The sequence below is a fragment of the Cornus florida genome, unplaced genomic scaffold, assembly GCF_030987335.1.
Source record: "Cornus florida cultivar Cherokee Brave unplaced genomic scaffold, ASM3098733v1 CherokeeBrave_3.0.0_Hap2_Chr05, whole genome shotgun sequence".
NCBI lineage: Eukaryota > Viridiplantae > Streptophyta > Magnoliopsida > Cornales > Cornaceae > Cornus > Cornus florida.
Window position 1 is genome coordinate 80,234,653 of NW_026775575.1, and position 120,750 is coordinate 80,355,402.

Genomic DNA, 120,750 nt, shown 5'->3' on the forward strand with positions numbered 1-120,750 from the left:
TTGTTATTAGTCCACATTAGCTATTAGAATATAATACATCCTCCCATTGAGGACTCACATATTGTCCTTTTAATTTGGATATGATAATAAATAATTAGAAAGTGTTGATTTATAATAAAATAACCAAACATTCAAATTCAATACTTAGCTTAAATAAAATAGCCCAACAATCAAATTTATATCGAACTTAGGGAATGCATTTTCACAATTATTATTTGGGTCGTGATAGAGGGACCGATCATTTTGGCCGATTGCTTTGGCAGAATCCACAGGGCTGTCCACCTGGCAATTAACACTTAAAAAAAAAAAAAAAAAAAAAACCCATGTCTTGCTTCTTCCCTCATCAGTTGCCGTCGACTTCACCATGAGGAGACTGTTTTGCATGGCCTATAACTGTGGCAATGTGTTTCGATTCGTGCCTCTATGCTATTGATTTTATTTACACGCCATCTCCAAACACCGATCTACGAGACCGTACTCCATCGGCGTCAACTACGGCATCCATCTGCGTCAATTATGACATCGTTGGTGACGTTTGCAACACCTGTGTTCAACATGCGCCTCATGCATTTCACGCGTCTTCTTCCCCCAAATCGCGTGCCCACACGCCCACCATGCACTCGACTTATTTGTTCTCGTCAACTCACCTCCGCCGCCATCCAACTCAAGGTCCTCAACACCAGAAGCCGTTCAACCTAGCGAGCGAATCTCTGGTTGCTTAACGACCATAAATCATGGAGAAATCAAAACCCAACGCCAAATTTCTCTCTTCCGGCGACACCAATGTCGCCGATTCCCACCAAGAACAACATCGACGTCCTATTCTCCTTCACTAACGCTAATCACACTAGCGGTGCATGCCTAGAGAACTGATTCGACGTCGATGAGGTCTGATAACACCGGACCCGTCCTTGTCACCGGTTATGTCTCACACAATCTTCTCTGGTCGATTATTTGCCATAGGAAAGAGATGGGAGATAAATGAGAGGGTTGCACTTGAAGAGTGAAAGATAGCCACGACATAGATTATACTGATACAGAGAAAGTGGTGAAGATGAGCAAGAGCGAGAACCAGAGGTGGGAGGAAACCAAACAAGGGATGGGATGGCTTTTAAGCAGGGGAGGAGCCATGATTCCGTGGGAAGGGGGGACAAACTTATAAGAAGAATCCCCGTAAGACTAATTTAGGCCAAAAATAATTTACTATTCATATTTTTTTATATTTATTAAACTTTCCTAAAAAACGCAATTGCATGTGTTATAAGAACTCACTCTAGTGGTGAACCCTTTCGTTTCTTTTATTTCAATGTAGTTTTTTTTGTAACACATTCAGTGGTGTACTTTCCTTTCATGGAGTCCACCCCCACCAATTTTTAATTCTCCAGCATTTGATTCATTCTAATTTAGGTGACTTTAACTTTATAATTTTTTATTTTATCATTAACTTTCACCATTTTATACGAACACAAACTGAAAATTGATAGATATAAAAATGAAAAAGAAAAAAAGAGTGAAAATTAATCTATTTTTTAGGAAATTAATATTGAAGTTTGATAAACTGAAAAACAAAAAGAAATATCATTTGGAGTATCTCAGTCTGATGTGATTATTGAGATTCACTACTTGTTTTTGTTAAACTCAAAATGATAGATCTGAAAAAAGAAAAAAAAAAAAAAAGGAAAAAAAAAGAAGACTCAAAATCTATATATCGGAACACAGAAAACAAAATGAAAGAGTAAAATTAATATATATTTTTAAAGAAATTAATATCGAAAATTGATATACTAAGAAATGGAGATAAACATCATACCTCAATCCGGTGTGATGCAGTGCTCGTGTTTATTGATCTGAAAATAAAAGGCAAAATAATCACAAAATCGATAGATCTGGAAACGAAAAATAAATGAAAGGGTAAAAATTGATATATATAATCTCATATTGGACTGAGCTCAAAATCATAGATCTTCATGCCGGACTGCGCTCACAATTCTATATTAGAAGAACAAAAATGAAAGATAAGAGAGAGATACAAATAGAGAATGGCCAAAAAAGTGCCTAGGAGAGAGGAAATAACCAAAAACAAGAAAATAAAAACTCAAAAAGTGGACCAAAAGAAGCCGAAGTTATGAAAAAGAAAATTAAAAGTTTAAAACGTTAGGACCAACCCACCAAAAGAAACAAAAAAATGTGTTTGGTTAGAGGCCAATTGATTTTTTTTTTCCCCTCTTTTTTTTTTTTGTTTCGAGGGGGAGAGAATAGACCTATATAGTTAAAAGTATAGACTTCAATGCATAAAAATTTTCAAAAATCTAAGGGGGCATAGCCGTTGCCCGCCCCCTTGGCTCCGCCCTTGCTTTTGACATCATCACGTGGCTAGCCACGTATGCATCGGTCTCTCAAATTTGTCAAAATAATCTGCCCTAATATCATTTTCCTTATTTTTTTCAGTTTTCATATTTGTTAACTGTTTAAGTAGAATTTAATAATTTGATTTATTTTTATTTTCTATTTTTAAATGACAAATTGGGATGAACTGACCCGAGAACAGCCAAAAGGGTCGGGTTGTCGTGTAGGACCATCCATCCAGGTCATGCCAATGAAGCTCACCACGAACCCTTCCTTCATGCGTCTTCTTAAGCCGTCGATTCTCATAATAACTGGAATAGAATAAACGGCCAATATCTTGACACCTCATGGATCCACGCCTCTCCCCAATCCCCAATCAAAACAAATCATACACATCGATAAATAAGAAACGCAAACCCAGCCCTCTTTCATCACCAGAAGCATCTCTAGACGTTTCGTTCCATTCTCTCTACTCTCTCTAAAGTACAACTTTCCGTTTTCTGAAAATTTCGATGGCGCCAAAGGCGGAGAAGAAACCAGCCGAGAAGAAGCCGGCGGAGGAGAAGAAAACCACCGTTGCTGAGAAGGCTCCGGCGGAGAAGAAGCCAAAGGCCGGGAAGAAACTGCCGAAGGAAGGCGGAGCCACCGCCGGTGACAAGAAGAAGAAGAGGACCAAGAAGAGCGTCGAGACCTACAAGATATACATCTTCAAGGTGCTGAAGCAGGTCCACCCTGACATTGGGATCTCGAGCAAGGCCATGGGGATCATGAACAGCTTCATCAATGACATCTTCGAGAAGCTCGCTCAGGAGGCGTCTAGGCTCGCCAGGTACAACAAGAAGCCCACCATTACGTCTCGGGAGATTCAGACTGCTGTGAGGCTAGTGCTCCCTGGTGAATTAGCCAAGCATGCGGTGTCTGAGGGTACAAAGGCGGTGACTAAATTTACCAGCTCTTGAATCTTCAGGGGTTTCTAGGGTTTGTGGGGATTTGGGGGTAAAAAGTTAGGTTTCTTGTTTTCTGTTTTCATCTAGCTTTGTTACCTGGTTGTCTTATCGTGGTTTTTGGGTTAGATACTTCGGATGTAAGTACTGATGTTTGATTAAGAAATGAAACTACTTTAACCGTATTGATATCCTGCCTCTTGTTTCATTGTGGTCTTTTGATATAGACATGCATGCATACAAATGGGTTATCCTATGCCTGTGGTTGAGTTCTTAATTTGTTAGCTATGACAGTTTTTACAATGTGATTATTGTAGTTGCTTTAATCAGCTTGATATGTTTTTAATTTGGTGTTCTGTTCATTATCTGGGTGTTGTGATTAATGATGTAGTCTATGGTTAGAATTTTTTCCATGTTTTTCCTCCTTGATTGCTCACATTGATTATGTGTTATTGTTCATTTTGGTGATAGTTTGACTCTATTCTGGTAATGATTGATTGAGAATTTCAATCATTGATGAAGTAGTAATGAGATGGGTGTACATGGTTTGTTTGATTTTTGACTTATTCTGGTGTATTCCTATTTTCCAAAGCCTTGAAAAATACAGGTAATGTTGAATCTCACTTGTTGTAATTTTGAATGTTGGAATCGTCTCTTTGAATTTTCTATTTGCTATCATGAGTCATTTAACCACTGTGAGTCTTTTAGAATGCTATTCTAATGTGTGTGTGTGTTCTTGGTTAGTGAATGGAATTACTTGCTTTGATCAGTGCTGGGTGTTGTTAATTTAATGTTTTGAAAGTGGAAATCGGAAGTTTGTCAGATCAGCTTGTTAGATTAGATGTTGTTCCTGTTGGCAAATATGAACTTCTCAAACAGCGCGTGATATATGTAAAGGAAATTTGCAATGCTACCTGTTAGATGGAGTTTGGTTTTGTTGTCAGGAAGTTATTCTATAACATTACAAATGCAAAGGTTCTTGAGCACCATCTATGGTCGATAAAAATTTGATTTATTTTGTCTTAAGAAAAGATGTCTCGTTTGGGCTCAACTGCCAATGAAATTGTGCACAGATTGACCTAATGTGCTCTTAGGATTGAAGTGTATGACACACGGTTTTGATGTGTGTAGTTCAGTTTATGTTATTTTTGCCACAATCTTTTTGCTTCTTCATCAAATTTTCTCTGCTTTACCAGCACCGTTGCAATCCTTGCTGCTTAACCTCAAACTCCTGTGGAAGCACCTTTGGACTAATTTGACCTAAGGATTTTCTGGACTTTGTCAAACGTAGCATTTGTCTCTTTTTATTCCATGTGATACTTCTGGCCTATATATTTGTTCAATGTTTTTCTGGAACTGCAGCAATTTCAACATAATTAACTTTGGATTTTGAAAAAATGATATTTCTTTTGATGTTTTTGTAAAATGCTTTTCATTTTGGTATGCATTTGGATTGCATCATGTCCATCTGTTACATTTTCTCCCCATCTTTCTGTGGTAAGGTAGGATCCTCTAATCCCTGATTTTGTGTAGATTTATTTATTTGTTTAGCTTTGCATTTTTGAAATCTTAATATGCAAACTTTTGCTGTCCATTAATTTGTAGACTGATGTGGCAAATGATTCATTTATCTTCTTTCTTTTTTCTGATACAATGATCAGCATTAGCATTATTCGATATAGTTTATATGATTTTTCTATTGATAGCAATTTTCAAAAAATTTTTTTTGACAATCCTTTATGGTTAATGTAGCACTTTGAAATTCCATTTCAGGAATAAAGTTGGGGGTATATTGATACATCAGCATCTGCAGTCCTGCACTTGGGTGGAGTAATAATAATTCATGAAGGAAATTTATCCAACTGCGTACATATTTTGCAAGGGTATTATTGGCTGATACAATTTTATTGTTTCAAAAGTTATTATTTGAAATTAAATTCTTCTCTTTGTATTCCTCTTTAATGGTTGTAAGCAAAATATTAAAGAAGTAACTTTTCCTCGCTTCATAAACCATTGTGCTTTCATGTAGTATGTAAATAATTTGTTGTCCGGCATTTTTAAACCTTTACCCTTCTAAACAACTGCGTACATTATCCTTTTGTTCTGAGGGAATTTCCCAGATGTGGTGCATTTATAGGGCCTTTCTACGTATTAAAATACCCGAGGTTCCACTTTTCTAAATGGAGAGCCATTTATTTTCTGTTTCCTGGTGGACTTCTTCTGTAGATCTGATGTATTGAAATTTGCCGTCTGAATTTGTGCTACTAGGAAGTATGTATCTGTGTATAAATTAGCAGATAAAATCATTGCTCTCACCAGTTCAGTGAATTAGTTCACTGCTATTTCTTTGCATTTCAGGAGTGCGGATTAACATCTTCTATGTGTTAAGCCATGCACTTGTAACATTTATTTGCCAACTTCACTTCAAATCATTATGCTAATATTGTCACTGATATTTTGGAGCTTGTTTTTAAATTTGAGGGTTTGTACCTGATTAGTTGAAAGGCACTCAAACGCATTACAGAAAATGATGAAGGTCCAGACGTTATGTTTTTATGCGCATGAAGAACGTGAACCTGGATATTGAATGGGAATCGATGTCCAGAGGTTATGTAGTTGCTGCGATCAGCTTGATATATATATTATTTTTGGTGTTTTGTTCATTATCTGGGTGGTGATAAATGATGTTTCTGTTCGGAATTATTTCTTTTGTTTTCATTGTTGATTGCTGACATTGACTCTGTTTTATGGTTCATTTTGGTGATAATTTGACTGTGTGTCTGAGTTATGATATGACTGATTGAGAATTTGAATAATTGATGGAAGTATAAGATGGGTGTATATGGTTGTTTGATTGTTGACTTATTCGGGTGTATCCCTCTGTTTGAAAGCCATACAGACAATGTTGTCTCTCATTTGTTGTAATTCTGAGTGTTGGAATCCTCTATTTGAAATTTCTAGTTGAAATATTTTGCTTTGAAAAGGTAGCCATTGTTTGCAGTCATGACTAATATAAGCATTGCAAGTTTTTTAGTAGAGTCTTCTAATGCGGATATATCTATATACATGTCCTCCGGGGTTAGTGAATGGAATTAATTGCTCCAGGGTGGTGTTAACTCAATCTTTTGGAAGAGGAAGTTGGTCAAGATTAGCTGTAGTACTTGTTGGCAAATATGAACTTGCTGTTTCGGAATTAATTTCTCCTGGGTGGTGTTAACCCAATGTTTTGGAAGAGGAATATTGAAGTTTGTCAGATTAGTTGTAGTACTTGTTGGCAACGAAACAGCAAGTGATTTATATAAGATAGTAAATGTGCAACACTACCTGTTGGAAGGAGTTTGCTTTTGTTTAATTTGTAAAGGAAACAATTATTTTCCAGAAATTATTCAACAAAGTTACAAAAACAAAGGTTCTTGAAGCACCATCTATGGTGGATAATTTGAATTTTGATATTAACTTGTCTTAATAAAGATACCTTGTTTAAGCTGAATTGGTTAACGAAATTATGCACCGGTTGGCCTAATGTACTCATAGAATTGATGTGTGTAAGTCACTTTATGTTTGCTTTGCCACAATCTTTTTTGCTGCTTCAACAAATTTCCCCGCTTTACCAGCACCGTTGCATCCCTTGTTTGCTTAACCTCAAACTCCCAAGGGATGGTGAAATGTCGAAGCACCTTGGGAGTAATTAAACCTAGCAATTTTCTGTACTGTCGAAAGTGCAAAGGAAGGTAGCATTTGATGAGACATCTGGCCTATATATTTGTTCAAGTTTTTAGGAACTGCAGCAATTTCCACATATTTAACTTTGGATTCTGCAAAAATGATAATTCTTTTGATATCTTTTGGAATGCTACGGATGGAACTATTTTCGTAACCCTAGTGCATCATTGTGACAACTTTTACTGACATTGTTGTAGAATGAGCTCGAGTATGGGGCGGAGGAGCCCCCATTGTCCCCCAGGCTGCCATTACAGCACCAACACTCTCAAACTGCAATGCACTCAAATAACTCAGGCATCCCAGTCTCTTCCAATTCGTTTGGTTCGGTGACAGCTGCTCAGGGACTTCGTTCAGGGCACTCCGATCACCCGTTTAAGGTCAACCCAAACCCGTTATCTCGTGTCGGATTGACAGGTCGTGTCAAACTTTGTCACCCCTACCACCCGCCCACAAGGTCACCACAGGTTAGACGGTAAACTTTTTACATTAACAAATTTTATGAGCACATCCCCCTTACCATCCCATTGATTAGCAATCCTCAACCATCAAAGCATGGGAAAGGCATTCACCAAAAGCCTTTAGTAGATTATTTAGGATATCAACTTTCCTGTATTTCTGAAATTTAGATATTATTTAACTGACCTCCCCTATCTTTTTGGGTTATGGATTCCGGTTACATAATGTGTTTCCTTTACAATTTTCACCTTCTGTAGTATGGTAGTATGCTCAATTGCCGACATGTTATGTAGATTCATTGCTTTGTTTAGCTTTGCATCTGAAATCTTTACATACAAAACTTTTGCTGTGTATAATTTTGTATAAGACTTGTGTGGCAAAACAATCATTTATTCTTCTTCCTTTTTGTGACCGGCATTCGCATTGTTCATCATAGTTTATCTAATTTTTTTATTGGTAGATATTTTCAATTCTTTTTGGTTCTATTCTATTATTGATATGATATTACATTTCAGGGATAAAGTTGTGGAATCAGCATCTGCAGTCATGCACTTGGGTGGAGTAATAAAAAATCATGGTAAGACTGAAGAAAGAATCTTACCCAACTGTATACATAGTATAAGAATATATTTTACCAGGGTATTATTGGTTGATTCAATTTTGTTTTTTCGAAAGTTATTATTCGAAATCAAACTAGGGAGTTGGGTACTATTCTCCTCTTTGTATTCCTCTTTGACGGTCGTAAGCGAATGTTAAAAGAAAAGTCACTTACCTTGCTTTATAAACCATTGTGCTTTCATGTTCATGTAGAATATAAATAATTTATTCTGGGATTTTTAGATCCTGGCCCTTCTAAACAATTACCATCTTGCTTTTGTTTCGAGGGAATTTTCCCGATGCAGTGTGTTTATGTGTGTGTGTATATATATATTTTACTTTCGCGTCAGGAGCTGTTAAAACACTTCAAATTATTATGCTAATATTATCATGGATATTTTGGACCTTTTTTTTTTTTTTTTTTGTTAAATTGTGAGGGTTTGTTATAGATGAAGGTTTAGAGACTATAAGCCTGTTTGGTTATAACTCTGAAAACAGTTTTCAATAATTTAGAGAATAAAAAATTATTTTTAGAGAACTATAAAAAAGAGTTCTCTAAAAACAAATTTTTTTACAATTGACTTTTCAAAAAATAGTTTAAAAAAAACTGAACCAAACTTCTCAAAGTTACAAACCAAGCAGGTCATACGGGTTAGCTTTTTTTTTTTTTTTTTCCCTCCCTTTTTTTAGTATTTTTTATTTTATTTTTATTTTTATTTTTTACCCTCACTAGAAAGTGACATGTATTATGTATAACAATTGTGTAATTTTACAAAGATTCCTTTCAAGTATTTATGCATAGAGTAATAATAGTCACACTGAAGCCATACATCGAATTGTTAGGCAGAATGATGTGACAGTCCGGGAACTGAATTTTTACTAATTTGATTATTCACGTTTACTATTCACTATCCCTAATTTTATAAACTTCTCTGCCGTCTCCGATTTGTAGCATTTTTTTTTTTTCCTCCGACTCAACGCGATCTGCAACAACTCCAAATGTTTTAGCTTTTTAACAATATGGAACTATTGAGTACCTCTGATAAATCAAATATATATATATATATCAATCTCCCTGTATATGTATATGTTGCTGCATTTTTTTATTTTTATTTATTTTTATTTTTTTTAAGTTCAACACCAATGTCAATCCATTGAATAGAGATTGATTCAGACGACTAATACTGATCAAACAATTCCATCTAAAATTTGCAGCAACATATACATATACAGTATATATATATATATTTGATTTACCAGAGGTACTCTACAAATTGTCAAACGCTTGTTGTAAATAGTCAAAACATTTAAAGTTGTTGCAGATCGCATGGAATCGGAAGAGAAACTTTGTCTGAAAAATTGGGGGCGGAAAGGTTTCTAAAATTAAGGATAGTGAATAATAAACATAAATAAGCATATTAACAAAAAATCATGTCAATTGGACTGCCCCATCATCCTACCTAACATTTAGTGCACGACTTTGTTGTAACTATCGTTACTCTTTAAATGATTTTACTTACTTTTATTGTTTACAAAATACAATAATCACTTGTTTTCTTTTTCCAATGATACTATCATTCTAGACATAATGTCCTTTCTTTTTCCTCTCCAAATTTCTGTTTTGTTTTTTGTTTTTTTGTTTTTATTTCCCTTTAGCTCTTATTTTAATTAAAAAGTTCATACAGTTTTTGAGATATGTAAAAATTCAAATAAATTATTTAATAATTTTTTAGTTTATTTTTTAAAATGGAGAGAGAGCTCATTACTCTTTTAATTTTTAATATCTTAAATTTTAATTTATTCTACAATTTCATTTTTCTTTTTGACAACTAACGAATTCATTCCGTCTTATTTTCACTATTGGAGATTGAACCAGAGCAATATAGTTAGGAGAAGTGTTCTTACATAAATTTAAAGTCAATAAATATAATAGTAATATTATATTAGTAACTGATGATGATGAATTTGTTTAATAATAGGAAAAAAATATTTTAAAGAGTATTATGATTAAATTAATTGTAATGATTGTAACTAATGATGATGACTTGTTTCATACTCCTAAAAAAAAAAGATATTCAAAAGATTAATTTGATTAAATTAAAAATTGTATTAAAATAACAAAAAACAAAAATTGTACTTCTCGTATTAAATAACCAAAAATTTAATAGAAAGAAAAAGCAATTGGGGAAATTATTGTAAAAAATATTTTAAAAATAAAAAATGATGGCAATGGTAATAACTTGCCCAACTGTCATAGTGACAATTTTCATTTTGTTATCATTATTATTATTTTATTATTTTTAAGTTACTCGTGTTACCTTCTCCCTTTCTGACCACTCCAACTACATAATATTACCTAAACAGCAAAGTCAAAGAGTGGTTGTATATCTATAATACTACTGTAATTCAGATCAAGCTCACTTCTCTTTTTTCTTCTACTACATCTTTCCAAAGCCCTAGTTCACCAATACTCCATCACATATAAATGCCTCTGTCCTTTGCTCACTCCATATTCCAACGACTCTCCGCTGTGCGGCCGCCACTGCTCTACGCCGCCATATGGACGGTTCTTCTGATGGCGATGGTGGCAGTGGCCTCGTTCGCAACCGAGATTTCTTTTGTCTCCGCCGTATCGCCGTCTTCATCCTTCTCGCGGTCTTGTAATGCAGGTGGATTATTCATCAGGATTCCGATGGACGTTCCCGGAGAGATGCTGTGCGTGCCGGCGAAGCTGGTGAAGAGGTCCGTGTTCGACTTTTTGGTGCCAACCATTTTCGCAGCTACGGTTGTGGCCGGTTCGGTTTGCGTCCTTCGATCCTTGTGCTTGTGGGAAGACTCAGTATGAGCAAATTATTATTATTATTATTATTTGTTTTTTTTTGTATGAGCAATTGAAATGGTCATTTCAAATAGTCAAAAATGATTTGCTACTTACTCCTTCTGGTCATAGCATTCGCGTGCACTGCACGTGATCTATAGTGTTTTACTACCGCACGTGGTCATAATTGTAAGCCTTGCATGCCGGATCTTATGGTGTGATCTTCATTGATGTATTGGTGCTTTCAATTATTTAATTTATCATGTTATTTAGTAGATCTCATAAAAAATTGTTGTAAGCCTAAGCTTTTCAGAGAGCTCAAGATGGTAAAAGAAACAAATTTATGCCGTTCGCAGACTTCGCAACTCAAATTTTAAATTAAATCGGTTCACTAAATTCTCTAATTGTCAAAGAAATGTCGAGAGGGCCCACAAAATCATATTCAACCTGATCATAAATTTTGGAGGGATCCAAATTCTCTGTAATGTAATCTGATCCAATTTTACAAATCTTAACATGAAATCAGTAATATTTCTTTTACTTTTCAAAATGGATGATCAGTATTTGAGTCTTTAAAAAAATAAAGTGAGGGATGTGTATTAGTTTTTTTTTTTTTTTCGCCAATAACCAAAAATGAATAAATAAATAAAATTAAAAGAAATATGAGTGTGAACTTAATTTTCATTCTCCTTGTGTGCCAACTATTTTAGAATGCCTATATTGTCTTTTTTTTTTTTTTGGTTAAAAGAATGCCTATATTGTTGGTTAGTGCTAAAAGTTCTTTTAAGTGATTATTATTTTCAAATAAAAAAGTAATTCCAACATAAAAAGTCTTTTAAATTAAATGTTATCAACAAAGTTATATTTTAGTGTGTTGTTGAGATTTTTATTTATTTTTGGGGAGACATATTTGCATTCCAATTTTAGTTTGCATTACAGACAATTCTAAGTATAACTTTACAAGTAATTAATTATTATTTTTTAAATGATAAAAATGTCCTTTTAGATTTCCTCTCATTATCTTTCATCTTTATTATTTTAGATTTCTTTTGACAAGACAAAAAATTAATTGAATAAATTTTTTTTACGGGACCAAGAAATAAAAATTTATGTTGAATAAATTGACTCTTTTGACCTGACCAAAAAAATAAAAAAGTAACCATTAAAAAAATGATATCTTTTGACATGAAAAAAAAAAAAATCTAACGAAAAAAAATTTATTGAAGAAATTATCTTTTTTGTCAAGATCCCCAAAATAAAAAATAAAAAAAAAATGAAAAGAAGAGGATTATTTATTTTATTTTTTTTGTCTATATTGAATAAATTATTTCTTTTGATAAGACCAAAAACAAAAAAAAAAAAAGTTTTTTTTATCTAATAAATTATTTCTTTTGATAGGACCCATAAAAAATTATATATTAAAAAAAAAGTTACCTCTTTTGATTGAAAAAAAGTAAACTTTGTTGAATAAATATCCCTTTCAATTGTAAAAAAAAAAAAAAAAAAAAAAAAAGTCATTATGTAATAAATTATTTCTTTTTACTATAAAAAAATAAATTATTAGTATAGAATAAATTATTTTCTTTGAGAGAAGATTGGAAAAAACAAATAGAAAGGAAAAAAATAGTAAATAAAGTAACAAAGGTAAAAAAAAGTTAAAGTTTTATAAGGGGCATTATAAATTAAGGGATAGTGCATTAATGAATTTAACGACCATCTTGTCAACGGAGAAAAGTGATTTTTTTTTTTTAAAAGAAAAGTGAACTTAGTCTCCCTATTTTTATTACTATTATTATTTATTCATTTAGATCGAAAAGTTATCTTATTAATTACTATTTTTTTTTTTTTTGGGTAAAAAAGGATATGCCGAATTCATAGGAAAAAAATCTTGGTAAGGCAAGAAAATATGATGTGTCATAGACTCATAGTAGATTTATAAAAAAAAATAAAAATTGGAGTAATTATTTTTAGCTCCACCAATATTTGATATTTTGTGTAAAAATATTTCTACCAAATAATCAAACCATGTATCATGCACAAGATCCACATAAGTTTTACTAACCTACAAAATCAACCATGTATCATGCACAATGCCCATATATTGATGTAGATGTGTAAATAAATGGTGCAAAATAAACAACAATTTTACTACTTAGAAATAGAAATGTTTTACATATTAAGTCTATTTTACATAAAAAAAAAGTATTTTAACACAGAAATTATAATTTTACATAAGATGATGGTGTGTTTTAACATGCTGCAGATTATAAAGTTTTACACTGATGCTCTAATGTAGTTTTAATTTTTTTTTTTTTCGGAAAGTAAAGCAATTGTATTTATAGAAGAAGGGAAAGTTGCAAACTTGCAAAAGAAAAGGAAAAACCACAGAGAGAGGGCAAAAGGAGTAGTTGCCAATAGTTCTTCACCTTCTGCTTGGTCAACTTATATAGTTGCGGTGGCCTCTTATCACTCTCATTCTGCTGGTACCATTTTTCGAGTGGCGGCGTTCTTGTTGTCACCGCGGAATCCGATTCCAATCGGCGTGGTTTCTCGCTGCCCTTGTTTTCGTTTCCATTCATCTTCTCCGGAGGAGATGGGTTCGCCGCAGGAGGCAGAGGCGGAGTGGCCGGCGACGAAGGTCAGAGACACCTTTATCAATTTCTTTGGAGAGAAGGCACACGTTAACTGGAATTCAAGCCCCGTTGTCCCTGTCAATGATCCCACTCTTCTCTTTGCCAATGCTGGTTTGTTTCATCATCATTATTTCTCTCTCTATATCTATATATATGCATGTGTCCGTCAATTTAGAAAAAAAGGAATCTGAGATGCAAACAAATATTCAAAAGTTCAAGTGACCGAGTAATTTGATTGAATATCACGATTTATGCCCTTTTTCATTTGATATTAATTTAATAGATTGCTTAGTTTTCCATCGGGACAGTTGCGAATTTTTTTTGTAAAGGTTTGTTATTATCGTTGAACTCACGCTACTCAAAGGGTGAACACTCCCACCTTGTTAGTTTCTCTAAATTATTCTTACATATTCTACTATTTTCTCCCTTTTTAGATATATTTGCTAACTCTGTCGGATATGTTTTCCATTCATGTAAATTTTTTCTTACTTAATAACTAGAGTTACGAATCTATTTAACCAATTTGATTTGGAAAAAGTAAATTCTCGAATTTAATTTTTTTATAAGACATGAAACAAAAATACCATTACAATCACAAAAATATAAGTATTAGAAAAAGATAGTTTTTTTTTTTTTTTTTTTTTTTTTTTTTTTTTTTTTTTTTTTTTTTTTTTTTTTTGGTAAATCTTATTGTAATAAAAAATAAAGAATAAGAAATATTTGCATTACCATACTGGTTTTTGATATAATTTCAAATACTTTCCATTAAAAATAATAATAATAATAATAATATTGATAGTAGTGTAATATATGATAAAATGTCCCTGTGTTGTGCATTCATGTTTTTTATTTTTTAAGTGGTGTTTGGCTAGATGGGAGCGAGAGCTATTATGAGTCAACTTGTGCAAATATGTGAAGGGAGTGATGAAAATATCAATATGTCTGTAATAAGAGCGTGTATCAATGTGATATGCAAGTAATTTGAGTATGACCACTTTGGAGTCGAAGGAAGTAAGATGGTGTAGTGGTAAATATAAACTTACTTAAAATGGAACTGTGTAAACTTCAAGGGCATGCCTGACTGCCGCTATTGGGGTTGGCCCAGGGCTGCTTATCCAATAAAAGGAAAAAAGAATGGTGGCAAAAGTGGTAATGAAGGTTGTGATGTTGGTGGCTTGTTTACATTTTCCACCTTAGGCCTCCAATTATATCGAGCTGGCCCTGCTCTTCCCCTTATAATTCTCCATGTTTCACGATGATAATCTATACTAAAAATTGGCCAGTAAGCCTTAATTGAAGTAGGGTGAGGTTTGGAATCTGAATGAAGAAATTCCGAGGTCGTGCCAACTGCCACGAAGATCTTAACAGCATTAGCTCCTCGATATGTGAAGGTAAGACTGCACACACATGACCCTGTTGGGCTCTGTAGTGGCGGTATCATCGTGCACTAGACTAGCCCCTTTTTGGTTGAGGAGAAAATTTGTGAAAAAGAATCTTAAAATTATATATATATAAATATATACTAGGTATTTCTTAAATTCAATTCAACCAGAACATTTCTTGGTAGTTCTAACATTTTATGGAAGATTGGATATTAGGGGCCAAAACTGAAGCAAATTGTTTATTAGTGACCATAATGTTTCAAAAAGATGGATAGCAAAAACTAAACATGATATCCTTTTTAGAGCCTGCTTCAAAACGTATTAAGTAAATACTCTTCTTCACTAATTAAAATAATAAACTATATATTATACATGAAAACAAATTCACTCTTGTATTTTAAACCTTAACTTGAAGGAGGCGAATAGGAGTCATCTTGAACAAACCGTAGTTGATTTTCTTAAAGATTGATCCTTCCTGCCTGTTTAAATGTTAACTTGAACATACCCAGACTTATTCTTCCACTCACCTCAAATGTTTTTTTCAGTCGGTCAAATTTTCTGATTTTAGCTACCAACTCGAGCAAGAATGTCTCTTGAGTATCGAGCATGGCATATATTACAATCAGTTGACCTGTTACAACTTTTTCCAATGTTATTTTCCCTTATGATTTTTTTAAAATCCGATAAGTAATGTTGGCTCGGTGTTCTTTTACATTGCTGCCGCCGAGTCACACATTGGGAGAAACATCAAAAGTATTTTATTCTTTCCATCAGCCTTTACCCATGAACATGCAAGGGTTGCAGTTGTCATGTAATCCGATAAAAAGCCCATATCAGTGACCATTTTGGTAAGCTACTTAGCTACAGGAGGGCTAAGTATCTAACATCAAATGCTAATATCTAACCAAGTGTTTATTAATATATCTAACCAAGTGTTTTCACAGAATTACCCTCAAATGCTCACTAATATGCTATTTTCTTTTAGGTTTGGTGAGTCTACATCTTTTTGTGACTTAATAGTCACTATAAAGCAATTTTCATTAAATTTGGTCACTAATATATAATTTTCCCAACACTACCAAACTGCAGCCGTCATCTTGCCATTATTCATTTGGTTATTAAGAAAATAAAAGAAATAAAAGACTCCACATTCCGCTTTTATTTTCTCAAAACTGTCTCATCAGTAGCCATGTTGATGGTTAAATGTTTCTCTTAGATTTTTGTGCATCATTTCTTATTTTATGATATTTTTAGGACATAAAGTTGAGTTTTTGTTTCAATATCTCGTTCTTATATAGATTCCTGTTGCACCTTTGTAGGATTATGTTATTCTATTTTTGAGTTGTAGGATTGTGTTAATGTGGACTTATTTGCATATGTTAGGTATGAATCAGTTCAAGCCTATCTTCTTAGGAACTGTTGATCCAAACACTCCCTTGAGTAAACTCACTCGTGCTTGCAACACCCAGAAGTGCATCCGAGCTGGTGGGAAACACAATGATCTTGATGATGTTGGGAAAGACACTTACCACCACACATTCTTTGAGATGCTTGGTAATTGGTCATTTGGGGATTATTTCAAAAGAGAAGCCATTGAATGGGCTTGGGAGCTTCTTACCAAGGCAAGTGAACGCATTACGTAGTCCCCTCAGGCTCCCCGAGTTTCAAGCTTTTATTTTTCTTTCAATTTCCCCCCTTTTCCCTATAATTTTACTTTTTGTATCCATCTGTTATGATATATTCTGTGCATGCTCATGTGTTTATTTCGTTAATGTATGTCATAAGTTATTTATTGTGTTTTTCCTTTGCTGCTATCTCTAGTTTGTATTGAAAAAATGAAAAAAAAAAAATCTTGTTCTTAGGTGTATTAGTGGTATACTTTGAAGGGTGTATCATGCATTAGTCAGCAAAAGAAAATTAACCAATTTGATATTCAAAATTACCGTCAATGTCTCATTCAAGTCTACCCAAAACGCATTATTTTTTCTGTTCGGGGTGCCCTACAAGCCTCTTTTGGGAATCTGTCGTAGACTTCTTGCCAGTGTGTAAATAAGCATGTGAATTAGCTTAGGAAGAAAACAAACAACCTTGTGAAGGGAGAATAAAAGTTAATTATTCATACACATGCTTGTGGACATAGCCTAGAGATTTATTCAGCAGATAAACCTATGTAAGTTGGCAATCGACGTGGTAAGTGAGCAATTATGATTCTATGTAGTCTAAATATAATTATAATATATCTTATCTGCAAGGGATGTTATACACTTTAACTTGGTGCTTGTACTTACATTGGATAGGATGGCAGATTAAAGTTGCTGTTTTTTTTTTTGTTAAGTTCTTAACCAGCTGTCTTGCTATGTTCGGTTTATGCAATTGATTCCTGCCCATCTTTGATAAGGTTGAATGGTTTTAAGATTTCATGCAATATTTGCATCTAAGTAGTGCTTTTAACTGTTCAAATACTCAGTGTTAATCTTTTATCCCTTAGATTAAGTTAGTATATATGCTGTACCATTATTAAAAAAAAAAAAAAATCATATGCTGTAGCACTTTATTGTCTAATTATGCTTTCACTTTTTTTCTTCTTCTTCTTTTTTTTTTTTTTTTTTTTTTCTCCTTTCCTGATAAGTAATTCTATGCTTTCACTTAATACTAAGGCTTCTGTTTATCCCGAAGTCTTGGTGAATGTGTAAGAATTAGGGTGTAAAGTTATTAACTTATTACGTTGGTGTTCAAATCTTTGCTCTGGAGTCATGAGCGTATTTGTTTTCAACAGAAAATGTGTTATGGTTAACAATGCATTTTTGATAATAGAAAAAAGTTCTCTCTGATTGGCTGAATCAAGAATGTGTTCTTGGAGAATGAATTGTCTGACTATGAAATAATGAGTATGACTTTGAGAACTCATCTTTTTGACTTCATGAAATTATAAGTATGACTTTTAAAGCTCATATATATCCTACATCTTTTATTTCACTCCAAATCAAATTGTGTTAAATACTTGAATGCATTGATTGATTGGTTATTGGCTTGCAGGTTTATAAACTGCAGGCTGATAGGATTTATGCCACCTATTTTGGTGGTGATGAGAAATCTGGCCTTGCTGCTGATGATGAAGCTAGAGGTATATGGCTCAAGTTTCTGCCTGATAATCACGTATTGCCTTTTGGTTGTAAGGTATGTCTTTTCTTCATTTTTTAGGTTTACATTTTTTTTGTGATGACAAGCATCCTTAAAGTTTTTGATGAATTCTATGTTATGAACATCATAAGGATGTATTTTCTGCATTAATGCTAGATGATTTTTTCTTTGAAAAGAATATATATTTATTTACTTTTAATTATAAAGAAGAATTATAACTAGAGAAGACCTATTTTCTACTGCGCCGCCCGGGGGGGGGGGGGGGGGGGGGGGGGGTTTGCGGCTGGGGAAGAAAGAAAGGGATAAAAAGGGGTCGCTTTATCATTGCTACTAGGATTTCTAGGATCACAGATATTTGCAATTTGTGTCGGCTTTTCTTATTGGTTACTAAGGGTTGCTTTGGAAATTTATGGCTTCATGTAGTTTGTGGATAAAGAAAGGAAAAAGGACAGGCTTATGGACCTGACTGATTACCGTTGAGTTTTGAACCATTTGGCTGATGATAGTGTTTATTGGTTGCAAAACTGTACTAATTTGCGATGTTTTTAAATGATAGGTATTGAGGACATGTGCACGCGATACTAGCGTCAGAATACTAGGATGAGAGACAAGTGAATTATAATGATAAAGTAGAAATATAAAAGAAGAAAAATGAGAGAATTGTGTAAAGGCTTAATGAGATTAATTACTCGTTCACAACTCTAGTATTTAAGATAAAAAGAGCACATGCTCATATTACAAGAAAGGAAACTGTGAAATTGCAAGGGCAGAGAGAGAGATGATACAGTGAGAGGGATAGACTAATGGAGGCGCAGTAGTCTCCTTACCCTTAAAAGAGTAAGAAATGTATATATATACAAATACAATAATGAAGAATTACAGAATGACCACCAACTATCCTTAATTACACTTTGACCCAATATATATATATATAAACATAAATATTCCAACACTCCCCCTCAAGCTGGAGAATATATATATCATATAATCCCAGCTCGGAGCATATAGTCCTTAACCGATTATGTCCTAATGCTTTGGTGAACATATTAGCTAGTTGATTTTCAAACTTTACAAATGGAGGAGAGATGCTCCCGCTTAATACTTTTTCCCGAATGAAGTGATAGTCAACTACAATATGTTTGGTCTTCTCATGGAATACAGGATTGGATGCAATGTGAACTGCCGTTTGGTTATCACAAAATATCCATGTCGACTCACTAGTGGTATGAGCCATTGCCCTGTACTCAGCTTCAGCACTAGACCCAGCTACAACCGTTTGTTTCTTACTTCTCCACATAACAAGATTCCCTCCTACAAATAGGGCTGCAAATGAGTCGAGCCGAGCCGAGCCGAGCTTGGGTCTGCTCGGGCTCGGCTCGTGATGAGCTCAAAAAATTGAGCTCAGGCTAGGGCTGGTCTTAATTTTAAAAGCTCTGGCTCGACTCGTTTAACAAAAATAAATAAAAATCAAACTCAAAATTAATTATAATCCACATGCAACAACAAACAATATGCACTATCATGGAAAAATGGCTCGACTTCCAGCCAATTATCAAATCAAAGCTACTTGTTTTTATAAGAGAAGTCTGAACTTACAATACTTATAATACAATTTCACAATTTCAGAATTAAAAGTATGATACGTAATACCTAAACATGAAAACACCAAAAACAAAATATGGTTTCTTACTGAAGGCAAAGATCAAGCCCCAATTTTCAGTGATGCCTTGAGACACAAAGAGAGAGCCCTACAGAAAGAATCGATGATGTTTTACTTCCACTGGACTTTGATCTTCATTGGACTCTTAGAAAGAATCAAAGAGAGGAAGAATGCACAGATGATATAATTCTTTTTATGTTTGCCCTCTGGTTTTTCGTTGGTCTCTGCCTCTCTTGGTCTTCACTTGCTCTTCACAATTTCATCTAATTGGTATAAACAATAAAGTGACTAACTACCTAGAGAATGCAAAAGAAATGAAAAGAATAGAAAAAAGGGTAAAAAGTGATAGAAATTGATGACGTGTACGTGTCAACACTTAGAGAATGAAGGAGATTGTGAAGAGATAATGTTTACATTATTTTATTTATTTTAGTTCTTAAGTTATAATAAAATTAAAGATCTGAGTATATATATATATATAATATCTAATATATGTATTTATATAACGAGCCGAGCCTTGTTCATGAACATTAACGAGCCTAAACGAGCTCGTGTTCACTAGCTTATATGAGCCGAGCCCAATGTTGCTTAGGCTCGGCTCGTTTATTAAACGAGCCTATAAATTGGGCTCGAGCTGGGCTCGTTTACTTAACGAACGAGCCCGAGCCGAGCCCTTAGCTAGCCGAGCTCGAGCTGTTCATGAACAGCTCGGTTCATTTGCAGCCCTACCTACAAATGTGCAATAGCCCGTAGTAGACAGCGTCTGTAAAACTTTCCACATTAAGATGACCATTAGATTTATATAGCAATCCAATACTTGGAGCTTACTTGAGATATCGAATTAATAATTCGAAGAACAGCATTCCAATGTGGTACTCTAGGAGCACGCATGAACTGACTTAAAACACTAACTGCATATGAGATGTCAGGTCGGGTGATAGTGAGATAAATTAATTTCCCAATTAGATGTCGATATCTGCCATGGTCGTCAAATAAATCACCCTCATCAGGCAATAGTTTTATATTTGGATCCATAGGAGCATAGCAGGGCAACTACCTTACATACCTGTTTCTTCTAATAAGTCTGGCACATATTTCCTTTGGATAAGCTTATACCTTGGATCTAGCAACCTCAATACCCAAGAAATATTTGAGTTCGCCTAAATTCTTAACGTGGAACCGATTCTGTAAGAACAATTTCAACTTTGCGATGCCGTCAGAATTATCAACTTTTATAACAATATCATCTACATATACCACAAGAAATATAAAGCCAGTTCTAGTGTGCTGGTGAAATACCGAATGATCTGTCTGGCATATGTGAAGGCCGAAGGAAAGCGCCGCCTCGGAGAATTTCCAAACCAAGCCCTTGGAGATTGTTTCGTTCCGTATATGGCCTTCTTAAGGCGACATCAGCATAACGAGACTCCCCCTGAGCAATAAATCCAGGTGGTTGCTCCATATAAACCTCTTCATGTAAGTCACCATGCAAGAAGGCATTTTTCACATCTAATTGAAACAACGGCCAATGACAATTGGCGGCAATGGAAATAAGGATTCGGATAGAAGAAATCTTCGCAACATGGGAAAAAGTCTCATTATAATCAATACCATAGGTTTAGGTGTATTCCTTTGCAACAAGGCGAGCCTTCAACCGCTCAACAGACCCATAATGAAGATATTTGACAGTGTATACCCACTTACAACCAACCGGTTTGGAACCGGGAGATAAGGGAACAAGGTCCCATGTCCCATTATGATAAAGAGCATCCATTTCGTTTATCATGGCTTTGCACCAATTTGTATTAGACAGAGCATCCTGCACAGTCTTCGGAATAACAGTTGCAAATAATGTGGATAAAAAACAAGAAAAGGAGGGCGATACACTGTTATAAGAGACAAAGTTAGAAACGGGATGTTCAGTGACACAAGAACGAATACCTTTACGCAGCGTAATAGGAAGATCATTAGTAGCAGTAGGAGCCTCAATAGAAGTAGACAATTGGGGGGGTGCAACTTGTGGTCATCGATTATACACTTGAAGTGGTTGTGGCACTTGAAGTGGTTGTGGTGGGTCACAGTCTGATGAATGTGACACAATAGGCAATGAAAGCAACAACTCGGTGTCTAAAGACGAACCACGTGAAGAGAAATAAAGAGTGTCCTTAAAAAAGGTAACGTCCATGCACACAAAAACACTCTGAGTGCTAGGATCCCAAACATTTATAACCTTTTTGAGTCCGAGGGTACCCAATAAAGACACAATGGCACGAGGAGACAATTTATCAGTGCCAGGACGTAATATGTGTACAAAAGCGCACACACCCAAAAACACGAGGAGTAACTACAAATAACGGTCGAGTAGGAAAAACAAAAGAATAAGGGCATTTCAATTAAGATCCGAAGATGGCATACGATTAATTAAATAGCACGCAGTTAAAACAATATCGCCCCAAAATGGTTTTGGAAGATGCATATGGATCATTAAAGTTCGAGCTATTTCAATTAAATGCCTATTTTTCCGTTCTGCTACGCCATTTTGTTGAGGAGTACAAGAAGTTTGGTGCAAAATACCACGAGAATCACAAAGACATATTCCATAGCATTATTAGATTGTAAATTTTTTATAACACAGCCAAACTGGAACTCAATTTCTTTAAAAAATAATTCAAATATGGAAAAAAGTTCAGACCGGCCTTTCATTAAAAACAACCAAGTCATCTTGAATAGTCATCAACAAAGGTAACAAAATATGAAAAACCTGAATTACTAACATGACGCACAGGACCCCAAATGTCAGTATGTATCAATTCAAATAAAGAAGACCGGCGATTCTCAATACAAGGAGGAAAAGACACTCTATGGTGCTTTCTCAATTAACACGACTCACAGTCTAAAGAAGACACCGACTTAAGAAAAGGCATGGTAGACTTCAAGTACTTCAATGCCACTGGTGTACAGAAACCAGTGAATGGAAAACCACCTCACTAGTAGACGATTCGCAATCCAAGTAATAGAGGCCATTCTTTTTAATGCCACCACTAATTGTCTTCTTCGTTTTGAGGTCCTGAAAGACACAAAAGGAAGGATAAAAGGTCACATAACAATTGAGTGCTTGAGTCAGTTGACTCACATATAATAAATTAAAAGGAAATTGTGGAACCAATTGAATAGAAGATAATGAGATGGAAGTAGTAAGTTTAACTGTGCCCTGACCAATAATGGGATGAGTTCTACCATCTGTTAAAGTAACAAAAGATGTGGAGCTAGACGTATGAAAATTAGAAAATATAGACTCATTACCCGTTAGATGAGTAGAGGCCCCAAAGTCAAGAACCCAAGGGGAGCATGAACTCTGTACATCTAAAAAACATGTAATATTACCTGATTGGGCAAAGGTAACAACATTGGCAGACTTATGATGTGCTTGGTTGACCAAGGCACTGAACTTGGCTCGAGATAGTGTGACGTTGTCATTAGGCAATACAGAAGCCTTAGGAGGTGGATTGTCGTGGCCAAGAGAGGGGTGAGAACAAGTAGTGGCAGAGGCAGTACTTCCACAACCACAGCGACCGCGACCTCTATCAGGATCACCATTATCAACATGTGTAATAAAAGGTTTAATTCCCACAAGTTCAGTGGCAGCAGGGATTGAAGAGTTTGACATGATGAACTGTGGATCGAGAAAAAAAAAACCATACTATCCCGAGAAGAAAAAAAACAAAGTGCACCTGTCTAAAGAGAAGAACAGAGAAATGCTGCTTGGAACTGGCTCTGCTGGATCCTCAAGAAGAAACGGGTCAATCCAGAAACGGGTCTACAAAATCAGGTTGAACCAGAACCAGATCTCTGCAAACCTAGTTTTAGTAAACCAAGGTCGGGATAGCTTCACATCCGTAGCCAAACACCACACTTCTTCTTCACTGTCAACGCCGACGAGGACCACAATCTGCTGCCGACAACAAACAAACAAGGATCCGAGGTGCAGAATGGAGAATCGAGACCGTCGTAAGGCGCAGCCCCAACCATAAATCAATTAATAGCCAAGGGACGACGGTGAAGCCTATGCCAATTTTTAGGCTACAATAAAGAACCACACTCAGTGTCAAACAAAGCCACCGACCACAAAATTAGACACAACGGAAAGGTCGTCGGTGGGCTACACAACATAGTCGATCTCTGCAAACTTCAAATTTGCATATTGCAAACTCCTCGCGGAAAGTTTAGAAATGGTCGTCGTTGAAGAAAAAAAAGGTCCAAGAATGGCCGGATTAACGACGCACGACGATCTCTTCTCGAGCTAGTACACACCCTAGCACCGTGGTAGCAACGTCAATGGCCGGATCGACGCTTTGATACCATGTGAAATTGCAAGAGCTGAGAGAGAGATGATACAGTGAGAGGGATAGACTGATGGAGGTGCAGTAGTCTCCTTACCCTTAAAAGAGTAAGAAACGTATATATATACAAATACAATAATGACAAATTACAGAATGACCACCAACTATCCTTAATTACGCTTTTACCATATATATATATATATATATATATATATATAAACATAAATATTCCAACAGAAACTAAATCAAATCTAAATCAAATCACAACATATTCTAAAGCATATTCTATGGCATATTCTATAACATAATCAAATCTCTGCTAATATAGTAAGTTATTCCATAATTTGTGGCTGTCATATCTTTGCTAACACTCCCCCCAAGTTGGTGCGTGGGTAGTTGAGACACCCAACTTGGACAATGCATCAAACACAATCTATAAGTGTCGATCAACTAATCAAAGTGTCTCCTCAGACCATAAACAATTAACCATGTCTCCTCAGACCATAAACAACCAACAATGTCTCCTCAGACCGTAAACAACCAACAATGTCTCCTCAGACCATTTCTCTTCATAAACATGTTTAAAACATGTAGATGGAAGAATTAACAATGTCTCCTCAGACCATTCCCCTCCATACACATGTTTAAACAATGTAGATGAAAGAATCAGCAACGTCTCTTCAGACTATAAAAAAGAAACAACTATGTATCCTCATACCATTTCTGAATGGGTGGTGCCAAACTCGCAACGCCCTCATTGAGGTCGGACCACCCTGCCTACCCAACACCTCCCAGATGGGCAATGTCACCTTAGACCATTCCCAAATGGGTGGTCGAACCACCTTGGCTCTGATACCAAGTAGAAATATAAAAAGAAGAAAAATGAGAGAATTGTGTAAAGGCTTAATGAGATTAATCACTCATTCACAGCTCTAGTATTTATAGATAAAAAGAGCACATGCTCATATTATAAGAAATGAAACTAAATCAAATCACAATATATTCTAAAGCATATTCTATGGCATAATCAAATCTCTGCTAATATGGTAAGTCATTCCATCATTTGTGGCTGTTATATCTCTGCTAACAGATAATAAGTTATATGAATGCCTTTTTATCCATAGTTTTGCATCGGTTATGGATAAACTTCTTGAAAGAAACTAGGAGATCTTCATTATGTATGTTGGTTATAGAATGTTGGACGTTTAATAAGAGTATACATTCAAAACACGAGTCTCTACAAAATCAGATTTTTAGGTGGATGACTGGCAAGAAAAAGAAAAGATAGTATAAGAAACATGTGCTTTTTTATTTTTATAAATAAGATTGTATTAAAAAGCGTTCAAAAGGGAAACACATCCCTCAAGAATTGCACGAGGCCAAATAGGCCTTCTAAACTCTCAGAGAGTCCAAAAAATATACTATCTCCTCTAAATGTCTATGATTTCTCCCTAGAACCTAACAAAAAAGAGTAGTAATAATAGAGAACTTAAGCACATTAATAGCCCAATAGGAGTCTCCTTTTCTTCAAAGGATCTCCTGTTTCTTTCTAGACATAAACACCACCAGACGCACAAAGGCATAACCCTCCAAACAACCTGGACTTGGGCCTCACTATACAACCTCTCCAAGCCTCAACAAAACCTCTGGAGGACCTGGGCATAACCCACTGTCCACTGACCCCTGACCCCAGAAAAACCAAACATCAAGTCTCAACAGTTCCTGGCCACAGAACAATGCAAAAAGAGGTGATCAACCGTCTCCTCATCTTTAAGGCACATGCTCCAACAATTGACCACAACCTGATTCCTCCTCTTCAAGTTATTCTGGGTCAAGATCTTCCCCAAGACTGATGGCCAAGCAAAGAAAGCCACCTTTAAAGGGGCTTTGAAACGCCAAACAGCCTTCCATGGGAAAGGATCCCTTGGAAGGGGCTTGGAATGCCAAACAGCCTTCAATGGGAAAGGATCCCTTAGCACCTCTATGATACATCTATAGAGAGACCGAACATCAAAGCTACCCTGTGATGCGGGGACCCACACCCAGGAGTCAGAAACTCTGCCCTTGATCTCCTAACGGTACAACTCCTCCAAAAGGCCAATGGCATTCTCGATCTCCTAATCGTGAAAGCGCCTCGTGAAACGAACATCCAAAAACCTTCTCTCACCATCAAGCCGATAGCAGTCAACCACCATGGCATGTCTATCCATGGCAATCCTGGAAAGACAAGCGAAAGTGAGAGCAAGAGGGGGATCGCCACACCAAACGTCCTCCCAAAAACCTATCCCCCTACTATCCCCGAGTCGAAATATGATGTGTTTGGAAATTTCATCCCACCCCTTCCGAATGGATTCCCAAACCCAAACTCCACATGGAATCTGCACCTCAAGGGAGCTCCAACCTCCTCTCCCCTCCCTGAATCTACTCACAGCGACCCTCCTTCATAGCCTGTGCATCTCCACCCCAAATCTCCATAACCACTTCCCCAAAAGAGTCTTATTGATAGGCGCCAATCTTCTGATTCCCAAATCTGCAATCCGGATCGGACTTCACACCTGGTCCTAGCGAACCAAATGACACTTGAACTGCTCCCCCAAACCCCGCGAAAGAAAATTCTGTTGCAACCTCTTATAATGGATGAATTTAATTGAGGACGGGGCTCTTGATAGAGCTATTTGGAGAAGGGTTCATTTAGCGAATCACTAGTGGTTCGGTTTTTGGCTTTTGAGTTGAGTTTTACGTACGAACCACTAAAGATTTTGGCACTGTTTGGCAGCACACCCTTAAAGTACTTATTGGCTTTTATTAGGGGTGGCAATATTTGACACGACACGAGATAAAAGGGTTTGGATTTGGGCTAATCGTGTTCGTGTCATAATCATGTTGACACGGATTGACCCGCTAACTAAACATGTCGTGTTCGTGTTTGACCCTATAAATACGATTATGACACAAATAACCCGATTAACTAAACGTGTCAGATAAACTTGTTGTGTTCATGTAAAAAAATGACCCATTTAGCTAAACGTATAGAATAAAATTGTCGTGTTTGTGTCAAAAATGACTTAAACGTGTCTTTTTGTGTCATGTCAATTCTTTATCCAAATATTAAACAGGTTATGCGTGTCGTGTCGTGTAGTAATTGTGTCGTGTTTGTGTCAAGGGTAGACACGATTAATAATCGTGTCGTGTTCGTGTCGACCCTAATCGAATCGAACACGACACGCTAACATGAATTGCCACCCCTAGCTTTTATTAAGCAAAAAAAATGAAAATTTACAAAGCGTAATAAATGAAATTGGATGATGCCTTAAGCTTCTTGTATTTGTATCTTGCATTTTATGCGGTATGGTTTATGTGTTTATTTATTTTTGCTCTCTATTCTTTAATTGAATTATATTTCCGCATTTTGAATATAATTGTCAGACCTTAAAAATCAGTTTTTGTTAGTTAAAATTGGACAAGAAGTATTCACCCCCTCTAGATCTATTTTGGGCATTCTGCATTTTGATGCATCAGAGCCTGGAGGAACAATCTTACATTTTTCAGTTCTTTTTGTACATAAAATGTTTTTTTTTTTTTTTTTTTGGTAAGTAAAGAAATAGAATGAAAACTTTGTACATAAAATGTTTTAACTAGTGATTGGCCTAGTTTGTTTATTTTTATTTTTATTTATTTATTTATTTATTTTTGGTGTGCAAGGCAATGACTTGTTTAAGAATGACTTTTTTTTTTTTTTTCCTTTCCTTTTGTGAGGATATTTTATGACCACACATCCTTTCTGGTTCTAAATGGTAAGGATTTGTAACTTAACTGAAAAAACTGATGGTTGTGAGCATCATCCAACTTGGGATTGCCTACTGCTCTAGGACTTTTAATCTGTCACTCGAACTGCATGCCAGAGTTCTTATACAGACAGATTGCTTTTGACTTTGCACATCAATCTTCCTCATACTTTTTAAGAAAATATTTACTTCTGATCAAGCACAAATGATTACAAATTATAAACAATTTTTGCTGTAGCAGATGCTAGAGAAACTGCATGCCACAGTCCTTATACGGACAGATTGCTTTTGGCTCTGCATGTCGTTCTTCCTCATACGTTATCTTTTTAAGAAAATATTTGCTTTTGAACAAGCACAAATGAATTACAAATTAAAACAAAATTTTCTGTATCAGATGCTAGATAATCGAATTTGGCATTTATGTCATCTAATTGTTCTCTTTATCTTTTTCACATAATGAAACTGAAATTATCAACACAGGAGGGCCATGGAAACATAAGCACTGAATAGGATGAACAAATGATTCAATTACTTATTTAGGGAATTGTTCTGGCTCATCTGTTCACATTGAAACAGCAAAATACTTGGAAAATTTATTATAATTCTATTATATGACAGTATTGTCCTTTCTGTTCTGTAAAGTGCCTTGTAAACGCAAATCACAAGGAAAGTATAAATTCTTGTCCATTAACATTTTATGCAGATATCTATTGATGTTGGTAGATATGTAGATGTGTGTGTGTTGATAAGTTGATATATGGCTAATACTTCAATTATAACGTCAATACAAAAATAGTGAGGATCTTGATGGCACTTTGGTAATGTCGTAAGCTATGTCATTAGGTATGAGTTGAAATATTTATTTGCATTCCCCAAGATTTAAGATATATCAATAAATATTTTTGACAAGTTGTAGAGAACATCTTAATAAATATATTAGCATGCCGTTGGATGTTAAAACATATACAGCCACTAAGGTCCCTCACCTCGTTTGTCCATTATATTCATATATGACATCCTTATTCTACTATGATGTTGGCATCTCTATTTTTTCCCTTCTCTTTTTTGCCCTTTTTTTTTGGTATACACATGCTATATTGAGCTAATATACGTTTATTGCTATTGCTTTGTCCCTTTTGTAACTTTGAACAGGACAACTTTTGGGAGATGGGTGATACTGGACCTTGTGGACCGTGCACTGAAATACATTATGACCGAATTGGGAACCGTGACGCTGCATCATTGGTTAACAATGATGACCCTACATGCATTGAGATATGGAACCTTGTATTTATCCAGGTATAACTTTCACCAATCTTGTTCAATGGCTCTTCATTCATTATGTTTATCATGTGAGTTGTCAACATTGCTTTTGCTGTAGTTGCATATTGCATCTTGTCGTTTTGTCCAGCTGAATAGTTTGCTATCAGTTTGGCGAACTGTTTACATTGGTTTGTTGTTTCCTGCAGTTTAACAGGGAAGGTGATGGTTCACTAAAACCTCTGCCTGCTAAACATGTTGATACTGGATTGGGTTTTGAAAGATTAACTTCTATTCTCCAGAACAAGATGAGCAATTATGATACTGATGTGTTCTTACCCATCTTTGATGCTATCCAACAGGTAAGATCATTATGCGATGAATATCTTTTAATGGGTAATATTAGATAGAAGAGTTGCTTTCAGACGACAATGGCCCTTTTGGAGTCTGGTTGTTCTGCTTGTTCTTATGTGAATGGTACAGGCCTGGTTTTTCTAAAGGTAGTAGTAATGTTAATTTGCCTTTTTGTGTGTGTCTGCGTGCGCATGTGCATGTGCTACTGCCTTGGAGGTGATTCTGACTCGATAATTTGGGAGGAAGTGTAAAACTGATTGCCATCTAAAGCTTACAGAGAGACCACTAATCACCTTCTTCATTGGCTGATGGTGTAAGAGTGTTTGTATTTTTCCTTTTTTGTTTTGAGGGGCTTGAGTTATGGATCAAGTTTTTGAGTCTCATTAAGTGTTGGGCTGATGGTTCTGTTAGTATTTTTGTTTATCCAGTTTGGCGGGCTGCACCTTCATGTTGCATGTGGGGGTGTGGCGGTACTGAAACGTGTGTGCTTTTGAGGATGCAGAAATGCTTATTCATTAAGAAGCTATTATTGGATAATTTTCATTTTGAATTTATTCAGTTCCCAAATTCTAAATATTGTTTTATACTTTTTTTCTTGGGCGAGTCTTATGAAAGGGGAGTATTGGCCTTTTGTCTGTATCAAGAACATACTCTCTAGAACAAATAAACCAAAGTTTGGTGTGTTCTGTATCCAAAGGATGGCTTCACACTTGCACACTCTTGTTTGATGATCGAGGTAATGCAGATGGAGGTTTATTTATTTTTTAATTTTTTTATGGACATAGTAGAAAGGAATCAAAGGACAGCTTACTAAAATGGCACTGGTCTTAAAAAATTTAACTGGTCCTCACCCTGGTTCTGTCCAGAATCATCATATTTTACATGCGATATCTCTGTTCTGGAAGCTCCTCTTTGTTGGAAAAATAGTAAATTACTAAATTATGTGTCCAATTGCTCTTCAATTTTCTAAATGAACTGCTATGCCCCTCTACATTTATATATTTTTTCATTTCTTCGGTAGGCAACTGGAGCTCAACCATATTCGGGTAAAGTTGGAGAAGATGATGTTGATAAAGTTGACATGGCGTACAGGGTTGTTGCTGACCACATCAGAACTCTTTCATTTGCTATTGCTGATGGTTCTTGTCCAGGTGGAGTGCCAGAAACTTGGACATTGGTTCTGCCTTTTGATGTTTGATTTTTTACATACGGGCCTTTTTTAACCTTTAATTTCAGTAAGATGTGTCCTCCACCTCTTCAAAGGGTAGGTTGAGAATTGGGGCAGGTGTGGAAGTATATTTACCCATCAAAAAAAAAGAGAGATGGATTTTTATCTGTAGTTTTAATGAAGTATGGATTCTTTTACCCCATTAAGTAAGTGTAGTGTAGACTTTATTAATGGGACATTTGTTTTATTTTTTGTTCTGTTTTGTCCTCTTTTCTTTGTTAGTGGTGGTTTTGCTCGCTCGTCTTTCTTTTGATTCTTTTTGGAGTTTGGCTATAAAGAAAGAAATCACTTTGACTTTCCTCTTTTCTTGTTTCTCGCTGGAATGCTTTACTTTGACAGCCATAATATTCCCTTTTCTCTTTTGAGGTTCCTTTTAGGCTTTGGACTGTGGAGGTGTAATGTGATGGAGGCATATAAACTGTGATTGGTTACCAAATCTGTTAAACGCATTGAACTTTTACAGGCTTTTTGTGTTGGTTATTATGCTTCTTTGATTTTTCTTCTTATGAAAGTGATATAGGGCAACATACTGTTGGGTAATACAGCCTTTCACACTTCTTATTTGTCTCCTTATTTTGTTGCCTTCTGGAAGATTTAATGTTTAGTTCTTTAATTTTAATACAATGAAGAATGAAAGTACTTTCAATTCTTTCTAAGGTAGCCAAGCTTTAACATCATCTAGTTGTCGTGTTGGGTCTACTTCTAGATATTTAGCAGTCTTCATCCTTCATTTGAAATGCTGATATTCTCTTGAACATTAGTATTACATGTTCCTTTCTAAATGGGGAGTTTATTTTTTTTCTTTGTTTTCTCTACCTGCCTTGAAACCTTGACCTCTGTGGCTAGGGATTTATATTTATTTTTAAGGCATTTTTGTTGTACTGGTTCTTAATCTCTTTATGCAGCCACTTTGTGCAAAATATGACAAAGACTAGGTCTTTATTGGTTGGCTAACAATGTGCAATGGGCTTTTGTTTGATTATCTATTTAAATCTGTGTTTAAGTGGAACTCTTGATCATCATACTTGCTGTGTAGGCAATGAGGGGCGTGAATATGTTCTGAGGCGTATTCTTCGCCGTGCTGTACGTTATGGGACTGAAGTCCTTAAAGCTCAGCAAGGATTCTTCAGTGGGTAGGAATGACAAATTTGCCTGCATCTTATGATTATTCACTGTATATTTATCTGTTATAGTTTTGTGCTGTGATTTTTAGTTGTGTTATTTTTCTTGTATAAAAAATTATCTTAGGGGCAATTTGGATATTTAAGTTTACATCTGTTATTCCTAATACCCATATATCATTTTGATGCTGTTTTGTTAATAATTATGTGGAAAGCAGGCTTGTAAACATTGTGGTGAAGGTGATGGGTGATGTTTTTCCAGAGCTGAAACAACATGAATTGCACATCAGGGACACAATTGCAGACGAGGAAGCAAGTTTTGGCAGGACCTTGCTTTATGTAAGCTTGAATCTTGTATCTAAAATTATCATATATTATGCTGGGCAGTCGTAATCTTATATGCTGTGCTGTTCTTAAACAATGAAATGCTTCAGAAAATTTCAGTTGCAGACATAATCAGTCAGGGGTTGAGTCAGTTAGTGGAATAATTTATCAAAAAATGTTGAGACTACCCTTAAGTGAGGTAAAATGACTTAAATGACCTTATTAGTATAACAAATGACCATTTCAACTAATTTTATTTGGACAAGACTACTCTGGCTTATATTAACACGAAGTACTCAGGTTTTCTCCTCTCTGATTTTCAGAAAATCTCACCTATCCTCTCTATCGCGCTCTGGTTTTCTCCTCTTTCCCTATCTGGTTTATACACTTTGATTGTTGAAGAGCCTTCATCACATGAAATCAATTGAACAACTAACCAAATCTTAACAAACTACCCAATAAAATGCCCGACTAAAAAAAAAAAACCCTTTCTTAATTACCAAAACCATATTTTTTAAAGAGGAAAAAAAAAATTTCCCTACCAAAATCATATTTCCAATTGATAAGATTTTAACACTTAGTTTTTTTTTTTACCAAGAAGAAATGTTATTCAAGAGGATTATTTTATTTTGAAGACATGCATCTACAATGGCATCCCAAAACCCTCTCTTACCAGAATGACCAATAAGAACGATTCTTTAACCCTAAATCCTCTCTCTTAGCTGAACACTTTCACAGTGATGCTCACATACCTTCAATGATCTCTAAACATCTTTCAACGATGGCATATTCAGTGTCAAAAAACAACTATCTACCGTGCTAAGTTTTTTAGATCAAGCATTTTGGTGCTTTGATAGTAGAGGAGGAATTTGAATTGCCCTCTGAGATGGTTTCGTGCTGATATACAGGTAGTAGTAGCGGTAGAGCAAACACGCAATACACAGAGAATACATTAGCTTTAGGAAGGCAGAAAGTTAATTTGGCTCTCTTTTGATGACATCAGCCAACACATGCGTTTCAGAAGTTTTTTAGTGAGGGTAGAACGGTACTTTCACTGCTGCTGTTAAGTGAACTAACGAGATTCTCTGACTGGGTGTCACAGTGAATATTGAAATAGTTTCATTCATGGATAATTTGGACAAACCTCGGTGGAGGTCAGGGTAGCTCACCCTATTATATAATTCTTTAGAACCAGGGAGGTCAGGGTAATTTACCCTATTATATAATTCTTTTTTCTAATTTAGATCTTTTCAAAATGAACCTCTTTTGCTGGCAGAGACCTTTTGTGTGAAGTTAAAGTTTGTGTCTTATAAACCTTCGTTTGATGTTTAGTTTTGGACTTTTAAGTTTATTAAATTTCTTTGCATTAATGTTTAGGTTCTGGATTTAGTTTCGTAAATTTTGGATTTGAGAACTGCCATAATATACAAAAACTTGTTCTGAAATTATTAATCGAGAATGAAGATAGAAGTAAAATAAATGCATGGAAGAGGAGAATGAAGAGAACAAGAGAATTCAGAAAGAGATACAACCTAATTGAAATGGGGGAAACAATTTGCTAAAGGTGCATAGATTCACTTAGACAGCTGTGTCTCTGCTTTCACCAATTCTCCCCAGCTAATTGGCTGGCGGAAGTTTAAAATGATTTTTCTATGTTGTCTCTTGAATACACTCTAAATCTTGCTTGGGTTGTCAAGAGATTGCTCACCATATTTTTCTTCACTGTAGCCAATGGATGAAGTTTATAAGGGTTTAGAATCGACGGGTGGTAGATGTTAATAGGATGATGTAAGGCTAATAGTCAAAGACTCCGGAGATCTTTCATCTCGCTGAAGAAAGAGGCCCAAGTTGTGGTGTGAGATGAACTTTTTGTGCAACCACGTCACCAGTGTTGTTAAAGGCGCGCCTAGGCTTGAGGCGCAAGTCTATTGCCTTTGTCATCCCAGGCACACTGATGTTTACTAGGCGTGCGCCTTGGTTGGGCCTCGTCCTATTTGTCAGGTGCGCCTCACTATTTTTTTCAAATGATTATTCTATTTCTTAAGCCAAAAAGAGTACTTTTGGCAACTTAATAACCAAATAAGATAGCCTAAGCGAATGAGAGAAGGAACTTTTGTTCAAAAGAATAAACAAATAAGAAAGCCCAAGAGTCAAAGCGTCAAATAAACATAGAAAGAGTGAGACCGTGAGACCAACAACGAAGCCATAATTGTAGAGATGAACGACGAAGCCAAGTCAGTTCTTTCTTCTTCTTCTTCTCTCTCTTTTCCTCTACTCTCTTGTCATCTTTGTTTACTTCTTTCTCTTCGTCTTGTTCTCTTCTCTCTCTGTCCTTTTTTTTTGGGCTCTGTTTTTCTCTCCTCCTTCTTCTTTAACACTTTCTCTTCTCACTCACTTCTCTCTCTTTATCTACTTTTGTCTTTGCATCTTTTTTTTAAAAATTTTTTTGGGGATCTTTTTTTTTTTTTTTTTTTGTTAATAGATTTATTTGTTTTTGTACTCTGTTTTGCCTTTCAAAAAAACAAATTCTGTTTTGCCTTTCAAAATAAAAAATTTGTGCTATGTTTTATGGTTCTTGAATGCTTATATGGTTGATGGATTTACTTTTTTATATTTGATATTAATTTTTAGAATCTTGATATGATTTTTTTTTTTGTTAAGTAGAATATTGATATGACTTATGAGATTGAATGCTTTTATGTTGTTTAAAATTTCAATTGTGCGCCTCACTTCACTCGGGCGCACGCCTCGCGCCTAAGCTCCAAAGGACCTCTAGCGCCCGGGTGCACCTTGAGCCTTTAATAACACTGCATGTCACAAATCTAATGCTTTTTTTTTATATGGAAGATTAAAAATTGGATGAAAAGGGAGGAGCCTCTCTTTCTTGTTGTTTGGTTAAGGTATTGATTGATTTGACCGCTATACCTGTGAATAGCAAAGAAAATTTAAATTTGTATGGGAAAAAAAGTGAAGTAGCGAAACCTGCACAGAGAGTGAGAGGCTCCCTCCTTCCTTTCCCTCTCCCTATCCCCCACGAAATTTGTGGAGCTCCTTCTTTCATTTTTCCCCCTCCACCCCAAGCACACTATAAATATCTTCAAGTACCTTGTGGTATTTTTCGCCCCAAATAATTTATTAGGTGCATACAATGTAGTAGGATTGGGGTGGTGCATTTTTTTCATGATTGCTATTTGTCATTCTAAGTTGGCTGCTCAGGTATAAAGTGAGAGAAGAGAATGTTGTATTATGGCCTCCCTTTGCATTTGATGTTCATTGTTGTCTGAGGCCATTGGAGACGCATGCGGAGAGTCTATGTCAGTCAAAGTCAATGGTACGGTGGAGGCATGGGAGAAACTTGCTGGAGGTGGTTGTGTTTGAGGGGCCAAGAAGATTCTGGATTGTGCCATGTGGGGACAGTCTGAGAAAGGCCCAACATTAGTAAGAAATGGAAAATAGCTGAGTTGGAAAATCCACTTGCATCTAGGGTAACATATGCTGAGGATCTACAAGCTTTAAGAGAGTTTGGTTGGATTTGTTGGAAGCCCAAGCTATGGCCTAATAGAGGCACAACCCAAGAATTGGGTCATTTCAATAGGCCAACCTACCATGAGATTAAGGATTATGCTATATATGATTTCGCTGACCTAGTCATGGGCCCAACCTAAGAAGTAAGATACAAGGATTCACTTAGACGGAGAAAGGGAAGTGGCCGATTGAATTTTTTTTGATGGATTAGGTCAGAGAAAGGATTTTAAAGGGCCAAGACTAGCCTCCTGGGGTCTAGGCTGCTAATCAGCAGCCGGGCTTAGGTTCAATATAGCAAATGGACTTGAAAATAGAAGGCCAGCGGTGGGCAATCCTAGTACCTCAGCACCAGTTATTCCCGAGCTAACCCAGACCAATTTATTTTGATGGAGAAAGCCAAGTTCATTTGATCTGGGATGTCTATGGACTCACATACTGCAACTAGAGTTGGAGAAGCATCCAAGGCGGATGAAGATCAGTTGCAACAGAGGCAGCAGGAAGAAGACAACGTAGGGTGCTGTGCAGTCATCCAGATAAGCCCATTCAGAAGAATTCAGGGGTAAAGATAGAGCTGCCAATCTGAATGGGAGGTGATTATGAAAGGGGGTGGAATTGGCAGGTATGGACTCTGCCAGTGGCTTTAGGGGAGGGTCAGGATGAGTTCTTCTATCCTCCTTACTGCCGATGTGAGGTTGCTAGGAGAAATGGTGCATGTTTTCAGAACAAGGAGGTGACGTCTTCAGAACAAGGTACTGAGGTCGTTTGATGGTGACACTTCAACTAAGATGGAGATAGAGAATACAGAATGAGGTTAGTGCCATAGAGGAGATTGGAGGATGAATAGCTTGAAGCATCTACCACTTCCGACATAAAGGAAGCTCCAGTTGCAGCCTCAATCTTCTTGAGCTGAGTGGGAGTCTTAATGGGAGTTTCTAGGAGTTAATTGCAGCGGTTAGATGGCAAGCTCAGAGAGGTTGCAGGGAGTGCAAGCCTTTAAGTTGCTGGCACTTATTTTTATCCTGTAGATGGCCTAGTAGAGGGAACCAGTGGTGTTGGATGGGATTTCTTAGAATATCCTGCATCATTAAGAACTTGATTTTTCTTTTATGGAGGAAGGGCATACTTGAAATTGAGCTCTTTGCAATGTGTATTGATGCCTGGCTAAACAACAAAAAGTGTCAGCAGTTTACAACAATTGTTTCTAGGCATTGTTAATGCTCGGATGGTTTGTTTAATTGATTGTATTAAATAATCCATAAAACTCCATCAAAAAATTATCCCTCTGAATTTTAGAAAGTCGCCGCTTCTAGATTTAATTGATTAAATCACTTAATCTAGAAGTGAAAAGGATCAAATATATGTATGTGCATATATAATTCTCTTTCTTCTTTGTTACTTCCTCATGGGTTGGTTACCTGAAGTTTGCTTTTCCGATGTGAGACTTTTTGTTCTTAACTTTGTGTAAATACTGTTTACCTGTCTTGTAAGGGATCTTGTTGGTAACTACAGAACATTTCTTAATTATTAATTGGATTTATTTGTCACCTGTCTTCAGGGAATTGAAAAATTTAAGAGGGCTGCTCAAGATGTCCAGGGGAAGATATTCAGCGGACAGGCAAGTATATAGTTTTTAAATTTCTTTGCTTCTGTACATTCAATATTAGTTATCAAAGAACAAAAAGGAAAAAAAAAAATGGGAAGGAAATATTTTCTTTCTCACCAAACATTCAGTGTCTGTGCTTTTATTCTATCGTATGCTAAGCATTCTACCATGCAATAATTCAAAATTTGGTTTCAGTTTGCATCAATTTTTGCATTAGATTTTCTGCTAGTGGATTTCATATAAGATTCATTTAACTATGCATTTACTTTTATGAGATGTGCATTTGTTAATGCCAAGTAGAATTACAATGATGCAACAGCATTAGTTTCCCTTTCTATGAGACAGCATGCACACATTGCTATTCCAGTTGTCATGCAGTTTTCTTAATCCAGCCTTAGCCTCTAAAATAGTGCCATATAAGATAGGCTAATGAGATAAATATTTTTTCCTTATTTTCTTTTCTCTTGTTTTGCACGGCCAGTGCAACCAATTTATGTTCTCTCGTTTTGAGATGCCATAAAAGCTTCAAGAAACACTTAATGGATGCCATAAAAAGTCTTGATCTATTTAGGTTATATTTTTATAGATAAAATTTTCATTATGTTGAGAAAAAGGTTTTGTTTAGCTGAGCTGTATAAATTTTGCATGATTGGATTTGTGATAAGGATTTGAATTGTTTGAGATAAAGGTTTTTTGGTGGTGTTTGTGAGACTTGCCTACAAGTTCAGGCAGTTACATAACACACCTTGTGGTTTAGGATTATGCTGATTTAGTTTGGTGTACATCTTATTAGAGGACAAGGATTAGTTAAAGGCACGTATTTTTATAACCATCAATCTGTATGAACACTCAATTGGTTCTATGATGGAACGGTGCATTTGTCTATGCTAGTATGCTCTTTTGATGCTGGGAAATACTAGAAATTGTTAAAGTTATATACACCGGTACACTTTTTGTTCGCCCTGGTACAGATTCCTCCAGTAGCCACAGTGCACTGATACAAATACTACTTGCACTGGTACGCATTTTGGTAGAACAGAACATGTACCAGCACATGTTTTCTTTGCACTGGTACGTGGACTTTGAAATGGAAAGGGATTTGTGTTTTTAGTTTGAAGTCAACTTGGATTGCTACCAAACTGATGAATATATCCTAATGTTTTTCTAATCTTTTCCCATCTGCTTTAGCTCTCAAAAACTTTTCACAAGTTTTATATATGGTTGAGCTATCTCCAAATATATATTTTTCCTGCAGCCTTGAGCTTTTTCACATGTACATTGTGTGATTAGTTTTATTTTTTCGTAGTTGATACTCACACACCCCCCCTCCATGGAATTTGTTTACCCAGAGGCTCAAACCTAAGACCTGATGCTTAATGAGGCACCAGGGCCCAAGTTCTCACCCGCTAGGCCAATCCCGTGGGGTTAATGTGTGATTAGTTTGTGTGAGTTCTCTTTGAAGTCAAACTATTAGGATTATCAGTTGATCAAGCTACCTTAGTAGAAGCCATAATCGTTCAACAACAAGAATTGTCTAAACTACCACTTCGAGAAGCGGTTCATCACGTGGTGAGTGCGTTGACATGGATCAGTGTGGCTGGTAATTTTAAAGGCACTGGAAGTGGAGAGCACTGAGTGTCCGAGATAAATCAATCACAATTCTTATTGTTAGTCCCCGTGTTTTTTTCCCAATTGGGTTTCCACATTTAAAATTGCAGTGTCTTTCTCTCGCTCTTTATATTTCTGCAATTTTTATGTTTGTATGCTGGTTGCTTGGTAATTGGTTAGGAACCTTAACAAAATTTTAAAATCAAACAAATTGAGCAAACAAGACCTTTTTTTTTTTTTTTTTGTCATTTTCTTCTTGGGTGGAAGGGTTGGGGTGGGGGGAGAATTATATGCCTTACCTATGATTTTGGTTTTTTTTTTTTTGATAAGTAAAAATTTTGGTTTTGAAAACTCTAGTTGTCATTATTTAGCAACCTCACATGGGTCGTGCATTGATTTTCCTCCTTCTGTAGTTTAATAATGAAATGATCTGTCAGAATAATTTTGTCAAGAGATCTGTTGGCCAAAGAAATATAGCCAGTGGAACGAAGTGTAGGTTTAATTCCTGTGCTCCCCACTCTTGCTAGGCAGGGAAGATTGTCTTTACCTATTTGCCAAGATGAGGCAGTTTTATTAAACTCTGGGATTTTATGAAATTCAAAATTTAATTAGTTGACGCTAGTAACTGCTTGGTTGCAGGATGCATTTGTCTTGTGGGACACATATGGCTTTCCACTAGATCTGACACAGGTGCATGGACTACTACTTTGTTTACTTTTAATACTGTGCTGTATAAATTCGACTTCTCATGGCTTTTTTCTACCAGTTGATGGCGGAAGAAAGAGGCTTGGTAGTTGATGTTGAGGGTTTTAATATTGCTATGAATGAGGCAAGGGAAAGATCAAGGAATGCTCAGAATAAGGTAGCAGATTTTTTCCTTGGTTTTTCTATTTCATTTCTATATTTATCATAAAAGGAAGTCACGGTTATACACTCCTTTTTAACTATATATATTTACTGAGAGAGTCTTTGTATATATATATATATATATATATATATATATATATATATTGATTGATTGAGAGAGAGAGAGAGGCTTTTACATGAATTTGTGAATGTCAGTGCCATATTATGGACTAAAATAATTTCTTTGCAGCAAGCTGGTGGTACAATCGTCATGGATGCTGATGCCACCTCTATATTGCACAAGAGAAGGGTTGCTGCTACAAATGACACTTACAAGTTTACATGGTTTCAGGTCAGCCTAAATCTTTGTTTAATGAATTATATGCTTGTGTGATGGTAAAAGCGCAGGCTGCTAAACGTGAAAATAGAAGTTCGAGTTTGAGGACATTTATGCGGTCCAAAGATTGCTAAATTTTAGGTCTCTACCTAATAGTGTTGATTAATGGGGATCCACTTTAGAGTTGTGATGTTTGTTAAATGGTTTACTCTTTTGACCCATAAAAAATCATGTTGTTAAGAAATATTAACATCTGTTCGAGGTTCTTAAATATTAAAATACCTTTTATCCTTAGAATTATATTAAGAGAAAATCCTCACATTTGTGAGATGGTTGGAGTAGCACCAACTGGAGATAAAATGAGAGAAAATCAATTAAGATGGTTTGGACATGTGCATAGAAGACCTTAAAGTGTGCCAGTTAAGAAGAGTGACATAGTCCATAGGGAGGGTAATACTAGGGGAAGAGAAAGATCAAATTTAATGTGGGCATAGGTAGTAAGGAAGGATATGATAATATATGGTTTGACCAATGGCCTTAGATAGAGCGGAATGGAAAAATAGGATTCTTGTACTTGGGAAAAAGGCTTTGGTAGTCGTTGTATATTAAGAAAAAATCCTTTTAGGGTAGTTATCGTGTGCGCGTGCGCGCGCATATAGATCTGCTTTTGCTTTTGTGTCCTTTTATTCTGAACCCTTTTTATTCTGAACCCAGGTCCCAAGTATGATGTAATTAATAGCATAGAAACTTTATCATAGCTAAAGTTGTATACTTTTGTAAAAATTTGTACTACAAAAACACATAAAAGTATCTACAGGCAACAAAAGAAAATTTATGCATTTAAGTTCAAATTGATTTAATGGGGTTTTTAAAGGTTCACAGGTTGGAGCAGAAACTGGTCATACTATATATGACATTTGATGATGGATAAAAGCTTATAATATCGTCTTTGTTTAGGAACTTTGATGGGAACAGATTTATTTATTTTGTTTTGGTGTGTGTGTGTGTGTGTGTGTGCGTGGGGGGGGGGGGGGGGGGGGGGGGGGGGTGGGGGTGTTACCTTTTCTTGAGGGCTATGTTACATGGACTGTTTAATAGTAAGTAAAGTACCGTTGTCCAACACACATTGCTTGGACATGGATATGGGATATGTGTGACACTTTTGGTTGGACATGCACCTAAAACCTTGTCCAATAATGCAATTTTATTATATTATTGCTTCAAAAATAGTGAAATGCCAATAGTGAACATGTGCCTTTTTGTTTGGGGATTTGACACATCCGACACATGGATATATACCCCACGCCGACACATGTACTCGAGTCAATGTAACATAGCTTGAGGGTTTCTTATTGTTCCATCATTATTCCCTCCTTTTTGGAGAACATTATCTCCCTTGTCTGCATGTGTCCTTTTTGTGGACCCTAACATTATTTGCAACATGATAGTAAAATTGTTACTACATATAAATATTATAATAGTGGCAAAGTCGGCTGTATCTCAGGAACTCATCAAAAGCTATGTAGCGATGCAATAATAAAAAGTAATTCAACTGATTTTTTTTTTGCATACGTCCTACAAGTCTCAAACCTTGGCCTTGTGGTTTAGGGTTGAAGCCTTAAACCGACAGGCCACAAGGTGAACCAGTTTTCAACTGATTTTTTCTCCTAACTGTGTTGCCTTCAGATTTATCAGTAATATTGGCCTGATATATTTCTATCTTTTTTAATCTTAAAAGAAAAATTCTTTCATTTAAATGAAAAATGTAGGTAGTATTCCTAATCATGGGAAATTGATAACATTCTAGGGTTCATCTGTTGGTGGGGTGCCAATTTGCTAAGGAAATCTGGGGAGTGGTTTGATGATGTTCTGAGTTGGTCTCTTCCAGAGGTGAGAACTTTGGATCAATTGCTGAATTGGTTTATTCAGTATACAACAGCTTCATCTCATCATGTGAAGTTTATTAGGATGGTTTTTACAGCTGTTGTGTGGGCTATTTAGGGTGAGAGAAATTTTAGATTTAATTAAGGGGTTAGCAGGTCTGCTGTTGAGGTTGCCAGAGTCACTTGGTTTCAGATTATTGATGTTGTTGGGGCTTCTGTACATGATGTTTTGCTGTCCTGTAGTTTTCTTCCTGTGTTTTTCTTTTTCTTCCATGTATTCTGGAAGTGATACTTTTCTGTTTCTTTTTCTTGTTGATTTGTAGAGTGAAGGAATGCCTTCGCTTTGATCCTTATGTACTGATTGATATATCTTTTGATCAATAGAATACCTGCTTATGGAAACGAAAAACGATAACTCGTTGCTGGTACTTTGTAGACCTGGTTGCTCTAAAATAAGTTGTTTTCCATATTCACCTTCATCTTCAATATTTCCACTTAAAAGGAAAATTAATCTTTTAAATGGAAAAATGTAGGTAGTAGTCCTAATCATGGGAATTATTTTTCCCCCCCTAGTTGGTACTCACACACCCCGCATCCAAGGAATTGTATGCACCCCAGAGGACCTAATCATGGGAAATTGATGACTTCCTTTCTGGTGCTTGGTAGACCTGGTTGCTCTAAAATAAATTGCTTTCCATATTCTCATTTACCTTCAGTCTTTACGCTTAGTGGAGAATTCTTAAAAAATGGGTCTCTGGTATGCCATATGGAATAAAAAATTCTATGTAAATCCAATTCTATTTTCATTTTTCTACATTAAAATAGTTTAAACAATAGGAAATTTCCAATGAGTTGAAAGGAAGGAAATTTTGCAGCCTTGCTGGAATCACTGACTGCTCTTGAGCTTGATATGCTCCATCTTGTTGTAATTGGAATATTTCTTATTGATGTTCTCCACACTTATTGTTTCAGGATCATGAGAGTGTGATAAAAGCTATTTACACAGGAACGGAGTTCTTGGAAAGTGCTGCTGCTGGCAACGAAGTTGGTATTATACTGGAAACTACAAGTTTTTATGCTGAGCAAGGTGGTCAGGTACCATGCGCACTGTGACATGATTAGTTTGGTCATATTGTCATCAGCACTTGCTTTTACGCTCGACATTTTCAACTAAGATGGTTTGACCTAAATGTAAAGATATATGCATTTGTTATCATGAGTGTATTGTATTTAGAAAGTGGCTAGGATGTTTAAAAGTTGTGTTGTTCTGGTTTATTGGGTTGGATAATGGTACTGAGAAAATCATAAAACTGGGAGCTTTTGATACATTATTTCAAATAGAAGGTGGTTTACACGATCAGCTTTCTTTGGTTGAGAACTAACTTCTATGCCAATATTTTTCTTACTGCTTCCTACTTGAATTCTGCATGTGAAAATACTATCTTATATTTATCTCTAGTAAATATCTCTTTTGATTGAATTACGAAGTATGCACACGTACAAAGTTGATAATTTCATAAACTCATTGTCAATAACTGAATATTAGAAAACTCATTGACTTACGTTTCAGGTGGGGTTAAAAAAAAAAATGTGTTTCAGGTGGGAAATTTCTAGTATGATACCCTTCGGTTAAATTGTTTGTCCTTTTTAATTAACGGCTGAACAAAATGGCTCTTCTAAATATTTGTAAACCCAGTAAAAAAGAAATGATAGTGTGCTCTGGATCTGACAAAATTTTCTTTATGGTGCTACTAGCTCTCCATACTACAATCTGTATAATTTCTTTATTGGTTTTAAGGGGGAAAGTGCTGTTAGAAATAGTAAGATATTTCACTGTTTCAAAGTTTTTAAGGTGGAGAATGTTGGAGGGAGTTAATTCTCAAGGAAAGACGTGATTTTCTTTTGCGAGGAGCTGAATGCTTCTAATGATGAGACAAAAAAATTGAACAAGTTATTTGTGTTTGTGGGTTTTCCTGCCAACTTATATTGTGAAAAATCTGCATTTTTTTTCCCCCTGAAATCAGGGCTTAGATTTTAACATTTTCCGGCGCATAATATAATATATAAACATCTTGAATATTTTGTTTGTGAAATCTTTGCATCTGAATTTTCTTTTATGTATACGTGAATTCATGATATAAGAGTTCAGATGCACTTGGATATTCACAATAGATATGATATGCGTACACATTGGTGGTTTTCAAGAAATACTTTAGCTGACATTGTTTTAAAATCATATTAACTTGTTCAGAAGTACTTAAAAAGTCTAAAATTCGAATGGTTATAATTGAATTGTGAGTGCGATCTTGCATTCAAAACCATGATTCGAGTCATGTAAAATGCTCTAGCCAATTGCTTTGTTCCACTTCCTCTGCTGAGAAAGATCTTCCCTCTTCTGCAGTTAGAACATAGAGTGATTTCTTGTTTTCTGCGATTGAGGAAGCCTAAATTCTGTAACCTTGTATTAGAAACACAGTTAGAACTTGCCACTGAAGATGAATTTATACAACCTTGAATTTTTGACTTGGAACTAGGGAATGCAACCATATGTACAAGCACATCACATCTATTATCCTTGATTATACTTTATAGAACTTCTGTGCACAGTTGAACCTGTATCACCACATTTTATTTATTTATTTTTCTTATAGACACATTGGAGTCTCAAATATATTGTGTCATTATTGAATACTACTCACTCTTTGAATTATCTAATTCATTTTACTTAATGTTATTCGAAAAAATATGTTTAACGCTTTTAGGTCCGGAGTTCTGCTGTGTAATTTCCAAATTTTATTTATATAATGATTTGCATCTTTGTTTCATTTTTAGAAAAGTTGTTTATATCTGACATAGTTTGTGGGGTTATAGATATTTGATACTGGATCACTCGAATGCCCCTTTGGATCATTTCAAGTTAGTAATGTTCAAATTTATGGAGGCTTCGTTGTTCATATTGGTTCTTTTGCTGGTGAGTCTGGCAGGTTCGTTGTGGGTGATAAAGTAACTTGTAAGGTAAAATTCCTTCTGATACTAGACTTTTGCTTCAATACATGCTTACATTTATACTTGGTTGCGTAAATATAAGATATGATTGCTTGAACTGTAGTTACTTCTGTAATGACATTTGCAGGTTGACTATGAGAGGCGTAAGCTCATTGCTCCTAACCACACCTGTACACACATGCTGAATTTTGCCCTCAGGGTAATTCCGAAATGATATTGCGCTGAACTTCCAATCTTAATTCTTTTCTTGATTCATTTGTGGATTGGGTCTCTAAATACTCTTGAAATGAGTGCAGGAAGTACTTGGTAATCACGTTGATCAGAAGGGATCCATAGTTCTTCCTGAAAAATTGAGATTTGATTTCTCTCACGGTAAGGATGTATATAGTTAGACTAGTGTTTTGGCCAAAATCAATTCTGAATTCTTCTGAATTTTGAGCAGGCAAGCCCGTCAAACCTGATGAATTGAGAAAAATTGAGTCCATCGTTAATGATCAAATCAAAGCTGAACTGGATGTATTTGTGAAGGAGGCAACGCTGGCTGATGCTAAGCATATAAATGGTTTACGAGCTGTTTTTGGAGAAGTAAGCTGCTTCAGTTATGTCATCATTATATTTTGGAGTTGATTATGAGTTTAGACACAGCAAATAGCAGAACTGTGCTCGGTTACAAGCTTTCTTCAATATATTTATTTTTTTCTGTTTTTGTTGTAGGTCTATCCTGACCCAGTCAGGATTGTTGCAGTTGGTCGAAAAGTGGAGGATCTCTTGGCTGATCCAGAAAATGAAGAGTGGCTTTCAATTTCTGCAGAACTTTGTGGAGGTTTATATCTTCTTACCCCTCTTATTGGACCTTTTCCCGTAAATATAAATTGAAGCTGAAGTTGTGGATCTGTTTAGGAACTCACATATCAAATACACGAGAGGCCAAGGCATTTGCTCTTCTATCTGAGGAGGGAATTGCTAAGGGAATCCGTAGAGTAACTGCTGTTACAACAGATTGTGCTTTTAAGGCCATGGAATTTTCACTCTCTCTTGAGCAGGAAATAAACAAGGCATCCGAGGCAGAAGGAAGATTGCTGGAACAGGTTGGTTCTGATTTTATAACATTTTGTTAATCAATATCACTTTTTGTAATTTCTTATTTAGAAAACTAAATCGCGTGTTTCAAAACTGGATCTGTTTAGGAGATATATTCTTTATTAATTTTCCTTTTCTGGAGTCAGCCTACTGTGTCTTTTTCTATTGCATTTTCTACTAGCTCCAATATTTTATAAACAGTGCTTTCATTGTCTGTTTTTGCACATCTACTTTACCCAGTCAGCAGTATTCCTTCTTCTCGGTGCCAGTCTTTATACTTTCCACAATGTACCCACTCATCTTTTCATTCAACCGCCTGTGTCATGTTTACTACCTTACCTTTACAAAACTGGTCCCAAGCATGAGAAAAGGATGGGGGAGGGTTGCGTTAGGTAGCCTTACAGGCATCGTAAACCTTTCGTCAGGTTTAATACAAACATGAATCCTAAGCATAAATGAGTAAATTTTAGGGCGTTTACCTTGAGCGACACGATGCATAAGCTAGTGTAGCCACTTCTCTTATGGAATTGCTATAATAAAAAAATTAGAATCTTTGTTCTGTAAACAGGTTGGTTATGTTAATTGTCAACAATTGTTGCTAGGAATTTTGTTTCCTTGAATTCGAAACAGAACTTAATTGTTTATTTGAAGGGATTGTCATTTGTTAAATTTGAAAGTTTTTATGCTCCGGTATGTTCTTCGGTCAGCTAAATTTCCACTCTTTCTCCAGAAAGTAACTTCTTTAAATGGTCGCGTGGAATCAGCTCCTATTCCTGCAGCCAAGAAAGCTGATCTGAAGGCCAAAATTTCTGTGCTTCAGGTATTGTACTTATGCAGATCAGGAAAATATGTCATCTCTGACTTATGAATACTCTTCTGGAGTTCTTCCTATGGGTACTAATGATAGTAAGTTTGTTTATTTCATCAGAATCAGGTGATAAAAGCGAAAAAGAAGATTGCGGAAGAGAATATACAGAAATCTGTCAAGCTTGCAATTCAGATGGCCGAATCTGCTGCTTCTAATGGAAATGCCTTCTGCATCTCACATGTGGATGTTGGTTCAGACACTGCTGCAATCCGCGAAGCAGTTGTTAGAGTAATGGAGCAGAAGGTTGTTAGCTGCTTTTAGCTTCCCAGTTGACTAACTTGGTGCTACATTCTTTCTAATGTGATTCTTATGTCTCTGAGTTATCCCCTCACTGTATGCTCGGTGGATGGACAGGGGATGGCAGTTATGGTTTTCAGCACAGATGAAACTGCACAGAAGGCTCTTGTTTGTGCTGGGGTACCAGAGAAAGGAGACAAGTGCAAGCATTTAAAAGTGTTAGAGTGGTTGGTGGAAGCTTTAAAGCCTCTAAAAGGAAAGGGCGGGGGAGGAAAAGGCGGTCTTGCTCAAGGCCAGGTTAGCAATCTCCTTGTGATTACTGATCCAAGGCATTTTTGGATATTACCATTTTTTATGCTTTACTATATTCTCTATGAACCTATTTTTAGAGCAAGTGGCTGGTAAAATTTGTTACAATCCACCAAAATGTTCAATCGATCCAGGTCTCAGTTCGGTCAATCAACTTGCAATCTTCCTTGATAAAATCTCGAGTATTTTCACTCAATTGCAAAGATCATTCAAGGATTAATTAAGGGCTAACTAATATAAACCATCTTAATCTTAAGGCCCCAAAATCACTTGCCGTCCTAAAAGTTTGATTAGAGTTGGTCCCAAGAATCTGAGAATGACGCAAACAGAACCTAGTTATGAATTCGCATGCGAATAATAGACCTAGGGAGGTGGTAATTAGGTATATATATACACACGCAATATGTGTGTAGCAAAAGTTGCTTACTTGCCATCAAATCTTTAACAATTTAATTGATACATAATCGTAAGCAAGCATCGAAGTTTAAAAGTATAATAAATATAATTTTGTCTTGTGATGGATTGTACAAATCGAAAACTAGAATGCAATAAATCTCAAATCAATTTGAATAATCAACATTGTTGAAACTTCGTTGCAAACACCTAATTAATTCACTTGACAAATTAGATGTTCATATTACAAAAATCTAAAAGTACATTGAAATCTCTAGTCAATTTAGATAGTCAACAAGATTGAAACTAAATTGTGTGGATTCCTAATTTGCTTTACAATTGAATCTGGTTTATATCCTAAAACAAGAATAAAAATAATCCACTTAAAAAGTTTAATTTAGTTGATTTAAAACCTAATAAGAGCCGTTACATTAGCTTGTAAGATTTAGTATTAGATTAAGAGTAGATATATATATATACTTACCTCTAATATTTATCATTAGAAGCTACAAGTTCCATCCCACCCCCACCCCCACCCCCACGCCACCCCTTGTCTCCCTCCCTCCCCCTCTCAATTCGTGCATTATGACTAGGGTTCCTTCGAGTCTCATTAATGTTTTGGATTATTAACAGAGGTTAAGACCATCTCCAATGCAAAATGCCATTTTTGCATTCCAAATCTATATTTTGAGAGGAACTACATTGTTAAAATGCTAAATTTTAGCAATTTTGCTCCAATGGTGCATTTCATCCAAAATGCTATTTTTTGACACAACAACTATTATTTTTCAACTACCATTCCCAACTACAATTTTCAACAACCAATATTTTATTTTATTTTTTTATTTTTTTACTATTATTTTATTTTTTGTGAGTGGTTGTATTTTATTTAGCTTATTTGCCTTATTAAAAATAAATAAATAAAAACACCGACATATATATATATATACACACACACACAAGCACAACGGACATATATATATACACACACAACAGACATATACATATATATACACACAACACTGATATATATATATATATATACACACATATATATATATACAAGTACAACTGACATATATATATATATACACACATATATATATACAAGTACAACTGACATATATATATACACAAGCACAACACCAAATTGGCAGCCCATGCGAGGGAGAAGAGAGAAGGAAGAGAGCAATAGCAGATTTGGCAGCCCATTTGGCATGCCATTGGAGAGCCCATTTTAAACCCACATGCTATATTTTGAAAATAGCAGTCCAAATAGCAGCCCATTGGAGTTGCTCGATAAAAGTTCCTTCATTTTTTAGTGCGGTTGCATCTTACATCCTTTAGTTAGTTGATAATTTTTTTTTCCTTTCTTTTATTTCAGGGAACTGATATATCACGGATAAAGGAAGCGATAGATGTGGCAAAATCTTTTGCGGCAATGAAATTGAAGTGTTGAAGAATGCTTCAGTGTTTGTATGCTAGCAGAGGAATGTATTTGATAGTTCAAAGCCAACATTCTTGTTGCTTCACATGATTGAAATAATCTAATTAGGAAGGAAATAGTGAAATTCGTTTCTCTTATTTTAAAGCTGAAATAGTGAAGTTGGGGAAACAAAATATTAACATGGGTAATATTATGGCAACACAATGTAACTTTTTTATTGGCCACACAAGAAAGGGTAAATGATCTTTTTCTGAAGCAATACATGAGGGGAACTATTATCCTGCACTACCAGTAAATTGTAAAAATATGTTTACAAACATGTACGCGAACAAAGCAAACAGGTCATGGTATTACTTCGAAATTTCATGGTGGTGTTTTTTTGGTTCAGATTCTTCAGACCACCGCTGGGAAGAAGAATGAGAGAGACTGATATTAGATAATTAAGTGTGAAAAAAACAAAAAAACAAAGCACAAAACAGAAGAACTAGTTCCATCACTATTACTCCGTATTAAACATTGATTCACACGCCTTTATGAAGCTCAACAAGAAATTAACTCTGTTTCTGTAATTGGAAAGTTAGATTGACCTTGTGATCTCCTCAGAAAAAAGAGGGAAAGAATCATATCCATCATCACAAAAGAAAAGAAAAATTGATAAAGTTTTACCGTATTTGATTTTGTGTGAGAGAAACGGGAGCCTAATCCATATTGGTCCTATTCAGTCTAACCCCAACTTATTTCACGGGAGCACTTGCAAATGGAGTCATCGTCCAAGTGTAACCACCAATCTATATTAGGGAATGGTGACACACACACAGTATTCTTTGCAGTTGCCACTACATTTTCTCCTACCGCGTGTTAAAACTGAGCTTTACTTAAACAAGAGAGAAGTACTGCAATGTGAATACAAAAAATAATGCAAATCAAAGTTTTCATTGGAAAGCCCAAGTAGCGTTCTGAAATAAACAAAGTTTTGATTTATGAACATGTTTCGACAACAGACTTACAGACCTATATAGGTGTCAACTTGGTTGGTAGACATGCCACTATTTATATTAGTGTCCTATCCATGAAATGACAACATTTTTCCTATCCATTTTAAAGATTATCTACCCACTTCACCCATATCAACTTGCAGCCCAAAGTTTTTTGATTGTCCATACCATGAGCTCTCCTAAACACCATTTTGAGATTTATCTTGTATTCAAATCGAACTCTCCCACTTCACGCCACTCGTTCTGCATGCCTGTGTCTCCATTTTCCGTCTCCTCATCATTCAAGAAATCCTCAGATGGCTCTTTCTCATCTCTCTGCATATTGTTTCCCCATCCATTAATCATTTCATCGTTATTAACTCCTTGATCCTGCTCAGCCATGTCATCACCAATCCGAACATCATTGCCTTGAGACCCAAGTGCACTCGCTCGAATTGGAGCTCGAGCCATCATCTCTGCATGAGTCTGTGACCCCACCCGAGCTTGCTCTGCCTGAACCATCGCTGCTGCCATTCTCAACTTAGCCTCATGAGCCTCTCTGCCAGCCTTCTCCCTTGACTCCATTTCTGCCCTCACTTCGAACAGAGCTCTCCTCTCTTCTTGTAGGAGAGCCTGCTCAATCATCAACCTCTCCTCTGACCGGAATTCACCAAGAGTACGCTTGCGGGAAATTATATTGAAGGCAAGAGCCTGCTTCTCAAATGTGACCATGAACTCTGCAACTTTGGCAGCAATGTTGTGGTCCCATTGCTGGGAGCGAGACAGCATCTGGCCCGTTGTGTCAGAATCAAGGATTCTATCATCCTCTTCTGCTTCATAGTCTGCCACCACATGATAAGGCAGTAGCCTGCAGAAAATTTGAAGTAAAAATCAATTAGAATTGAAGCAAATCATATTCTATTAATGTCCCTGGAAAAATTTATTGTAGTAAGATCTTCTGTTTTGAATTTTATATTTCTTTTCCATGTGGAAATGATTCATATGAGAAATAGGTGCCATGTATTCAAGTCATAAGTTAAGCAATACGATCCCATCTTAGGATGTTAAGGATCTTATTACAAAACATTCTACCAGCCAGTGAGAACCATTCTTCCCTGAAGTATTTCTGACCATACAAATTCTGAAAATAAAATAAAATGAAATTTCTAGATTCTGCAGCTTTAAAAATGTTATAATATTAGGATTAATAATTATGCAAAGTCAACTTCCGAAAATAATAATAATTATGCAAACTTTCCAAAACAGTGTAAAAGCTATCCAAAATGACACAATGAACTCAGTGCACCAATTAAACCCATAGCTCCTCCAATAAATAATTCCAAAATAAATTTAGTGCCCTTTGCACATGCAACAAGCAACAAAGATTCAAGAACTTGTAGAAAAACTTATTTGAACCAAGAGCAGAAGCAACAATATTTAAGTGAAACAAGTGCTATTAAGTTATGGTTAAAGTAAAATTCTAACACCCTTATTAACACCAATACTAATCTCCAAATCCCAACCCCTTTCATCTCTCTTTAAACACACTGAATTTTGTCCAAGTGCTCTCTATGTAATTTTATTTAGATACTTTGTTACATCAAAACATCACGAATTTTACCTTTAGAAGGCACAACAGCACAAGGAGCAAAAGTTTGGTAGTATCCCTATTGCAGAGGGTGGTGCCTCTGTTCTTCAGCGACTACCCTCCTCGCAAATTGTGCAACAGTCTAACTCTCTGGATTTTTCTTTCATTGGGGTTGATTAGTTTGTGGAGTCGTCTCATCCTAGTTGTGACTAGGTATAGTTTTGAGGAATCGTAGTTCCAGTGATTGTTTATGGATGAAAATTGAGGAATTTTGACTTAACTTGGTGTTGGCTGGTACGGTTTTGAGAGACTCATTTTGTGATTTTGATTGTTGTCAAAATTTTGATATGTGTGCCACTTGGCGGACTTGTGTTTCGAGGATCTAGTTATCCATGATAGGGATGTGAATCCGATGTTTGACTTCGGTGTAGTTTGCAGTTGATCTGTTTTCATCTGTAAGGGCTGTGGAGGGGTTCCTTGGTTTTACAGTCAACTGAGTATTGAGGATTGGGATTTTAATCAATCATGATGTAAATGATAATGATAAAATCATAGGAGAAAAGGTACAGAGACTGAATGCTAAGTTTTGAGAGAGAATGTGGAGAGAGGTACAAATTACAACCTTAAATGTAGATATAAAGTTAATATGGATAATACAAAATAATAGATAGCCTAAATTGTTAATAAAATATTTATTACTTGATGTGCTATCTCACTTTGCAGAAGTCGCTCTCAGAAGTAAGTTTGACAGCTTCCGTGAAACGGACATTTAAATGGTTGGACTTCCATTTAAGGAAACTCGCCAAACATTCATTTTATTTGAGGAAGGACTTCTTGGGTCGATAAGCCCATTTTGGGGTCCCAAAAAAGCCCCCCAAATGGTACCCAAATCTCTAGTATTTTTCCTTTTTTATTTTTATTTTTTTTATCTTTTTATGCTATATTTTAGGAAATCTAATTCTATTTCTTCAATGTATAGATTGAAGATTATTGATGTTCTATAGATTTAAGCTCAGAAGTCCTCTTCTTTTTACCCAGTGGGGCCCAGTCCCAACAATTTTTCTAGGCCCTCCCAGACTCCCAGTACAAGGATCAGAGCAAGGTTGAGGTAATTTATGCTCACAGAGGTAGGTTTAAGATAAGGTCCATAACAATTGTCACACTGACATAAAATTCGTCTGCCTCACCTATGAGTTACTACCAAGAAATATATGTATATACATATATAAAACAAATAAAAAGCTCAAAAATATGCCTTTCTATCCCATATTTGGAAAAAGGTCACGACATATTTACAATCCCATGACACTAAAATAATTTGCAACAGTTATTCTTTTTGCTGCCTCTTCTGATTTCATAAATTAACATATCAACCACTAAATAAAATCAATTTAACAACTGTTATTAATGTCCTCAATCCTCATAGATATTTATCACCCCTTGAGGGAAGAAACACCTTCAAAGGCTGCCACAATCAAAAGTAATACATTTACATAAGTACAACTCATGAATACTCTCACTATAAAACCTTAGATGTATCTGGAAACATGACAATATAACTATGTGTACATTTTACAAAATCAAATCCATGACGAAATATATTCTGGAAAACAAGATTTGAACTTCATACTTGAAGTCTTTATCATTGAATTATAGTTCTTCGTAGTTGGAATGGCTTTAATAAAATAGGCCAATAACAAACCGCTGCTTGTTTCTTTTGGATAATTGAACCAAGAAAACCATACGGTAAGATGACAAGTGATTTTTCAGGATTTCAGAACATATAAGAAAAAGTTAATGTTCCCAAAAGAACAATAAGAAATGAAAATGCATTGTCATACTACCAGGCCATTAGTCCAAATGGAATAACCTCTCCTCCTCAAAGGAGTGGTGAGGATTCAAGCCCAATTGTGAGGGTGCATGAGTGTGTCTGTGAGTATTTACCTAAAGAAAAAATAAAATAAAAAAATGCATTGTCATGCAACAATAAATTCATTGAAACAAATACGGTGTATAAATAAAATACCATACACACAACATCCAGCAGCATTTCGAAGACTTGATAGAAGCCTACAATTTATGTAGCCATGTGAATGCTAGGTACTGTAGGTACACGTGACGCTGAAACGACATCTTATTTTGACAGGCTATGTTACATGGAATCTCCTACTCCTTGTCACGTACCCACGTCAACGTAACACAACATAGATATGGGTATGGAATGTGTCCACCACATACCTAAATTTATACTGAAAGAACAATAAAAAACTCAAATTTGATCACTGAGAAAGGTTTCCTAGTTGTGAGATGGATGGAAATCTCCTCTCTTCACCAAAGTTCGTTTAATTTTAATTCTAATTGAGTATTTCATTAAAGAACAATTACATCATACATTAGATCATATAATAACATATAATGATTTTCAACGCCTAGAACGTATCTACGTACCCATATCCAATTTTTTGACAGATTTCCTCATATCCTAAGATTTAATATTCGGAGAGGTCCGAGACCTCGACACATAGCCACACCCGATACTCATGCCTGAGTTCAATAAGAATAGTTGACAAGTGTCGATGACATGATACGCACGACATCCAAGTGACATCTTAATTTGGCAAGTGTCAGTTACAAGACACAACATTTGCCTCATCTAGCTAAACACAACATCTATCGTTGACTTTCTTATCTAACTCGACTCATCGCCTAATATCTGAAACAGGCTTATTACATTCATCTAAGCTTGATCGCCCATTTCTCCAATCGTGCAATCCCTTTCACTACAAAAAATCCTTGGTCTTCTTGTGCATTTATTGGGTTTGGCTACAACCTTTCAAAAAGCCATTTATTTGAGAGCACTCTTCCCTACAAATAACCCTCAAAGTTGCCAAATACATTACGGGAATCTCCTCTCTACAAATTAGCTTTATTCACTTCTCTATTGGTGTATCTAAAAATAACCCAAAAAACTTCCTCTTCTTAAATAAACCTCATTTGAAGGTTATTGCAAGGACTCTTTACATATAAGCCTCGCTTGAAAATCAAAGCTCTAATGCACGTTGTGCACTACCTGAATTAAAAACAAGACTTAAGAAGCTTCCATTGCATGGTAGGTGGCTAATCTTTATATTTGATTGTGGGCATCTTTACAAACAATAGCCTATGGGCTCTTACGAGGTATTTGACTAGATGGCTGAAGTCCAAGGTTCGTTGAACCTATCCTCAAGTTCTGAACACACCTCAGCCTAACTCTAAGACAGACATAGTTTAACACCCAGATGACATATGTCACTATGGCGTGGCAATATACAGTAGACAAACCTTTACCTTAATCAACTACCAGTCAATGGATAATTCCATTGATGTGCAGAAGCAAAAATTAGGATTGCAATAAACTTTATTGTAGAAACTTTTCACCATGGTGCAACAACTGCAGTGTCATTCTACCCATGTAGCCACAATTTTTTGCCCTTACCGCATCCCAAAAAGACAATCCTTGTGGAGGCAACCCATTGAATCGAGATAAGAACAAGTATCAAGACCTAGAGAGACAACCACATCAGAACACTCAGCACGATAACCTCCTTGTTCTATTGAGTGATAACCACATCAGCAGACTCAGCTTGAGAGCCTTCTTGTTCTGTTGAACTAATTAGAGACCTTGAGAGACAACGACATCAGCAGACTCAGCACAAGAACCTCCTTGTTCTGTTGAACTAATAAGCTAATAAGAGACTTCAACTTATAAGGGGGAAAAAAAAAAAAATCTAAAACATGGGTTTAGCATGTTTGCTTGTTTTGTAGTTTCTCAAAGTCAATCAATGAATCATTAAACTTGCACAAGTACGTAACAAACTAATATGAAAATAAATTATTGAAAAACATAGTCAGCTATGTTTGTTTATATAAAAATATTCCAGAGTAAAGTCCAATCAAACTGTCACTTATCCAAGGAAAAAGAATAATTGTGGCGCATAAAAGATTATTTTGAGAGGATAGAGAATCCCTTGAAATTGATGAGAACAAAGTGGAGTGCATAAATGCAATATTTTAGATGAGAGATGTCGCTGTAGAAAATGCACCAGCAAGAAATTACGAGAAGGACGTGATGATGAACGATATTAGTATGTGGATGTGTCTAAATAAGGAAACGAAAAGGAGAATATGCAATGCACAGTACAGACAAAATTGAATTGTGGAAAACCTTAATGGATTAAAAATACATACTTGTCAAGAAAGAATGAAAGAAAATTACCTCTCGCAAGCGTCTTCGAGGGAAGAGAAAGGGCGTTTGAAGTCGGGATGACAGACTCGCCAGGCATCCTGGTAAGCCATCTGGAGCTCCACAGCCTGGTTCTGGTTCTGGTTCTGGTTCTGGTTCTGGTTCTGGTTTGGTGGGGGTCGATGATTGACCTTCTGTTGCTGCAATTGTTGATGTTGAGGAGGATGAGGAGGATTTGAATTAGGAGGGTTATGTTGTTGCTGTTGATTAGGGATAAGGTTGGGGTTGGGGCTGGGGCTGGGGCTGGGGTTGGGGTTGGGGTTGGGGTTGGGGTTGGGGTTGGGATTAGGGTTGGGGTTAGGGTTTGAATTCTGTTGCTGTTGCGGGTTGATGATGGGACGGTGAAGAAGTCCTTGAGGTCGGAGATGAGCGTCAATATTGGAAGGGAAACGAGAGATTGCTTGTTGTTGTTGTTGTTGTTGTTTGTGGTGTTGTTGGATGTGTTGTTGTAAGAGTAGGAACTGTTGTTGTTGATGATGATGTTGAACCAACATTTGCTGCTGCTGCTCTAATGCCTTTGCCTCTTCCATCTTCGTCTTCTCTCTCCTTCTTCCTGATATTTCTATCTGTTGATGTTAATGATGATGTTGAAGAGATGTATGGAGGTTAATTGAAATGTAAAGAATTTGACAGCTGATGTATTTTTTATTATTTCTTATTATTATTATTATTATTATTTGAGGAAGCTACTGTTCATTGTTAATTTTAAATGCATTAATTACTTTAATTTTTAATTTTTATAGGACTCTCGTCAACATTATTTTTTAGACAAAAATATTCTTTTAAATTATGTCTTTCTTCTTACCTCTCTTTTAATCGATTCATATCGAAATATATATATATATAATAATAATAATTAATGTGTTGTGAATTGATGCTGAAAAAAAATAAATAAATAGGATAATTCATTTACAAGAAATGATTTTTGACAAAAAAAAAAAAAAAAAAAAAGGAGTAGAAAAAAGAGCAAGATAGATTCTTAGATTTAAAAAGGATATATACAAAATTAGTTTTATATACGTATATATTTCTTTTTTGGTGAATGAATTATTTTCTTTTCTTTTATTTCATTTTTTTTCTTAAAATCCATTTGTAGAAGGATAGTTGTAAAAATAAAAAATAAAAACAAAAAGAAACATATATATATATATATATATATATATATATAGTAAAAATAAATAAATAAATAAATGAATATATAATTGATTTTTTTTTTTTTTACCTTTCTTTTTATTCTTTTTGGATTTTTTTTCTCTTGTGAATGAATTATCTTATCTATGTATTCTGAAAAATGATGCAAAAAGAAAAAAATCCAAAAAGAATAAAAAGAAAGTAAAAAATCAAAAAAATCGATTATATATTTCTTCTTTTTTGTTTTTTCCTATATATATATATATGTTTCTTTTTGTTTTTATTTTTTATTTTTACAACTATCCTTCTATAAATGGATTTTAAGAAGAAAAAAAATGAAATAAAAGAAAAGGAAATAATTCATTCACCAAAAAAGAAATATATCGTATATAAAACTAATTTTGTATATATCTTTTTTAAATATCAGAATCTATATCTTGTTCTTTTTTCTTCCTTTTTTTTTGGATTTTTTTCTATCTTTTTTTTTTTTTTTTTTTTTCTTGTGAATGGATTAACCTATCTAATTTTTTTTTTTTTTTCCTTTTTCAGCATCCATTCACAGCACATTAGTTATAATAATAATAATAATTATTATTATTATTATTATTATTATTATTTATATATATACATACATACATACGCATATATCTCCATACGAATCGATTAAAAGAGGAGATAAAAATAAAGACATAATTTAAAAGGGTATTTTTGTCTAAAAAATAATGCTAATAGAGTCCTATAAAAATAGAAAATTAAAATAATTAATGCTTTTAAAACTAACCAATCGTAATTGCAACTGTGATTGGACAGTGGCTTGCGCGACTGCACTTAGCACTTCTCTATTTGTTTTTAAGAAAACTTGTATTTTTAATATGTTATTTATGTCGAAATATATATATGTATATGTGTGTGTTATTTATGTACAGTATAAATTAAGTATTTATGTAGTGTTCCGTCGTGTCTAATATAAATATTGTGTGATAGAAGCTTGAGAAAGAGAATTTAAGAATGTATTTTTCATATCATTGAGTTGTGAGAGTGTGAGTTCTATATTTTCAAATAATCGGAGTAATAACAAAATACATAGGTTTACAGAAGAGAAATATAATTTTCGAACATACAAATTTGAAATTTGAGTTAGAGTTAAATTTGGAAGATAATGCTATTATTTATTTTCTGTTTTCATATATCCTTTATGGCTTCAACTACCTTCAAGAAGTAAGTGTGCCCCTCTAAATAGACCTTATCAACGGATTGGATTCGGATCGGATCGATCAAATCCATATCCGATTTGTTAAGCAAACCAATTATCGGATTCTCGGACCTAATGTCCCAATCCATATCCTATTTAGCTCGAACTTGGATCGAATCGAATTTGAATTTGGATTAAAATCATATTTACTAACTTATATAATTATAAAGTTAGATGAAGCGGAGAATTGATAATATACATAATGCTACATAATATAACTATGCAACCAAATTAATATAATGATAAATAATTAATATATATAATTTTATTAACACGTGGATGAGAACACCACACTATTGTATATATAACATTATGAATTTTTTTTTTTTATTTTTGGGTTACCTCTAATACAATTTTAATAGGAGTATTGATATATATATAGATATATATATATGTAAAATTATCGATAAATAATTATTTATATATATAATTTTAATCGGATCAAATCGAATCAACATAATCTATATCCGATTTGTTAAGCTAACAAATTTTCGAATTCGGATCGTAATCGGATTATCGAATTTTTTGTTCAATCCATATTCAACTAATCGGATCGGATCCGAATCAGGATTAGCTTCGTTGACATGTCTACCTCTAAACCTTGATAATCGCCATTTCACTAAAATTTGTTCTAACAACTTTATGCTCATTTTATACAAGCCCCAATCTACGCAAATATTTCTCCTAACAGCCATAGTATTAGTTCCCTTTATTTGCCTTTTTGTTTCATCTATGCCATAACTACAGTTATTTTTAGTTTGATTTTACTGCATATTAGGTTTTTTTTTTGGCCATTTTCGATGTAACTTAAGAGCCGGTCTTGAGATTCCAAATTTTTTTTAAAGGTCATGTACGAACTTTCAAATGTAAAGTCCTTAAGTTCCACACGCGCAAAAAAAATTATATGAGTGCAGAATTTTCGCACGATGTTTTCAAATTCTATAGCTAATATAATTGTGCGCATGTGCAGTGTGCTTAAGATAATTAATTAAAAAGTATAAATTTTTATCACCACCAATAAATAATTATGCGCCTGTGCAGTTTACATAAGACAACTAACTAATAACTATAAATCTATCACTACCAATAAATAATTGTGCGCCTGTGTAATGTTAAGACTGACAATTACACGGTGTATAGAATGTTTTAGTATTTCTCTCTAGTAATTTTTTTTGTACATATTTGTGTTTCCCTTTCATATTAGAACTGTCATCATACCCTTGTCCTCATATCAAGTTCAATATCTTTCAAAGCATCTGTAAGTTCATCAAAAAGCCCTTGCGTTGATGTATCATCCACCTTTAAAAATCCTAAAAAAAAACTCTTCTACATTTATTGCATTTGCTGAAACATTCACACATCTTAATATAAGTGACATTTGTTCTTCATTGCTTGCATCCGAAGTACAATCAAGAATAACTGAAAATTATTTTGCTTCTTTAATTATTTTAATGATTACACGTTTGATTTCTTTCGATATCCGAATAATAAATTCATTTTGAATTTTGTGACTAAGATAATGATAATGAATTTCTTTATCTTGAATTTGACGAATATACTCTTTCATTATTGGATCAAATTCGGCAATCATTTCACTTATGCTTTAAAAGTTTATATTATTTTCTTCATAAAACTTCTTGTTGTCCCACGGAATGCCAAACTAATTTTAGCAAGAGTTTTAACAATAACAATTATTCTAGTATACTTGCCTCCGATGTCCTTAATGTTCAAAGGAACATTATCATTCTCATTCGTACGTACGTTCTTCATTTAACGATCTTCATTCTTCATTTTGATTTTCATTCATATGATCTTCATTTATTAAATCTTTATGTTCATTGAGATTTTCTTAATTTGCATTCATATGTGTTTTACTCACCAAATCTTCAACTAAACGCTCTATTTGTGTATTGCTCTTAAAAAAACTCATGAATATCACTTTTTTAAGATTGAATCAATTCTTATTCTTATTCTTATTCTTTTTTTTTTTCATGCCTAGATTCAAATTTTCTTATAGACATAATGAATTATCTTGAAATGTAAATAACAAGAACCATAATCAACATAAAACTAGACTTCAAAATAATAATAATAATAATTTGCTTTATTTAAAAAATATATATATTACCTCAATATGCAATGATTTTATTCAAAGTTCAAGGCAAGTAACCTTACCAAATCCTAAGAAGAGTGTCCTGTTAGCATGTGAAAGAAGGTGTCTCCATAAAAAAATAGTATAGGATTGATTTTAATTTAGTTCTGGATGCAGCGAAGTATTGGATGCAGCGAAGTATTGTAAGTTACCAACAAGAAAACTTCAAATTTTATTATCATAATAACTTAAATTCAATTCTACTAGTATATATAAATCTTCATTTTTAGTTTTTTCAAATATATACCTTCGTTCGGGAGATCATTCTTAATAAATCTTTGTATAATTGAAATTAGAAATTGTAATTTTTTTACAATGAATGAATGATCTCTTTAAGGTGTATAAGAACTTTAATTTATAATTATATTTTGATTTGATATTTTTTAATTATGGTTAAATTGTAAGAGATACCCAACAAAGAGTCAAAGACTTAGAGAAGTTTAGAAAGTGCATAAAATAATATATACGTGTGTATATATATAATAAAAAATATTAATAAAAAAAATAAATAAGAGATAAAGAGATAAACCTCCGGTGTAATTGTTAGTTGTTTCCTTCTTTTAATTGTCAATTCATTTTGTTTACTATATAATAAGAAACATAAATATAAAAAATATAATATGTATTAAAATATAAAAAATTAATGTCGACTATTAGAAGTAAAATTCAAAATGTGTATACCTCTCATAAAACATTCATTACTCACTACTTTCCATTACACGACATGATTTATGTCAATTATGGCCGTAAGGGAACTCCACCACACAAGAAAATTTTTCATTCATCTTTTTGTAATCAAAGTACAAATGATAAATTGAATAACTTATAGTTCCATTTCTCTTATTTATCTTTTCAATAATTATTTTTTTCCCTATCTTTTCAAATTAAAATACATGTTATTGCCATTATTGTTATATTATTTTTTCCTCAATTTATCCAAAATCGAGTAAACTATTTATTATACGTGGTATAGTAGTAGTATTTTATTTTCTTTCCCTTTCCCATTTTCCGTCATACCTATCCAAACGAAGCTTCAGAGATTCTCGTCGTCTCTCTCCTTTTTCAACTCTTTCCTTCCCTTCTCTTCCCCGAGCGTGTGCGCGTTTTGGGACTTTTTTTTTCCCATTTCCAGTCAAAGTGTTTCCTATCTTCTGTAGAAGCCCTAGCTTTCCTTCCCCAGCCTTCTTCTAATAAGCAAAACCCTAGACTCCTCTCTTTCTCTCCTCTAAAAAATCCCTAATTTATCAGATCTCTCCAGCCGGTCTTCTCTTTCCTAGATATTTTCCCTCCCAAAATGTCTGGTGCTGCTTTGGACATGTCCCTTGACGATCTCATCAAAAACAACAAGAAATCTGGAGGGCGTGGTCGAGGTCGAGCATCCGGACCTGGCCCAGCTCGCCGCTTCCCCAACCGTGGTGCTAATCGAACTACTCCCTACGCTACGGCAAAGGTTAGATCTACTATCTTTGTTCGATTTATCCGTTACTTTTTGTATAATAAATGCAAAAAATACGTGTGTGTATAGATATATGATTGATTATTGTTCGTAATGCTAATGAAGTCTTTGCTTTCAAATCTTTGAAAAATTATTGGGTTCAGGCTCCAGAATCGGCGTGGCAGCACGACATGTTTGCTTCGGATCAGGCAATGGGAGGACAAGTCAGCGGTCGAGCCTCTTCTATTGAAACTGGAACGAAGCTATACGTATCAAACTTGGATTATGGTGTATCTAACGAGGACATCAAGGTAATTCTTATATCTCTCTCTCTCTATATATATTGGGTTTCGATTTTCAGTAGAAAGTTTTGTCATTTGGATCTTCTTTTGCATTTCATCAGATGCAATTCATGAACTTTGTGTACCTAATTTTATTCCAATGGTGTATGCATGTGTAGCTAGTTTTAATTTAAGTAACAGCATGGTTATTGTTTGTCTAGAAAATAAATAATTGACTTTGATTGTTTAACAGAAAAGGTTTATCGAATTTAGTTGCAGAAGCTAATGACTTTCCATGGTTTTGTGAGGCGTTTTGAAATGCTGGGTTGTCTAAGGAACTTGCTTTCTAGACTTGGTCCTATCTGTTACTGATGACACTAAATTATAATATAATATCATCTTCTTTTGAAATTTGTCTTGTTTAATTGGGGATTCTTGTATTAATGTGTTTGGGCTATGGAATACATTTTGGAATAACTTGTAGGGAACAACTGTTTGTTCCCACTTGCAAATATGTTTAAAGATTGCTGGATTCATTTTTATTATAGTTTTGATGTTTTTGGCTGTATCAAGTAGGGATTCAGGTGGATGGTTAAGCTTCTTGTGATGCTTACGTAAGAAGTATGAGGTTGCATAGTCTAAAATGTTTTTTTTATTTGCTTTATTGGAATTTGAGATTTAGACATATCGTGTTATATTTTAAAATGTATAGTGATTGTGTGTATAACCAGTTGTTCATCTTGCTTGGTTGTGTTTTATGTGCAATGGTGGACGTCAGAATCATTATGGCTAGGAAGTTGGAAGATTTACGTGCTGATGTTGGTTCCATCTGTATGGAATGGGAAGTGCTGCAAGATATTTCTTTATTTTGGCAGTTCTTATTTCAAGATGTGATGTTTGGCAGTAGAAAGATTGAGAGTTATTTTGATGTAGTAAATTTCAAAATTCTAGCATTTCAGTATAAGATTGGAGTTAGCACTTGTAGTGAGATTGATCAGGGATGTTGTGAAATGGCGGAATAGAATTTTTGAAAAGAAAAAAGGAACTGGGTTTATGGGGATCAGTATTTTCTTGAAAGAATGTCTACAGAATATATCAAGTACTACATGAACTAAATAAGCGTCTCATGGTTTTTCTGATATGCTCTTTTTTTTTTTTTTTTTTCCCCTCTTGAGTAATCTCTCTTGTGGTTCTCATTCAAAATCCATGAGAAGTAGAGTTTGAAAGAATGTTAATAGATGTAAGCGCAAATTATTTCCCTCTTGAGTCCTCTCTCTTGTGATTCTCATTCAAACCCATCAGAAGTAGAAATTGAATAATGTCTAACTGAACTGATTTTGTTTGTCTTAGATTTTCTTAATATGCTTTTGTTCCCTCTTGAGTTATCTCTCTTGTGATTCTCATTTGAAACCACAAGAAATAGAATTTCAGAGAATGCCGACATATGTAGACCTAGTTGATAGATATATAGTGTAGTTTAGGCAAATTATTGAGAGAATTGTTTTTGGTCAATAACTTCTTATCTAAATTTTGTGTCACCCCTCTGTTTATGGTGGGGGTTGTGGCGTGTTCAGAATAGGTGGTGCTTTGATGGGGTAGAGATTCCGACATGGGTGCTTAAGTTCTTTATTCTTTATACTTTATTTTTTGGGTATAGGGATGGAATTGTAAATCTATGGGGGATATAGTGAATTTTGTGGATACGTTGATTGTATTGCTGATTTGCTGGCCTTGTTTATCTTGCTCTTTGTTCTTGGGCTGCGCTCCCCTTTGAGTGCTCTTTAATGGAATTTTGCTTGTAAAAAAAAAAGCTGTTTTTTGCTTTTGTAAGGGATACTCATAATTTTCTGTTGTAGTACTTTCCTTTGCATTCACTTTCATTTTGTGTATGTTTCTGTATTCTAAGATGGATTAAATGCGGTGCAGGAACTATTTTCAGAAGTTGGTGACCTGAAACGCTATTCAATACATTATGACAGGAGTGGGAGATCCAAGGTATATTATTAAGTTTAGCTCAATATGGTCTTCTGGATAATTAGTTGTGTTCTGTGAATTCTGTGTTCTGCTGTGATTTAAAAATTTTCTTTTCTTTAGGGAACGGCAGAAATTGTCTTCTCACGACGGCAAGATGCTGTGGCAGCTGTCAAGAGGTACAACAATGTTCAGCTTGATGGAAAGCCAATGAAAATAGAGATTGTGGGAACAAACGTTGTGACTCCTTCTGTGCCTATGCTTGGAGATGGTATTTTGGGATTAAATGGAGTTCCCAGAAGGTATACAATATGATTATTTTGATTGCAACGTCTTTTCTCTCACAATTTTACTTTTGTAGGTATCTCAAATTTTCAATTAGGATGTGTATATGCTTATTTTGTCCATTTAGTTTTGAATATGTTTAAAAAATGACTTCATATTGTGTAATTATAAATGTTATACTAGGTATTGATATTAGTGATGGGTTGATGGCTTATATTTCCTTACAATTTACCCTGTATTAAACTAAATCAAAACCTAGAAAACGTTCTCAATTGCTAGAGAACTTGAGGACAAATTTTGTGAAACTATGATAACTATCTTAAATGTTTACAGTTGGGGCTGTTGCTTGGTGCAGTGGTGAAAAGCTTAAGAGGCTGAATGTGAGAACGCAGGTTCAAGTTTGAGGCCAGCCACTTTGTGTAGATTTTGCCAAGGTTAAATTTGCGCGTCCCTTGTGTCCCCCTTGATTAGCAAAGACCGCAATTGGTAGTGGTGTTAATTGTCTTAATTTTTAGGTCCCACAGAATATTTCTTTTTCAAGCTTTCTCCTCTAGCACCTGTTGGTCACCCACCCAATATGCCGAATCATGCTTTTACTTTATTCACGGCTGGCCTCTCCCCACCCCACCAAACCATTTTGTACTTGTGAGTTGTGATAAATTTGTCAGTCTTTTGATAACACATTCCGATTGACAAGATACTTAAGTTGTTAATTTTCCCATCATCACCAGTAAGGCTTGGCAGCTCGTGACTGGTATTGATTTGAACTTCATTGAAGAAACCATTAAATACTTCTAATAGATCAAGTAAAAAAAGGTTGAACTCAAAGTACAACACAAATTTTGTTGAATTCACTATCGCTGTTAACATGGATTATCACACTTATGTGGCATGACACTTAACTAGGGAAAGGGAAAGACCGAAGTTAACTCGATATACAGCACAGTAAAGCACCCATGGGAGATAAAATGAGAGAAAATCAGTTATTATGGGCAAGACATCTGCACAGAAGGCCTTTATGTGTGCCAATTAAGAAGAGTGACATGGTCCACATTGAGGGCAATACTAGGGGAAGAGAAAGGCCGAAGTTAACATCGGTTGAGTTAGCAAGGAAGGATATGATAACTAAGATTATGAGCTTAGATAGATCGGAATGGAATAATTGGATTCATGTAGCTCCAAGTAATTGGGAAAAAGCTTTGTTTGTTATTGGGTTTTGGGATTCATATTTTAGCCCTAGGATTTATTAGGATGAGAAATGCAAGTTATAATTTGTAGTATTTAATACTAGCACAATTTCATTAACAATGATTTTGGCATGGATAAAATTTTTTAACAATAAATCTCTGTTTAGTTGAGTTGCAACATCTGAATACTGGAATGTTGTATAAAGTGTTATTGACAAAATAATCCTTTCTCGAGGCATTAGGATCTCCTGAGTCACGGGGTATGCTATGCATCATTGTGCTGTACGACTCACCATTTGTCTTAGAGTAAAGCAAGTGAAAACTAGAATGTTGCAGATATATTTAAACATTAAGAAGTACACAGTGGTAAGGATGCCAATGGATGGGACCTCCCTACCCCCAGTATCAACCCAGCCTTGGCTGTTCTGTATTCTTTACAAATGTGCATCTTGGGTCCCATCCCCAATCTTAAATATCCTTGCCAAAATATATGAGTACATGTTGTATCTTGCTTCATTATTTCAGAATTGTTTTGAGTACATGATTTCAGAGCACGCATGAGTCTATGCTTTGTTCCTTGGCCGTGTTGATGTCGATATTAGTGCTCTATACTTGTGTCAATTATCTTTTTTCCCTCTTTCATGTTTAAGGTTTTAAAAAAAAAATCATAATATTCCTCTGCTAAAAAAAACAGTGCCAAGTATTTATCTATAAAACAATAAACAGTTTTTCTGATTCTTGTGTTTTTCATATGGTCATGGAACAGCGGACAAAGAAGGGGTGGTGCACTGGGAAGGATTCGTGGTGGTGGTGGAGGCGGAGGTGGAGACCGTGGTGGTGGAGGCGGAGGTGGAGACCGTGGAGGTGGAGGTGGAGGTGGAGGCCGTGGATTTGGAAGGGGCCGCGGGCGGGGAAGAGGTCGAGGTGAGAAGATATCTGCAGAAGATCTTGATGCTGATTTGGAGAAGTATCATTCAGAAGCTATGCAGACTAATTGAAGTCCCCTCACATGCTTATTTGTTGGCTCTTTACACCTATAGCCAGCATGTGCTTGATGATGCAACGATCCTGCTGTATTGTTTAATTTTTATCAACATCCGACTCTATAGAGTAACATGGAAAAACGTTTTTGTAGAGGGAACTCTTTGAAGCTATCTACGGGGGCTTGGGCTTTTATTGTTAATTGTTCCTTTCATTTGGGTATATATCATGGATTAATGGACCATCGAATGTACTCTGTACCCAGCTTTGGTTTTGTTAGCAACTTTAGTCCTTTATTCATCCGTATGGAGGCTTCAAAATGGGAACAATTTCACTTTTATTCAGTCCAACAAAACAAGGGCATTGCCTGCGTGGAAGACTTAAGCTGAATGAGTTTCACTACCTACTATTTGGAAGTGCTGGGATTGCTTCAGGCATCATTGAACCTCAAAAGATATCAAATTTGAGGTAGTCTCTATATGTGTTCTTCCTTTCTTTGATTCTTTTTTTGTCTCTGAATGTTCTGCCCCTTGCTTTGTTAATCTTGCAATTTGTGTGGATGGTTAAGTTTTTGTCAAGGGAGTAGGAGTCATCCGGGAGATGATGAAGGTGCCCATTGCTGTCAACTATATGATTTTATAATGGACTTCTCTTTTACAGCAAGAAGCATTTTCGGGATGAATCAGCATGCTGATATTTGCCTTCCCCGAAACATAGTCCTGTTCATGGGAGTTTATGCTCGTGCTCATTGCTCATTGCTCTGTCATAGTTCATACTCAAGTGTTTCAAACAGCTAGGAAACTGTTGGTTGTTGTCCAGAAGTTATTGGTTGGTAGATTGGAAGTTTAATGGTGGTAAACCTGGTCCAAAGATGGCTAAAAGCCTATAATTTGTCGCCTGCCTTCTGTGCTCATGGCAAGAACTTCAAAAACAAAGATACTAGATAAAAGGGAAAAGGGGGTGTGAATGACAATAGTCCAGTAAATATGGGTCTTTGAGTTGCATATATTAGGGGCACATTTAACCATTTATCAGATGATTTGTTTGTTAGGACTTTGAATTAAAGGTTTTTGTGCATTTCCAGGTGGGGCTTCAACAAAGAAAGATAATTGAGCGGTGACATCAAATTCATGGATCGTGTTTTTGTGATGTGCCTTTTTTTTTTTAAATCTTGCCATAACTCATCTCTACATAAGTCACGGTTATTTTAAGAATTTGTGGATATATCTTTTGACATAGATCTAATTTTTGGCTAAAAGGAAGAGGTATAAACAAAATATACTGCATCTTGTGCGTTGTGGTCTTTTTCGCGGAGGTCGAAAGCAGACTTACATGCGTTTGATATTTAACATTAGGTGCAACAAAGTTTAACCTGCTGGCAATTAGTACTTGTCTTTTAAAACATTTGCTTTTCACACAAGGGGCACAAAATATTTTACACGGGTACTTATAAATTACTTGTCTTTTAACTTCATTTTGTTGTTCATCATGATGAAAACTACTTTCCCTCGCGTTTGAAGGATAAAGAAGAAACAACTGGAGGCGCACTCGGCATACAGTTGCTGTCAAATTTGTTCATTCTTCCATGTATAGCGAGAAACAAAACTGAGCAATATGCTCGGTATTGAAATTTACAAAATCAAGCAATACTGTTTTCCCACATAAGAATTCAGGAGGCCAAAGCGGATCAAGGTATCGCTCTATATGATATATATATATAAATCACAAGAAGTGGATGGGTTCCAACTTGAGTCCACATCCATGTCCATTCCATGGTTGCTTCCAAGTTACTACTAAGAAAAAGAGATGGATTCAGTATGAATATTGGGAAATGACCTCCCCGTGGTGGACGCATGAAATCATATCCCAAACTTCCATAGCATGAACCATGAAGCTTTAGTTAGGGCATTTTACCATGAACGATGGAATTATGTACCAAGGGCTCTACGGAATTATGTGAGATTGAATGTGTAGAGACAATCACAATAATAAGGTCCGGGAACGAAAAGATCTGGATCCGGATTATCCTGTGGCGGAGCTTACATGTAGTCCTCCGAAAGCATAGCGGTTGGTGGAAGAAGGGAAGAAGTCCTTCCCGCTCACTAATTTCATTGGTTGAGGTCCACTATCTTCTGCTGTCCTGTCCAAAGGAAGAAAAAACAGACTCTCTCGTGGTTCAACGAAACGTTGGCCTTCTAAGCGGCTGATTAAAGCATCCGGTCACTAAGATATAGCTCTAAAGGCGAAAGGATTTCTGGGGTACTGGAAAAAAATGTGTGAGGTTGGAGGTCGACTTAGCATAGATCAGAGAGAGAGAGATCACAATGCATTTTAGGCGTGAAACTAAGAACCAGGCAAAAAATGAACAAAATTAACACAAACACCAGTTACACATGGTTTGGCGGGGTAGCAATTTGGAAGCCACCAATATTACATCAAACCAACTAAAATCAAGAGCCAAACTATCTCCTCACTTGTACTAGAGAATAACAAAGTCTCCATCTTTCTATACAGGAAACACAAGTTTGACACTTGAAAGGGGAAATATGCTAAAAGAATTAGTATTATTTAAATGACTAAAGAATACAAACCACTGACATTTAAACATGGTGGAGGTTAATCACTCTATGTACAAGTCATTAATATTTAGAGCCCAAAAAACAGGGCACGCAAGAGAGGGGCATGTGAAGGTGAAAATAAGTACTGAACCAAAGGGACCAACTCACCAGCCCATCAATGCTCTTCTAACCCTGTCTGCAATCTGGTTTCTAACAGCCACATCTGACAATTGAAATTTACACTTCTCATCTAAAAGGAATCTGTAGACCTCCCATTCACGATCTGATGTTGAATGCCTTCCGATCTCAGCCTATAAGCCAATAGAATGTTCAATAAATTATAATTCAACTTCTTAATTTAGAATTGGAAAGTGATTCAAGAAACCTGTTTGCACAGCAGAGTGACATGAGTAAACAAGTCACTAATACCTTAATATTTTTCTAGTTAGAAGACATGTGATCCTCATAGATAGGAATATAGTACTAGTGCACATATTTGGTGATTGTAGGTTTGACCCCATGGGATTTGTCTTTCAATAGAGTTATCAGTACTATAACATAATGAATTTCACCATTCTTACCGAGAAAATGCAGATCCCAAGAGTTTTTAGGGCAAGCGTGACATCAAAGAAAACCCGTGGTCGTCCCTTTCCAGACAGTTCCACTGGATTAGAGACCAGGAGTTCAGTATCTGGACCACGGTTCACAATGACAACACGTAATGGATGGAGCATTTCCACTTTCAAGCGAGAACATAATGCACTTTGTTTCTCAAGATCAACAATCTTCTTACCATCCTTTTGCCGGATAAACAGGTCTAATTCACGATGACCCTTGGTAATTGGAGTGAATCGACCATAAGCTATCTAATGAGAAGCAAGAAGAACATATATCAGAAAACATAATGCTTGATGTAGATTGATCATAACAGTATGTGATTTGCAATAGAAAGTTTAGGCAATATAAAATGATCCAAAGTTCTATCTAAACAATATTCCAATCATGCAATCCAAAGCATTATCTAAACAATATTCCAATCATGCAATCCAAAGCATCCATTTGACAGTAACATCTTGGTTGGAGGATCATCCTAAATTATACGTAATGGTTAGCGTAAGAAACCCCAACCATATCACTTCACAGATTAAATAGCTATCGTTGGAGGAACGTCCTGATACAAGACGGCTACGATCCACTTTATGTTAACCAAACTAAAAAAATGTAATACCCCAACACTCTACTAACAAGGCTGCTGGTCATACCTTACAATTTACTAGAAAACCACAGGGAAGATAGAAATTCAGTACCTGAAGATTATAGTCTTTCAATGTTCGCATAATGTCATAAAGGAGGCCCTTGTGATCAACACATTGTATCTGAAGCAATGTAAGAGCTGGGCTCAATTTATTGTCTGGTGTTACACTGGCCGCCTTCAATTTTACAAGATCCGGGCTAAGAGCCTGCGAACAAGTTTCCTTGTCTGATAGTTCACATCTAAATAGTTCTTCAGCAACAACCGGAGGAAGAGAAGAGGCACCCTGATGACTATCATACTGTGGACCTGCCAACTGAAGTTCGCAACTAATGCATGATTCCCCTAGAACAGAATGCAATTGTTCACATGTCTCGTCTTGTCTCTTTTTTGTGTGTAGGAGCTCCCTGAATTGAGATTCCAGTAGAAAGTGAAGATTGATAAAACAGACTGATTCCAATTGTCGTGCATCCACAGAAATAAAAGTTGTTTCCATAATATCATGCAATGCTAAAGATACAATAAACTAAATCCAGTGAATCATTGTCAATCCTGCAACCTACTGGTAAAATACTGATTAAACATTTATTATTATTTTTAAAATTTTTTAACTATGAGAGTTTTGGGTTGCCACATAGATTTGTAAGTGAACAAAAGTGTGAGTCACTGCGGTAGACTATAAGCAAAAAGAATAAAGGATGGTGCACGGAAAATAGTTCCACTGCCAAGGAGATTTAATAATCAATAGACAATAATTTCACAAGCAAAGTACTTCTATGCTCTGTTAGAAATGAGAAAAAAAATACTTTGACCGTAACCTCATGATTGAACTATTGAGGTCATGAGCATCGACGTTAGTGTCATATAAGGATCACTAATTTTCCCGCTCCCCTCGCTCTACTAATTGGTATGATGACCAGTAAGAGGAAGCAACATAGTCGCATTAACTAGAGCATCCATACAACTTTGGTGCTAGGAGTCCCTCTAGTGACTCTAGTCCAATTAACAATCAATTGGAACAATGTCACACCAGATGTCCTGCTTTATTCAGTCATATGCCAACCTTATGTTAGAATTCTGAGTGAATTTGGATTGAATTAACGAGCAAATGAAAATATGATTAATCAATGAAAAAAAGAAAAGAAAAGAAAAGATGATATAAACAGGAAATTAGGTAGGATGCTAACTAAAAAAGTTTAAGACAGACTGATTGAGAAAAGAAACAAATGAAACCAAATACATCAAACTGACTGAAGCCTAGCATCACTGTTTCATCATACAGGCAATTTTCTGCCATTTAATCAAGGCTATGTAAGAAATCAATCACTTTGGCTGGAAAGGGACTACCTACTGAGTGGTCTAAAGAAAGGAGTTTCTGACCAGATCAGCATGCTATATAGGCCTCGCTTTATAAAATCTAGTCAACAGCATCGAATATATTTGCACAAATATTTAATGGGGAACAGGACTCACAAGTTATCTGTTACAAAGAAGAGGTCCAAGACTCTGTCATCTGGTGTCGTCGTCACTTTTACTCTTTGGATTGTAAGCTCAAGCTCACAGAGAACTTGAGTAACATCTGCAAAGTGTTCAGCAACAAGGTTAAAAACACTGCACGCACGCGTGTGTGTAATTTTATCTAAAAGGAAAAAGGATCTGGAAATGAAGGCACTTGTGATTACCATGCAACAATCCTATTCGATCAAGGCGATAAAATGTCAGCAAGTAAACTGGAGAAGATGTGGGTCGCGGAGCTGGCTGGTTTAAGTAAAATGACACCGAAGAAGAGGGACATACTGATAGAAGGCGATTTTTTAGATTTGACCACCTCACAATAAGTGTGCCGTAGTGAGGAACTACCCATAATACTATGTAGCACCATATCCCATCAGTGCAAACATCTAAATCAAAACAAAACATTGCATGCACTTAAACAAAACAAAATCCAAATTTCCAAAACTAGAATTCTTGATGCACATTAAAGTAAATTTCAAACATATCAAAAACTTCATATTGTTGACAATGAAACCGTCAAATTTCAAGGGATGCCCAAAATCAATTAAAGGTAGAGACGTTAAAATTTTACTATAAAGAAATGGATTCCAACACAGAATTAATCAGAAACCATGTTTGCATAATTTAATGTTTTAAAGTTGGAAGATAACAAATTCCACTAGTACTCAATGACCGATAAAATGAAAGTAGTTTAGAAGAATATATTTTTAGGAATATTGGCGAATTTAACAACGACCCACCATTTGAATCTTAAAACCTGGGAAGAAAACTCGATGAATATTTTTAAAGTAAATGATGAAAAAGATAATTAAACAAAAAAAAAAAAAGAAAAAAAGAAAAAGAATTTGAAACTTAAATTAGCAGATGGAATACTAACATGTAATTGCACACTGTATACACCAAATGCTACCCAAATTCAAATGAGGAAAAAAGAAAAAAGAAAAAAGAAAAAAAGAAACTTAAATTAGCATATGGAATTCTTGGAAATCATGATGATTAAAGAAATGCTTCAGAATCCAAACCTCGATGTTGTAAATTAATGACTTGAAACTATGAAAGATTAGGTAATTAAGAGAGGACAAAAACAAGAACCCCCTAAATGAGAAAAATAAAAAATAATAAAAAAATTGATACTTAAATTAGGATATGGGATAGTTGGAACACAGATCATGAGGAGTAAGGAAATGGTTCAGAATCCAAACCTCAATATTTCAAATTAATGACATGAAAGACTAGATAACTAAAAGAGACAACAAAAACAAGAACCAAAAAAGAAAAAAGAAAAAAGAAAAAGGAAAAAAGCAGGTAATGCAGAGCATGAAATTCAGGATTTCCAACTAATATACCTGCTTTGGTAATGTAGAGTCCAAACTCGAGAATAATTCGACAGATATCGCAGCCAAGACCGGTCTTATCGGTACAATTGACGGTGATTACGTGAGGCTCACCTTGTTTCTTCCCTTTCTGGACCAATACGACATCGTCCTCTCCCGGCGAACCCATTTTGGAAACGCCGGCGATAAGAATTGCCGGAATTTCAACCGGAATCGGCGAGTTGGGGTGTCCTTCGGCGGCGGATATTCAGGTGGAGACGGAGTTGATCAGTTTGGGGTGCTTCTAGCTACTTACCACTGTAAAGAACAGCCTAGAGAGAGAAAAGAAAGAGAGGGAAGGAGAGAGAGGGTGAATAAAAAGCAGTACTTTATAACGAGTTGTTTGTCCGGATTGAATATAAATCCACGTCAGCGATCAGTTGGTCCGGGACGTGATACGTGGACATCAATAATACGGCCGAAGATAACCATGGCAATTGGATAATCTGAAGGTGTCCACCATAATTTCGTTGTTGACCAATGCCCCCGTTGATAATCTATATAATGGATATGCTGAAAAATATTTTAAGGGACATCAAGTAGTGGATATATATATATATATATATATATATATATATATAAAGTAGCCAATTTTGACGACAGAACACTACTTTGTCTACTATATTCTTGGTTATTTTTCTTTGACAGCTTAATCTTCCATCTTTTCAATTTGACAACATCAAATGATAAAATAAAAAACAAATAAATAAATTTAGGTGATCATAGATTTAACGAAAAATTGTTCAAGAAATAATTAATCAAAGAAATTTGAATAAAACTTACATGGGAGGTAATTAATCAAGAAGTAATGTTCTCAATAAAGCTTTGTCGTAACAAGATGAATGAATACTACACATTTAATCATTGATAAAGATAATTTTTTTTTTTTTTTTTTTTTTTTTTTTTTTGAGATATTTGAAAAGTTAAATGAATTATTTAATACATCTTTTAATCGCCCCTAGGGGTATAGCGGCAATGGCAGGGATCTGGAAAGTAAGTCTTTAAGGTTTTGCCTTCAAATTACACTCTTAACTTAAATGGTGCATATGTTGTGGGGGGGTCAATACACAGTGCTCTAGTAACCAAAAAAAAAAAAAAAATTTGAAAAAAAAGTTTAATCCATTAGTTAAATGTGAATAGTTATTACCTAAGTTATATCAAACGGACGAGAGTGCAAAAGCGATAAAATTAAAATTTTGATTAGAGTTGCAACGCGTATTCATATACTTGTATAATATTGCGTGTATAAAATATTTATACATATGTTAAAAGTCCATTGCATATTTTGTAAAATAAGAAAAATGGAATTTCATGAGCATTACAAAAATGTGTTTCAGCTTATTTCTTCTATATTATGATATACATAATATTAGTAAAAATTAAAATAAAAAATTTAATATATATATATTTTTATTTTTATCAAAATGAAACATAGACGTCTATATATTTTTTCTAGACACTTAAAAGAGATATTGTTTAAATTTTTATACGTGAAATGATTACTGTGAAGAATTATAAAAGAATAAACAATTATGCACATTCTAATAATGGTCTTTCAGGATAAATATCACGTGTAGTTGTCTATAAAACAATAAATGAGAAATCATTATGAATTCGTGAATTGACAATTGAATTCGTGGATTAATAAAATTGAATTCGCGAATTATGATAGAATTTGATTTCAAAGCGTCAATAAGCGCGTGGAGCATGAGAGCTTCACTTATTTCGAAAGATTGTGTGATTTAGCTTATTACTCTTTTAATAAGAAACTTTCTAAATAACAGTAGTCTATAATAGTTATTCAAGGAATAAAAGTAATACTCTCAAGAGAGTTCCTTCATCATGATTTCTCCATTTTAATTAATGGTAAGAGACGTATATAACAGTGCTATGTTGTTGTTATTGTTGGAATTTTTTTTTTTTTTTTTTTTTTTTTTTTTTTTTTTTTTTTTTTTGTGTTCAATAATATTTAACTCCTCCCTCGTGTGCAAAGAGTTGCTGACCTTACTAATCGAATCAAATCAAAATTAATTAATCAATTTTTTTTTTTTTTTAATAAACTTATTATTATTATTTTTTTGTTCTAGCAATATCTCTTATAGTTTCAAAAGTGAAAGAATTTGGCTCCTCCTCCTCCTCCTCGTCGATTACTCCTACTAGTTATAAACGTGAATTTCCAAGATGGGTCAATGCTCAGAAATCATGGCTAGTCAATTTTGCATATTTGTTAACAAATAAAAGAAATATGAATTCTCACGATCACTCAATGTATGATAATCATCTCCTTATAGAAGTTTCAAGTTCAAATATGAGGCCCTTTTATACTTAAAGTTTCACACGCGTAAAAAATTTATAAGAGTGCAGATTTTTTATTAAAATGAGACGATACGTACATAAAGTATATTAATGTTGAAAACACACAAAACAAAACCGGTCATGGTGCTTTATAAAGAACACGATCTAGTTTACATCAAAAGATTAAAAGTATCTTCAACTTCAAATCAAAGTAAATGTGATCGTTTTGCATTTTGAGCTACAAAATTATCAATTAAAGTACTCCAATCACATATCTCCAACATCTTATTTTCACATTTTCTTAATTTTGATTCTCATTTGTATGATCTTTATTCCATTAAATCTCTATGTTCAATAAGATTTTCTTCATTTGCATTATCATTCTATGTTCTTTCGAAACAATGGATTTCAGACTTAAAACGGACCTATCGAGCTGGTTCGGGAACTAGGGCTCAAGCGCTGTTGGACAGGGCTCAAGCGCTGTTGGTCCCAGTAAAGGGGTGCTCGAGCACTGGGGACCTAAATTGCCCCAAAGCATACTAAATATCCCCGAGTTGATTTTTAAAAGTCTCGAACATGTTCTAAAACTTTGAGAACAGTGTTGTATGTTTAAATTGCACGAAGTTTGTATTAAAATCACATGGATTGAGATTTGGTGAAAAAGCTAACAATAATCATGTTGGAAGTTGTGGTATTTGAGTTAAGGTTGTGCTAATTGACTATTAAGTTGCTAAATGATAGTTATCATGCTTAAACAGGTTGGAAGATGGATGTAAATCATATAGTAGGTTGTTTTACATATATTATTTATGTTTATGCTATGCATGTGTGATACCTCCAGATTTCCGGATGCGGGTTGGCCAGGCCCATGCCCGATTACCCGAGGATATCAAACCAATTAGCAATAATCGAACACAGAATAATTATATCAAAAGAGATAAATAAAATTTGCTGAAATGAAAACTAAAAGAGTAATCCAATATTTGAAAACCTCAGAATAAATAACTCCATTGATAAATAAGATATTTCAGTTACAACTGATTCACCACGAACACATGTCGTTCTCCAACTTATACAACTCGGGAATCCATCTAGTGGACCCCTGAAATAACCCACTGAACTCAAAAGACTGGAAACAAAACCCAAGTCTAAACACAAAATATATTCCAATGTCATCGGTGGAGTGAACAACTATATCTGCTCAGCACGATTAAGCTCTGCAGCCTGGAACTGACGAACACCTGTAAAGAATAATAGAAGAGTGGGTCAGGCCCACGAGCAAGTTCTAATCTAGCTGCAATCCATACAGTGACCCGATACGCAGATACACCGTAGATACTTCACAATATCTATCTAGTCCATACATATATATATCCATACTATGGGACATTCACTGAACTACAATAGGGGTCTCAACCTGAATAGAAGGCAACATGCGAAAACGCACCCAAAGGTGGGCATGAGTACCTAGACCTAACAGGGTACACCTCAACCTATTATAGCTAGCTACGCATCCACTGCATATACGCGTCCTAACCAACGAGTCTGAGACTCAAGCTCATCTCGTGGTACCATAACCATATATTTAAAGTCTATTCAAATCCATCCATAGGAACTCCAATAAATCGTTCAGCTTATTCAGCTGCACAAACTTATATAAGAGATCCAGTAAGTCGTTCAGTTTATTCAACTGCACAGACTTAAATATAAGGAGAATTATGTTTTTATAATTCGTACCCTTCTTCCCAAAATAGGTAGGACTGAGTATTTTGAATCAGTCTGTCCCTAGTATGTCACCGTTCCATACCGGTACATACAATCCACAAAATTCATATAATTGATAGAACAGGTAAAGCTGTTCACCAATTAAAATCCATAAGGTAGGAATTAGCATTTTGAGCTAAACCATATCTAGTATGCCACCGTCCCATACCGGTGCATACAATCCTCCATATCCATGTAAATTATAACATTCAAATGATAAGCAAGTAATTTACAATGCAAAACCAAACCCAGATAATTGACAGAATTTTAATGTGAGAATTCAGCAATTAAAATCCAATACATAATTGGCCAAATTTAATATAAGAATTCAGCAATTATAATCCAATATATGATTCCAAATAATTGACCGAATTAAGTATAAGAATTCAGCAATTATGGTCCAATACATAATTCCAGGTAAATTACAAGGCATAAATAATAAGCACGTAATTTATAGTCCAAAACCAACCATCCATATTATTGCAGAATAGTATTTAGTATTTCAGCAACGTAAAACCAAGCGTTAATCCATGTAAAGTTTAATATTCCAACAACCACCTCCAAAACCATAATCCAACTCCAAGCCAAAATCCAGTTAATTGCTTAACCGTGTGTATATTACCCCAATTAAATCCTACAATACCATTCCGTTCAAAACTATGCAAACTACAGATTTATAACAGAGTAGTTTAACAACCAAAATCTGAAACATGCATAGGACCAACTCTGTTCACTAGAAGACCCTAATATGTATTTAAAACAAGTTTTAAATTCATGCTATACTAATTAAATCACTAATTTAGAATTAGGTAATTTTAATCTTTTCTATCCGTTAATCGCATGCAAATAGGTTTAATTCCGTATTATGCATTCTACTTGTCTACCTGTATAAACCACGCACGGAGAACCATTAAGAACACCCAAGGGACATGTTAAACACCTCAGTTTACTTCCAACTCAGTCCCAAACTCACAACCCTCCAACAGTAACAGGTAATTCGTAAAAAAAAAAAAAATCAAAAATGAAATTCCAAGAGAGCCTGCTCAATTTTTGGAAAGAGCAGGCTCTTTTAGAGCCTTGGGCCGGCTCCATTACTTCATGGAGCCGGCTCTTTACCTAGAAAAGATGAGGGAGCCGGCTCCCTTATTCCATGGAGCCGGCTTTCTGCCCTTCTAAGAGCCGTCTCCAACCTCTGCAATTCCTGCGACTCTCTGTTTTGCTTCCGGTCACTTTCCACCTCTACCAGCCTTTCTATTTGGCTTTAAAACAAATCCTAATAGTCTCAATAACACCCAATAGCATCTCAATGGTTTGTTTACAGTTCGTTGGAATCAATTACAGAGATTGGACTTTCAACAGTTTTAATAGGCATACAGAACCAACACTGAACCCAGATTTGCAACTACTGTAACAGAGTTATTTTAACACATATAGATTATCAAAATATCATATAATAAACATGTATTCTCAGTTAACGATGAATTAAACCCTAGAGAACATCTAGGTGCACAGAACACAGGTCAGGGGAAAGAGGAAGAAAAGAACTCGCCTTTACAATTTTGGATGAAACCATGTCGCCGTCTTTCTAAGTTTTTCTGGCGATTTCGACTGCCGTCAAGGACTCTCCTACTCCGGTTCTAACCCTCGAATAGCCCTTAACCATCATCCTTGGTCCAGCCCAAATCCCTTGTGCCAAAACCTTCATCCCCTTCTCTTTAAACTCTCTGTTTTTCTCTCTAACTTATAGGTACGTGCAAAGAGTTTTGCTAACCCTAACAGACCACTCTATTCTCTATATATATGCTAGAATAGAACCCCATCCATATATAATTAGAGTAAAACCCTAATTAAATCCTAGTCGGCCCATAGAGCAACCTAGGTTACAATACTCAGCCGCCTATACTTGAATTGCTATCAAAACTATAATTGAACTTAAATAAACTAACTTAATTTTAATTAAACTAAATAAAGAATAACACAATTAATTAAAATAAACAAACAAATAAAGAATTACACCCTTAATTAAAATAAACAAACAATTAAAAAAAATAACACAATGAATTAAAATAAACAAACAATTGGACACATAAGCATATAGATACAAAATCAATTTAAAATGCACAAAAATAAAATTTAAATTCCATTTTTATCCCTTTTGAAATTAGGGGTATTACAGCATGTGTTGTCTTGTATATGATTTATTGTGTATTTAATTACAATGTTATTATGTGGTTTATTTGGAGGCATGAACAAGTTGTCGAAGGCATAAAACACTGCCTTATATTGGTTTGGACAAAGTATTGGGATTTATATGCCTTGGCATAGCAAATTCCTATTTGGATTATAATGATATATGTTCCTGATGTTTATGAAATATTTATACTTTATACAATTGGTGAATTCAATATATTATGTTTCGATTCATTATAGAATTGATAATGTCCACTTGATTACAAGAGATATTTATATATGTATGTGATGGCGATCAATACATGAATATAAATAGTAATCATAAATTGTTCATAGTCGGTAATTATGGATGGACTCATAATTAATTAAGACTTGAACTGGATCCGCTTTAGGTTGAGATATATTGCGAAAGCCGTCGTATGTAATTGCTCCCTATCACCATCATGGCATTTGACTCTTAAGCATGAGAGAAGTATAAACTCTTTTATTAATTAGTAATTACTTTGATGTGTTCGGCGAAATCTTCAGAATCCTTAAATCGGCACTTTGGGTAATTATGTAATTAATAGTTAGAGGGTTATATTTTCAATATTTGAATCATTACTACTTGTATTTATTTTGTATTGATTATGGTTGATTACAAAGTAAATTCGAAGGCCTTCGTGTGTTTTTAGACAAAATGATTTATTATATATTTATTTATCTAAATTATTATTTTTGTCAAACAAATATTTTATTGTGATCAAGCCAAAAATAATCAATGGTACCAAAATAAATATATTAATTAAGTAGTCGGATTGATGGCTTTATTTATCCGATAACTAATTATGCATAGAGGGGTCAAAGTGCAACATTTATTTAGAGGTTATTTATTATTTAATTGGAGTTCAATTAATTTCTTTTAGTGGAGTAGAAATTAAGTTATGAATTAATTGAATTGGGTCCATGGACCGGGCCAATTATTAATTCATTGTAACCAATAAAATAATAAGCACAAATGATTTCCACTCATAACCCAACTTGATATTGGAATCCTATTAGATTTGAGACATGTGAATTAGAGATTGAGAAGGATTTATTGTTTCCTTTTCTTTATCTTTATGTTGCCTATATATATACATGGTCTACGTATATTTTAGGCGTGATTTTTGGTAGAAGGAAAAAGGGAATATATTTTCTCTCTCTAAAAAATTAGGGTTAATGTTCTCATCTAACGGAGGCTCCCACAAGCCTAGTTTTCCAAGGTCATTCATGGAGGCTCATGAGTGATTCCTAAAGGCAAAACAATTACCAAGAAGATGGAGATCCAAGGAGAAGACATCTTACTAAGGGATCTACAATAAGTGAGAACATTCACTTTAGAGGAAAGATTTAAAGGTTTGCTCAGACTTTTAATGTAAGTATTCAATCTGTTAATTGAATGATACATCATATTTTATTTTTGCATAAAACTTGTCTCTATGTGATGAATCAAGATCTGTGAATGAAAATCCATCGAACAGTTTTAAAACTAGCACGTTTCCCAATAGTAGTATCAGAGCATGGTTTGATTCATTACTAGAGATCATGTTTTTATCAAAATCCATCATTCGTGGATCCAATTTTGATATGCATATATTTATTTATTGATGTATGTTGATGTATGAATTAATATATTGATACATGATGATGTATGTATAATTGTGAATGGATGATGATGTGTGTTTGGGCCATGGATGAACCTTATAGGTTATTGAATGTAATTTTATCTTTGGATGAATGTAATTAAGGCTTTGATTTAGCCATTTGAAAGATCAATGATGTAATTTAATTTTTTTCATTGTATTTCAAATTGTAAATTTATTTAAAGTCATGTAATCTTCATCAAAGGATGTTATGAAGCTTCAAGAAGGTCCAAAAACGTTAAATTAGGCTTCAGGAATTTTTTGGAATTTTTCCGGAATTTTTCGGAATTTTTTTGGGCTTTTTTTAATTTTTCCAAATTTTTTATTATTTTTCGGTGGTTTTCCGGCGACATTTCGGCAACTGGAAGGGCACCGGCAGCAAGGGCGGTGCCGGCAAGGAGAAGGTTGATCCTGTGCTTCGCGGCCCACCAGGATAAGGTGCAACCGCAAGTTGAACCATTAGATCACGAGGGATAATGGGTTTTTATCCCATGCAGCGCAGCACGGTACAACCGGCGAGCTTAGATTCCAGCTGGCGCATGAGACCACGCGCCAGCACTTGTTTGACCTTTGACCGGCGCGTGGCAGCTCGTGAAGGCCCGTGCCACGTGCCTCTTGATCACCTCAGCATGTGCAGTGCGTGTGGACGCGCTGCATGCTCCCCTAGCGCGTGCCAGCGCGTGGGGATGTGTTGCAGCTCCTCTGGGCACGTGCCAGTGCGTGCAGGGTCCTTCGGGCGCGTTCCAAGAGTCGTTTTGCTTCTCCTAGTGCGTACGAGCTCCCTACAGGAGTTTACAAGCCATTGATGGATGCCCGGATAGCGAGAATAATATTTAAATGTTAAAAGCTGATTCCATTGGCCATTTAATTTGCTGTTATCTGTTATTTATTTATTTTACTGATACATGGAATAATTAATTATTTATTATTATTATTCATGCATTGGATCCATGATTTTTTTTTATCTAAATGACTTAATTTATATTAATTGAATTATGAAAATTAATTGGATAAGATTGCTAATTAATTTGAGGGTATTTATTGGGAAATGAAAAATTATTTTTGTAAATTATTTTTAAAGTGTGCCTCAAATAAAATATTAGTGAATCATTTAAAAGTCCAGTTATTTTCTAAATTTAAGTGGATTAAAATCAAGACGTTTTGCATGCATTATATCATGGATATGAATAAATTAAAAGCCTTAATTATGAATGATTAAAAATTGAGTGGGAGCGGGAATTTTTATACATTGCCCCATGGCCTTCGTTATTAAAACCATTGTAATTAGATCTTCAAGAATAAGGCCCCACGCATGATTTGAAGAGTCTTAATATTACAAGAATGGTTGTCTCATGAAAATAAAAATATTAAATATTCATTGTAATTAGATCTTTAAAAATAAAGCTCTACGTATGATTTAAAGAGTCTAGATTATAATGACAAGATATTTAATGTTTTATTTTTCATTAGAGATTTAATAACGTTATACAATCAATCTAAAATCGACAGTGTTAGCTCCCTAACGGAGTGGTCTACATTAGGTGATTTTAGAAAGGTTAAACAAAATCGGGAATCATTTCATATAGATAGACAAGGCATTGTCTTAAGAGATATGGAAATGATGGGATTTGCCCACCAATAGTAATAATGGACTTCGCCAACCGAATAAGTAATTGGCGTATTGGTTATCCGATTTTTCATGCAGTGGTTAAGGGACCCACATATTATTATTTTAATGAAAGTGCTCACCTAATAACAAATGAATCTAACAATAGTAATAATGAACTCCTCCATCAAGATAAGTTATTGACGTATTGATTGTGTGATTTATTATGCTACGGAGTTGAGGGACCCACATTAATTAAAAGGGATTGCTCACCAATAAGTGATATTGAATTCTTATTCAATTGAGATTTAATATACTATGTGGTTGACAAACTCATTTTAATTTTAAATGTGCATGATAGTATGAATAATTCACCTTGAACATTGTATGAATGCATTTATATTCAGATTATTTATGTCTAATTCATTTTATTTGCTTGCTTATATATTCAATGTATTTGGACCTCATTTATATTGACTGGAACATGAATTTAGATATTTTATTCACAACGTAGTGGTACAAAATATATTTACTACTCCTAAACCTAATTCTTTTACTTTAAGATACCCAAGAGAACATTAATACTTTTAATAAGTAAAATAAGACAAATAATAGGACTTGGTGTAATATTCTAGAGTTTATCTCGAATATGCTCCAAAGCTAACATTTGCATTATTTTATTTTCTTCAAGTATCATGTTAAATATCAATGAGATGTTTTGGTGACATTAGATAGAGTTTATGCCTTAGTACTGTGTCAGACTTGATTACCATTGAGATAGTCTAAGGAACTCCAGTAAGAGATGGTATTTTGAAAATGATTGGTTATTATTTAAAAATTTAACTGGAGATCAATAAGGTTGACTTGGTTGGTAAGTTTCAAGTTGACATGATTATTACCTTGTTACCAAACTCGTTTGACTCTTTTAGAGTGAACTAAATAAAGAACCAGTTTGAGTTCACACTCGCTGATATTCTTATAGAATTGGTAACAGATAAAAGGATAATCAAAAGTATAGGCATTCTTATCAATCTAACCTAGCCTATACCATCTTCTTCTAGGCCCAAGTGGAAGGGTAGCAGAAAGAAGAATTATGATAATAGGACTAGGTTAGCACAAAACAAGGGTATTCAAAAGGTTAAAGGGAATAAAGCAGTGTATGTTGAGGACGAAGGAAACTGTTTCTTTTGCTGTTAACTATAACACTAAAGGACGAACTGTCTAAGCAATGACGTGGCATAAGGAATGTATATTTAATCATTGAGCTGTGTTATGTGGTTGTATCTATTAATTTCTGATGGATAGATACTGGAGCCACTAAACATGTTTATAATTCGTTGCAAGAATTTCAGGAATACAGAAGCCTCGATGATATGGAATATATTTGTATTTGACCTGATGTCAATGTTGTAGCGAAGTCAGTGGGAGTATTACATCTGAAATTAGAGAGTATGAGGATATTAGTATTAGAGAACTATCTTTATGCACAGATGTTAGACGCAATCTCATTCTTGTTTCACTTTTGATTTATAAAAATTGTGTTGTTATTTTGTAAAACTGCTTTCATAAAATCGAATAGATGTGCGATTGCTTCTGGTGCATTGAAAGATGGTTAATATGCTATAACCACAAGCTCTTAAAATTTGCAGGATTTAGATACTAATGTTGCATCTTCTAGATTGAATGTTAAGAGAAAATTTGTTATTCTTGACTCGTTGTATTTTTAGTATCTATTTTTGGGTTGTAATCAGTCAAAATGAGATTCAAAGATTGGTCAAAGAAGGTTTATAACTTAGTGAGGTAGAAGAGTCTAAACCAACTTGTGAATCTTGTATTGAATGATAGAGAACCCTAAGGGCTTTAATCAGCCAAATAAAATAGACATAAAAAAATAAAAAAATAAATAAATAAATAAAACAATTGGAGTCGGTACACATAGACACGTATGGTCTTATGAACATCTAAGCAAGTTTACTCACGTTTTGGATAAATTTACCTGATGCGACACAAGTCTTAAACTTTTGGTATATTGCGAGAGTGTTAAGACTAATGTGGAGCATAGATTAGGTAAACTTATCAAGACACTTCGATCTGATCATGGATATGAGTATTTCTTGGGATAGTGCAAAGACTATATGGTCAATGAGGGTGTGTGTACCAGTTTTCCGCAATTGACGCTAAATGGATTTATATTTCAAATAGGAATAACAAAATTCCGCTTAACATGGTTAAATCTATGATCAGTATGCTACATTATCTCTTTCATTTAAGAGTCTAGCGTTAATGATATCGATGCACATTATGAAATGCATTCCATCTTAGTCTGTCTCAAGGATACCGTTTGAGTTGTGTTTTTAACTAAATCTTAGTTTAAATCACATACACATATGGGGTAGTCTTGCACATGTGCGCTTAATATGGACAAGTAAGTTGGAAACAGATCATACGCATGATAGATTTGATAACTACTCTAAAAGCACTAGGATGGATTATTTTATGATCTCAATGATAAAAGTTGATTGTTTACACTCACTGCTTATCTATAGGAGGATCATATTATGAATCACATACCTAGTAGTATAATGTTAGAGAATATGGTATGAGTACCAGATGTACCACATATGAACACACTTATTATATAAATTAAGAATTATATATGAATTCCCTATTGATGTATAAGCATCATCTAGAACACAGGTTCCTGCATCGATACATTGTTGTAATAGGAGGATAATTATCCAATCTGACAGAATCATATTTTTAGGAGAGACCTTTACTGACTTCCCTGTTAAAACATGAGTTGGACCTAGTAAGCTACACGGAAGCGTGAACCGATATGGATACAGATCGTTTTGGCAAGTTGCTATGAAATCAGAGTTGGAATCTATGTATTCTAATAAAATCTGGGATCTTGTAAAACTTTCTAGTAGGGTGATTCTAGGATGATTCCTATGGAAGGCAAGTTAATCTACAAAAGGATACCAGAAGATTTCTTAGTAATTAAATCATGGTGTATAAGGGAATGTCATTATTTTTCCTAATTCTATATATTGATGACATCCTATTCATTTATAATGACGTGGAAGTTTTGTCATCAATAAATAGGTAATTCTTCAATTACTTTTAAATGGAGGATCTCAAGATGTAAGCTATATTCCTAGGATCAAGCTTTTGCAAGATCAGGTTAAAAGAAAAATAGGCTTATCTTAATAATCCTACATTGATAAAGTTTTGACCAGATTTGGTATGCAAAACTCAAAGAATGAGTTCTTACTTGATTGACATGGATTACTCTCTCTAGTAAGTAGTTTTCCAAGACTAGCAGAGGAGATTGAGCAAATGAGACTGGAACAATATGCTTCGGCATATGGGAGTCTCATATATGCTATAGTTTATACCAAACAAGACATCCGCTACATAGTAGGGATAATAAGTGGATATCAGTCCAATCCTGGACTTGATAACTGGTCTGTTGTGAAAAATATCACAAAGTACCTTAGGAGAACCAATGATCTCATACTCATTTATGAATGTGATGATGTAGTTCCAGTCAGGTATGATAGTTCTGATTTTAAATCAGTTATATAAGGTCCATGACATGGTGTATGTTCACTCAATGGAAGGAAAATTAGTTAGTAGATTGTTAAGCAGATTTCAACTGCTGACTCAAACCTGAAGGTAGAGTACATTGCAGCCTTAAAGGCAGCAAAGAAAGCCTTTTGGTTTGATCTCACTAATTTAAAGGTTGTGGAGCTTACTAGCCTGCCTATCGAGCTATATTGCGACAATAGTGCAGAAGTAGTCCAAACCAATGACCCAAGGTTCCATAGACGAACAAGGTACACTGAAAGGAAGTATCATATTATACATGATATTGTCCGGCAAGAAAACGTACTCGTGGCTAGAACATTGCATTGGAACATAACTTTGTTGATCCATTGACAAATGTGTCATTGATTAATAATTTTGATCGTCATCTGGATAACATTGGAGTTAGATGCAATTTGAATTGGCTATGAGGGCAAGTGGGAGCTGTTGGGATTTATATGCCCTGGCATAGCAAATTCCTATTTGGATTATAGTGACATATGTTCCTGATGTTTTGAAATATTTATACTTTATACAATTGGTGAATTCAATGTATTATGTTTTGATTCATTATAAAATTGATAGTGTCCACTTGATTACAAGAGATATTTATATATGTATGTGATGGCGATTAATACATGAATATAAATAGTAATCATAAATTGTTCATAGTCGGTAATTATGGATGGACTTATAATTAATTAAGACTTGAACTGGATCCGCGTTAGGTTGAGATATATTGCGAGAGCCGTCGTATGCAATTGCTCCCTATCACCGTCATACCATTTGACTCTTAAGCATGAGAGAACTATAGACTCTTTTATTAATTAGTAATTACTTTGATGTGTTCGGCGGAATCTTCGGAGTCCTTAGACCAGCACTTTGGGTAATTATGTAATTAATAGTTAGAGGGTTATATTTTCAATATTTGCATCATTACTACTTGTATTTATTTTGTATTGATTATGGTTGATCACAAACTAAATTCGAAGGTCTTCGTGTGTTTTTAGACAAAATGATTTATTATATATTTATTTATCTAAATTATTATTTTTGTCAAACAAAAATAATAAGCCCAAATGATTCTCACTCATAACCCAACTTGATATTGGAATCCTATTAGATTTGAGACATGTGAATTAGAGATTGAGAAGGATTTATTGTTTTCTTTTCTTTATCTTTATGTTGCCTATATATATACATGATTTATGATTTTTGCTACAAGGAAAAAGGGAATATATTTTCTCCCTCTAGAAAATTAGGGTTAATGTTCTCATCTAATGGAGGCTCCCACAAGCCTAGTTTTCCAAGGTCATTCATGGAGGCTTATGAGTGATTCCTAAAGGCAAAACAATTACCAAGAAGATGGAGATCCAAGGAGAAGGCATCTTACTAAGGGATTTACAATAAGTGAGAACATTCACTTTAGAGAAAAGATTTAAAGGTTTGCTCAGACCTTTGATGTAAGTATTCAATCTGTTAATTGAATGATACATCAAGTTTTATTTTTGCATAAAATTTATTTCTATGTGATGAATCAAGATCTGTGAATGAAAATTCCTCGAAAATTTTTAAAACTAGCACGTTTCCCAACACAAAATACATACATTGATTACATGATTGAATTGTTAAATTATAATATGGACCAAAACATACTCCTGGAGGCATGAACGAATTGTGAAGGCTTAAACAAACAGTCATTTAAATAGTATGGACAAAAACATACTTATGGAGATATAGAGGAGTTGTCAAATCATAAATATATTGATATAAAAATTAGATGAACAAATATACATCTATGGTTATTGTGTTTATGGTTTGGAGGAAATAGATATATATTACTTAAAACTTAAAAAGGCTAGTAAGCCAATTTAATTAATTTGTGGATTGAGGGAATTAATTTGCAAAGATAATAGTTTATCTAATGTTGGTTAGTGATATATAATTTCGGTGAGTTTTATAACTGGTGCTATCATATCACTCATTAAAGTTTTTTCTACTCTACAAGACATAAATTTCATTGTACTATTGAGACAGTTTTAGCGAATCCAAAATTTCAATTGACATTCAAAAATAGACTTCGTGGAATAACTAAAATCAGAATGTAGGATAGGAATGTTGCATAAGTTGTGAGTTTGGCTGCTGAGAAAATTGATTCATTCAAAGTTTACAACCTTGATGCCGCCACAAAAAGAACCCACGGAGGTCTATTATTGTATGATTTTAGAAGCATTGTTGACGATTGTCTATTATTGTATGATCTTAGAAGCATTGTTCACGATAATAAATTCGCCAATAGAACGTGAATTGTTTTCAAATCTCACCTACTAATATTGTTTACGGATATTATCATTGTGACTCCTATATATAGCCATCTTTCCCTTATTTGAATTCTTCAATCTTTGGTTTTGGGTTTGGTCTTACTTCTTCTCCTAGTTTATTTGATTTTGTTATCATGAACTCATACTGCCACAACACCCAAAATACAATCAAGTGTCTAGATAGTAAATTACTTGAATTGTTTTCAAATGTCACCTACTAATATTGTGTTGGGAAATTATTGCCATCATGACTCCTATTTATAGGCATCCTTCCACTGATGAGTCCATCCATGTTAAAGATTTAGTTTTATTTGAATTCTTCAATCTTCTAAAATATGCTTCAATAAACTATCTATTTTTTCTAAACTCTTCAATAAATTAGAATCTTTCATCAAACTCTTCAATAAACTTGAATCATCCATTTCTTTACATCAAGAAAAAAAAAAAAAAAAAAAAAACCTCTTTACATAACACCATACTTATAATCTTTTGAATTTTTAAACAAAAAAACAATTATACCTGAATATATCCTTATTCGTATTTTTCTATTATTAAATAAGAAAAACAAACTATAACTAGGGCTGCAAATGAACCGAGCTGTTCATGAACAGTTCGGGCTCGGCTTAGACTCGTTCATTAAATAAATGACCGAGCCCAAGCTCGATTTCTAAACTCATTTAGTAAACGAGCCGATCTTAAGTAATGCTGGGCTCGGTTCGTGTAGGCTCGTGAATATGAGCTCGTGTAGGCCCGTTTATGTTCCTGAACATAAGCTCATGCAAGCTCGTTTATGTTCATGAACCGTAGGCTCGATATAGGGCTCGTTTATATTTATTTTTATTTTTTAATAAAATTCATTAATTTATTTAAGTATAAGATAAATATCTAATAATTTATTAAACGAGCTGGCGAGCTCGTTCAATAAATTTTGATTATAAATTTAATTTATTTTCTTAAATGAGCCAAGCACAAGCCGAGCTCGAGCTTTTTAACACCATGACGAGCCCGAGCTCAGTTTTTTGAGCTCGTCACGAGTCCGAACTGAGCCAGAGCCAAACTATAAATAAACGAGCTCGAGCAACCTAAGGTTCAGCTCGGCTCGGCTCGACTCGGTTCATTTTCAGCTCTAAATATAACTTTACTTTTACAAATACACTTATTTTTCTATCATATTTTATGAACTATTATACAAAATAATAATAATAAATCTAATACAAAATAAATGAGAAGTCCTAACCATTATTGGACACCCAAGTAATTGTGCTCGAAATGTTTAAGGTTTTTTTCAGCTTACGTATGGGGGTGGCAAAATATACCCAACCCAAAAACGGACTTAAATCTTCTAAGTTAAAAAAGCTTTACATTATCACAAGTTGAATTAGATAGACGTTAACATGTGGTACTTTAATGATATCTAGGGCTTATATTGCAAGACATCAAAAATTAACTTAAATTATAAAAGTGACATTGTTTTAAGGTAATAGAAAGAAACGACATCTAACAAGCCTTTGTTACGTGCCTCTACTTCTCAAATTCATTGGCTGAATTCATCACATTTTGATCGCTGGAGGTCACAATCTTACCACCGATATTATCAGCCTGATCTTGCTTGTAATTCACAACACTCTCATCATTCAAAGTTCTTATTTTTCATGCAAAATTTTATTCTATTATACATGTTTGTGTATATATAATATATTAAATTTTTAGATTAAAGAACTCGTGGACCAAAAATTTCGAATAAAATAAAATAAAATTTCAGAAAGGATAGTGAGGAAAGAAAGGAAATTGATATCTACAATCAAAATTCAAGTTCCCACTTTCCGTACTATTATTATTATACATGTTTGTCTATATGAGTCAGACATTGGATTCAATTTAGATTGAATAACTTGTGCACAAGTAATTTGATCTACACAGGGAGAGGGAGAGGGGTGGTGACAAAAGTCATCGGCCTTTAAATTTGTTTTCCAAAATATGTTAGGTATCAAGTATTTTTTTTATGACGAAATGATGTGGTGCATTATTAGTCTTGATTTTGTATACCATGTTACTTGTCAAATTTACAATAATTTATCCTGGTTCACCCAAAAACCTGCCCCCAAACCCGTTTAGTAATTATTAATTGCGCTCGAAATGTTTAAAGTTGTTTTGGACATATTTTGAAATTTTGTTTAATTGCAACTTAATGAACAAAGCACATGTTTTCAAGATGCAAAATCAAATTTCTACTAATCATTTTTTACAAAATGTTTGAGCATGAATATCAGAGGGGTGAATGAACTGGTAAGTTGGTTCAACTAGATTGTCCGAAACAACATGATTGAACTCTTTGAGCTTTGATTTTTAATCCAACAATATTAAAATTTCATAGGATTTCCAAACTAAATATCAGGAGGGTTCAATTTCAAAAATATTCAAACACCAAAGACGCAAACCAGACCATTTTGATCCCTAACAATACTAATCTGATACTACAACATGCTAAATTTATCACAGAATCAAATATCAGTAGCAATTAAGAATGAATTTCCTTTTGCATCCAAAACTCGAACTGCTATTTGCAACAAAATAGAAAATATATAGCTTCAAATATAAATTGTGAGTTACAAAACACTAAAACCTCTAATAACAGAACAATTCAGAGGAGAGATAGACAGAGCTACAATTACAGATCAAAAGCCCTAAAACAGAGTCTAACCACCAAACCCATAGAGGGTCCTTCCCTGCCTCTTGAGGGCATAGACCACATCCATGGCCGTCACCGTCTTCCTCCTCGCGTGCTCCGTGTAGGTCACAGCGTCACGAATCACATTTTCCAAGAAAATCTTGAGAACTCCACGAGTCTCCTCATAGATCAACCCAGAAATCCTCTTCACGCCACCTCTTCTCGCCAGTCTCCGAATCGCAGGCTTTGTGATCCCCTGAATGTTGTCCCTCAACACCTTCCTGTGCCTCTTCGCGCCTCCCTTCCCCAAACCCTTACCTCCCTTTCCACGGCCAGACATTTTCAGATCGCGAGCAGTAATAATATGCTTTCTAGGGTTTCAAATTGAGAAGATGAATTGACGGAAACGGTGTCTGTTTGGGTTGGTATTTATGGATATTCGATGGAGATTTGGGGATTTTGAATTCTACCGAGGGTTTAATCGTGGTCGTTGGTTTTTGAAGTCATTGGACGGCTGAGAATGACAATCCGCGTCGAATGCGTCAAGTGAATACAATCCGTCGATTGTTCTTTAATCGATGGCAGGTACAGCTTTCAGATTGTGCTTTTCCGTAGAGACAGAATAAAGTAATAAGACAAGGCGGATAGTTTTTGGCGGGTTTTTTATTAGGAGCCATAAATTCTTTTTTTGTTTTTTTGTTTTCATTTAAATTACTATAATTAACCATTACTAGTTAAAAATAAAAGTTAAAATTTATATCTTATTTGAAAGTAAATACACAGTTTATTTATTTTGTATTTATTTGCGTTTTAGAATAATTTAATTTATATTTTAATAATTCTTACTATAAATTACTCCGTAGTACTGTACGTATAAACCACCAAGGCTACCCAGCTAAAAAGGAAAAAGAGAGAGCAGAGGGAGAGAGTGAGTGAATTCGAAGATGTCGAAACTGGGTCTGTTGTTGCAGAACGTCCGTTTTTTCTCCTGGACAGAGATGGTGCTCTTGTCCGCCGGAGGTTACACGTATCATCACTTCCACAGCGGTACGTAAAAACACACACACACACACACTCTCTTTTCTCTCTCCTCTCTTTAACCATATCTTTACATAAATCGAATTTCGCTTCAAAAATGTGCAGAATTGAAGGCTTTGAAGATTCGTCAGCGAGAAGACTCAGAGGTACGTCGCAACTCATGATCTTCAACCCTAGCTAGTTCTCGAGCACGATATTTCCGTTGAACCAGGATTATTTTATGTTGAGACATGTGTTATAATATATGTATGTGCTTTATATATGCTGTTTATTTCTATTCTATATGTTCTGATCTGCATTTTTAGTGTTTGTGATCTGTAATATTGTTTCTGATGATGCGAGTGTATGAGTGTGAAACTATATCTTCTGTCATCGTCAGATCAATGTTCATGATACATACATACATGTACGTATATATATATGTTATAATATGTATGTGCTTTATATATGCTGATGATTTCTATATGTTCTGAATATTCACTGCATTTAGTGTTTGAAATCTGTCGTATGGTTTCTGTTGGTGATGTGAGTGTATCGGTGTGGAAATTTTTCGTCATCGTCCGATTCAAGCTCATCGTATATATGTGTGTGTGTATGTTTATATGCTGATCAATTCTATATATTCTGAATATTCTCTGCATTTAGTGTTTGAAATCTCTGTAGTATGATTTCTATTGGTGATGCGAGTGTAACAGTGTGGAACGTACTCTTTTGTTATCGTCCCATTCATGCTCATCACACACTGACACACACATAATATGTATGTGCTTTATATAAGCTCGTCATTTCTATATATTAATTCTGAATATTTCCTGCATTTAGTGTTTGAAATCAATAGTACCGTTTCTGATGATTATGTGAGTGTATCAGTGGGTAAGTACTCTTTTCTTATATATTGTCCAATTCATGCTCATCATACATTCATATACATATACATGATATATTGATACTGCTTGTGCTGCTATGAGTTGCATGTTTATTCATTTCACAACTAGCAATTTTTTTTTTGGGTAAATATTTCACAACTAGAATTGCACCCAAATTCCATCTGACAGGAGTGTTCATTGAATAGGAGTAGAAGAAGTCGATATTGTTCATGATTTCCAGTGAATTTTAGTTCATTGCATGAAAATTGCGACGATTCTAAACTGTCTGATTTCATTAGATTTAGTTGTTTGATGGAGCCATTTTCAAATTGTAATCAGTTTGATGATCTGAAATCAACCAATCTCTCAAATTTTGATTTTGGACAACTTTCTTATGATTTACTAGTTGTTGTTACACTGAATTAAATGTGCAACATGCCAACTACAATGCTTGGAGATTCATATATATAGCCTATAACACCTTGTTTAATTTGATTGCTGCGCGCTTAACTGCCAATTGCTTTGCACCATCACTTTGATGTCAATGGTGTTCTTTCTATCTGAAATGTAGTACGTGCCACTTCTTTTATGTATATTTACAGTTCTAAATTTCTAATATACCTCAGTGTACATATCCCACAACCTCTTGTAATCCTAGCTGCATGGGAAAATTAACAAGAAATGGAGTACTTTTTTCAAGTAAAGTTTTGATAATTTATGACCAATGGAAGAATGGTCCTAGATTGTGCAGAATTGGTGAAATTAGAATGTCTTTAGCTGATTGTTGAGTTGAAAAGTGTTTAGATATTGTTTCTACTCAATCTAGAGTGATTTGCCTCCCTACCCTGAAATCAAATATTTCAGGGTAGTGAATGGCTTCAAGGAACCTCAATTATAATGCTTGTTCTCATATACATGATGACAAATTGAAAGTGAAAGAACCACAAGGCTTCTTTGTTTATACAAATATTATCATGTATGCACTTTACTTGGAAAATTTTAATTTTTTTTTGTATTTTAGTCCATTTATGATTTATGTATTGTCTCTTGACTCTCCAGGACATGCATGGTGATTATTGAAAGTTAAGGGAAACCATGTTTTCATTAAATTTTGTTGTTTGCTGAGGCCATGTTCAAATTATAACACTGCCAATTGCTTTGGCACCTTCATTTTGATCAGCATATATAACTAGTTGATCAGCAATTGACAATTTTATGTAGTTGTCTGTCCCTAATTTTCATTTTGGACACCTTTCTTATAATTAAGTAGTAGGCGTCACACTTAAATGTGCAACATGCATGCCAAATAGAATGCTTGGCGGTGTAACACCTTGTTTTGATTTTGCTGAACTGCCAATTGCTTTGGCACCTTCATTTTGATGTCAATGGTGTGTTTCTTTCTAGCTGAAATGTAGTAATTTCTAATATAGGTCAGTGGCCTATATTTCCCGCAACCTCCTGTAGCCCCTGCATGAAGAATTAACAAGAAATAGTAATTTCTTTCAATTAATTTTTTTGTAATTAATAACCAATGGAATAATGGTTCTAGATTCTGCAGAAAATGGTGAAATTCGGATGTCTGTAGTAGTAGTAGTAGTTTGTTGAGTTGAGAAGTGTTGAATTAATTTATGCGCTTTAAACTCCATCTGTGTATTTCAGGTAGAACCAAATCCACATTGTAAAGTCTTTCAAACAATGTAAATTGACATCAATTCTAACCAACATTCTTCTACCTGCAGATTCTTATGGGGTTGGGTTCTAAGGTCATGAAGGAAGAATTTGGTGAGTATTTGCTTTTGCTTTAATTTGATGGTGTAGATTTTTACCTGGGTTATTTTAGTGTTGAGATGGAATTTTGGAATGGTACTGTTGGTGTTTTTGGTATAGATCATATTATTATCCGTGTCATTAATTCTCAATGAATAGAAATATAGAAAAATTTAAACTTGCCATTTTTGTTACGTAGACCTTCCTTTCCTCTTTCTCTGTTTCTCTGAGCATATGAAAGGTTTTGGATGTTCAAAGATTTGCACTGTCTTGATTTCGTAATGTGAATAATTTTAAAAAAAATTCTCATGTTTCTTTGTAGGTGACCCTGCAGCGAAAACCAATGAAGCTGCAGTGAAAGCCAATGAAGAAGCAGTGAAAGCCAAGGAAGTTGCAGTGAAAGTCAATGAAGCTGCTGAGGTGCCAGACAAGAAGTGATCTGAATAGGAGAGGAGGATGAACACTTAATAATTGTTTTAGTTTTACAGTTTGTGATGCATGCTAGCTCCAAACACTCTTATGTTATGTTACTCAATTCCCTTTAGCAATTGTTACTGACTGAATTAGAAAACCTTTCTGATATATAGAGAAAAATAAAAGTTTGAACTTCACTATTTTGACGAGAGAATACCAAAATGTTAAAGATTGAAGCACCAAATCTACCATTTGAGTGGGAAGGGATTTTGATTAAACTTTGTACACAATTTCATTTTAAAAGAGGGTGATAATGTTAAAAATTCATTCATTTTGGTAATACTCATTTCAAGTTGAAAATCAAATTTTAGCACCATTTCGAAAGCCTGACAAATGCTTGAGAATGAATTTCGCGAGGAGTCAACATTTAAGTATAGTTTTCTGGTCAGATCAGTTGTCATAAGTGCTCGTAAACAAAGATCATAAAGCAGAGTGTGCTTGTTTACTGAGAAAATGTTAACCCAGTAAAAAATTCAAAACAACCACAATTTTCTGGCATTTTACATTTAAAAAATGAGAAACCTAAAACTAGAAGTAAGAATCAATTTCATAACCACAGCTTACTTTGCCTTTTCCCTCAATTAATTATCCCAGTAAATAAATTGAGTTCAATAGGAAAAAAATATTTTCCAACCAAATAGAGCATCTACATCTTCAAATATAAATTGTGCATTACAAAATACTAATAATACTAAAACCTCTAATAACAGAGCAATTCAAAGGAAATATGAACAGAGCTACTACAATGATAAGATCAAAACAGAGACTACCCACCAAACCCATAGAGAGTCCTTCCCTGCCTCTTCAGCGCATAAACCACATCCATGGCCGTCACCGTCTTCCTCCTCGCGTGCTCCGTGTAGGTGACAGCATCACGAATCACATTTTCCAGGAAAATTTTGAGAACTCCACGAGTCTCCTCATAGATCAGCCCAGAAATCCTCTTCACGCCACCTCTTCTCGCAAGTCTACGAATCGCAGGCTTCGTGATCCCCTGAATGTTGTCCCTCAACACCTTCCTGTGCCTTTTCGCACCTCCCTTGCCCAAACCCTTCCCTCCCTTTCCACGACCAGACATTTTCAGATACCGATAGACAATTCTAGGGTTTCGAATTGAGAAGAAGAAGAAGTGGCGCGAATTGGGATGCGTTTGGTTTTGGAGTTGGTGTGGTGGTATTTATCGATGAAGATTTGCGGAATTTTGAATTCTATCGAGGGTTTAATCTTGCTCGTTGGTTTTCGATGTGATTGGACGGCTGAGGACGAAGATCCGCGTCCAATGCGTGAAGTGAATATGATCCGTCGATTGTTCTTTAATCGATGGCACAGAGAGCACTCGGATTGTCCTTTATTCTTTCTCGTAGAGAGAGAATAAAGGTGGTATAATAAGACAAACGGGATAGTGTTTGACGGGCTTTTTTTTTTTTTTTTTTTTTTTCATTTAATTTACAAATCACCAAATCAACGATTTCTACTTTGAAAATTTACAATTTATTTTTTACTTAGAAAATAAATACTACACACAGTTTATTTATTTTGTATTTCATTGCGTTTTAGTCTATTAATAATTAGTAGTAATACATTAAGAATTTAATTAAGACTTATATGTCTTACTATAAATTAGTAGTACTGTACGTCAAACCACCCACGCTTCTCAGCTAAAAAGAAAAGAGAGAGAGAAAGAAAGAGCAGAGCGAGAGAGAGAGAGTGTGGAATTCGAAGATGTCGAAACTGGGTCTGTTGTTGCAGCATTTACGGAATTACTCGACGCAGATGGGGCTGGTGGTCGCCGGAAGTACCTTGTATGGCCTTCTCCACTACGGTACGTAAACACACACACACACACACACATTTTCTCTCTCCACCTCCCTTTCATCATCATCACACACACACACACACACACATATATATACTGAGTTTTTGATTCACTATGCAGATATTGAAGCATTGAAAAAATGTCAAAAGGAACAGTCAGAGGTATATACGTCCCAAAACTTCTTCACCTTAATCGGTTTATAGATGTTGATACATGTTATAATATGTGTATGTGCTGATCATTTCTATATTACATGAAAAAAAATACAGTGCCCTAGCTATTTCGGTTGGGAATTTCAACTTCTTATAGTGTATAAATTTGGAAAGGCTGCTGAAAAGGGAATATATGGTGGACATGATGATGATCATGGGGATACTCTTATCTTGAAAAACTATTATATCGATCTAAAGTCTAAGGACTAAGTATATATGTGTGTGTGTGTGTGTGTGGGTGAAGACAAATATATATATATATATATATATATATATATATATATATATATATCTGTTTGTGTGGGCTGTGTTGGTGAAAGCAAGTATATATGTAGTGAATGCTTGAGAAGAAGGATTAAATAAGTGTCCTGCAGTAGATGGAAGAGGCTTTCCAATAGAACATATATGCACGTGATTGACTGATGAGAGGTATGCAGAAGGAAATTACAGAGTTATTCTCAAATTACAGATGGTTATATATACGCAATTACATTCTATAAGAAGAGGTCGATAGCGTGATTGATAATTTTTGTACTGCAAGCATTGAAAAATCTGCATATAGGTGATGTAAAGACATATAGTTGATTTGCTTCCCTACCCTGGAATCAATTAAAATTGTGCTAACTGATAAGAAATGGAAGACAGAGATATGTGTTGGTCATTATTTGTTTTGCTCTTATTCTTTTTAAGTTCTAACAAATACAATTTTGCTTTACCATTTCACCTCTTATAATGAAGTATTTATGAAAATTTTATCAATTTCCTTCCCATTATAAATTTTCTAAAGGAAAATGAAGATGGTATCAGTAAAGTTTTTTTCCCTTCTTGCCATCATTTTCCTTTCAATTATACTCTCTTAATTGCTTCAAAATTATTGAAATTTCACATTTCATTATAGGGGTAGATTACTTTGAGACTCCTTAAAGTTTGTTTAAATTATTGAAGGAATAGTTAGAACCTTTTTTTTTTTTTTTGGGTAAATAATTAAAAGTAAAGAAAAGAGGGAAACTACAAATAACCAGAATGTTTATAATAATTTTAATTCTCTTCATTTTCTGGCAGTTATATACTCTTGCTATTTTAGTGCCTTATCCTGGTAGTAGTAGTAGCGGGGTTTGCTGTTGGATTGTCAAATTAAGGAGCAATCCCCTCTTTCTTTCATTGGTTTTTGATAGTGTGGAGAATGTAATCCTTTCTTCTTTTGTTAATACATGATTGTTGTTGGGATGCACTCATTAGGAGGGAACATGTATTTATACATATATTTAGCTGTTTGCTGGAGATATGTTCTGATTCTAATTAGTTTGATTATCTGGAATAATCCAATCTCGCTAATATATTTTGATTCTGGACAACTTTCTTTTGATTAACTAGCTGTTTGAAGTGCCATTTATTTTTTGTTTATTACAGTTCTAATATACCTCAGTGGCCTATATATTCCACAATCTCCTTAAGTCCTCTGCATGGGAAAATGAACAAGAAATAGTACTTTCTTTCTATTAATTTTCTTATAATTTATAACCAATGGAAAAATGGTCCTAGATTGTGCAGAATTGGTGAAAATAGGATGTCTTAAGCTGATTGTTGAGTTGAAAAGTGTTTAAATGTTGTCTCTACTAGATGGATTTACGTGATTTAAACTCCATCTGTGTAGTTCCGGGAGAACCAAATCCACATTGTAAAGACCTTTTTTTTTTTTTTCCTTCGATGTATAAATCACATTGTAAAGTCTTTCAAATGATGTAAGTCAACTTCAAGGGTTAAATTCTAACCCACATTCATCAACCTGCAGGCTCTTAAGGGGTTGTCTTCTGTTGTGATGAAGAAAGAAGGTGAGTACTACTTATGCTTTTGATGGTGTAGATATTTATTTACCTGGGCAATTGCAGTGTTGAGATGGAAATTTGGAATGCTACTGTTTGTGTTTTTGGGATAGATCATATTATTATCCGTCATTAATTCTCAACTAATAGAAATATAGAAATATTATTCCTTTCCTGTTCCTTTATTTTTCTGATTTTGTTCAAAGATTTCCAGTGTGGTTTGTAGATGTAATTTATTAATTTCTTGATTTTCCTGATTCACGTGCTTAATTTTAAAAAAAAATTCCATGTGTTTTTTGTAGGTGAACCAGCAGTGAAAGCCTGTGAACCTGCAGTACTGAAAGCCACTGAAGCTGCTGTGGTGCCAGACAAGAAATGATCTGAATAGAAGAGGAGGATGAGTACTTAATAATATATGTTTTAGTTTTACAGTTTGTGATGCATGCTAGCTCCAAACACTCTTATGTTATGTTGCTTAATTCCCTCTGGCAGTTTTTTTTGACTCAATTATTACAAAACTTCTGCTGATATATAGAGAGAAAAAAGTTTAAGCTTCACTATATACTTATATACATATTTTAATTCATTTTCCAATTTTTCATTAGTATGGTGAATTTTCCAACTACTGCTTGGGAGTTGGGTCTGGCAGTCTCTTAAAAGTTTATTTGGCATTCTCCAATTTGTCATTAGTATGATGAAGTTTAATTCAAATTCATACACACTGTGTATGTGACCCCGTATTTTTTTTTTTTTTTTTTTTCCTTCCTTCTAGCTTCACCATACCACTTCTTTCAAGTATCGAGTGCATGTGTGTATTGACTATTGAGTAGCCACTTTGTGCAACTAATACCGTACGTTAGATTTGTACCCAGTGTGCTCCTCCATTACTACTAATCAAACTTTGAAAACTATCAAAAACACAATTGAATGTGATACGATTGCCACCAATAAAAAATAAAAAATTAAAATAAAAATAAAAAAAACTTAGCCAGGTGGCAGCAGTTAAGTTGACAGAACATGCATAATGTACACATGTCAATGAGGTCACCACAAATTAAGCCAGTGCTAAAATAAATAAATATATATATATTTAAAAAGAAAAAGAGAAAGAGAAAGAGATAACCATGCAGTGGCTAATATTAAGGTGTCACCATAATAATTTTTTTGTTGCCGTCCAATGGGCACATTGTCTATATTATGGTATATTATTGTCATAGTATATTATTAATATTTTTTCCTAAGTGAACTATTTTTTTTTTATTTTAAAACAAGGCAAATTTACCAAGACACATAAAAAAAAAACCATCAAACAAGGGCAAGAGACAAATCGAGGTTGATAGCTTGGAGGAGCCGGAGGCCAAACCTCCCAAACGTGCCAGTAAATGGAGGCACCCAAGGTGCAATAAATCTGTTAATGAGGGCCACTGGAGCAGGAAAGCATGAATTGGGACCACACATGGCACCAGCTCCGATTTTCCTCAGAACTGAAATGAGTGTTGAGAGGGGAGGATTTCCAAATCAATCCTGAAAAAGGGCAGTAGAACAACAAATGCCACAAAAATGACATTCAACCTCCGCAGAGAGGCTTCATGAGAACAAATCGGTGGCAACATTGCCAAAGAAAGAACACATTTTTTCGAGTATCTTTGATTTTCCATATCTCGAAGAGTTATGACCTGATCGAGATGATGAAGGGCGGAAATCAATGTCAAACCATTGAAATGCAGGGAGTGGAGACTTTGTTTGGGGTTCATTGGATGGGGAGCCAATTATCATCCCAAATCCTGATGGAATAGCCATTTCCCACCTCCCCTCAGAAAAGATATTTTGGACACGCCTACAAAAAGGAGCCAATTTTGACTACAGAATACTAAAATGTAAAGATTTGAAGCACCCAATGTTGATTAAATTTCTTTCAATTATAATTATAAGGCTGGTGATTACGATAAAATTGCTATTATTTTTAGGAGACTTTAGCTAACTTATATATTTGAGGTAACTTTTATATGCAAATATAATTGTGCCCCATTTTTGCCAATACAACTCTCCTAAAATAAATTCAATGCGGCATTAAATAAATAAATAAATTCATCCCAAACACAGTTTTATACATTTTTTTTCTTCACTCAAATCATGTTGAAGAGGAGTCATAGGCTATGATAAGATACAACAATCAATGTTTTAACTGAAACCTAATGAAAGATTAACGTCAATTAACTTAAGTTTATAAAATAAAAAAATAAAAAAAGCGCGTATATAAACGCCCCCAGTGTGTTTGGTTGCAGAGAAGAGAAAATGTATCTCAGAAATGGAAATCAAAATAAATTCAAAACCACAAACAATTATCTGCCATTTTCCATTTAAAAATCTTAAAACTTAAACTGTGCCTTCTCCTTCGATTAATTATTCCACCAAGGAAATTGAGTTCAATAATTATTAAAAAAAAATTCCCAACAAAATAGAACATCCATAGCTTCGAATATAAAATGTGAATTGCAAAACATTAAAACCTCTAATAACAGAGCAATTCAAAGGAAATATAAACAGAGCTACAACGATAGATCAAAAGCCCTAAAACAGAGACTACCCACCAAACCCATAGAGAGTCCTTCCCTGCCTTTTGAGAGCATACACCACATCCATGGCCGTCACCGTCTTCCTCCTCGCGTGCTCCGTGTAGGTCACAGCATCACGAATCACATTTTCGAGGAAAATCTTGAGAACACCACGAGTCTCCTCATAGATCAGCCCAGAAATCCTCTTCACACCACCTCTTCTAGCCAATCTACGAATCGCAGGCTTTGTGATCCCCTGAATGTTGTCCCTCAACACCTTCCTGTGCCTCTTCGCACCTCCCTTGCCCAAACCCTTCCCTCCCTTTCCACGACCTGACATTTTCAGACCTCCTGCACCGATTGATATTTCTAGGGTTTCGAATTGAGAGGAAGAACTGACGCGATTTAGGGTGTGTATGGTGTTGGTTTGGTATTTATGGATAGTGGGAATTTTTGAATTCTATCGTTGGTTTAATCGTGGTCGTTGGTTTTTGTTGTCATTGTACGGCTGAGAATGACTATCCGCGTTTAATGCGTGAAGTGGATATGATCCGTCGATTGTTCTTTAATCGATGGCACAGAGAGCACTCGGACTGTGCTTTCTCGTAGACAGAGAATAAAAGGTCGAAAAAGACGTGGGAAAGTTATTGGCGGTTTTAAAAAATAAAATAAAAAAGTTTTTGGCGGTATTTTTTTTTTTTTATAGGATTAAAAAATTATGTTTTTAAATTATACTCCGCAAATCACTAAAATCAGCCATTACTACGTTTAAAAATAGAAAGTTAAAATTTACCATTCCATTGCTTGAAGGTTCATATAGCGTACAACACTTTGTTTTGATTGCTGCTTAACTGCCAATTGCTTTGGCACCTTCACTTTGATGTCAATGGTGTTCTTTATATATAGCTGAAATGTAGTGCCACTTCCTTTTTGTATATTATACAGTTCTAATATACCTCAGTGGCCTTTTTATCCCACAACCTTCTGTACTCTGTAGTCCTCCGCATGGGAAAATTAACAAGAAATAGTACTTTCTTTCAATTATTATTATTATTATTATTACTTTTTATTTTTTATAGTTTATAACCAATGGAAAAATGGTCCTATATTGTGCAGCTAGAATTAGTGGAATTAGGATTCAAAAGTGTTTAAATGTTGTTTCTACTATGTGGATTTATGTGATTGAACTCCGTCTGTGAATTTCAGGGAAGACCAACTCCACATTGTAAAGTTCTTTTTTTTTTTTTTTTTTTTATTTTTTATAAAAATGTATTAATCACATTGTAAAGTCTTTCAAATGATCCAAGTTGACTTCAAGGGTTAAATTCTAAACCACATTCCTCTCCCTACAGGTTCTTAAGGGATTGGCTTAATATCTTTTTGAAGAAAGAAGGTGAGTAGTATTTCTTTTGCTTTTGATGGCGTAGATATTTACTTACCAGGGCAATTGTAGTGTTGAGATGGAAATTTGGAATGGTACCGTAGGCGTTTTTGGGATAGATCATATTATTATCTGCATAGGTTTTGGTTGGAACCAGAAGTTTTCCCCTACTTTATGTTGTGGTGTTCTTTGTTCTAAGTAATTTTTGTTAAAGAATATTTGCCTTAATACTTATTTAGAATCTAAATAAATACTTGGCAATGAGTTCAATCTTTTTAATTTGCACGGTTTGCACCCATTAGATGGACTGTTTTCATTCAACGTCGCAGCATTTTGGGGTCTCCTTGTGCTGAAAGTAAGCAATCATTGCTCATTTCAATTCTTCGCATGGTACATAGACCTCTGCTTAGTTTCACTGAAAGCATCTTTCAGCTGCTAGACTTGGATGTCTTGTTTCACTTGGACTTTAAACTGCTTTGATTCGTTTGACCTATAAACTTGATATAATCACAAAAAATGAAGCATAAATTTCAAGCTTCTCTTTAATTTACTACTCTTTAATCGATGTCTGCTCCACATATTCACTTTTCCTTAAAATTGAGTAGAATGGCAGCTGGGATTTTGCAACTGCTATTGTTCCTCGATGAGGAAGGAAGTGGCACAAAATGGACTTCGAGTTGTTTATTGAACTACCCTGTGTGTGTTGACTTGTTCAGCTTTATAGCTTAATAGGCATGCATCAAAATAGACGATGAGTGTTGTTTGTGTTGGGAAATATGCAAGTTTTAAAACTTTTTGAGTGATTTTGATTCATAAATCTTGATTCATCACATAGAGACAAGTTTTATATAAAAATAAAATATGATGTATTATTCAATTAATGGATTGAATACTTACATCAAAGGTCTGAGTAAACCTTTAAATCTTTCCTCTAAAGTGAATGTTCTCTCACTTATTGTAGATTCCTTAGCAAGATGTCTTCTCCTTGGATCTCCATCTTCTTGGTAATTGTTTTGCCTTTAGAAATCACTTATAAGCCTCCATGAATGACCTTGGAAAATTAGACTTGTGGAAGCCTCCATTAGATGAGAACATAGACCCTAATTTTCTAGAGAGAGAAAATATATTCCTTTTTCCTTCTCATAAAAATCACTCCTAAAATATACATAAACCATGTATATATCTAAGCAACATAAAGATAAGGAAAAGGAAACAATAAATTTTTCTCAATCTCTAATTCACATGTCTCAAATCTAATATGATTCCAATATCAAGTTGGGCTATGAGTGAGAATCATTTGGGCTTATTATTTTATTGGCTATAATGAATTAATAATTGGCCCGATTCATGGACCCAATTCAATTAATTCATAAATTAATTTATACTCCACTAAAAGAAATTAATTGAACTCCAATTAAATAATAAATAACCTCTAAGTCAATATTGCACTTTGACCCCTCTATGCATAATTAGTTATCGGATAAATAAAGCCATCAATCTGACTACTTAATTAATATATTTATTTTGGTACCTTTGATTATTTCTGGTTCGATCACAATACAACATTTGTTTGACAAAAATAATAATTTAAATAAATAAATATATAATAAATCATTTTGTCTAAAAACACACAAAGGCCTTCGAATTTACTTTGTGATCAACCATAATCAATACAAAATAAATATAAGTAGCAATGATACAAATATTAAAAATATAACACTCTAACTATTAATTATATAACTACCCAAAGTGTCGGTCTAAGGATCTCGAAAAATCCGCCGAACAAATTAAAGTAATTATTAATTAATAAAAGAGTTTATAATTTTCTCATACTTAAGAGTCAAATGCCATGACAGTGATAGGGAGTAATTGCATACGACGGCTTTCGCAATATATCTCAACCTAACGCGGATCCAGTTCAAGCCTTAATTAATTATGAGTTCATCCATAATTACCGACTATGAACCATTTATGATTACTATTTATATTCATTTATTGATCGCTATCACATACATATATAAATATCTCTTGTGATCAAGTAGACACTATCAATTCTATAATGAATCGAAACATAATATATTGAATTCACCAATTGTATAAAATATAAATATTTCAGAAACGTCATGAACTTATGTCACTTTAATCCAAATAGGAATTTGCTATACCAGGGCATATAAATCCCAACAGCTCCCGTTTGTCCTCATAACCAATTCAAATTGCATATAACTCCAATGTTATCCAGATGACGATCAAAATTATTAATCAATGACACCTTTGTTAATAGATCAATAAAGTTGTGTATGCAATATTTTAGCCACAAGTACATTTTCTTGCCGGATAATATCATGTAGAACATAATACTTCCTCTCAGTGTATCTTGTTCCTTTATGGAACCTTGGGTCATTGGTTTGGACTACTTCTGCACTATTGTCGCAATATAGCTCTATAGGCAGACTAATGTGCTCCACAACCTCTAAATCAGTGAGATCAAACCAAAAAAGCTTATTACCGCCTTTAAGGTTGCAATGTACTCCACTTGCAGGTTTAAGTCAGCAGTTGAAATCTGCTTAACAATCTACTAACTGATTTCCCTTCCATTGAGTGAACATACATTAAGTCATGAACCTCATAGTATCTACTTCTGATTGAAAATCAGAACTAGCATACTTGACTAAAACCATATCATCACATCCATAAATGAGTATGATATCATTGATTCTCCTTAGATACTTAATGATATTTTTCACAACAGACCAGTTATCAAGTCCAGGATTGGACTGATATCATCTGACTATCCCTATAATGTAGCGGATGTCCTGTTTGGTATAGACCATAGCATATATAAGACTCCCATATGCCAAATCATATAGTTCCAGTCTCATTTGCTCAATCTCCTCTGCTAGTCTTGGAAAACTACGTACTAGAGAGAGCAATCCATATCAATAAAACAAAAACTCATTCTTTGAGTTATGCATACCAAACCTGGTCAAAACTTTATCAATGTAGGATTATTAAGATAAGCCTATTTTCCTTTTAACCTGATCTTGCAAAAGTTTGATCATAGGAATATAGCTTACATCTTGAAAATCCTTCATTTAAAAGTAATTGAACAACTACCTTTTTATTGATGACAAAACTTCCACATCATTCAAAATGAGTAGGATGTCATCAATATATATAGGATCAGAAAAATAATGACATTCCCTTGTACACTCATGATTTATTCACTAAGAAATCTTCTGGTATCTTTTTGTAGATTAACTTGTCTTCCATAGGTATCACCCTACTAGAAAGTTCTACAAGATCCCAGAATTTATTAGAATACATAGATTCCAACTCTGATTTCATAGTAACTCGCCAAAACGATCTGTATCCATATCGGTTCACGCTTCCGTGTAGCTTACTGGGTCCAACTCATGTTTAACAGGGATGTCCATAATGGTCTCACCTAAAAACATGTTTCTGTCGGATTGGATGATAATCCTCCCACTACATCAATGTACCGATGCAAGAATCTTTGTACTAGATGATGCTGACGCATCAATAGGGAATTCATATATTATTCTCAATCTCTATAATAAGTGTGTTCACATGTGGTACATTTGGTACTCATACCATATTCTCTAACCTTATGCTACTAGGTATGTAATTCATAATATAATCCTCCTATAGATAAACAGTGAGTGTAAACAATCAACTTTTATCATTGAGATCATAAAATAATCCATCCTAGTGCATTTAGAGTAGCTATCAAATCTATCATGCGTATGATCTGTTTCCAATTTACTTGTCTCTATCAAGCGCACATGTGCAAGACTACCCATATGTGCATGTGATTCAAACTAAGATTTAGTCAAAAACGCAGCTCAAATGGTATCCTTGAGACAGACTAAGATGGAATGCAGTTTATAATGCGCATCGATATCATTAACGCTAAACTTTTAAATGAAAGAGATAATGTAGCATAACTATTCATAGATCTAACCATGTTAAGCGGAATTCTGTTATTCCTATTTGACACCTCAATCCATTGAGCATCAATTGCGGAAAACTGGTACACAACACCCTCATTGACCATATAGCCTTTGCACTATCCCAAGAAATACTCATATACACGATCAGATCGAAGTGTTTTGATAAGTTTACCTAATTTGTGCTCCTCATCAGTCTTGACCCTCTCGGAATATACCAAAAGTATAAGACTTGTGTCGCAACAGGTAAATTTATCCAAAACATGAGTAATCTTGCTTGGATGTTCATAAGACCACACGTGTCCGTGTGTACCGACTCCAATTGTTCTTTATGTCTATTTCATTTGGCTAATTAAGCCCTTAGAGTTATCTATCCTTCAAAACATGATTCGTTCACAAGTTTGGTTTAGGGTCATCTGCCTCACTAGGTAATAAACCTTCTTTGGCCAATCTTTTAGTCTCATTTTGACTGATTACAACTCAAAAAATAGACACTAAAAATACAATGAGTCAGGAATAACAATTTTTCTCTTAACATTCAATCTAGAAGATGCAACATTAGTTTCTACATTCTACAAATCTTAAGAGTTTGTGATTGTAGTATATTAACCATCTTTCAATGCACCAGAAGCAATTGCATATCTATTCAATTTTATAAAACCAGTTTTACAAAATAACAATCCAGTTTTTATAAATCACAAGTGAAACAAGAATTAGATAGCGTCTAACTTCTGTGCATAAAGATAGTTCTCTAATACTAATATCCTCATACTCTCTAATTTCATATGTAATACTCCCACTGACTTAGGTACAACCTTGACATCAGGTCAAGTACAAATATATATCCATATCATCGAGGCTTCTGGATTCCTGAAATCCTTGCAATGAATTGCAAACATGTTTAGTGGCTCCAGAATCTATCCATCAGGAATTAATAGATACAACCACGTAACATAGCTCAACGACTAAATATATATATTTTCCTATGCCATGTCATTACTTAGACAGTTCGTCCTTGAGTGTCTTAGTTAGCAGCAAAAGAAACAATTTCCTTCGCCCTCAACATACACTGCCTTATTCCCGTTAACCTTTTGGATACCCTTGTTTTGTGCTAGCCTAATCCTATTATCATCCTTCTTCTTTGCTTTGCCCTTCCACTTAGGCCTAGAAGAAGATAGTATAGACTAGGTTAGATTGATAAGAACACCCAAACTTTTGATTATCCCTTCATCTGTTACCAATTCTATAAGAATATCAGCGAGTGTGAACTCAAACTGATTCCTTATTTAGTTTACTCTGAAAGAGCCAAACCAGTTTGGTAACAAGGCAATAATCATGTCAATTTGAAACTTACCACGCAAGTCAGTCTTATTGATCTCCAGCTAATTTTAAATAATAAACAATCATTTTCCAAAATTCGATTTCATACTGGAGTTCCTTAGGTTATCTTGATGGTATTCAAGTCTGACATAGTACTTTGGCATACTCTCTATCTAATTTCACCAAAACATCTTATTGACATTTAACATGATACTTGAAGAAAATAAAATACTGTAAATGTTAGCTTTGGAACGTATTCGAGATAAACTCTAGAATATTGTACCAAGTCATATCATTTGTCTTATTTCACTTATTCAAAACATTAATGTTCTCTTGGGTATCTTAAAGTAAAAGGATTAGGTTTAGGATTAGTAAATACGTTTATACCCTTATGTTGTGAATAAAATATCTAAGTTCATTTTCCAGTCAATATAAATGAGGTCCAAAAAAAAATATTGAATATGTAAGCAAACAGATAAAATGGATCAAACATAATTAATCTGAATATAAATGCATTCATACAATATGCAAGGTGAATTATTAATACTATCATGCATATTTAAAATTAAAATAAGTTTGTTAACCACATAATATAATAAATCTCAATATAATAAGAGATCATTATCATTATTGGTAAACAATCCATTTTAATTAATGCGAGTCCCTCAACGTCGTAGCATAATAAATCATACCATCAATATGTCAATAACTTATCCTGATGGAGGAGTTCATTATTACTATTGTTGAGATTCATTTGCTATTAAGCAAGCACTTCCATTAAAACAGTATGTGGGTCCCTTAACCACTGCATGAAAAATCGGATAACCAATACGCCAATAACTTATTCGGTTGGTGAAGTTCATTATTGCTATTGGCGGGCAATTCCCATCATCTCCATATCTTTTAAGACAATGCATTGTCTATTTATATAAAATGATTCCCGATTATGTTTAGCCTTTCTAAAATCACCTAGTGTAGACCACTCCATTGGGGAGCTAACACTATTGATTTTAGATTGAGTGCATAACGTTATTAATGCTCCAATGAAAAATAAAACATTAAATATCTTGTCATTATAATCTAAACTCTTTAAATCATGCGTATGACCTTGTTTTTAAAGATCTAATTACAATGAATATTTAAGATTTTTATTTTCATGAGACAACTATTCGTGTAATATTAAGACTCTTCAAATCATGCGTGGGCCTTATTTTTGAAGATCTAATTACAATAATTTTAATAATGAAGACCATGGGGTAATGTATAAAAATCCCCGCTCCCACTCAATTTTTAATCATTAATAATTAGGGTTTTGAATTTATTCATTTACATGATATAATGCATGCAAAATGCCTTGATTTTAATCCAATTAAATTTAGAAAATATTTGGACTTTAAATGATTCACTAATATTTAATTTGAGGCACATTTTAAAAATAATTTACAAAAATAATTTTTCGTTTCCCAATAAGTACCCTCAAATTAATTCGTAATCAAATCCAATTAATTTTCATAACTTAATTAATATAAATTAAGTCATTTAAATAAATATCATGGATCCAATGCATGAATAATAATTAATTAATAATTATCTATTCTATGCATTTCATATATCACATAAATAAATAAATGATTGACAAAAACTAATAAAACGGCCAATGAATTTAGCTTTTAACATTAAAAACTAAATAATTATTAAGTGTTATATTTATTGCACCCCATTAAACTCCCACTATCTTTAAATAATGGAGAATAATTTTAAAATTCACTTTGGGGTAATAATTCACTCTTTAATGAGTGACAACCGCACAAAATAATTATAAAAACAAGCCTAGAGGTATACCGTAGGGTCCTATGCACTTGGAGGAGTCAAACCAATGTCCCAGCAGGTCCCACGCACACACATGCGCGTCTCACGTGCCTGGAGAGTGACCAGATAGTGTGCACGCGCCACCACGCGCTTAGGGAAAGAGGAAGCGTGTGGAAAGGAGTGCCACGCGCTCGCACGCGCTCAGACGCCCTTGATGAATGGGCTGGCGCGTGGCACGCGCTGCCACGCGCCATGGGGCGCTGAAATGGACTGGCGCGTGGTCCTCACGCGCCAGTTAATTGGAAGTGCACTGATAGCACCTTATGTGTGCTGCACCCAATAATTTCCAGCCGCCATCCTTTGATCCTATGGTCAATGATCCGAGTGCACCGCATGTAAGTGCACCGCGCCGCACCGGATCGACAGGCCACCTCCGGTCACTGCATTCGCCGCCGGCAGTACCCGGGTCGCCGAAAAAATCTAGAAAAAATTCCAGAAAATTAAATTAAGCCCCAAAAAATTCCAGAAAAATTCCGAAAAAATTCTAGAAAATTGTTGAAGCCTAATTTAACCCTTTTGGACCTTCTTGAAGCTTCATAGCATTCTTTGATGAAGATTACATGGCTTTAAATAAATTTACAATTTGAAATACAATGGAAAAAATTAAATTACATCATTGAACTTTCAAACGGCTAAATCAAAGCCTTAATTACATTCATCCAAAGATAAAATTACATTCGAAAACCTATAAGCTTCATCCATGGTCCAAACACACATCATCATCCATTCACAATTATACATACATCATCATGTATCAATATATTAAATCATACATCAATATATATATATAATTTGGATCCATGATGATGATTTTGATAAAAACATGATCTCTAGAAATAAATCAAACCATGCTCTGATACCACCGTTGGGAAACGTGCAAGTTTTAAAACTTTTTGAGGGATTTTGATTCATAGATCTTGATTCATCACATAGAGACAAGTTTTATGCAAAAATAAAATATGATATATCATTCAATTAATGGATTGAATACTTACATCAAAGGCCTGAGTAAACCTTTAAATCTTTCCTCTAAAGTGAATGTTCTCACTTATTGTAAATCCCTTAGCAAGATGCCTTCTCCTTGGATCTCCATCTTGTTGGTAATTGTTTTGACTTTAGGAATTACTCATAAGCCCCCATAAATGACCTTGGAAAACTAGGCTTATGGGAGCCTCCATTAGATGAGAACATAAACCCTAATTTCCTAGAGAGAGAAAATATATTCCTTTTTCCTTCTCATAAAAATCACCCCTAAAATATACATAGACCATGTATATATCTAGGCAACATAAAGATAAGAAAAAGGAAACAATAAATCTTTCTCAATCTCTAATTCACATGTCTCAAATCTAATATGATTCCAATATCAAGTTAGGTTATGAGTGAGAATCATTTGGGTTTATTATTTTATTGGCTACAATGAATTAATAATTGGCCCGATCCATGGACCCAATTCAATTAATTCATAAATTAATTTATACTCCACTAAAAGAAATTAATTGAACTTCAATTAAATAATAAATAACCTCTAAGTCAATATTGTACTTTGACCCCTCTATGCATAATAAGTTATCGGATAAATAAAGCCATCAATCCGACTACTTAATTAATATATTTATTTTGGTACATTTGATTATTTCTGGCTCGATCATAATAAAACATTTGTTTGACAAAAATAATAATTTAAATAAATAAATATATAATAAATCATTTTGTCTAAAAACACACGAAGGCCTTCGAATTTACTTTGTGATCAACCATAATCAATACAAAATAAATACAAGTAGCAATGATGCAAATATTGAAAATATAACCCTCTAACTATTAATTACATAACTACCCAAAGTGTCGGTCTAAGGATCCCGAAGAATCCGCCGAACAAATCAAAGTAATTATTAATTAATAAAAGAGTCTATAATTTTCTCATACTTAAGAGTCAAATGTCATGACGGTGATATGGAGCAATTGCATACGACGGCTCTCGCAATATATCTCAACCTAACGCGGATCCAGTTCAAGTCTTAATTAATTATGAGTCCATCCATAATTACCGATTATGAATTATTTATGATTACTATTTATATTCATATATTGATCGTCATCACATACATATATAAATATCTCTTATAATCAAGTGGATACTATCAATTCTATAATGAATTGAAACATAATACATTGAATTGACCAATTGTATAAAACATAAATATTTCAGAAACGTCATGAACTTATGTCACCTTAATTCAAATAGAAATTTGCTATACCAGGACATATAAATCCCAACAGTTTGGTCAGGCTGGTGATGGGGTTGATTGTTGTTAGAAGCATCAGCTCAAGCTGATCTCACAGGCTTTTTCTTCTCTTGATTTTGCTTATACTTTACTGTTGTACTTCTGTTTTTTTGGTTCAACAACATTTCTCCACTATTTCCCTTCTCATTTTTTTTTTGCTTATAACAAGTTAGGACTGTGTGTGTTATGGTCCATGTATTTTTGTTGGCTAATAGTCTGAGCTTGTTTAGATGCATGCCTAATTTGTTAGGCTTAACGCCTTGGCCCTTGTTTGTACAGTTTTCTCATTCAATTCATACAAGTAAATACATGGACCTCTTGTATTCTCTTTAAACTTGACAAGTCATAACTGTATTGTGTATAAATTTGATTATGTCAAGTAGATACAACTAAGTACAAGTTATTTTAAACGAAAATTATAACTGAACAGATGAATTATATTTCTTAAATGCATTGAAGCTATGTTCAATGTGTAAGGAATTAGTGTTTTGAAATTAATAAAAAATAAAAAATTTATTTAAAATTAAACTAAAATTTTCTTCTATTCTAATTTTAAAGAATTAACTTTATGCAACATTATTTTATAAATTTTATGTGCTTCAAATTCATCGAATAAGATAAAAATACCGATAAGAATTAAATGGAATATTTCGAATGGAGGGAGGAGAAGCTATTGATTAAATGTGTTGGTCGGTATCCCTAAAAAGAAATATGGTAGCAAATAAGGTGGCAGCAGTTAGCTGCTCCGAGCATGCATGACGTACACGTGTCAATGAGCTTTGCTACGTGTTCATTAAACACATCTAGATAAGAGATGGTAGAAATGGGCTCAACTTCATCTAGTGTCTCTGACTCTGCTGTGATCCGATACACACAGAGAGAATATCAATGGCGTCATTGTTGAGCCCAGCATTCGCATACACGGTGGTTTACGTGAAAGACGTAGCCAAGTCCGTAGCTTTCTACGCCAAGGCATTTGGCTACACCGTGCGTCGCTTGGACGAATCCCACAGGTATATCATCCATATATATTTATCTATGCTTCAATTATGTACCTACGTTCAATTATTCATTCATTAATAGTTTAGACCCGGCCAACGATAAGATTGTTTTATTGTGATCAAACCAAAATATTAAAACTGAAAATATGGAAGTCGGCAATGCTTTGATGATTGATTGAAAATGTGTGGTCGGTGATGTGATCAGATGGGGAGAGCTGGAGAGTGGGCAGACCACCATAGCCTTCACACCTTTGCATCAGCACGAGACGGATGATTTAACTGGTGCGGTTCGGATCCCACGGTCCGGCAACGAGAGGGCCCCAGTTGAGATTTGCTTCGCTTACCAAGATGTTGATGCTGCCTTCAAGGTACGTGTGTGTGTGTATATATATATATATATATATATATGTTTTACTATATTGTTTGATGTGACTGGAATGGAAGAGCTGTAACCGTTTGATCATTGTTGATCAGAGGGCAGTGGAGAATGGAGCAGTGCCGGTGAGGGAACCAGAGGAGAAAGAGTGGGGACAGAAGGTGGGTTACGTTCGTGACATTGATGGCATTGTGGTGAGGATGGGAAGCTATGTCAACGAGCCACCATCATCCAAATAAAATGGACTCTCATTATGCTCCTTTTTTTTTTCTTTTTCGAGTCAACGTTTTTTTTTGTTGAATTTGATTGGTGAATGTAATATATAAATGAGTTAATTTGAAAACTCTAGCTTTTCATGCTTGCATCATCGTTTATCCAATTCATTTAACGTTGTGTTTGGAACCATTTTCATTTTTTAAAAGAAAATGGAATTTGAAAGGATTTGAAGAAATTATTACTACATTATAAAATTAGAGAAATTTGTAAGGAATTTGATAAGTAATTACTTTAGTTTACCAAAATTACTCTCCTACAAATTCCTTTCAACGTTTCAAGTCCTACAAACCAATTCCAAAAAAATTTAAGGTGAAATATTCCGTGAAAGAGTAAATGATTTAAATGACTTTGTATAGTAATTATTTTACCATATAATATATTATATTTGATGTCAAAATAAAGTACTATTTAAAAAATAATTCATATAACTTAACAGATATTGGCTAAATAATAATTCGATTCATCAACAATTTACTTGTTTAAAAAAAAAAAAAAAAAAAAAAAAAAATTATCTTCAACAATCCATAAAAAATTATTTTTAACTCTGCAAAAATAATATAAAAAGACAAATATAAGAAATGATAGTTTTATCTAATTAAATTTTATTAAAATAATTATTTGATATTTTAATAAGGTCATTTGAGTTATTTTTTTAATTTATTTTTATGTAAGGTTATTTGAGTATTTAAAAAATATTCTAGTATTGATTACCGTTAGGAGAAATTTGAACCAAAGGGTTTGTTATATCTTAACAAATGTCCATAGAGTTAACAAATGTCCATAGAGTTCGAGACTATTTTGACAATAATTTTAACTGACAGAAATTTGAACAAACCTTGAACGATCGAGGAATTATTTTGACAATAATTTTAACTAGAAAATATTTAAACAAACCTCAAGGGTCCGGATATTTTTTTCCTCCGTCTTCAGAAATAAAACTTTGGTAGTTTAGTGTTACTGTGGGAAAATACGATTCTTTCCTCGTATAAGGAAATCATGTACAGGCTGTTAATAGTTAGGGATTTACTAGTTATTGTAATCCCTGATTTCTAGGGATCAATTTTTTATATGTATTAATGTGTATCTCCGGGATTAGTTAGTTTCCTATAATAACATTATTCTGATCTACATATAACAGGGTATTCCCAATTCTTTAATCAACTGATTTGATTACCAATTTCAGTAACTTTGTCATGGTATCAGAGCTCTAGGCTCGTTTTCTGGGTAATCGTTTTCTCTTGGCCTTCTTTACTAGTCATTTTCTTCGTGTTCTTGTTATATGAAAATCCATTGTTATCAAACCTGTGGATTCCACCTCTCTAAACTATGTCAGCAACACTTCAGAGATCCCTGTAACTGGAAGAAGCAATGGCTCTGTCCCAACAGGAGAATTGCATAATATCCAGGCGGTGTATAGGTTGAACGGGAAAAATTATCTGAAATGGTCTTAAATGGTCCACGCGTTCTTGAAGGGAAGAGGGAAACTGAGCCACTTGCTTGGTAATGGTCTAAAGAAGGAGGATCCTAAGTTTGATGCTTGGGATGAACAAGACTCTATGCTTATATCCTGGTTATGGAACTCTATGTTACCAGAAATCAGCGACACTTGTATGTTTTTTAGCACGGCCACGGAGATATAGGAAGCAGTCAAGCAAACCTAGTCTAAAGTACGTGATGATGCACAGATCTATGAGATCGAAACCAAAATCTCCGCTACCAAACAGGGTAATTGGTCAGTCACCGAATATTCCAACCTCTTGAAGAGTCTGTTGCAGGAGATGGATCATTATCAGTGCATTCAGATGAAGATGTAGCTATCCTTAAGAGGTTTGTTGAAAATGACAAAATTTACAATTTTCTTGTAGGTTTAAACATCGAATTTGATGTTATAAGAGTGCAAATACTTGGAAAAGAAGATTTGCTAACCTTAAATGAGGCAATTACAATTGTTCTTGCTGAGGAAGGAAGAATGGGTGTTATGATTGAAACTCACACAGTAGAGAGTTCGGCCTTGGTGTCAAAAAACACGGCTGTGAAGAATTATGGCTCCGAACAGCGTTTTGGAGAAGGCAATGGGCAAGCTGACATGTCAAGACCATTCAACAAGGATTCTTTGTGGTGTACATACTGCAAAAAATCCCGCCATACTAAGGAGAAGTGCTGGAAGCTCCATGGCAAGCCTCAAACTGTGAACAAAACTTGGTCAGAAAAGAATGGACAACTAAGAGGAAAGGGACAGGCACATGTGGCAACCACACAATCAAACAGTGAAGACAAACTTTCAATCCCATCTGTCGAATTCAACAAAGAAGAGATAGAGTAATTAAGGAGCCTATTGGGAATGTTGGAGAAACCGTCTACAACAGGTACTTGTTCTTTGGTGTTCTCAGGTATTTATTCTCTTTCCCCCTCTTCTCATGTTTTTAGTGCTTCGGATATAGTCTCCTCAAGCTCCTGGGTCATTGACTCAGGAGTTACAGATCACATGACCCATTCCTCAAAAAAAATTATTTCATATACCCCTTATTAAGCAATAGGAAAATAATAACAGTTGATGGATCAGTGACAACCTTGGCTGGTCAAGGAGATATTTTTTTGGATGACCACCTTACATTTAAGAATGTCCTCCATGTCCCAAAACTATGCACCAATCTTGTGTCAATCCAGAAACTCACTACAGATTCTAATGGCAGTGTGACGTTTTATCCTCTCCGTTGTATATTTCAGGAACATGGCACGAAGAGGATGATTGGATATGCTAGGGAGAGAGATTGTCTATACTACCTTGAAGAATCAAATGGACAAAATAGAGTTGAGAGTTTGTCACCATTATCATTTCTTTCCGAGTCATTCAAATTCAATAAAGACAAGAAATAGCTTTAACACCTTCGTCTTGGTCACCCATCATTTAATGTTCTCAAAATAATGTTTCCTTCATTGTTCAAAAGTTTATCCATTGAAAATTTTCATTGCGATGTATGTGAACTTGCAAAGCACAAACGTACTTCTTTTCAAATCAGTAATAAAAGAACTTCTGTTCCATTTACCGTGATTCACAGTGACATTTGAGGACCTTCCACTATTGCTAATGTTTCTAAGGTAAGGTGGTTTGTCTCATTTATTGATTATTGCATACGTGTGTTTTGGATTTTTCTGTTAAAAAATAAATCGGATGTGAGTTCTGTGTTTCCAACTTTTTTCAATATGGTCAAAACTCAGTTTGGTGTTGGGATAAAGAGATTTCGACATGACAATGCTAAGGACTACTTTAATCAAATTCTCTCTCCGTATTTCCAAAAACAGGGCATAATACATAAATCCGCCTGTGTTAACACACCTCAACAAAATGGGGTGGCCAAACGAAAGAACGACCACCTTCTCGATATTACAAGAGCTTTCTTGTTCCAAAACAATACTGGGGGGAGGTTGTTTTAACCGCTATTCATCTCATCGATCGGCTTCCTATAAGAGTCCTTGGTTTTAAAAGTCCAATGCAGGTCCTTACACAGTTCTTTCCCAATTTTAACGCATCTAATAATCTTGTTCCAAAGATATTTGGTTGAGTTGCCGTTGTTTATGTGCATTCTCAAAACAGGGGAAAACTTGATCCTCGAGCTCTCCAATGTGTCTTTCTTGGCTATTCCTCCACCCAAAAGGGCTACAAATGCTATCATCCTCCGACAAGGAGATTTTATGTGTCTGCTGATGTTACTTTTGTCGAACAAGATCAGTACTTTAACGGACCTTATCTTCAGGGGTAGACATCTTTCATAGAAGATAAGGACAAGGATCTTTTTCTCCTTGAGTTTCCAGTCCCTATCTTTCATCAATCCGAGTTAAACATACTCCCAAACATTCAGTCCGAGCCAAACACACGGGCAAAAGCCAAGCCTCATACACCCAAATCACAAGGAGTGTTACATGGGAAGCAAACTCGAGACTTTACTCATCTATTGCAGATTCACTTAAAGAAAAAAGCACCAATCTCTCAACCTGTGCAAGTTCAATCACCCAAATATGCTCTTGGTAATGTCGAGGTAATTACTCATCCCAATGATAACACTAATGAAACCTTTGAACAAAATGATTATGATGTCCCTATTGCAATTAGAAAAGGAACTCGAACTTGTACCAAACACCCTCTTTATCTGTTCATGTCATATAAAAATCTTTCTCATAACCATAGAGCCTTTCTTACTAGCTTAAATACAGTCCCTATTCCCAAAACTTTATCCGATGCATTAGGAAATGAGAATTGGGAAAATGCTATGAAGGTTGAGATGGAAGCACTTGAGAAAAACAAGACTTGGGACTTGGTGAGACTGCTTAGAGGGAAGAAGCCGGTTGGGTGTAAATGGGTGTTCACAACCAAATACAACTCAAATGGCTCTTTGGAAATGTATAAGGCAAGATTAGTTGCCAAAGGGTATACACAAACCTACAGCATAGATTATCTTGAGACTTTTGCTCCAGTTGCTAAGATAAATACTGTCAGAATCCTGTTATCAGTGGCTGCAAATTTTGGCTGGAGATTACAGCAATTTGATGTCAAGAACGCCTTCTTACATGGTGATCTTAAGGAGGAGATCTATATGGAGATTCTGCCTGGGTTTGGCTCAAATGAAAAGGAAGGAATGGTATGTAAGCTTAAAAAAGCTTTGTATGGACTGAAACAATCCCCGGGAGCTTGGCTTGGGAGATTTACCAAAGTGATGGTGAGTATGGGATATAAGTAAAGTCAAACACTCAGCATCAAAGGGAGTGACAGTATTGTTGGTCTGTGTGGATGACATCATAGTAACAAGAGATGACTTGGAAGGAATGGAGAGCTTGAAGAAACAGTTAGTGAATGAATTCAAGCTCAAAGAGCTAGGAAAACTGAAGTACTTTCTTGGTATTGAAGTAGCCCACTCTCAGCAAGGGATTTTTATACAACAAAAATATGTGTTAGACTTGTTGGCTAATACAGGCAAGCTGGGATGTAAGCCAGTTGAGACACCTGTGGAGTCAAACCACAAACTTTGTGATGCTCCAGAAGATATGGCCATGGATAAAGGCTCTTTTCAGAGACTTGTGGGGAAGTTAATTTATTTGTCACATACCAGGCCGGATATAGCTTATGTTGTGAGTGTTGTGAGTGTTGTGAGTCAATTCATGCACAATCTCAAAGAATTACATCTCAAAGCTATGTATAGAATTCTGCAGTACTTGAAGGGTACACCAGGAAGAGGAATTATGTTTAAGAAAGGGGAAGGACCGACTCAGGATTCGTGATTGACAGAAAATCAACCTCGGGCTATTGCACCTTCCTAGGTGGTAACCTCGTTACTTGGAGAAGCAAAAAACAGAATGTGGTTGCAAGGTCCAGCGCAAAAGCTGAATTTAGAGCGATGGTACTCAGGATATGTGAACTGCTATGGCTAAGGATAATCTTGGAAGATCTGAGAGTCAGATGGGAAGGTCCAATGGAGCTTTACTATGATAATAAATCAGCCATCAATAATATTACACACAATCTTGTGCAACATGACCGCACAAAACACATTGAAGTGGACATGCATTTTATTAAAGAGAAGTTGGATAGTGACTTAATTTGTACTCCTTTTGTTCCTACTGGAGAACAGCTAGCAAACGTGCTTACCAAAGGATCGCCTGGTACATTTTTTCAGAGAATAACCAACAAGCTTGGAATGGATGACATTCATTTACCATACCAGCTTGAGGGGAAGTGTGGAAAAATACGATTCTTTCCTTGTATAAGAAAATCGTGTACAGGCTATTAATAGTTAGGGATTTATTATTTATTGTAATCCCTAATTTCTAGGGATCCGTTTTTTATATGTATTAATGTGTACCTTCAGGATTAGTTAGTTTCCTAGAATAACATTATTAAAATGTATATATAATAGTGTATTCCTAATTCTTTAATCAATTGATTCAATTACCAATTTCAGTAATTTTGTCAGTTACAAGTGAAACTTGTCCCACATCGAATTTGGATGGGGTTTTAGTGTGTACAAATGGGTGAGTATGCAATACTACCCAACAATTTGAACTTTTGGGTAAATGGACAAACGTCCACCTATCACAGTTAGTATCATAACCAAACCCGGTCGGGTGTCACGTCAAGCTCCAGGCCCGGAGGGCGTC

General features: G+C 34.8%; 11 protein-coding genes across 13 annotated transcripts; 6 read left to right on the forward strand and 5 right to left on the reverse strand.

Moving 5' to 3' along the window:
• Positions 1-2,762: 2,762 nt before the first annotated feature.
• LOC132307067 (histone H2B-like) lies at positions 2,763-3,479 on the forward strand. Its single transcript, XM_059804726.1, has one exon. The coding sequence runs from the start codon at positions 2,859-2,861 to the stop codon at positions 3,303-3,305; it is 447 nt and encodes a 148-aa protein (XP_059660709.1). The 5' UTR covers positions 2,763-2,858; the 3' UTR covers positions 3,306-3,479.
• A 7,027-nt stretch (positions 3,480-10,506) lies between these two features.
• On the forward strand, positions 10,507-11,085 carry LOC132310259 (uncharacterized). Its single transcript, XM_059808449.1, has one exon. It carries the CDS (start codon positions 10,552-10,554, stop codon positions 10,909-10,911), a length of 360 nt encoding a protein of 119 aa, XP_059664432.1. The 5' UTR covers positions 10,507-10,551; the 3' UTR covers positions 10,912-11,085.
• A 2,152-nt stretch (positions 11,086-13,237) lies between these two features.
• LOC132307068 (alanine--tRNA ligase-like) lies at positions 13,238-49,539 on the forward strand. Of its 2 annotated transcripts, XM_059804727.1 has the most exons (23): positions 13,238-13,628; positions 16,283-16,521; positions 17,936-18,076; positions 28,978-29,124; positions 29,295-29,447; positions 30,461-30,590; positions 31,704-31,800; positions 32,007-32,127; positions 37,193-37,252; positions 39,488-39,538; positions 39,615-39,710; positions 39,945-40,046; positions 42,887-43,009; positions 44,786-44,929; positions 45,048-45,119; positions 45,217-45,292; positions 45,363-45,505; positions 45,635-45,743; positions 45,821-46,008; positions 46,731-46,820; positions 46,929-47,111; positions 47,223-47,402; positions 49,192-49,539. In XM_059804727.1, the coding sequence occupies exons 1-23, from the start codon at positions 13,478-13,480 to the stop codon at positions 49,264-49,266; spliced, it is 2,871 nt and encodes a 956-aa protein (XP_059660710.1). In that variant the 5' UTR covers positions 13,238-13,477; the 3' UTR covers positions 49,267-49,539. The 2 variants fall into 2 exon arrangements, with proteins under 2 accessions (XP_059660710.1, XP_059660711.1); XM_059804728.1 differs by lacking the exon at positions 42,887-43,009.
• A 629-nt stretch (positions 49,540-50,168) lies between these two features.
• LOC132307069 (uncharacterized) lies at positions 50,169-56,706 on the reverse strand. The gene is made up of 2 exons (XM_059804729.1): positions 56,072-56,706; positions 50,169-51,096 (listed from the first exon to the last, which is right to left on the reverse strand). The coding sequence occupies exons 1-2, from the start codon at positions 56,626-56,628 to the stop codon at positions 50,448-50,450; spliced, it is 1,206 nt and encodes a 401-aa protein (XP_059660712.1). The 5' UTR covers positions 56,629-56,706; the 3' UTR covers positions 50,169-50,447.
• Positions 56,707-61,606: 4,900 nt separating this feature from the next.
• Positions 61,607-67,073, forward strand: LOC132307071 (THO complex subunit 4A-like). Its single transcript, XM_059804732.1, has 5 exons — positions 61,607-62,083; positions 62,233-62,379; positions 64,276-64,344; positions 64,444-64,622; positions 66,559-67,073. The coding sequence occupies exons 1-5, from the start codon at positions 61,928-61,930 to the stop codon at positions 66,788-66,790; spliced, it is 783 nt and encodes a 260-aa protein (XP_059660715.1). The 5' UTR covers positions 61,607-61,927; the 3' UTR covers positions 66,791-67,073.
• Positions 67,074-69,117: 2,044 nt separating this feature from the next.
• LOC132307070 (ACT domain-containing protein ACR9-like) lies at positions 69,118-73,789 on the reverse strand. 2 transcript variants are annotated; one of them, XM_059804730.1, is made up of 6 exons: positions 73,445-73,789; positions 72,266-72,484; positions 72,057-72,162; positions 70,639-70,990; positions 69,913-70,197; positions 69,118-69,642 (listed from the first exon to the last, which is right to left on the reverse strand). In XM_059804730.1, exons 1-6 carry the CDS (start codon positions 73,599-73,601, stop codon positions 69,496-69,498), a joined length of 1,266 nt encoding a protein of 421 aa, XP_059660713.1. In that variant the 5' UTR covers positions 73,602-73,789; the 3' UTR covers positions 69,118-69,495. The 2 variants fall into 2 exon arrangements, with proteins under 2 accessions (XP_059660713.1, XP_059660714.1); XM_059804731.1 differs by lacking the exon at positions 72,266-72,484 and having other exon boundaries at positions 73,445-73,788.
• A 17,670-nt stretch (positions 73,790-91,459) lies between these two features.
• On the reverse strand, positions 91,460-91,999 carry LOC132307072 (histone H4). Its single transcript, XM_059804733.1, has one exon. The coding sequence runs from the start codon at positions 91,905-91,907 to the stop codon at positions 91,596-91,598; it is 312 nt and encodes a 103-aa protein (XP_059660716.1). The 5' UTR covers positions 91,908-91,999; the 3' UTR covers positions 91,460-91,595.
• Positions 92,000-92,075: 76 nt separating this feature from the next.
• LOC132307074 (uncharacterized) lies at positions 92,076-95,844 on the forward strand. Its single transcript, XM_059804736.1, has 4 exons — positions 92,076-92,614; positions 92,711-92,751; positions 95,211-95,253; positions 95,561-95,844. The coding sequence occupies exons 1-4, from the start codon at positions 92,512-92,514 to the stop codon at positions 95,674-95,676; spliced, it is 303 nt and encodes a 100-aa protein (XP_059660719.1). The 5' UTR covers positions 92,076-92,511; the 3' UTR covers positions 95,677-95,844.
• Positions 95,845-96,314: 470 nt separating this feature from the next.
• On the reverse strand, positions 96,315-96,875 carry LOC132307075 (histone H4). The gene has a single exon (XM_059804737.1). It carries the CDS (start codon positions 96,788-96,790, stop codon positions 96,479-96,481), a length of 312 nt encoding a protein of 103 aa, XP_059660720.1. The 5' UTR covers positions 96,791-96,875; the 3' UTR covers positions 96,315-96,478.
• Positions 96,876-102,010: 5,135 nt separating this feature from the next.
• Positions 102,011-102,537, reverse strand: LOC132307073 (histone H4). Its single transcript, XM_059804735.1, has one exon. It carries the CDS (start codon positions 102,456-102,458, stop codon positions 102,147-102,149), a length of 312 nt encoding a protein of 103 aa, XP_059660718.1. The 5' UTR covers positions 102,459-102,537; the 3' UTR covers positions 102,011-102,146.
• Positions 102,538-113,835: 11,298 nt separating this feature from the next.
• Positions 113,836-114,896, forward strand: LOC132310260 (uncharacterized). Its single transcript, XM_059808450.1, has 3 exons — positions 113,836-113,960; positions 114,154-114,316; positions 114,423-114,896. The coding sequence occupies exons 1-3, from the start codon at positions 113,836-113,838 to the stop codon at positions 114,561-114,563; spliced, it is 429 nt and encodes a 142-aa protein (XP_059664433.1). The 3' UTR covers positions 114,564-114,896.
• The last annotated feature ends 5,854 nt before the right edge of the window (positions 114,897-120,750 follow it).

What these genes read in the sequence shown, in the direction of transcription:
- LOC132307068 (XM_059804727.1), top strand. Translation starts at nt 13,478, where the DNA reads ATGGGTTCGCCGCAGGAGGCAGAGGCGGAGTGGCCGGCGACGAAGGTC. An exon ending in TCTTCTCTTTGCCAATGCTG is followed by an intron (nt 13,629 to 16,282) that starts GTTTGTTTCATC and finishes TGCATATGTTAG; the next exon opens with GTATGAATCAGTTCAAGCCT. An exon ending in TCTTTGATGCTATCCAACAG is followed by an intron (nt 29,448 to 30,460) that starts GTAAGATCATTA and finishes TTTCTTCGGTAG; the next exon opens with GCAACTGGAGCTCAACCATA.
- LOC132307071 (XM_059804732.1), top strand. Translation starts at nt 61,928, where the DNA reads ATGTCTGGTGCTGCTTTGGACATGTCCCTTGACGATCTCATCAAAAAC. An exon ending in TATCTAACGAGGACATCAAG is followed by an intron (nt 62,380 to 64,275) that starts GTAATTCTTATA and finishes AATGCGGTGCAG; the next exon opens with GAACTATTTTCAGAAGTTGG. An exon ending in TTAAATGGAGTTCCCAGAAG is followed by an intron (nt 64,623 to 66,558) that starts GTATACAATATG and finishes GTCATGGAACAG; the next exon opens with CGGACAAAGAAGGGGTGGTG.
- LOC132307074 (XM_059804736.1), top strand. Translation starts at nt 92,512, where the DNA reads ATGTCGAAACTGGGTCTGTTGTTGCAGAACGTCCGTTTTTTCTCCTGG. An exon ending in GTATCATCACTTCCACAGCG is followed by an intron (nt 92,615 to 92,710) that starts GTACGTAAAAAC and finishes AAAAATGTGCAG; the next exon opens with AATTGAAGGCTTTGAAGATT. An exon ending in GTCAGCGAGAAGACTCAGAG is followed by an intron (nt 92,752 to 95,210) that starts GTACGTCGCAAC and finishes TTCTACCTGCAG; the next exon opens with ATTCTTATGGGGTTGGGTTC.
- LOC132307073 (XM_059804735.1), bottom strand. Translation starts at nt 102,458, where the DNA reads ATGTCAGGTCGTGGAAAGGGAGGGAAGGGTTTGGGCAAGGGAGGTGCG.
- LOC132307075 (XM_059804737.1), bottom strand. Translation starts at nt 96,790, where the DNA reads ATGTCTGGTCGTGGAAAGGGAGGGAAGGGTTTGGGCAAGGGAGGTGCG.
- LOC132307069 (XM_059804729.1), bottom strand. Translation starts at nt 56,628, where the DNA reads ATGGAAGAGGCAAAGGCATTAGAGCAGCAGCAGCAAATGTTGGTTCAA. An exon ending in CTCGAAGACGCTTGCGAGAG is followed by an intron (nt 51,097 to 56,071) that starts GTAATTTTCTTT and finishes AATTTTCTGCAG; the next exon opens with GCTACTGCCTTATCATGTGG.
- LOC132307070 (XM_059804730.1), bottom strand. Translation starts at nt 73,601, where the DNA reads ATGGGTTCGCCGGGAGAGGACGATGTCGTATTGGTCCAGAAAGGGAAG. An exon ending in TCGAATAGGATTGTTGCATG is followed by an intron (nt 72,163 to 72,265) that starts GTAATCACAAGT and finishes AACACTTTGCAG; the next exon opens with ATGTTACTCAAGTTCTCTGT. An exon ending in TTCTTTGTAACAGATAACTT is followed by an intron (nt 70,991 to 72,056) that starts GTGAGTCCTGTT and finishes ATCTCAATTCAG; the next exon opens with GGAGCTCCTACACACAAAAA.
- LOC132310259 (XM_059808449.1), top strand. Translation starts at nt 10,552, where the DNA reads ATGCCTCTGTCCTTTGCTCACTCCATATTCCAACGACTCTCCGCTGTG.
- LOC132307067 (XM_059804726.1), top strand. Translation starts at nt 2,859, where the DNA reads ATGGCGCCAAAGGCGGAGAAGAAACCAGCCGAGAAGAAGCCGGCGGAG.
- LOC132310260 (XM_059808450.1), top strand. Translation starts at nt 113,836, where the DNA reads ATGGCGTCATTGTTGAGCCCAGCATTCGCATACACGGTGGTTTACGTG. An exon ending in CGCTTGGACGAATCCCACAG is followed by an intron (nt 113,961 to 114,153) that starts GTATATCATCCA and finishes TGATGTGATCAG; the next exon opens with ATGGGGAGAGCTGGAGAGTG. An exon ending in ATGTTGATGCTGCCTTCAAG is followed by an intron (nt 114,317 to 114,422) that starts GTACGTGTGTGT and finishes ATTGTTGATCAG; the next exon opens with AGGGCAGTGGAGAATGGAGC.
- LOC132307072 (XM_059804733.1), bottom strand. Translation starts at nt 91,907, where the DNA reads ATGTCTGGCCGTGGAAAGGGAGGTAAGGGTTTGGGGAAGGGAGGCGCG.